Here is a 144179-nt window from a genome sequence, read left to right as displayed (position 1 = left end):
AAAGTGCTATATATTGCCTCCCCTTGTGTCATTCTGGTCATGGGAACACAGAGTTAAAAAGTCTCTGGTGACCTGGAAGTTCTACATGGTTTGTATCTGACAAGCAACTCTCAAATGTATTTGGGCCCAAGACTATTCAGTGCTTTATAGACAGTCGACAGGTTTTTAAACTGTACACTCTAGAAAAACAGGGAGCCTGTGCAGTCCATAACTGGTGCAATGCAATGTAATTTCCTTGTATTTGGACAACACTCTGGCAGCAGCGTTTTAGATGAGCTGTTGCCTCATTGATTTGTTTTTTATTGGCTATGAAAAAAAAAATCAAACCTACTGAAAATTTAAGCATTCACCAGTTTTTCTTCGTCCAAACAAACTCACAAACCAGTTCCGAGATAAAGTTGAGGCTAGGTTTAAAGCAGGGTGAGATTATATATATATATATATATATATATATATATATATATATATATATATATATATATATATATATATATATATTCCAGGTAATGAACATCTTTTAGAGCACTATTCAATCTTACATCTGAAAATTTAATCAGTCATTTCACAACTGCAAACCTACCCAGACATAGCCGTCCATCCACCCAACAGGCTGGGTGAGTTGAGCATTAAGGACAGAAGAGACTAAGATGCTCATTGTATCTCTAGAGCAGGGGTTCTCAAACTTTCCGGGGCCTGGGACCCCTTAGCAGCGGTAAAAAATGTCCAAGGACCGCTTTAGATTCCTCATCATTATAGTATTTTTTTAAACAGCCTTTTATACTGTTAAATACATTAGGAATTATGTATGTTTTTTAAAAGTATATATAAATACACCTAATGTTAGAGATTTAGTGGAGATTAGATCCTCATTCTCGATAAAGCCAAACTCAGTGTAACTGTTGTCATACTTCCTAATTTTAGCTGATTTGGCATTTACCATACTTGATGAAGTGGACGGAGTTAAATATTTGTCCATTGTGTTACTTAGCTCAACCCAGACGCATCGGCAGCAGTGCCTCCTCAGGCCTGACAACATGCGTTTCACGGACCCCAAACCCGGAGACCCCACTTTGAGGGCTGCTGCTCTAGAGGAGATAGAGTGGTCCACAGATAGGAAACCTTTTTTCAGGACAATTAGTTGTGTCCGCAACAGATCTGGCCATCATGAGAGAGTGGTAAAAGGGAAGCCATCATTGGACCCTGGTCCTTAGAGCCCATAGGCCTTCATGCATTATGTGTGTTACTGCTAAAACTCAACTAATTCCAATGATTGCTATACCTCAGTATGCTAACAAATGCTTCAAATTGCTGTAATTGCTCCTAGATGATGTAGCTGGGACTATGGAAGCCAAAAGGGCTTGGATTACAACGCAGAGTATTCACCTGAACAATGCAGACAAATGTCAGGATGTTGCTCAGCACTGTTTTGTGGTATTCACGCAACGTGTTCACATGCATTCAGTGTTTGAAGTACGTGCAAGTTATGCACTATCCCTAGGATCTCATTATCTGTATCAAATTGTGCTAATCGACCTGTTTCTCTGGTCAGACAAACACTGGAAGACGGTCCAATTCCACTGCGCTACACACAGTTGCCGACTTGTTTCATTGCACAACATCCCACTGGTTCCACCATCAAGTATTGCCTTAAAGATTTGTCACTACATCCTGACTTGGATCGCGAGTGTAATATCGGTGGAGTGACATCAATCTCTCTCATTCTCTGTCGAGCCCATTCAGTTGCCTGAGGTGTCAAGAAAACGTGTAGAACGTGGAACGAAACAATGATCGGAAAGGTGTTAAAGTTCATTCCTCAATCTGACTGAGAATATGCGGCATGACTTGAAAATGTCTGTTGACTGACACTTCACAACCAGTGTGATTGAGCCTGAGCTGTTTTCCAAAGAAGAGAGAAAAACATCAGTCTATAAATACATAAAGTTGATAAAAACAAAATCTGAAAAGGTTTGCAGGGGTAATGAAACACAATGTAAAACGGTCTGATAAAGCGTTAACTTAGGGGGAATACATCCAAATGCATGACAGACTTTTGAATTAAGAATTTGGATAAAAATACAATGAGCATTTTTTCTTCTCACTTCACAATCATTACTTTGTGTTTGTCTAGAGCAGGGGTCTGCAACCTTTGGCTCTGGAGACACAAGTGGCTCTTTGGACCTTCCACGGTGGTTCTTAATAACTTTGGCTAGAAACTATATTTTTATTATGGTATTTAAATGTAATAACGATAATAAATACAGGTTTTAGTATTTGTTTTTCTTGGAATAGTTGCTTTTTCAAAACAGAATGATGCTAAAAGTGCCAGTAATATTTAATTTTCAATCAATATTTTTTCATTAAGTTGGAAACTATGATATATTTTTTTACATCATTATTCACAAATATCAACATCCCGTCCATCCTCTTTTTTTAAACCTCTAAATGAACATAAAATGGCGTTACTTTGACGATGACAACATATCCCCTACAGTAGATCTTTATCAAAAATTATAACTTGTCTTTTTTTGTTTTTTTTTTCAAAAGGCCAGGCAACATTTGCGGCCCTGAACGAGTTTAATTTAAGTGGACTGTAGGCAAAATGGCTCTTTAGACTGTAAAGGTTGCAGGCCCCTGGTCCAGAGTTTTGTGGTAGTAACATAGTAAAATATTCTAGGAATATATCTTTTTTTTTTAATTACCAACCCAAACCTTGGTAATTGTGTGCACCGAACAGCGAAATATGCCAAGGAATATGGTTGAACACTGTTTCGTGCAAAGGTTTTCCTTTTTTTTAACCTGCAATGGCTGAGTGGGTGTGTAAATGTCACTTTGAACTGATGGACTGCTTTCTGAGCTGACTTGTCAAATAAAAATTCTCTTTTCGGCGAAGAGAATAAATGACCTATGTAATTCGAACTGATATGTTAATACAAACGTGTTGCCATTCTATTTTTAACTCACCGTTTACGAAATTGTGTAGGTGATGGGTGGCATTTTTACAGCCAGCAGCCATGTTAAATATTACATAGGGAAAGGTTGACCTGTTTGAAACAAAGCTCCTTGAGACAAAGGTCCTGTTAGGGTTTCCAAAGTGCAGGTGACCAGCTCGTATCCAAGTCATGTGGCCGGCCGGCTGTCAGGCAACAACTTGAGGCCCGGCTGATTGTTAACACCCCACAGTGAGACCTGTTGCCCTGGGCTATTAGTCATCCTGACAAGTGTGGCTTATGTGCCACTCTCCCTGGTCATGACACACTTGTTTCCACCGTCTCCCAAGCTTCACACTCTACTTCAGCTCTGATATATGCCTAACATGTAGTGGCAAGAGTGACACAAGGCAGCTGAACCAAAACAAGCACCTATCAATTACTGATGAAAGAACTCTTTTATGCCTATTTTTTTCACAACACATTTCGAACTAGGAATGTATGGACCCTCTGCTTGTACAATAGTTGAGGAGTTTCTAAAGAGAGGGTGAATCTGTATAATTGTCTTCTGAAGCAAAACCAAGAACATTTTTTTTGCGTTATTAGGTAAAGTAACATTTCTTTAAAGACAATTCTATAGTTCAGACAGCTGATTTTTTTTTTTGAGCTTGTCATTGCAAAATATTCCTGTTAATATTTTGAGGGTATTCAATCAAGGTTTTTTTTTTTTTGGCACATTTTGTCGTGTTACATCCACAAACTTAGATTAACACAAGGTTGTTAAAGATATATTACTATCATTATGCCTCTCTTCCACAAAGGCCAGATTTATGGTGTGCACAACTTACAGTTTAAGCAACTGGTCATGTATTGATAGATTTGTGCTGCACACTTTCATTTTCAGAAAACAACTACTGAACAGTGCTCTGTGAAATGTTCAAACTTGGGATTTTGCATTGCATACTCACTCTGCTTTAAAGTTCTTCATAACTTTATCCATGACCTTTCTGCTGTATTCCTTGTTCTTCATGAAGCTGTTTGTTCACTGATGCTCCCTAACAAAAAAGTCTTTGAGGCCTTAAATTCAATTCAGTTCAGTTTATATGTATAGCGCCATCTGGAGACACACTACAGACTAAATTCTATCAAAGGAAACCTAGCCGATTGCATCGAGTCATTGACTTGCAGCATTCACTCCTCCTGGAAAAGCATTTAGCAATGACAGTCGATTGCTTTGTGTCATTGACTTTATAGCAGTCTCTCATACCGAGCATGCATGTAGCAACAGTAGAGAGGAAAACTCCCCTTTAACATGAATAAATCTCCAGCACAACCAGGCTCGGTGTAAACGGGCATCTGTCACAACCGACTGGGAGTTGGCCTCTGGTAATAAAGTAAAAAACCTTATTTTTTACCAGGACATGTTATTTAAATTCATGTAAAACGTGTCCATGGAATATTGCCAAAATTAAAAATATTCTGTTCAGGAATGATGCTGAAAAACTAGTCCATAAATTTTTTACTTCAAGGTTGGACAATTGTAATTCTTTACTATCAAGAAGTCCACAAAATAGGGTTCAGCTGATCCAAAATGCTGCAGCAAGAGTTCTGATGAAAATTCCCAAGACAGATCATATTTCTCCAATTTTAGCTTCCCTTCATTGGCTTCCTGTTAAATCAAGAATAGAATTTAAAATTCTTCTTCTCAGATATAAAGCCCTTAATAATCAAGCTCCATCATAAATCTTTCTCTGGCTTCACGCTGAGCTACTGATGTACCTGGAAATCCTCAGGATTCTGTCGTGGATGTTGTGTGTAACTTTATTACAATTTAATTAAAATTATGTTCTAATTTTATTTCCATAACCTTTGTTATGATGGTTGTGTTGTAGTAACTGCAACAGCAATTATTATTTTATTTTTTTGAAGATCGGGGGTGCATCAACGCAGTTGGGACAGAGAAGGGAGTTTGAGGCCAAAAGAATTTGGGAAACCCTGCCCTAGACCTTTAAGTCACATTTATCTCACAAAAAAGAGGAAAACACAACTTAATGTTCTTTTTTAATAAATGGGTCTCTGCTTAAACTGTGGTGAGCCAGCATGCACACAGTTCCAATCAGTCAGGTTTAGGACTCCCAAGACCACGAAAAAAAAAAAAAAAGACAGACAGACAAGTTGCAGATCTGCTTAGAAAATAAATGTTTCCATCTTTTTCTTCAATTATAATTTTGATTTCCTTCCCTCGACCTTCTGTTCCTGATATTCATTTTAGATTTGATTCTTTCTGGCTCTTCTTCATCCCCTAGTTCTTAGAGGTTGGCAAAAATACTGGATGTGCCCATTACTGCCACCATTTGGTTGGAGTGTGATTGTTGATGGGTGCGAATCTCAAGTCCGTTATTACCATATAACATAGAAAGTACATTTTGGATCAGTGTGTTTGCTGCTGTGCTTTTGTGTCTCTGCTCTGTCTTCTCTAACCCCCAGTCTGTCGAGGCAGATGATTGTTCACAGTCAGCCTGGTTCTGCTGGAGGTTTTCCTCTCCACTGTCGCTTCATGCACGCTCTGTATGAGGGATTGCTGCAAAGCCAAATGCAGACTGTCTACTGTGTCTATATGCTGTTTCATGACGAGTAAATGCTGCTTGTCAAGACTTGATGCAATCTGCTGGGTTTCCTTTGATAGGAAACTTTTTGACCAATTATTTTGAATTTGACTTTGTAAAGTGCCTTGAGATGACATGTATTGTGAATTGGCACTATGTAAATCAAATTGAATTCAATTGAAAGTGTGTGCATATATGGAGGAAAATTTGTCATATAAATATTATATTAAACAAAAAGTATTTTCAATCAAAATGTGTGATCAAAATGAAAAAAGTTTTGATCAAAATCAGTATAAAAAGCAAACAGTATTTTATCAAAATAGATATATGTGATCCAAACAAATTCCCCACAATATGTGTATATAAAATACTTGAAACATCTAATTATATCAATCCTTTTTAGATTAATTTCTATGTTTCCTCTATACGTTAATTGGTTATTATGTTAAAATGTATTTTATGTTTTATAACACAAATCTTCTTTCATGCCTATGTTTCAGACATACCAATATCATACATTCAACTGTTTCATCCTCCTCACAGTGGTCACAACTCCTTGTATCATACTTTTGTATTTTAAAAAGTATAATGAAGTATAGTTATAATCAGGTCAGGTATGCTCAAATCTTTATTCAGTTTCCTGCCTATTTAATCTTATAAAAGCATCTTCCTATTCTTCCACATAGCATCTTTTCTGCAACACTTTCCTCCGTTTTTAATTGATACTTTGTTTATTCTCTAATTTTATGTACTGTAAAGTTCCTCCTGTAGTTTGTTGGATTGCAATCATTTGTGTTACATAGCACCAACAGCTGTACAGGAGTGACATGGCAATCATAGGGGGGCACCTAAGGGGCCAATCAGATTTCAGGTGGGTCCATTGCACTCCCCCCGGCCCCTCTCCTCTAGCTCCGCCCCTGGGTGTAAGTACTTTTGTAAAGCACTATATAATGGAAAAAAGACATGAAGTTTGTTTTGGAGTGAATAATCCATGATTTTAATTATGTTGACAGATTTATCAAATAATCAGAGCTGTCCTAATGTTGATAGAACCTTAAGCCAAATTGCATTGGATATGGTTTCACAGTGCATGAAATATTATCAGTAACAACAATAATAATAATAATAATAATAATAATAATAATACAATACAATAAAAGTTTTACTGTTTCAATGCGACTTAATCTTCCCTATGGTATGTTCAGTGACCTAACTGTAGAGAGTATTTAGACCAGGTGGATTCATCTTTAACGTTGAGAGAGGAGGACATGCTGCTATTAAAAATCAATCAATCTGATTTATGCTGCCACTGATACACATCATTTACTTATACTAAGTCTTAAAACATACATGAGACTATTGTGCTTTGTTCATTGGATGTCACGCTTAAAAGTTGACCCCACCGGGGCCACTGCAATGCAGGAAAAAAGTCTTGACTATAACTTCTTTTATGTCCTTTTTAGTTGTTATTTTTTCCGCAACAAAGTGCAGTGGTGATATTAATTTGTGTGTTCTCATTCAAACTCTTATGATAAGGTTTTATTTTATGATGCAGTTTTCAGGGCTAGATTTCCAGCTATTCTCAAAGTTCCCATTTAAGACAAGCAATAAGAAATAGAAGCCATGATTTCATGTTAAACAAGGCAGGGATTCAACATGATGGTAAAAACATTACAAACGTTTTTACCATCATTTCCTGGATGGTAGGGAGGCCTCACATCAACTTTATCATACAAAAAAAACAACAAAAAAGCAATCATCAGCACAGCAAATTTTTATCAACGCTTTTGATAACGTGTGTCCTAAATGTACAGCTTGGTGGCCCTTAACCTTGTGCTGCACTGCTTCTGAGGTGACTTTGCCAAGCTGTGTTCAAACACTCTGAGGTGTATTCAGTGATTTAAAAAAAGGAAGCCGGATGTCAGGTTTTTACAAACAGCCTCCTCATAGGCGTCTGATTTAATGTCCCGGACCTGGTAACCCTTGCAATGTGTTGCTGGGCGGAGATGGTTCAAAGAATGTCTAAAGGACAGGGATGTGGAAAACTAAAAATTGCATGTAGAATTAAACGCAGCTAACCCACAATCTATAAGCATTAATAGATCGAAAAATAATATTAATCAAAAGTCTAATTTCAGTAATTAAATTCACAAACTCAGCTCATAAATTACATAGATTCAGTACACATCATGTTATATATGTCATGTATTTATTTTTAAAATGGTTTAGTTTCAGATTTGTATGAAAAATAAAGTATTGCAATGAAATGTAACCTTTTAATAGGGAAATGTTGTGCTACCTCCATGCATTGGCCAATAAAGGACTGCTGACATGTAATAATCCAGCATGCAAGCAGTGGTGCTCTCTTGTAGGGTGGTCAGCTAAAAAGAAAATTGCTAAATCAGCTGGCTGCTCACAATGGTCTATTTTCCAAGCAGATTAATGGAAAGTTGGGTGTAAGGAAAAAGTATAGTAGAAGAAGTTGAAAAAACAACAGAATAAAGCGCAGCCTTAAGGAGATTATGAACCCCTTCAAGAGTTTGGGGGAGGTTCACAAAAGTGTAAACTGTTTGGTTACATATCCATGCATTTGTTCCTTTTTTTTTAAAATGTGGCACACACCAACACCCCTATGCAGTGCTTCACAACAGGAACATCAAGCAACTAGCTTGTCTATATACGGCTTTGGAGGGTTACATGAGGCTCTAGTAAAACATCCTGGCTTAGAAAAACACCTGAAGGGAAAAGGAATATGAATAACACAGATTACGTGGCAATGCTTAATTTAAACACCAAGCAGCTAACAACCCTTCATTGCATGTACAGTGCAGCACAACAAACTTAGCAACACTATTCTGTAAATTGGACCAATGCAACAAAATAAAAAATAAAAAATGAATAATCATTGGTTGTTTGTGTATGCCATGTGAAAGATGCTTATTTGAAGGCATGGGTTACCCCATGACATGATGTAATATTTATTATTTTTTATTATAGAAAAAGATATAGATAGATAGATAGATAGATAGATAGATAGATAGATAGATAGATAGATAGATAGATAGATAGATAGATAGATAGATAGATAGATAGATAGATAGATAGATAGATAGATAGATAGATAGATAGATCGATAGATAGATTTTATATTACAATTTTTTGATGTCCGCAAAGAAATAAAAATAATTAGAGCTAGTTGTCCTTAACAATAAGGACATATGGAGAAGTCACAATCCCATATTTACATTTATGCATTTAGTGTCCAGCCACACGTTTGAAAACTCCAGTTTCTTATATTAAACCTTGTCATGAAAGCTGTCAAGGTTGACAATTAAAAACTTTATGGCTAAGCCAGACACTGTTTTCTTTTTAAATACCTTTTTACTAATTCTTTGCATGTTCACACCATTATGAAAGGTTGCTCCTCTCTTCATTGCACTGTTTCAGAGAAGAGTGGACTTCATTTTGAAGAAGTTGGGCACTGACCCTTGCATTCCTTTCTAGGGAAATTTAATTGTGCTTATTTTAGCTTATGGAAGCAGTTGTGTTCTCTACACAGTGTTTTTCGAGTATTTTATTTTCCCTTGAACACATTTTTGCATGTTTTCTTCCTTTTTTCATAAGTAAATTGTTTTAAATCAGGTGGTCAAGAATTGCCCCTGTTAAAATGTAGATCTCTGCAGCTAAGCAGTAATAAATAAATCTTTGCTAATCCAGAAACACATTTGTAGATGACTTATTGGTCTGTAAATATTCTGGCATTTGCATTTATCCTGTTGTTCTCCCTCGTGGACTTTTACCAAAGTGGAAAAGTTGCAATTATTCATATTTATGGAAATTATTTGGGAGATTTAAGCTTGTGGCGCTTGGGTTTCTCAGCAGGTGCCCTGCAAACACAGACAATGATTCTTCCAGCTGCTGTCAAAGTAGGACAGAGCTGGGATTCCCATTAAAAGGCCACTGTGAGGTTTCACTAACAAAAAGAGCTAATATAATCTGATCACTCTTGGAACTGCTGTTTCATGGCTTAATTAAAGATACACTGAACTTGAAGAATCCAAAGTGTCCCAAAATGGTTAGAGTGCAAGACTAATTAATGTTCTCAGTAATAAAGTTCATTTACAGTTATGTCTTTAATTTTTTATTATTTAAAAAACAATGAATAGAGAGGAATATCATAAAAAGCAAAATGAGAAAGCAAAGAGATCAGAATAAAAAGTATATGAGAGACACTTGCTCCAACAATACATCCAAAACCTTTAAAAAAGAGTAACAATTAACACCCAGGACATCAATGTCTTACTAAACAGATTTTTATGTAACCAATTTTTGTTGCCCAAATTACCTGATTTAAAAAAAAAAAAAAAAAAAAAAAAAAAACATCTGTAAGAGCATTCACTTATCAGCAATTTTACCTTTTTTCCACCTTGGCCAGGACAGCAGGCGCCGATGGAAATGAGGGTTGGTGCCGCCGTGGAGTTCTGGGCTCTCTCCTCTCTCTGTCCACCAGCAGGCAGACAGGAAGGGCAAAACCTGGACTCCTACCTACATGGACCAAAGCCATCTCAGTCTGTGTAACATGAACACCCGCAGGAAATGGTCTATGAACAACAGATAGTTTATTGAATTTAGCATGTATTAATCATTAAATTTACCTTTACGTCACTTCATGGTTAACCCTTTTTTTCAATTTTAAGATTCCAAAGCAATAATTAAATTAAATAGGTGCATGGACTTTAGATATCAAGTCCATATTACATTAATGTTTCAGTAAAACCAACATGATTTGATGTGACTATGAACTTAATCATGCTGATCATATTAACAGGTAAAAGTTTTGTTAAAAACTTGTTTAGATAAGATAAGATTAGAAAAGATAAGACAATAAATACCTTTACTGCCCCACAATGGGGAAATTCAGGGATGACATCTCCTATCACATCTCAAGGTAGAGTAGGACCTTACTATCAACTGGTTGGGAGGCTCACTCCCACAGGATCTTCCTGAGAAGAAAATACAAAAGGGTAACAATGACAAACATCATAACTGTATTATGTACTTATGGAGGTTTATCATGCATGTCATTTTTAAAAAGTTGTATGATTTGGAATGAACATAAAACAACATTATTTGTGTTTATGATTTATGGTTTCGGTTTTTTAAAATGTTAAAATTTCAGCAAGTAGCTTAATCAACCTCATGAAGTTTCACCGAGGCACATCATTTTGAAACAGAAAAGAATAAAAATTAAAGAAGACACACAGTGGGGCCTTATCCTTCTTCATTGGGTATAATACAAAATTTACAGACCTGAAGTAAGACGTTGTCTTTGTTTGGCTGAAAGTCTGGCTCCTTTGATGTCCGCACATACCAGCTATGATAAACATTTATGTGATAAAGTAGCTAACAAGCAGAAGCCAACATAATAGATTAGCTATTGTACATTAGTTTACATTTTGCATCTGTTGTTAGCTTAGCGGAATACAACCAATAGCTTTTAAAGTATAAAGAAGAAATGTATGAACTATACAATGTCATTGTTTAAACTGTAAGAGAAATGCAATCTTTAGTTGTAGCTGGGCGCCAGCTGAGCGGAAAATAAACTACTAATTATTGACTGACAATATTTTAGTCCACAAGCAAAGTAAAGGTAACTAAAGTTTCAAACAATGGTGTTGCATATGAACTTTAAAAAAATAAGATCAACAAACATAACAGAAATATTTCCTTTTTTTTTTTTTTTTCGACTAGACTCGTCTTAATTTCTTCTTTTTTTTGACCCACTTCCGATCCTACCTTCTAAAGTTGATAATGCTGTTATTTCAGGCTATATATTTTCAGGCAATAATATAAAGTTGGGTCTCTATGTGGTTCATAGTAAGTAGCAACCTCCTGTATGGTGAGGAGTATTAGATTTATTATTACGGTAAACTACCATAACTATTTTGTTCCTCTCAGATGTATATGGGGCAACTGACTAGAAAAAAATTATTTAGCTTGATCTCCAGGTATCCTTGGGGAAAATGCCAAAGCTCACTTTGCATCCAATGTCGAGGTAATAGAGAGGCAACATTTTATCATGAATGGCTGCATAAACATCTGATTAAATGAGACAGGCTGTATGTTGTACATATGTATTGGACAGAATCCCATTAAGGAGCCTCGCTTTTTAAAAGCATGCAAGCCGCAGAGAACCTGATTCTGATCCGTTCAGGTTGCCGGTGTTCTTGTGTTTTTCACGTAAACATGAGTAATGATCAGATCAGCACAGCATAATACCACCTGAAGCCTATTAAGTTAATTTCAATTTAACTGTTGCATCTGGGGAGTCATTAATTAGCCAATCAATCGCCCCATTCCTGTGACACAGCGTCGGGGCTGTGGGGCGCAATGGAAACCACAGCTGGGCCGTATGTAAATGGGAATTAATTAACAAGCTTACGTTTCAGCACCCGTATTTGGAGTGAAAACATTCTCAGGAGTCCGAGTCAGAGCAGGAGAGTCTCCACCACCCTGGTGTGGTTACATCCCATCTCTGTCGGACAGAATAATTTCACCTCATTACCTCCGCCATGTATAAATAGAACTCTTTCCACCCACCAGCTCTTTAACAACATGTGCCTCTTTTAAACATCTACAATTAACCCCTTGTGACTGCAGCCTTGTGTCTACCCCCCTGTAGCCCGCTTGTTCCAAAGCTCAAAGCCCCAGGGGAGTGCACCCCACTCGCTGAACCCGTACACCCAATTCACAGTCCAAATCCAGCCCGCCACACCTCCACCTTGGCTCACGTTTGTTAAACAGTAATATATCTTGTGTTGTGTTTTCCCTCCAGCGGGATTTAATGGATGACTGACAGAATTTACAACGTGTCTCGAGCAGAAGGAAACACGTCATGACAATCCATACGTGCGTTGTGCTCACATTTTTTTTTTCCTTCCAAACATGCAGTTCGAGTCTTGGCCCACCGTCGCACAAACCATGCAAACAAAAGAGATTTTCGAAGTGGAGGGCAACAGTTTGGAGTGAGATATCAATGACTGACAGAAGATGAGAAAAGAACTTCAGTGGAGTCCCCGCATTGAAAGGTTTTTAATGGAAATATTGCAATTTCTGTAGCTTGACATCTTGATAATAATGATAATGATAATAATAATTTTTTTGTATTTCGCTTTTCTCAAAATGCAAAGACACTTTACAATAATAGTAACATCATAACAAGGACTATTAAGTATGTTAAACAATATGAAAGATAAAGAGGAAGAAACATAGAAATGGACAGCATAAAACAGGATATTAATCATACATTAAAACCTATTCTAAAGAGTTGGGTTTTGAGATATGATCTGAATGTGGAGAGGTCTATACAGTCACAAATGTGTTTGGGAAGAGAATTTCAGAAGGAAACCATGACTCTTCATGCGGAAAACATCAAAACCTTTCAAGATCCAATAGTTTATTATTAGAATTATTTTGGGGTTCTCTTTCTGCTGCTCATAATAATAGTGCTGCAATGCTCAATGTACATGTACAGTGCTTTCCAAAAGTAGCCTTACATATCATACAATTATTAAACTTGTCACTTTTAATTACATCATAAATCTCACCCTTTTTTTTCACAGTGTCTATAAACCTCACCCTTAAAATGTGTTGGACCAGGCCTGACTTTTGCTAAGGTTATACCTGCAAGTCATTTATGGTGTCTTTACCAGCTCTGTCTATCTTAAAACTGGTCATTTTGCCCACTTTCTTTGCAAAAAAAAAAAAAAAAAGCTCAGTCAGACTGTGTGGCCAGTGTCTTTGAATATCCATTTAAAATCTCATGACAGCTTGCAATGAGATGTGGGTCTGGACTTTGAGTGAGCAATGTACCCCTCACTGCCTAAATCTATTTACACCTAAAATTATTATTTATGTTTGCAGTCTGCTTTTACATCATACAACACGTTCAATAGATATACATTTAAGTACCATGAATGCAAAATTAGACATAATTGGGCATGACTAACCAGTAGATAGTGGCAAAGTGAATCCAACATGTTGTTTGGTATTTGCTGAAAATGCATCAACAGACATTATTGGCTGGCTGTGTTGATTTGAGGTGAATTTGCAAAAACTTGAGGCTAGCACAAGAATGCTTCATAGTGATGGTGAATTAAAGGTGATGTGTTGCATTATCTTAGCCTCACATAGGGTGTTGCTTGTAGGACCAAAAGTTACACTTTGGATGTCATCAGAACAGAACTTCTAGTGTTCCCTTAGATGGCTAGAGACCAACTGCAAATGGAACTTTAACAAAAACATTTTTAACAATTAATTTCTTCTGCCCATTCTTCTTAAGAAGGCAATACCTGTGGCATGCATGACTGATCCTCGTGCTTCAAATTGATTCTACCTAAGCTTTAGATCTCTTCAGCTCCTCCAAAGTTACCATGAGTATCTTAGTTTCTACACTGATGATTTCTGTACTCACCAAGCCTGTCGGTTTAAGTGGAAAACCGGTTCATGTTTTATTTTAGACTGAGGTAATGAACAGTCTTCTGTGAGATGTTCGAAGCTTAAGATTTAGCTTTTTAGACCTGCTTCAGACTTCTTCTTATCTTTATCTCTGATCTTTCTTGTATGTTCCTTTGACTTCATTATGCTGTGTTATCTAATGTTTTTTTTTTAATCCCTGAGGCCTTCACAGAACAGGTTGATTGATGTTGAAATTTTATTATACACAAGGGCTTTGTTTAGTAATTAGGTATCTTCTACGGCAGTTGGTTTTACTGGATTTTTATTAGAGGTATTAGAGTAATTAAAAGGTATTAGACTTTTTAAAAGGTATTAGAGTAAAGGGGGCTGAACACATGCACACTTTTTTTCCTTTTCAGTTGTTAAAATTTTACTTTGAACTTAAACACAGATACTATTTTTAACCTATCATGTAAAGCTCCAATAAACTGCACTGGAATTTGTGTTTGTAACATGACCAAATGTATAGACACTTTTGCAAGACATCATATCCCTTAAAAAAAGAGTAAAAAGAGAGAAACACCCAAAAAAAATCTGTCACTTGCATTTTTCTAATTCCTTCTCCAACACATTTTTTTTAAATGAAAAAAAAAAACGTTTTTAAAAAATATAGTCAGTTTATTCTAGACTTCCTCCACAGTTCTCTGTTCAAACACCCAGACCTATCCACACTGTGGTGTTTCTGAGATATTGCTCCGAGCAACAGGCTGGGGAATCACTTGCTTCCTCCCCCATAGCAAATAATTCAGTCAAGTGCTACCTCAGAAAAAGGTGAAGCTCACAATGGATTTCTCAGATATGAGGCCTGAAACCGCAGCTTTCCTCACCCATGAGCACCACCTATAATCACTGTGTCAGGCTTTGGCTCGGCGGCGACCTCAGACAAGTTGTTTTTGGACAGGTACCACACCAGAGGCGGGAGTCGCACGTGCTAAAACAGCCAGCAGAGGAGACTTTTCTCCGGACCGTTACAGATTAAAAACTGCCTTCTCGTTACTAGTCGTACTGAGTAATTATTTTTGTCACAGTTGTCATCTATTAATACATTACTTTGCTACTAGTCCACCAATCCCGGATAATGATACTTGGGGACATTGGATGTTTTTTATTCTCTGGTCACAAAAAGTTGGACAAATTGCAAATAACTATCAAGTAATTTATTATATCAGCAGTGCATTATTACGCCGTGTAAGGCATCCTCTTAATTTCATGTGTTGACCTTTAGTTGGACTTTAGTTTTATGGAGCCAGTCAGGATTATGACATATGATAATGACATTACCATCCCTGTTGCCTTAAGTCTTTGTTTGTTTGAACTCCAGAGCAGACTAAGAGAAAAGCAATATGGTGATTTTTTTTTTTTTTTTTTGTTCTGCGATCCTACTATAAATAAAGTTCATTGATACCATTGGGTTTTCAACTAGTCACCCCACACAGAGGTGAGCTAGTATTACATACCTCTCTTCACGCTGGCCGTCCCACTCACGCTTAGTCACAAGAAAGCTGTGTTGCTGTTGTTCTTCTGTGAGGAAGAAAGACAGCCCATGGCTAAATGTGTCCCGACCTCTTTCATGACCAAATTAACTTGTTAAGGGACTTGTGGGTATAAAGTAGCGTTGACCCTCACCTGACCTACCAAGAGCTACCCTGCGGGTAGTGCACAACTGCCACAACGGTCCTAATAAACCCTGAAAGCAAAACTCTGCAGAAAGGATACACAATTTATCCTCATTTGCGGTGATTCGATCAAGTAAAACTTTGTTTGGAGTTTATGCTCCTTGGGGTTGAGCCACGGTTGAACGACAAGATAGGCCCACATTGGCCAATATAACAGCTCAGTTGTTTTGGCTTCAGTGTTGCAACTAACAAATGTATACCTTTTCAAACTGCCAAACCATTGAATGTGATTAGATTTCTGGTTTTGAGGGCTTCTGAGTACATTCCCTCTCATTCAGCTCGCTTTTTTCGTTCCTGCGGACAGTTGTGTTTTAAGATCAATCCCTGAAAATAAACTTCATTTTGAGGCTCCAATTGCAGTTTGACTGCTGTGGTTATATATTAGAATGTAGATCTCTGAAATCCTAAATTTCCCATTTGTCACCTTTTTTTGCTTTGACTGCTTCATAAAGAAGGGGCCAAATTAATTTAAGAATTGACTTAGTTAAAAGGCTACAGAGGAATATTATCAACATAAAGCCTGTATGACTCTGTAACATTTTAAATCGAGTTCTGCATAGGAGGGTAAAAATGCGCTGGCTTTGCTCGACTGCAATGCTACATAACTTCTATACGAAAGAAAAATCTTATACCTGCAAAGTGCTTTGTTGTATTATTGATTCCCACTGAACATTTTTTAATTTTACAACCACAACATTTAAATTATTTACATAGGACGTTATGTAAACGAACAAGACAAAGTAATGCCTAATTGTGATGTGAAGTTAAATCTATCCAAACTTATTATATCAACAGGTTTACCAGTATTTGTGTTAATATATTATCATTATTTTCACTGCTTAAATTAAGGATTGTAGTCATTAGGGGCTATAGACTCAAATTTCTGCCCATTCTTTTTTTTTTTTCAGACTAGCTCAATCTCTGTCAGATTTCAAAAAATGTGTGTATAACACTTGAGCATACTTTGATCTAAACAATTCTGTTGTAGCTCTGGCTGTGAGTTTGTTGCTCTGCTGGAAGGGGAATCTCTGCCCTGGTGCCAAGTCTTTTACAGCCTCAGGGTTTTTTTTCTACAGTTGACGTAGATTTACCCACTTGTTCATAGTGTTTCCCACTTGTTCTGCCAAGCTGCACTATCCCTGCTGAAGAAAGGCAAACCTGCAGCATGGTAGTACCACCCCCATGCTCTTTGGTGGCGATGGTGTGTTCAGGATGATATACACTGTTATTTTTCTGTCATACATAGCGTATTGCATGTGGGCCAAACAGTTTTGCATTTGGCTAATTTGACCAGACCACCTTCTTCTGAATGTTTGCTGTGTCCCCCACATGGTCAGTGACAAACTTCAAACTGGACTTTATATAGCTGACTTTCAAAGATGGCTTGCTTCTTGCCACTCGTCCATAAAGGCCTGATTGTGAAGTGCATGACTAATAGTTTTCCTGAGTTACCATGAGCCTCTAGGCTGCTTCATGCTTTAATGCTCTTTTTGCCTGCCAGTTTAGGTGGACCACCATGTATACAGCGGTAATGTTGCAGTTACGCTGTACTGTTTCCATTTTCACATGGTAGATTGAATGGTTTCAGTAAGTTGTGCAAAACTTGGGATATTGTTTTATGACCTAACCCCCATAACCTAACCTAATAAAAGGGGCTGAATAGAAAATCACCCCACACTTATCAGATTTTAAATGGAAAACAATTATAGAACCATGCATTACTTTGCTTTCACATCATATTTTGTCAGTTTACAAAAAAAAAAATATCAGCAAAAAACAAGAGGGAAACAGACCAGGGGCGTGAATACTTTTGCAAGGCACTGGGTTGTTGCAATTCTAGTAAAACATTCCTGATTTCTCAGATACCCACCTGCTCAAAATCTATCACCCATCAAATCTGATACATGCCTATTTCTTTACATAAATACCTTTTCTAAGACTGGTGAAAAAAATGTTGAAATGAACTACATGTGTTTACTAATAATGTCCTCTGTTATTTGAATTGCATGAGGAATTGTGTCCAGTCTTCACGTTTGGGCCTTTTTTTTTCAGAAAAGTTACTTGAAGAGATTCTGACAAGCCTTCTTATGATGTAATACGACTGGAAACAGTCAAATCCATGCAAGTTAAGCAAAGAAGGCTAAGACAAGGCTAATATTCATCATTTGGATATACCTGACCTCAACCATGAGTATGAATAATTGCAGAATATGCTTAGAAAGTGGGTTCGTAACAGGAAACAAACCGACATACAAAAAAAAAAAAACCTCTACAAAATCTTTTAAAAAACAAGGGTCAAATAGCCATAGGGACGTATCCGGAATGCTTGTTAATGACTACAAAAACCATGTGGTCAAGGTGCAACTCACCAAGGGACACTGAACCAAACATTATTATTATCATTAAATACATATTAGCCGGTATGTATAAGTTTGAACCTGTGCAGCTTAAATAATTAATAATTAATAAATTTCAACTTGGGCACCGACATTTTGCTTTGTAAATTCCTTGTATTGAATAACCATTTAACATTAATAAACAGTTTATGCATACTTTAAAGGAGCATAGCGTAAGTTCCAGAGCTTTTGCAGATGTCTGCCCCCTCTGGCGACAAGTTCAAATTACACCGGTGTTGTGCACGGGCATGGGAGTACAGGAAAAGCATCTGCCGCTGTGACTGTGACTGGACAGGTCTTTTTTTTAGAGGTGTAATATCTTCTGAGGTAAGAAAGCTGTAAATATTGACATCCGTGTTTTCTTACTAATGTATTGATTACCGTGGAGACTCAACAAAGTAGCCAGGTGAACGACAGCGTGCTGCACGTCACACCCACCCAGGGGATTCAGTCCAAATCACTCTCTCAGGAACTGATGGTTAATGTAACTTTCTGACAAGATTATAGAAACATAAAAATTAATATATAGATCTGTTTAATGAAACAAAAATGCCTGGTTTAGAAGAGTGGAGCAATCAATATCTGGATTTTGTTTGTTAAATACAGAAAATTAATTGGATTCTAGAGATATTCTAAAGAAAACATCAAACCATCTGTGAAAAAGCCTCTAGATTCAAAGAGACAGCTAAGAAATAATGTTGGACTCGGCCATCTGTGGCTCAGTAGGTAAAGTAGTGGCCTTGCTGTCGCGAAGAGATTTTAAATTTCATGAGCAGTTTTTTGTTTTTTTTGGCACAATCTGTCTATTTCTGAGTTTGTTGTTGTTGTTTAATAAGCATTTATTTATTTTTTTCATGATAAATTCTTGAAGCCAGTTGATAAGCATGTTGCCTTATGTAAGTTTAGGATAAAGGGGTGGTTCCGGCAGTACAGTGGAAAATAAAGTAAAATATAATTTAATCTGTTTTCATTGGTTAGCAGATTATATAAATCACTTTTCAAAAATCAGCTGTTGTTAACATCCCATCTTGTGCTTCTGGGAAGTATTAACCACATGAATATGAATGAAAGGTCACTGTGGATATTACATGAGGTAATACTTTGGCTGCCGTTTCTCAAACACCAGACTTAAGAAACCATATTTTTCTTTTCTGTTTCCACAGCCTTATATCCTGTCAGACTAACACTGCCTCTTGGTTTTCATGTCAGACGTTTGCTAGGGAAGGACATTAGCTTAATGTCACTGCTCAAAACGATGTGGTTGATTTACAACATTTGAGGGTAGCATGTAACTAACACAGCCTTTAGCCTAGGTTTGGTTAAATAAAATGATATGGTTTCTGTAGCAGTGACAGTTTCACATTAGGTATACTTCATACGTGTCATTGTGGGAGTTTACCTGAACTGATGGCAATTAATGGTGATGTGTCACTGTATCCGGGAGGGTTTTAGTTTATATATTTTGACTTGTGATTATGGCCTACACAATCACAGCATTTTTCAATTCTCTCCCAACCGTGGCACGCATTCATGTTGACTTTGTGGTTTTCCTAAATTGGACTCTGGCTCCAGGTGGCTGAGCTTCCATAGCAACCTTTAGGCTTATCTGCTACTGGCGAAGCCAAACAAAAGGGTCTTTCACATTCTCGTTTTTTGCTTTACTTTTATAAGGAGAAAAACTCTTAGTAAAAAGCATCATTGTGGGACTATACACATGTATTGTAAAATTAGCAAACACAGATGCTGAATTTATCACAAAAATCTAAAATTTCCAAATAGGAATAAATGAAATTTTAGACCTAGAGAATAAATTGTTGTCTGGTTAGTGAATATGTATCCATATAATAAAGAGGACTTCAATAACTTTCCGTTTTGATCAGTGTTAATTTTGACAGCACACTTTTTATTTAGTTTTAGTTGCATTGATGTTATCTCTTGTTATTTTTAGTGTAATATAGTTTTATTTGCATAAATATCACTACATTTTAGTCAACTAAAGATCCAGTAAATTTGATTAGCAAAGATATTAAATCATTGGGAGTAATGCCTGTATTTACAGTTCGGTGAAATGTTCATTCTGGAACAGCTTTAATTCTTTTTAAACAACTTCAAATTGTAATTTGCTTTTTCAAATATGTTTCAAGAAAACAAACCTAAACAAGATGCGTATTTTGTAAAATACCCTCGCTGAATTATTCATTAATGTGAAATCTGGGTAACAATCTGAAACGTCAAGTCAGCATTGATCTTCATTTTCTCAAAGATTCAAATTTGAAAACTTTTAAAGTCCATTAGGACTGTTTAACCTGAACATGAAATTAATATATGAAATGTTTTGGGGGTATTTTCGTTGTTTTTGTTTTGCTACTTAATATTACAAAGGAAGCATTCAAGATAAAATTTAAGGAAAAATGTTTAATAATATTGGGGATTTAAAATGAAAAAAATAAAGGATTAAACTTCATAAATAACACTGATCAAAACCTATATATATAAAGAAGCTGGAAGTGTGACATTCTAATGCACAAAACTACAATTGCTTATGTTATTTTTTGACAATCAGCTTCTCATACAGTCTTCAGAAAAACTAAACCTTCACAAAAGTAGTCACAAGTACTCACATTCCCCACTTTATTTAGCAGTGGCCTTTGGGTTGCTGCTCTCTGGAATCTACAGTGACTAGTTTTCCTGCTAGTGTTTTATACAACTAAACTTTGAACTGATAGGATAATATTTTCCTACCCAATAATTAGTGGGAGTTTATTTTTCAGCAAAAGCAGTCAATAATTGTTGCCATTTTTTTTTTGCACTGTAACTGTTTTTTTTTTTTGTTTTAGTACTTTTAGTAAAAAGGACAACTTAAATACATTTTTGTCCCAGTTTTAGTCAACACATTTGACACCATCTCAAATGTAGAAATCTCTCCAGTCATGAGACCTAATGAACAAATAAATAAATAAACAAATACGACTAACTAAATAAAAATGCAGCTACCTGTTATACTGAGAGTGTGCAAGGATATTTTTGCAAATTTATGCAGCCACGATAAATGTTCCTCCAGTGTTGAGTATTGACATTGACTGACTGTTTAGACCTGAAGCCAAACTATTGAAGCCAGGAATTAACTTCAGACTAGTATTTATTCTTTTGGAAATTATTGCTGATTCCTTTTTTCACAGTGTCCTGGAAAGTTTTTTTTTTTCCTACCCGCAGGTGATGAGACACGACTTCGAGAGACTGGAGACATCATTAGTGAGATCATTTTTAAAATATGTAAGAGAAAAGTCTTAAACCAGTGCACGCAGAGCCTTTAAGGTTCCCCAAACTAATTAATGTGCTGATAAAACAAAAGCTAATTTAACATAACCCTTCTGACATTTCCTGTCTTTTTAGTAATCCCACCATTAAACATCTTTTTTAGAACCTAACCGTTAAACTTCATAACAGGAGCAGACAAATCCACACGGACAATCTACCAGCCAACCTGGGTCAAAACAAGACAACCTTATAGGGCCCTTAAGCATGGGAAACAATGACTTCTCTAGCCACTGAGAATCCCTCCTCATTGACACTGTAATAATATTCAGCTTGTGTCAGCACAGCAGTGAGAAAACAAATTAGGACTATGATTAATGAACACCTTCAACGACTCCCAGACAGACCATGGAGATGGGACTCCCAGTAAGGGTTGTCCTCCTGCCCTTAGAGCTGACGCAAAGCCCTCTACCATCAACACCGACGCTCCCGAGACTCTCATCAATCCAACGCTGACAACTCTAGGTTTGATTCGCCCTATCAGCACTTTATCGGGCTCTGTTTCCAAGGTGTGGTTTAAAAAAAAAAAATGCTACGAATCTACTACAACTTTGTTTCATATTGATTCTTTTTTTTTTTTTTAAAGGATGCTATTAATAGGACTTTCCCCTTCGGGTTGTTTACTTTTGTTTTAAACTGGGAGGGCATCTTTGGCTCAACACGGGAAACCGACCTATAAATAATCGCTGTCCACTTTAAAATATCCTCCTGCAGGATCCACGCGCGCCAACTAACAGCATTTATTTGGTTTACATCCCAGGTGGTGATGATCCTTCAGCACTCAACCTGAATGCAATGAAAATGGGTTTGGTGTCTCTGCCAGCTAAAAGAAATCTTTGTCTGCTCTCTGGCTCACTGTTTCGCGGTCTCTATGGTAATACTGTACAATAAGAGCAAACAGCCGGAGAAACCTGGCTGGCAAGAATCGGTGCGTTTTGTGCTGACAGCAACGGTGGAGTTGATGGACATCGTGTGTCAGCACTCGGGGTGCCCTCAGAGAGTAATGCCGGTGGCCTTTACAAGGATGTCTTTCTGCAAATCACTCGCTGCGCAAATATACAAAAACTGCCTTATTGCCTGGCAAACAGGTTGTCCATCAGTGCTTGAGGTCCCAGGGTGACAGTTTGGGTAATTACTTGCCCTAAAAAGCCCCATTTGATATCAAAGGACCACCTCTCTTCTTCAATCAGCTTCTTGTTTTTCGGTTCACCTCTCAAGAGTAAGCAGCATCCATGATAGGAAGTCGAGTCCACGCACCTGTGGAGATGTGTGGACTAAAATTGTAAAGAAGAGTTGTGCGTCTTCGTTTTTGTAAAGATGTAAACCGAAAATGTACTTTTAGAGTGAGCTTTTGATCTGGAAACTTTTTTTTTTTTTTTTTTACATCATTAAATGAGGGGGAAATCAAAAAATGCCTGAGTGCGAAGCTTTAGGGGGTGAATTATTTTATATAATAAAAAGTAATTGCTCACATTCATCACCCTGGTTATTAATGGAAAGCTTTTCCCTCCTCAAGGCAAGCTGTAAAGTAATATAAGCCTTTACCTATAACCCTGCTACTTTATTAGTTTAAAAAACGCTGCATATTTGCTCAACCTGCAGCTCATTTCCAAGCATGTATTAAGTTGTTCTCTTTGCATTTTACAGTAATTAGTTTTAAGAACAATAAAAAGAAACACCAATGGCACTTTCTGCTGCCTGGGAAAACCCATAAATCACAGAGTGTCTGCAGAGTGACAAATTACTGATGTCATCAACACAGTATGCCAAAGCAGAATCTTAGTGTTGGCTAGTGTGCACAGAATTACAGGCTAACTCCTACCTACAGCATGCAAGTCAAACTGAACTCTCATGCAACAAGCCTTCTGGACTGCAGCTCATGTAGGAAAGACAGCTTACAGAGTCTGAATAAATATTATATTCAGACGTGCCAATAAAGGTCTATTTTAACTGCACAGCAGCTCAGCCGATAGAGTAAAGCCGTGCCTCTTGAAGTTTCTGAAAAACTCATGTGCAAGTTGAACCTTTCCGTAAATGCAGTGTCAGACATGGTATTTGTCCTGCTTTTGGTGGCTTTTGGGAACCGGTCCAAGTTCTGACAGCTTTGAGAACCAAATATGATGCAACTTAATAGTGCATTATGTCATAAGTGTTGGCAAATGGCAAAGTTCTGTTCCATCTGAGTGCCATGTATGACCATCGAAGAGACTCCAGCAGAGAATTAAAGAAAGCGCTCCTGGAGCTAAGCATTTACCTCCCTTTTCCTGGGATATAACTGAACATTGTTTCATTTAAAAAGCTTATCCTAGACTATGATTATATAATTTATAAAGTCAAGTCATTTGAACTTGGTGGCCTTTGCTCAGAGTCAACATTGCAATATTTCTAAAGTATAGGTAGGAATCTATGAAGGGAGGTATATATATATATATATATATATATATATATATATGCATCAACAGATAACTAGAATCTGAACTATCTGTGCAGGACCCGTCGTTGTGAATCTGAACTATCCAACATTTGTGATATATGTACAAATGGCCTAAACACTAGAAATAATCTTAACAGATTACAGCTGTCATATGCGAAGGGCAAGTTGTTGCAACACACAATTCTAACCTGTTGTTTTGTAACTTCCGCCAATTAATAGAAGACATATTTCAGTTCAAACCGCTGGCATGTATTTGTCTTCCCTTGTCAAACACTCCATTCGTCAAAGTCCTTCATATGGAGAGTATTCTTATTTTAACCATTCCCATGACTCCAGAAAAGGAAAGGGCACAAACGTCATGGTGGTAGGGAAGAGGCAGAGACCTTCTGAGAGTAATGTTAGCATATTCTTGTAAGCATGAAAATCAACAACACTAACACTGATGTGTTTTCAATAAAACTTCCCCTTCATGCACACAAGACTAAAAGTATCCCAGCACCATTTCCATTACAAAACACTTGTTTGTGCATGTTGCTTGAGCATTTTTAAACAACTTCAAATACCTTGCAGTATTTACTGGGATCGATTAGGATTGTGTGCCGTGTTAGGCTGGCTATTTTACTGTTGGAGCTGTGGCAAAGTTAAGTAAAGCCAACTAATTTATATTATACAGGCTACTTCAGTGGCAATTGAAATATCTGGGCTTTTCTCGATCACAATATTTGTGTGTTTTTCAAAACTTTTATGCATGGCAAGTCCAGACAAAAGTCTACATGAGCAACGGTTTATGAAAGGACCTTCAGACATCCTGTTATTAGTTTTTAGAGAAGTCGACATGCCCTTAATTTTGGGCAAGGGAATATTAAAATGAGCAATCCCACCCTGGTAGATGGTTATAAATGACACAGATCTGCGGGGAGGTTTTCCACTCAGCAACCAAACCTTCATAAGTGTGACTACTGTACAAGCCAGAAATTATACAGAAACAAAAGTAAACAGTTCTAAGCGATGTTTACTTTCCACACGGTTAATTTGCCGTGAAAAAAGTCACAGGATAAAGCCGAGAGACAGCGGGATGTAGGAAAACCGAGAAGCAATGACCTTAAAAAAGGTTTAAGCTCTAGCAGAGATATTAACTATCCTGATTTATCGATAGACTCATCGTTTAGGGTTTTTCTTTGCGATAAATCACACTTGTGTCATATCTGATCCTCTTAGATTCATGCCTTACCCACAGGTCTTTTCCTTTTTTTTTTTTACCACAAGTTTCAGACATGTTTATTTGGAAATATGCCATAAATCCCCAGCTTTCGGAGAGAGGCTAGGGTGGGCCTGGTTATGGTGCAGGAGGTCAGTGCTGCTCCAATGATAATTTGTGGTTTGGTGGACGCTTGAGTGCCTACAAAGAGGGTTCAGACTACGACTGGCTGGCTGCAGCTATGGGCCTCATTCACTTCAAATAAGCCAGGGTCTCTTATTCTGCAGGGGGAAATATTTGTATAATATAAACGTATTTTCCTGAATTTACCTTTTGGATGTGAGGGGAACCTTCTTAAATTTTAAACAAAGGTACTCATACACATTTATAGGAAAAATGTGAACAGTTAAAAATACGGGGGGAAAAAAAGCTAATTAAAAGTTTAGACATTTTGTGTAAAGGAAATGCAGAAAAAGCATAAACTGAAGCGTGAAAAATACAACAAATGGAACAAAGACCTATGTTTGGATATCACTTGTTTAACTCAGCAACTCTTCATGAATCATGATGCGAAGTAACCCATATCAATCCATTTTTTTTTTGTCATGTGCCTCTTGACCTCTGCTCTTCTTCGGTAATCAGGACAAAGACAATTTCCTACCTACACACCCTTATCCACTCACAATGTTTATAAACTCCCCGATGTTGAAAAGTTCAGCTAATTTAAGAGCCATGCTTATGTCATCTGGTGAACCTCATGTCCCCGGCGCTCGGATCGGAACTGCTACGGGGCAGAGGTCACCGTCTGGCCCCTAGCTTATCAAAGCTGTGTTTATTTAAAGTCTATGCACGCCTATGGGCGACAACAAACAGAAGGACCACAGGCAATGGCGTAATTTGGAGGCAAATCCTGTTTTGGAGTACAGATTATGGATTTTCGGGAGTGTGTTGCTGTTGGACGGGCAGCGTTGTCACTCTCAATCCTGGTGATGGTGGCTTGCTTTGCTCAGGAGCACTGTAAGGGGAATGTGCTGCGGCACCTTGTGACATTTACAGAGAACCTGCAGAATCGCTAATCTGGACTGCATGTTAAAGGGCCTCTCTGGATAATAAACAACCTTGATTGGCACTTGCATTAGTGTCCAGCCCCTCTCTGTGATATAATCTGAGACTAAGCCTGGGCAACAATAATTGTGAGTTCCCAAAAATGCAGTTGCATCAAGAGCTTCAACATGATCCCAATTTTAAACCTGTGTCCCTTTGACTGATTGATTATCTAACACCTGGAACTTGATATGCTTTCACAACTGTGTGTGTATATATATATATATATATATATATATATATATATATATATATATATATATATATATATCATGTTGTAGAACATGATTACATACAGACATACTTTACATCCAGTGTTAATTTGTTTTTATTTGTGATTAAATTTCTGAAGAGCATCAATCATAGGGTCAACTAATGCTAACGTAATTCTCTGGACACAAAAGTAACCATAAATAAGGCTTTATTTTGTTCAATTTAAACAGTTGAAATAAATATAAGTAGATTATGACTTTACCACTCCAATACTTCTAATAACATTGTGTGGACCAAAATGTTGTTTGAAATATTGCAGGGGAGTGTTTAGAGTTAATTAAATGCTTGATGCCCTTGATATAAAAGGACAGAGCAGCTTACACTAAGAGGCGATGGATGTCTATATTACAAAGAGTCTCGAGTGTTTTAAACCTCTAGTTCAAGTTATTCCTGGACTCCATGCCTCATGTCATTTAGCTCCATCTGTCTTAAGGTTGAACAAACCTTTCAGCTTCTCTGGTACTGCTGAAAAAAAGCCTCCCCATAGCATAATCTCACAGCCATCGTAGCAACATCTTGGGTGAAGGCAACATTATTTAGCTGTATCAGGGTCAATCGGGCTGATAGCAGAAGCATGAAACAAATCTTTATTTGTAAATAAATAAATAATAAAGATCAACGTGCCGATCCTTCCTGCCTTATGCTGTACTTTGTGTGTGTCTATCATATAAAATCCTGATGATTTTAAAGGACTGAAAGCAGCAGTCTGCAGAATTCGATCCAAGGTACTTGTAGCCTTCTCAGAACCAAGCGCACTGCTCTGAGCACTGGGCCACCACTACCACATACACTGAATACTGATTATCAAATTGCCTTTAAAATGTGTAAAAAATTGAGGGAATAATGAAATAATGAATGAGAACAATTAGACTATATGATAGCGTTCAAGAAAGCTATCATGAACAACACTTTTTTTGACCTTTTGTCAACCTCACAGCATGTTTTTAAGCCATACATTTAACAACCACTATTTATCCACCTTGTGCTAGAATATGTGCTGCCGCAGGCAGGTAATGTGTCCTATCTTCGCTCTTTTACACCTCTTAATTAAACTAATTTGGAGAGAAATATTCAAGGTTTATGAATACTTGTTTGCTACACACATCTTTTACCATGCTTCCTGCAAAACTTGGCTCACATAGATCTTCTGATTTTCCTTCCTACGGCGCTACTCTGTCTTTAAAGTGAGTAAATTACTGATTGGATCCCCGCATGTTGTTGCCTACCATTGACTAATACGCCATTTTTTTTAACATTTCTCAGTTTAAATATTAGACTTTTTACGTTATATAATCTAAAAGTTAGTAAACTGTTACATTCAGTTTTTAGTTGATCTTTCACACAGCCTCCTGCCTTGATTAGGAAACATGGTTGTGTTACGTTCTGGCTCAATTATGACCTCAAAAGGAAGTAATTTGGTTTGTGGACCAGCACGCACAACCCCAGAAAAAAGGCGAGGTGGTGATCATGCTTGACCCAACTTTGTTTTCCTAGCAGTCTGCACTATACATACCCACACATGGTGTCAGGGATGGTTCACATCTGGTTTATTTACTCTCATCGCAGGATCCCCGAGAGCTGTGTGTGGCCCCCGCGCTCCCGTGTTGTAAAGGCCCTAGCCAGAGGAAACGTAACATTTTACAGTACTATCTGCTGGTGACAGATCCAACCCTCATGGCTGTTGTAGTTCAGATACAATAGGCGAGCCGGCTCTCCAGCGTCAGACGTGGCCACGTTTCTGTAATGAGAAAGATGTCTCGCTCGTCTGGAAATCAGTGGGCGACCTCTTTCTTAAACACGAATGACAGGGTCGGATGAAACGACCGGATTGCTTGCAGAACTGCTAAAAGTGTTTGTAACTTCTAAAATATCACGTTGGGTCGCACTGCACAAAAGCAAACTGGAGTGTGGAACATCTGCATGAACAGGTGTTTAGCTTTCTTATTAACGATGAACAGATCCAAGCAAAACCCTTCTGCTGCTGCTGCTGCTGCTCACCGCACGAGCTCCAGGAAAAACTACATCTTCGTGCTCAGCTTAAGCCAACAATATCAGATCAGATCCCTGCTGCTCAGGGTCTGGTGATGGAGACGATCTTCCATTTCCTTGCATGGCGACGTCGTTTGCCAGTGGATGCCGGTTTTTTAAACACACAGGGTCCGACTCCGTCTCTCTGCGACGGTCCGTAAGGGAAGGGAGATGGGGCGAGAGTGAGGGGACTCGGATAAGTCCCCCTTTGTGAACAGACCGCACGCGGGAGAAATCCGAGTGGCTCCACGGATTCTGGCGAGTGGCTGCGAGGCTTTCCGTCGGGCCACGCGCCCTGTGCTCCCTCTCCACAGCTTCAGATTGGTGCTAGGCTGCGTGACCACAATCTGCCTCTTACAGAGTGACAAGAAGCTCCTGCACAGAGCACAGTTCTCTGCAAAGGCATTCATGCAAGTTGAACTTTTATACATTTCGTTGCGTTACAGCCAGAACCTTCGATGTATCTTTTTGTATTTTATGCGATGGCGCAACATCTAATATTTGGCGTGAAAGTAAAACAGCACATAATTTTCTATATGTTTTATTATTCTCAATGTTGTGGCTTGCGTCTGCGTTCAGCCCAGTTAGTCCTATAAATAAGATCCAGTATAACCAGTTGCCTGCAGTCATCATCTAATTAGTATGCATAGTCAGATTGTGTTTAATTTAGTCTTAGTTTAAATACAACGGTTTGGTAAAGACCTCTGAGGTTTACTAGATACCGTTAATAAACAAACAGCATCATGAAGACCAAGAAACTAATCAGACAGGTTGGGAATAAAGTTGTGGATAAGTTTAAATCAGGATTGGTACAATTAAACAACATACAAGGCATTGAACGTCTCACAGAGCACTAAACACAATGAACCATTGAGCAGAGAAGCGACCAAGCGGTTCATGCCCTCTCTGGAGGAGGTGCAGAGATCCACAGAACAAGCGACGTCTGCATTTTCTGAAGAACTGCTAAGACATGAAGCAGTCTGTGATTTGGGCAGTTTTAGTAGAAAATAATCATTCTTGAGCTAAAGTGAGAAGCACAGGTTTTTATGGAGGACTACATTTTAGGTTGGCCTCTAACTGTCACGCACGTATGTCTTCGTTTGGTAGCAAGCATGTGGGCACATGTGGTCTAGATTAAGGTATATGACTCAGAAAACGCTGCGGCATAGAAAATCCATGAATGAAGCATTGCTGTACCTATTGGGCTAATGAAAAGACAAAACATTGCCACTTTTGACCCCCAATCAGCCTGCGTCATTGATTGCGTTCAGAAATGTTATACGCGATAAGTAGTAGTTGCCAAAATTCATTGTTTTTATCTAAAGAGACAGCAAAAACAAACTGAATCTACTTCCCTTTAGCATCTTCAAACAGCTGGTTTGACCCCAAAGCAAAGGTCTTCTGCAGAAGTTTGCTTCGCCTTTGTCTGGAAGGTTTGGTACACAACACCCGGCGTTCTAGAGGCGCTCCATGCAGGTCTGCCACCCTCACCCTGCCTTTCAGCACCTTCGGGCCAGCTAAAAGAGGCTCTTTGTTCAACCTTGAGCTTGTGACGTCCAGTCAAGTCCACGCTTCCATTAGCAGCAGCCTGCGAAATAACCAGGGATTGTGATGGGGCCTAATAGCCACTGCATATGTTGTATTTGTTTAGGGAGAAATTTTAAAAAACCTCCCTTGAAACCGCATACAGACACAGGCCTACTTTTGTATCTTGCTTTAGTCACACTGAGAGGTTTTTTTAATGACTAACAGCATGATTTTCTGAATAATTGTAGAATTTAAGCGAGGAAAGCCCGTAATGATGTTCTTTTCATCCCGATGTACTCTGAGAGTCCAGGGAAACAGATTATTAGAGTTTCCCCACAATACTGTTCAGTTTTACAGCAAACTTTCAAATGTCATTAGCTTAAGTCTGATTATTCACTAACTGCGGGCATTAAATTGTCACTGTTAATATAAAATACACCATGCTATGAGTTATGTGGCGGGGGATATTATGTTATAGGTTTTGTGATAGAAACAATAAGCACAGAAACTTTAACAGCTCAGTAAAGATTAAGGGTGGGGGGGTATCACATCTAATATTAAAGCACTAACGGCTATCCCTTACTAATAGACTAGTCTTAGTTAGTGCCTTTGTAAAATATAACCTTTGACACCATTGCAAAAAACAAGGCAAAAAAAAGCAAGTTGAATTAATTAATTGATGAGAATAAATATAATAAGACCTTATGGTGTATCTGATTAAATGTTAGGTGTCAAATGGAAGATTATTTGATAATCTCCTTGGGACTTTTACATAATTTTGAGGTGGGAACCGTTTGGTTGAGGAAGAAAGAAAGGAAGGAAAGGAATATTGCTAAAAGTGTTTAAACTAAACAGATTGTGGCCGAGTGGTTAGAGCAGCGTACTTGCACTCAGAGAAGGATGCAAGTACCCGGTTCAATCCCCGGTGCCGGCACTCTGGGTCCCTGAGCAAGACCCTTAACCTCCGATTGCTCCCCAGGCAGCGGACAGTGGCAGCCCACTGCTCCCCAAGGGGATGGGTTAAGATGCAGAAGTGAATTTCTCCATTGTGAGATAAATAAAGTTCAATTATTATTTTTATTCAATTATTAATAAATGTGCATGTTTAAATAATTGTATCATGCGTTTCATGTTTAAGTGCAACATCATTACAGTTTGACATTGAATGTGTTCCCAGAACATGGTGCAAATGTTGAAATATCCATGGGTTTCTGGCATATAAAACTCAATTATGTTGTAAACTTTGAGAAATTAAGCTTCATTTTCATAAATTTGAAATACTTTTCTATTAAAGACAACCTTGTTTTGAATTAATCCGTGTGATTTTCCCCTTTGTCTGAAATACAGCGAGCATGTTTAATAACTAAGAAAAGTCATTCTTCTGCAAATGTTACCAACTGCTAGTTTCATCTCCCCTGGTACAGCGGGCTTCTACTGTACATGAATAGAGTCTAGGCTCCTTATTCAGAAAGAAGGCTTTAAGACAGACTGGCATGCTGGGCCGGGTCTGCGAATATCTGAAAATAAAAGCAATATTCAAACGTCACTTTTAAAATAAACAATCGTGCTCAGCCAACAGAGCTGGAAAATGCTCCCCTGCTCTCTCTCTCTCTCTCTCTGTTAGATGAAATCCAATACATATGCTTCTTAATATTTTCATAGAAGATAATGCTGGCCATGTGACATTAAATCATCGTGTCAAAACCAATCACGAACTTTGAACTTTCTGGTTTATATTCAAAATCAAAACCAATCTACTGAATTGTTTCTTTAACCCCGTCTGCGCTGCACTCTCTACATACAGCAGGGCAGCACTAATATGCAGCTTTCTGTTTTTTTTTTTTTTTTTTCCAAGAGAGTTTTTGATAATACATCATGAGTATGGTAAAGGTGCCTGCAGAAGTTTAAAAATGTGCAACATATTCTTCATTTATCATATACAAGCACAGCCCTAAACTGGACCATTTAGAAAATGGCAGCCTTTAATTTAAGTACATTTATTCAGTAAAAAAAAAATATATATATATATATCCACATTAAAATAATAAAATCACCAATGCTTTACCAATGGGACAGCATAAAGGCTCGTATAACATTTCACAACAATTAAACACATAAAGAGTGTCTTTGACCTTTTGTGTCCTATGTCTGTTTTTCTTTAGCTCACCTTCTTTTAGATTGGAAGACTGAAATGGCCTTGAAAGGAGGGATGATTTTTGTGTGTGGTCAATCGCATTCATGTTGATTTCGTCATTTTGGACCGTTATCCTTCTGAAAGACTGAATGATCCATCATATATTTTATTTAAAATTTCTGACCAATGGACAACGTTTCAGTAAAGGTCGAAGCAGTACTAAGCAAACTGTACGCATTCAATTTTGTGACGTTATAGCAAAAATAGGCTTTTTTTTTTACTGCCATCACTCTCAAAAAAGTAGAACAAGTATCAGTATCAAGACTTGGTGACCTCAAAAAGGCCGCTGTTGACTGCAGTTTTCTGACGTAATGTTTTAAAGATTTTCACTCCATCCTCCTGTTACCTGTGCATAATAACAAATTAACTTCAGATCCTATCAGGCCTTGTTTTTCAGTTCCATTTGTTTTAAAGTTTTAATTATTTATTCAATATTAGATATGAGAAAGTGAGTGTGTAATGATTTACGAAGATCAATACATCAGCTTTTCTTAAGCAGCACGTTCTCTTGTCTTTTCAGCTTTGAAGAGTTGCTAAAAATAAAAGACAGAATGGTTTTCTGTTAATAACAAAAGTGCAACAGGAAGTCAATTAGAGATTGACAATAAACCTGGTTGGTTATTCAAAAAATCTTTGTGTGAGGTTATACTACTATGAAAACTTTTTTAGCTTTTCAATGCTTTTCACTCACCTTTAGCAAACATGACAATAAGTGCAGAATGTGCAATAATAAAGTTTCAGATAATAATTTTCTTGCCGTTATATTAATTTTGTGGCACAATAGTAATAGCAAATAAACTAAGTGACAGACTTTGTATAGTTTTGAATCAATAATACATACTGCAGTTTAAATGCATTTTTTACCCCTTGCACACATTTAAGACATCTGATTGTTAGTGTTTGATTAAGTGTGAGTATTGGTTTTGCCAATACTTGGTAATCAAAGAAAAATACCCACTTGGGTATCTGAACACTGTTAAACAGAAAAATGCTGTTTTCTTAAAAAGATGGCTAACCCTGCCCATGTATGTTTTTAATAGAGCTCTTCAGGTATTTACTTGCATTTATTGAAGTTTACCTAGCTTGTTATTTGCAACTTCTTAGAAGTTGCAAATGAGCAAACTGGTTCCACATTTCATTTGGTCTAGGTATGCCACTTGTCAGAACTATACAGTATTTGTTCTTCTGTTATAAACCTTTCCTTTGCTTGCTGATGATACACCTTAATTTCCCCACTGTGGTACAATGAAGGACTATTCTATTCTACTCTATTCTATTCTATATTGGCCAAAAACAGTTGCTTACTGTGATTAAATAGTAAAAAAAAATACAGACAGTATGCCTCTTCATTTGGTGTTTACTTGTGTTTTATACCTTTCTTGAATAATATTTCTTTTTCAAACATTGTGGTGTCTCCAACATACCTGGTTATAAATCTACCAGGTAGAGAACACGTTTTCCACCAGCCAGCACCAAAAGGGGAAAAAAAAAGAAGTGTGTGGCCTTTTTTCCAGTCCAGCCAAATTAGAGGGAATGGATATGAAACTCATACCTTGTGCTGACAAAGCACACTGGTGACTTAAAGCCTCAGCAAATCATCATTGCACACTACAATATAGCATTAACAGCCATTTCACATACTGAGCCAAATATTTTAATGATGAAAAGCTCGGCTGTGCAAAACAATAATTATTAAAATATTTGTCGTTTTTTTTTTTTTTTTTTAAATGAAGTGTAGAGTAGATCTTTCTTTATTAGCCATCATCAGCTATGTCAGGCATCACTTCCATCACACAAGTTCATTTATTTGAATAAATATACTATTAACAACAAACTGAGTATATGTCTTTCATAAATGGAAATCATTAGCTCCACTTCATTTAAAGGGTAAAAAATTGTTTAGATCAAACTAACTAGTTGTTGCGGAACTATTTAGTGATTCAGTATTTGCTAGTTTGAGTTTTTCAGAACAAACTGTAAACATAAGCAGGATTTTACTCTCCGCTTAAGAAATCTCCCAACAACAAAAACAAACGACTGAAAGCTTAAAAACTGCTCTATCACACGTGCATGAAAGGACTCAGAGGCAGCTGGAGGGAGAGCTGAATCATATTTGAGCCATACGATGAAGTGAAAGCTACTCCGTGCCCATGATGAATGAGGCTCCTAGCAGGATGGTGGCAGGGAAGACAGCTCCAATATTATCTCACAGCACCCTGACACAGTACACTTCTGAGTGCCTGCTCACCTGGGAGGGCCCCGCCACATCGGAGGCTTCATCAATCACGCAAAAAACAGCTTCCAAAGGCAGTTTGGCTTGGACAGGCCTGACAAGGCATTAAACAGAGGCCTGGTCCCAAAATATAACTGGGGACCCCATGTTCTCAATGGCAGGTAAATTGATTAAAAAAAGCACCGTTGCAGAATTTATTTGAATGTTTGTTTGCTTTTTTAGATCATTGTCTCAGGCAAAGGAACTCAGAGCTTCTATTTTCATTTGTAAAGTTGAGATATTTCGCTTGTAATGCAATAAAAATACTTTCTTGTTTTGATAATGGCAGGCTAATAAAACTCGTTAGTCAAACAGGACTTCTCATAACTCACACTGGACAAATGTGGACTCTATACAAGACACATTAAACCTGTACAAACCTACTTGTTTTTACCGTAATTAGTCTTTGGGGACTTGTGCTGCCATTTCATAGAGTTATATTATCCCTGCCATCGCCAGACGCTTTCAAGGCTGGAGCAATCAATGCAGAGTTAATGAACCCAGTCTTGGGGCTCCTGTAGACCACGGAAGGCACACGTTGAGAGGCCCCAATACCTGAGAGATCCATTTAAGGGTAGGATATTTCAAGTGAAAAAGCCAATTGGTGGCACAGCCACAATTTACAAGGGTCAGAACAATTGGGAGAGAAGCACCTAATTTTTCAGGGTCCCACATGCGTAGCAACACTCTCAGCCAAGGGGGTACAGAGAAACCCCCGCCCCCGGGGGTCAGTGATGGGGCACAGCCCTGCCAGAGTCCCTCACCCACCCTCATAAATCCTTACGATCTGAACTCCCGCAGAATGTTGTGAGAAGGTCAGGTGTTTGGTGATCTCTCTGGAAAGGTGAACAGTGTTTTGTGCTTTATTGCAAGAGCTGGACCAGATCTACTGTGTGCTAATGGGAACATTTAGTTGTATCAGACTGCTCCTGAAAGTTGAAATGTGTCCTAATTGACAAATATATTCCTAAAATAAGTTAAGATACTATTATTATTCCTTGAATTTGCATCTTACTGGTTTGGGATTATTGATGTCCATCAGGCCTAGGATCATCCAGTGACGCTTGCATGCTCTGTTATGAAGCTTCGCACTGGAAATGACCGACAAAATGGCCGGGAATGTTTTCATGTGGATAAAAGACTGCAGCAAAGAGACAGGGGGCAGGCCAGTTTAGCAAAAGCAATATGCTCAGCTTTCGTTTGGAAAGACAGTAATTAAAAATCAGAGCTTTCACAAAATGCACAGTGCTTTGCAGAAGTTCTCATGCTCGCTGAACTTTTTCACATTTTAAACTCATCAAAACAACAAACTTCAATGTGTTTTGTAAGGATTTTAGAACTAAAAGTAGTAAATAATTGTGTGAGTGAATAAAAATAAACAGATTCACGGTTTTGTTTTCAGAACACTTTATTTTCATAATCCTAAAGAAATAGCTGTTCACAGGTCCGGGCTAGGAAAGCATTAATCAGAAAACCAGCTAATAGGTTCATGGTAACTCTAGAGGAGCTGCAGACATGCACAACTCAGGTGGGAGAATCTGTTGGCAGGACAGCTATTAGTTATGCTCTCACCAATTCAACCCTTTATGGAGGAGAGGTTAAAAAGAAAGCCACAGTTTAAAAAGTGTCACAAGAAACCCCGATTCTTAACTCAAGCCTTAATGGGACAAAGCAGATGTAAAAGACGGTGCTCTGGTGCAACAAGACCAATGCAGAACTTGTTGGTCTTGGCATGCAAAATGCACCATCAATTGTGTAATATGATGATGTCAGCATCACAGTGCGTGAAAGCAAAGACAGGCAAGCTCGTCACAACAGACTGGGATATGAACAGAGTTAAATGCAGAAAAAAACACTGGAAGAATACCCGATAGAGAAGACAAAGGTCTCCTAGCTGTGCAAACCTGGCACATTACAGACTTGTAATTCGCTATAGAAAAAAAAAGTACGAGAATGTTTTAACTAAGTGGAACTTGATACACATTCACACATGTTTCAGATTTTTATAGGTAAAATGTTTTTTTTTGGTGGCAATTATGCAGTACTTTGTGTCGGTTCTTCACATTAAATCCCAACAAAATAAAGTAAATGTTATGTATGTAACGGTAACAAAATGGTTAGGGGGTAAGAATACGTTTACACGGCACTGTAAGACATTTTTGTTTAAATAAATGCTTCCACTGAATGGTAAATCAAACTACTTCCAAAACACTGTGGGACATTGTGTTGCAGCAATGCTGTGGTCAAGGTATGCTGAGGTATCTGGTTTTCTGGTTTTTCTAAGAGGTGGAGCGTGCCTGTCCACTGGTCCAACAAGGCTGTGGCTGGAGAGAGGGATAAGCTCTTATTTGGCTTGTGCCAGACAAGACCTGTGCTGCCGCGCAGCTTCGCTGGATATGTGGATGTGGATCCTGGAAGCTGGCACCGTGCATACATATTAATTATGAGAAGCACACAGACATTTATGCAAGGCTAAACCACACAGACAGTTAGACATACACACAGACACTCTCACACCAGCTCTGGTGGATTCATTCCCAGAATGTTTTGGAGTAAAACCAGCTGCATGTACTCTGTAGACTGTGTGCAGGTTGGCCGTTGGGTTTGGCACTGGCAGCAGACTGGAAACATGTCATGTGACTTCTGGGAAAAGTGGTTCCCACCAGCCATATGTCTAATTGCCAAACATAGGTGATAGCATGCAGCCATACTTATAAACTTCAACAAAAAATGTACTATGACATATATATATATATATATATATATATATATATATATATGACTATATATACTATGACATATATATATACATATATATATATATATATATATGACTATATATACTATGACATATATATATACATATATATATATATATATATATATATATATATATATATATATATATATATATATATATATATATATTTATTTTTTTTGTTATTATTGCTGGTATGATTTCTAAAGAATATTGCAAAACCCTTCTGAAATTTAAAATTGAACTGGAATTTTTATTAAAGTGTTGTATACATGTGGGACCAGTTTAGGGGATACTCTGATACCCGCGAAATACAATTCAGTTCAGCCTATTTTCTTTATAAGTACTCTAATTAGTAAATATCCCTTCAGCCTGACCAAAACAGGCCACGGGGGCAGCTGCATCATGCTGTGGGTTGAATATTTTATTCAGCAGCGGCAGGGAAGCTGATCAAAATCAATGAGATGAGAAATGGAGCTTAATACACAGCAATTCTCGAAAGACAATCTATCGGAACAGGGGTCTCAAGCTCCAGTCCTCATGGCCTGGTTTACTGCAACTTTTAGATGTGTCCCTGATGTGCTGAGAGAGTGCATTTTCAACATGCAATCAAGCTGTGCTTTAGCTATTTTGCAAAGAAGAACAGGAAAGGTTAATTTATGACGGTGGTGAGCTATGCTAGTAGCCACAGCTGCCCTGGGGCAGACTGACAGAGGCAAGGCTGCAATACGTCGATGCCTCCAGGCCCTCTGACCACCACCAGCAGGTAATTCAGGTGAAGCATCTTGCCTACCCAAGAAAGTCGGTTCTACAATGTACAGACTCGGAAGGGTTAGGAATCAACATCATGCTTCTCAAATTTTTAATTATAAAAAAAACATGTATCTTACTCCTTCTGCTTTACAGTTGTATGCTATGTCTTCTTGGTCTATGGCATAAAATCCCTGGATAATTGACATTCTGAAATATAGAAAGATTCTAGGGGTATAAATACTTTTCAAGGCCCCGTAAAGTGTCCAGTTCTGTTTTGCGTTTGTGTAAAATTGAAGGCGGATTATGTTAACAGTTAACAGTGAGAAGTCAGTTTGCAAAGATGACTTATGCTTATATTTGGGGAACTGCATGCATTGAAACTGCAGTGGGATCCAGAAATTTGATACATCATGTTTCACAGAATAATCTCTCATTGCGCCCAAGAGTTTCCTGTGATGTCAGAAATCCTTGGCTTTCATGCGCCCCCATAAATATTCAACAGTGCCGAGGTCAAGTGTCTGTGGGGGGAAAGTCCACGATAGTCAGCGCTTCTGGGTATTCTATGTTTTCCTAGTGTTTCTTTAATTATGCTTGTGCTCAGTACACTTAGATATTAAATATCCAAAAACCGCAAAGATGAAAACATTCCCTAAGAGTGAAAATTCACCTTTTCTAGTCAGTTTAGTGTCCAAGCACATTGTTTCAACACCCCCTCTGACCATAATGTTTTCACATGTCTTTCCTGTGATTTCCATGCACTCCAGTCATGGCGTCTCAGCTGTTACTCACTTTATTCATTTGTAGATGATGGGCTACATCTTTACTCTCAGCCAAAAGACAGTTTCTAAGTGATGCACAAGAACAGTCCTTAGGAGCCCAAAGTGAACTCATTAGGGTTTTTTAACAAGCAATTAGAGGGTTACATTTTAGTGTAGGGAAGATTATTTTTGATCAGCATTTTCTCTAAAGTTTATATTGCTGACTGTTTTCTTGTCATACATTTGATAGTACCAGATTCAACGGTTGAGAGCAATCTTTTCCAAATTTAAGCGTACAATCATATTATTATTATTATTATTATTATTATTATTATTATTATTATTATTATTATTATTATTATTATTATTATTATTATTATATTATTATTATTATTATTATCAGTAGTAGTAGTAGTAGTAGTAGTATGTATGTATGTATTTATTTCAAACATCTGGTTTAATTAAATCAGAAATCAATCATCTGTTTCACCAAACGTTATGAAGAATCTTTGGATTTCTTGGTGTAAAAATAAACCATTTAGGATTTTTGCATTGGTTTTCATCGCTTGGGTTTTATAAGCAGGACAGTCAGGCAATTAACAGTTTGAATGTTCAAACAACGAGTGTCTTTCCGTGTTCGGTTCAATAGAAAACTAATTTAAAATGTTGAAATGATTTACATTAATATACCACAGCTTTAAAGTTTTATTATTAGACTAAGATGTTATTATTATTAGTGTTTAGATAACTAGTGTGGATTTCTCGTTTACTGAATCTACTTTATGAGAAAACATGGAAGAACTATAACTTTTAGGAGGGAAACCAAGATAAGTAAAGAAACAATTGTAGCCATAAGATGTTATTGTCTATTTTGTAAAACCAGTCGTTGTCGGTGTGCAAACATATAGGCTACGCTGTCTACCTTCTCTCATTCTGGCTGTTTTTTAAGACCAGCTTTGCTAACAATAAAATACTCATTCGTTTCACAGTGATGTAATTTTATTTCCTTTATTGGATTATAACGTAAGAAGAGATACAATGCTGGCAAAGTATTTAAGGGTGTTAAATAAAGAAGAGCTGAATAAATGTGGCTTTTTTTTTCAAAACCTGCATGTCATTTTCCTGCCATTAAACTATTACACTAGATTGTGTGGGTGTACAATTTTTTTTACAAACATTGAAGTTTGTGCATGCACTATGACAACATATAAAAAAACGTTCAATGGGTATGAATCATTTAGCAATAAACAGTATATCTATAAATAAATATCCACATATTTTAACTAGTGTGATATTATTTATTTACCTATTTATTCATTCAGATTAAACAGCTCATGATGTTATCAACCAGACTTGGACAATAATCTAAAAATTTGTGAAATACATGCTAGTTACTTACCTCTGGCTTTAATTCATGAAGGCATTTAGAGAGATTTTAAATTTGAATTTGACATGGTTTTCTATGCTATCTAAACTGATTGGTTAGAAACCATAGACATAAACATTTCCGTGAATTTATTTTCAGGACTTTTGGAACTTGATGTACACTTCTAATGTAAAATAAGAACAGTTTCATACATTTTGTTGTGGCTATAGCTATAATAGAAGCTGGGATTTTTCAGTTGCTTTTATATAAACCAATAAGAACAGGTTCAATGCCATTGAGAGGATAACAATTAAGCAGATGAAGCCCACAGAAGCATAAACAGCAACAACATTCGGACAGCAAACACCTATATAAATAGGTGTAGGCTGAAAGGTATTTAAAACATTGCTTAACTGTTTGCTTTCGTAATTCAGTGAATAAATACAGTAATCTTTCTGTGTGCATGGTTGTTTTAATACAAATAGCAACACAGAACATTATAGTTCTGCACCAAGCGAATAAAATGATAAAAAATCTGACCCACCTAAATCTGTTTGTAAATTTAGTAAATGGAAGCGTCTGTAGGAAAATTCCACGCTTACTTCTCAAATACAATGCGACCTCGCCTTTCCAAAGTGAGCTCAGAGTGGAGCAAACCTTTAATTGACTCCCACCCTTCAACACAGCACATGATCCAAAACTGAACCAAGGAACACAAGTAAAGAGCCACGTGTACACAAATATGCATGGAAATATAAACCATCTAAATCGTCTGATATCACTGTTACACGCACACTTGGCCTGACACCTCCACGGTGACATGGTAGGGTTTGCAGGAAAGGAGTGCAGTGTTCACAGGAGATGGTGCCACAGTCACAGAGGACAAAGACGGCGTTCATGTGGTGTTCACTTGACCCTAGAGAATACTTCTGGTTTTGTGTGTCTGGAAACGGGAATGTGAGGTGGCAGCGAGACGCCATCGTCCGAGTGCTTAGCACAAGAGTTCTTTACACATGTGACATTTACGGGAGTTGCTCTTTTCCCGCTCTGCCATACTGTTGCATGTGTGCATTTCCTATCTTTTCACTTTGGAACTGGATGATTGTGAAAAAAAGAAAAAAAAAAAAGAAGGTGCCTAATTTTTCCACCAAACAAACCAGCTTCCTTCAGTGGGGTACGGTTTCAGCATTCAGTTAGTTCGGTAATGACAAAGACAAGGCCATCACCGGGGTAGCGCGCAAATTCAACAAGTGAAAGTTTCAAGTTGTGCAACACAAAACCTTTCCCAATCTTTTAACGCCACTGAGGAGGAAATATTAGTTCCCTGATAAAACATAATTTTCTCTGCCAGCTGAACGTGGAGGCCCTGTGAAAACAGATGTTGTCTTGTCATGTTAGCAACGTGCACGCGTGAAGCTATATAGGATTCATTTCATTGTGTTTACATAATGGGAGTAATTCTCCCTCTCTGTCGGCTGTCTCCCTTTTCAGTTTGTATTGAAATCGAACCGCCTTGCGCTGACACAATGTCGTCTTAATTTGCCAGCCTGATTTGACGCCTGCTCTTGAGATGACAATATTAATTAAGAGCTAATTAAAGTTGTGCAAACAAAAGATCATATTCATACGTCTTCTCGCAAAAGTCGCTATACCGAACCAGATGAAGGCCAGGGGTGTGTAAAGGCAGACTGGAGTTGTAAGCTTTGTGTAATTAAATGACGTGACACCTCTCAGACTGCTCTGTGGGAAATAACACCACAACCTGAGACACATTCCACCACCTACGTTTGTGTGTCTTGGAGTCAGTCCTCGTCCATTGTTGAGGAATGATCAGGCCACCAGAGTAGGAGAGGAATGATGTCCAAAATGCCCAAACATATGACATGACTGACACGAGGGATTCTCCTGCATTCCTGCACATATGGCACAGGATACCTTTATTTGGACAAGACCTCATATAAGCCATTTATTTTTGTAGGATCCTATTCTATCATACTTTATTGCCTTGGATATATGGCTTATTTATAAAACTATGCATATTTACAGCAAAAAAAAAGCCTTATTAAGTGAAAGTTGAGTTCTGTAACTCAACAATACGCATTTGCATCAGCCTATAAAATTGGTTGAAGTTTTGCTGTTTGCCAATGTAAGACTTATTTTTAAATTCACTACCAGTACACACTCCAGGTTCCGTCTGGTTCTGCTTTTGGTAATATATATGTGACACCAAAAACATGATTTTCTATGCAATGAATTACTTCATGGCCAATTGTTCCTTTTCTTGACGGTTACAGATATTTTGTCCCAACCAGAGTTGCTGCAGGTCAGAATTAATATGGACCACCAATACTGTGTTAATTTGGTTAAGACTGTTACTATAATGCGATGACAGTATCCACATAAGTACTGCATCATCTCTCTGACCTGAAACATGCAACTGCAGTGTAAAAAAAAGATATATAAACCCTGTTAAAGTGTTTACATGTGGGTAACCTTTGCACTAAAGCTAATCTAACAATCATCTCTTTATTCTCTGATGTTTGTTGATAATTTTGTTGTAGCATATGTTGTTGAGGTTCCAGTTAATTTTGCAGTTTTTTTTTTTTTTTTATCAGGATCCAGCTTTATTTTTAAAGCTGAGATCATTACTGACCAGTGCCACAGCTGTGTAGGGTTCTCCTAAACTGAGAGCTGTGTGTGAACTAGATTTGTGATGGTTCCAATGAACCAAAACAATTGACTGGCTCTTTTACATCGACAATGGTGCATTGCCCTTTTATCTACTCCACTGAGTTAGACGGAGAACAAGCTCAAAGGGAGGAGCGAAGCAAAATACATATTTTAGTCCCTATTTATATTTTAAAAATCACAACAAATTTTCCACACTGTTTTTATGTGAATGACCTGTAAAAAGCGGGAATGTATACTGGTGTAAATACCGACATGTAAATTACACTGGTGTAAATGTTCTTGGCGTCAGCTACGCATGTCTCCACCTGCACCAGGATGGTTTTGGTTCCGCTGTTAGATCAGCAGCTCTTGCTTTCGTCACAGTTGGTATGTCCCGCCTTAAACCATAATAGTGCAACGTGATTGGCTTGAACCGTTTTTGGTTTGGTCCCAAACGGTTGTGATGAGAGTGGGACAAGATGGGTTCTTGTGTGTTTGTGAACATACAAATAAGTCAGTCTGCAGGGAAGCTGGATATAATATAATATAATATTTGAGACCTACTAAAGACTATAGATTACTTAAAAACTCATTAAATTATTTGAGACCTACAGCTAGCAGCCCCAAAAGATAAAATGACTTGTTTAAGCTTATTAAAACAAAACAAAGGATGCACCTTGTATAGGGCTATATTTGCAAGATACAATTCAGAAGACTTAGCTGGTTTCTTAAAACATAAGCAAGTAGAGTAAAAAGAGCTTTCTACTCTAAGTCAAACCCCACATTTGATCAACAAACTCATAAATAATACACAATAATAGGGTTCCTCTGGTCGTAAGCATGGAAATAAACTGCAATTGCTAAATGGGTCTCATTGGGGACGAAGCTGACAGAGTCTTAGATGGTAAAAAACAATAGATCCTAAGCTGATCGCTGTTATTGATCAGTTTATCAGATATGTGATTCGGAAATTAAAATTATGAATTACTACTGTTCTTGTGACTAAATTAAATTGAACTCAAATCAAGAAAACATTTTTACAATAACCACGATCAAATAGATTTATTCTCCAAATGAAATGTTAAAAAGTCTTAGTTGTAATCTCATCAGAGCAGAATGGCTTTTGCTGGGTTCAATTGAGTTTGTGTTCCTTTAACCTGTGCCTCATTCATTCTGATAATGGTTGGTAGGTGTTGATTATTGTGAGGTCAATGGCACAAATCCAAATCAGGCATTGCTGATAAGTCTTTGAAAAACAGCAACCAGAAGAGGGGTGGCCCTACATCGCCTTTTTCTTATCCAATTCTTAAGAGGTGCAGTCAGTGATGCCAGCTAGTAAGATAATATCCATGTGCAAGACCAGAACTGTTAAAAAAACGATTATATACAAAACACAAATTCTTGTTTAGGTTTTATTATTTTGTTTTTTGTTGCATGGATTGCAACACGTTTGCAGACATGCAGCAATAGTATAGAGGTGCATGCAAACACTTGCAGAATTCCTTTGTATTTACATGAACGAAAAGACTGGATCACTGCAAATTTGTTCTTTTTAACAAATCCAAGTCTCTCTTTTAGACACAATTTAAAGGGTTTATATCAGGAGCTATTTTTCCAGGTGTTTCTTTGAAAATAGCAAAAGATAAACTGGCCTCTCTAAGAACTTCTGTTCTTCTTTCCCCTTCGTTTTGATCTCAGCACAGCAGAGATAATCTTTGTTTGTCTCTGGAAGCGATAGAGGAAGAAGTGGGTGGATGGGGTTGTTGTTACTAGAAGAAACAGACTCTGTGGTGTTGAAATGGAGTCTGAGCTAGTCCAGCATTCACCTCTGGATAACTCAAAGTGTACCAAAAAGTAGAAATAGCTGGTTTCTGCTGGCCCACCCACACACATTGGTATAAGCTGCATAAGTGATAGTGGTAAGGTGCCCAATGTTCACTCTGCCCTTCTCACAAGGACTATTAACCAATCAGGAAATACATTTCCCCCATCCCCCTGTGACTCTCCAAGGACAAGCGTAGACGATGGATGGATAAAGGAATGAAATACATTTCAACCTCATATTCTTAATTTTGTGATGTCTGGTAGTACTGAAACAAGCAAAATTCAATATCTAAAGTCAAAACAGGGATTTTAGAAGAACATTACATCCACCTTTTAGTAACCATTGGCATGATTATGCAGAGTGGGTAGAAATTTACCACTTGACAAAATTGACACACAAGGTTTTGCCCCGTCTCTCTAGAGTTCTTTTTCCCAGTCACCATCTCCATTTCAACGTCAATACTATACAGTTCCTGTTCTGCCTAATTGGTAAATGACTATGAAATCATAACATATAGGGGTATGTGACTACCCAAGATGTGAGTTTCTACAACAAACCGTTGGTGGGAAAGAGAAGATTTTGAACAGCAGTGAATGCAAGTAGTGCAATGAAGGTGGTATATTTGGTGAGTGGCAATTGGCTGAGGTGGAGACCTGTGGGTTTGGAGGTCCCCTATGTTTATGCTTTCTTCAGATAGGGCTTTGGCCCCTGGATTGGGCCACCAAAGAAATCCTCCTGGCTTCTGCTCTCACTTCTGTCTGCTTTTCCTGGCAGCTCCATAAAAAACATGCAGCCATAAGCCTGGACGTGCACTCCTGCATTTTCTCTCACAATCAACTGTAAATGGGAGAGGAAGCTTCCACGAGCTCTGCACTTCATTTCCTTACAGCCTGCAACTCTTAGTGCGTTACACATGGCTGCATTAAATCCATAGCACACTTCCCCTGTGTGAATCGTACACTAAACCAAGATTGCTGTTGTCGTGTCTTGTAGTTGTCGACGCCGCGGATGTCAGAGATCCACAGTGTTTTACACGTTTCTCCATCATTGCAAAGTCAGTTGTGCTGTCAAAGCACGGAAAAATTTTCTGAAAACCCATCTAAACAATGTAATATGAGTGCTGCACTAATAAAATAGCTAAAAGCTGTGATATGGAACTGTATTTTCAATTGAGAAGCAGATGCAAATACTAATGGTGTTTCCTCCTTCACAGCAACGTTGAAGGTGACGTTGGAGGCACAGAAACCTCCCACATGGTGAGAGCCTCCTGGTGTCCATGTGATATCTGTAGCAGAAGTATTGTGGCAATGCGGAGATATCTTCTGGTCCTTGGATGTATTGTAATGAGATCTAAGAGTCCTGCCAGGCTTGTTGGGGCAATCATCTGCATAGGTAGTAGGTGGTAGGCTCATTGTGGGAATGCACGGCTGTCGTGCAATAAGAGACCAGCAGAATGTCATGAAGGATGGTTCAGAAAAGCAGAAAGAAAAGTGAGTTGTAAGAGCATAACAGCATCCTGACTTACTCTCATAACAAAGTAGACTTTTAATATTTGTCCCCACCTGTGACACATTTTCACGTGGTTAATGATGGGTTTTAAACCAATTATTACAGCAATTGTATCCCAAACTATTTAGTGCTGTTAACTGGTCTTCTTGTATTTTCTGTTTGATTTCACTTCCACGATATTAGTTTTGAAGTAATGACTGATCATGTCCTGATTGAATCACTTGTTTGCATTCAGTTCGCCATCTTTTCAGATGGTTTTAGATGAATTAGACAATGCATCTAGCAATGGTTCTCATAATTGCAGATAAAATGTTAAACAGACAATTGAAACATCATTCGATATTTCCAAGATATCACGTGTGCCACTTGTTGGGAATGATAACCACAAAAAGTGGGAAGGAAGGAAAGAACAGGAGTTAAGCCACATTCTTAAACCTTGTAAACTATTTTTCTAAATCCGCCTAAACAAACTAAAGCTTTTTAATGTTTTTGGGCACTAGTGGCCTTTATTTGACAGTTAGCTGACAGGAAATGTGATTGAGAGATTGGGGAAAGACATGTGGCAAAGGTTTTGCTTTGCTTTTTATCGAGGCGTAACAATATTTGTTTATGGCTCCATATTCTACATATCTGATTTGTATGAAAAGTTTAAAAAAAATAATCTAATAGCTGCATGGTTTTCTCCTGTATGCTCTCTTGGACTCTGTCTGAAAAAAAGCTGCTCAGGAGGTACTTCAGAGTTAGAGGGAAATGTCATAACTTTTACACAAGCTGAGGAGCCCCAGCTATGGTGCTGAGTCTGGCCTTTTCATGACAGAGGAAAACACACAGACATAAGTCAGCTCCTCGCAGTCAGGGGTTCATTTTCAGGCAAGGCCCACAGTTGGATGAAACCACAAGGTGGTCATATAATGCACACAGAGTGTAAAAAGCCAGTTAAATGGGCCTTAGAAAGCACCTTGGGTATGATTCCGTTTCAGCTGAAGCCTCGAAAACTCTCAACCTCGACTGGCTGTGAGCTTTGCCTAGTTTTATAAGAGATCCTGATGACAGACCATTTGCTGCTGAAAATAAATTTTGGAGGTCGATATCCTTCAGACAGGTCCATTCAAGACTAGAGCTAGATTGGATTATGATAAAGCCTTATGACAGACTTCCACTGTTGAAATTTTAGTTTAGGTGAAGACTGAGAGAGAGAGACAGATAGACCGCAGAATCAAACCAAAGGCACAACCTTATCAACAATGAATCTAATATAATTTCACTCATGTCACTCATAATATTCAGAATGCAAATGTCATCTAAATCCAGATGCCAGATCAACAAGAAACTTCCAGCCTGAGTGTGTCGCTGGGTATTTAATGCGTCCGCGTGCCCTTTCCTGCAGCTTGTGAGTATCTACATGCGAACGGGGGAAGCAAGGCCTCCAGGAATGTGATACAGCGTCCCACTCAGGAAGAGAGCCCAGTCGCACACCAGATAACACCCCAGCAGTGGATGTTTGGTTAAGGCTGCATGCATTATGCATACCCTCTCACTGTAAGAGTACACATGTGTCAAACGGCTTCCATCATCGTCACTCTGCCCGACAGATACGCTTCCAATGCCACAAGGATCTCGCAAGGAGACCGAGGCTCAATATATTAGAGGAAATCAGCCGTGACACTAATGAGGCTGCAGAAAAAAAAAAAACGCTCTGAGATTCAGTAAAGTGGTTCTTATTCATAGTAATAATATGGGTTTTATTGCAGATTCAGTTAATCTGTAGAATAATCAACTCTGAGAACAAAAGCATGCTGGAAAACCGTCTGTGGCTATTTGCACTGCATAATTTTTCACTAGTCCCGTTTTGCCACGTTCTTTTATGCCTCTGCATACTTCCTGTCCACTTAGCTATCAACTGAGGACAGAGCATCAGCAAATGTTTTTTTGCTGATGCTCTGATGCTGTTTTTTCATTTTTTTCTGTTTTTCTCGTTTTTTTTAATAAGCCTGCTTTTCATGTGAGAGCAGGCATTTCATTTTTTCAGTTTTTAATGGGAGTCCGGTAGAGCTGTAGTAGGAAATTCCTATGCAACAGGCTGTCTCCTTTGACCTGGAAATAGCAGAAAGAAGCAGAGATTTGACCCCCCCAGGGAGCCTTTCCCAGACAGGGAATCCAAAGAGCCAAAGGAACATGTGTGGTTTTGATATCCACCATGCGGCTGAACAGGAAGAAGAAGAAGCCAGTGGGATGGTTGGAAGGGAATCGTCTGTTGATCATCTGGTTTATTTTATGCCAGAGAAGGCACCACCTGCAACCTGCTTTTACATGGCAGGAAATGAAAACTTTCAATTTGTGGTTTCAGCAATCTTTCCACAGATTTTAGTTGCGACACTACACATATGACTCTGCATACTGCATAAAATCCAAATAAAGCCAATCTACATGAAACAGTGTGTTATTCCTGCACATGGACTTGTCCCCACACATTTTATGCTTTATCGGGGTTGCCCACTCACTCCACACAATACAACATACAACTTTAAAAAAAAAAAACAGTTTTTGTTCCTTTGTGGAAAAGAAGATTGATGAGATGCAAATCTATTAAATATTCAGAATTTCTAAGCGTGTCTCGGTGTGAGGTTGACTCTATTTCAGTGACTCAGGCTGCTGCAGACACTGTGGCGCTGCAAGTCCCAAGCATTGCTAGTCCTGCTGTGCATGCTGAGGCGTTTTACACCTGAATGTGAGAGGGCCCCGGGACATAAGTCTTGTGAGCTAAAAGACCCCCTACAGTGCCCATCCCTGCCTCAGCTGTGCCTGTCTCAACAGAGCCTGTCAAAATAGGGATATCTTTCTTTTTTTTTTCTGAATGAGCTTTACGTGAGCTGGGACTTTGACAGTGATAAATTGCCTCGTCCAATAAATGTGAATTTCCACTCAGGAAAATTACAAATGACTGTTTAAAAAAATAAATCTGAAAGGAAATACAAATTCAATATCCAATATGCATACACTGCCTTTTTCACATAGTCTTGCGTGACAACCGCACACTTCAAAGTATTTTATCGGGGATTTTATGTGATAATCCAACACAATGTCGCTAATGATTGTGGGATGGAAGATTTGTGTGGTTTTCATTTTTTTTTTATATAAATAGAAATACATCTGCCATTCTCTAACAAACGGATATGCTTTTATTCAAACCATTACATTGTAAGTTTGGCTTTAGGGCCATTGTCCTCCTATGAGGTGAATCTCTGCCTTATATAGTAATAGTAATAGTAATAATAATAGTAATAGTAAAATACGTATATAGTCTTATATTTTTCAGGCTCTAAAATGTTTTCTTGCAGGATTTTCCTGTATTTAGCTCCATCCATGTTCTCATCAACCCTGACTAGCTTCGCTGTCCCAGCTGAAGAATAGCATTACCTCAACATGGAGCTGCCACTTTAAAGAGTCACTGGTCAGATAGCATGTTCAGAAGTGTGGGAAGTTTCAGGTTCCTGCCACACATAAGTTTTTCACGTAAACCAAAAGATCAGTTTTTGTCACAGAACCAGAGGACCCTCATCCTTGGGTTTGTTGTTTTCCCTCCATGGTGTTAAGAAAAAAAAAGCCGAACTTTTTATGGCTCTCTCTCAACCATAGTATATACTCTTGCTGCTTCAACATAAAACCTAGATTTGTGGAGTACACAACTAATAGTTGATATTCAACTAATATCAACTATTAGTTGTGTACTCCACAAATCTAGGATGAGCTGGGGATATCTGCAGGTCCTCCAGAGTTATAGCCTTTTTTTGTTGGTTCTCTGATCTGGCTTTCCTTGTCAACACTTTCAGATTTTTTTTTTGTTGTAAAAAAATCAAAAACTAAATTGGAGATAATAATATACAGTATGTTCTTTTAATTCTAAACTAATGGTGCACTGGTGTTGACCTTTTACATACAATTGCAATAAAATACTGTATATAGAAGCTTTTACAGGACACGACATTTGGGTCTATTTGACTTTTGTTTTTGAGAGAAATGTAAAATAGATTACAAAGCCAAAAGGAAAACAAAAAAGCAAACCAAGACACTTATCTAAATGAGACTTCAGTTACCATCAGTAGCAAACGCGTTAATGTATGTTGCAAAGAAGAACCTTTCACCCGAAGCGCCGTGTTGCTGATATGTCATTTAATCTGTTTCGCTTGTGGGCTGTGAACAGCAGCCTCATTGATTTGTGGAAGCCAGTTGATATTGTCACATTAATGGACTGCGCACTGGAGCCGTTTTCAAGGAGCCCGGCCGTGTACGCAAAAGCAAACAAACTCGTTTGCGGTTCAGCAGGAAACGCGGAGAGTTGGACCGTGTTGTCGACTACGACACACGCAGATCTTGTCAGAATCAGGAGTAGCATGTTGCGTTGATGACAAGGCAGAGGTGGCAAAGAAAACTGACCCGGTCCCTCCGAGAGCCGCAGAGTTCCCGACGCTTCCAGTTTGAGGACAAAGCCACAGTGTACCTTAAGATGCCGTATCACTTCTGCTATCCTATGTTCAACTACATCCCCTCCTACCCTAACCAGTCCATCTCCACCTACTCGTATGCTTTGATCTGCTTCCAAAGCAAACAGTAAACTGCTGGCAGCCATGATCCTGGCTTCATGACTTGGATCATGAGAAGACAAAGAGTCCAATTCAAACTTAGCTACAAGGTTTGGACACTGGGAGGTGACACACATACACACGCACACACTAAGATAAGGGTGGGGGGGGGGGAGTTGTGTGCAAGACTTATCACATTCAATCAAGCAAGTGATATTAACACATCCTGTCACTTGAAGGAGGCTTAGTGGACAAAGAGGCCACTTGTCAGAGCTAGATTGGTTTAACTCGGCTGTAATGTAGAACCCCAGAAAGTGTAATTAACTCTGTGTACTGTTGACAGAGTCATGCTGCGCCTGGCTTGAAAATACAGTCAACATGTCAAAGTAGGAACTATGAGTACTTATCCAGTTTGCAAGGCTAGTTTAATTCATTTTATTCTTGAATTATATTTCTCAATAGTTAATTTGTACAGACCTTTTCCCTCTTGACAGGTGTGTAGAACTCAAACAACTGTTGCTAAAAAAGACGCAAATCAATATAATCAATAATAATACCAAATACCGAATCAGTTCAATGAAGCAGGACATGTAGAGGATTAGCTGTTAGCTCTTAGCACTAAACAACCTGCAACCTGGCTGTGAAATGCGCCTTAGTTTGGTCCAAGACAAGGTGTTGCTTTCTCTTTTTGTAACTGGATTGATTTCTCCAGACCTAAAGTTTCACACCTAGAACAGCAGCGCAGGTTTCTCCGTGGTATTTGATTTGGGAACGTCCTGGAGGTTCCGCACCTTTGGTCACATCGGAATCAGATTATTCATGCAAAGAGGAAACCATTGGGAAAGGTTCCTGAAGGCTTAAGGGTTCGTTCAAGATGTGTTAAAACCATATCGGATTAAAATATATTTGGATTAAATAATCGGATTGTACCGTTTATATGGGCACACAATCAATTAATCTGATCATGATGTGTGTTTCTATGCACCTGGTTTTATTCAGAATTGAACCATGCGCAGTTATCAAATTCTACAAATTCTAAAAAACACAGAAGAAGAAGTACTTCTATCTTTGCTAAACAACAAAAGATAGTAAACAAAGTATTATACAAGTTTCTTTGCCTTCCGAATGTCCAAGTTGGACTTGCAAGATGTTCTAATTAGGGTTGAAACGTTACAGAGTAAGCAACAATTTTGAGCTCTTTTATTTTTTTGAACAGAAAGGTTGTATTGGGACCCCCGACAGTTCTGATTTTCAATTCTATTTTGGTTTCAGTCAGTTTTCAGTATTTGTTTGCTAGTTTAGTTTTTTAAAATGCTCAGTTTCAGTTATAGTTTTAGTCTTTTATATAATACAACATACATAACAGGGGAAAGACTGGAAAAAATAAATTGAAAAAGTTGTGTGTAACAAAATCCCAGAAAACAATGATAGATTTTGCATAATGCGTTACAGTGAAATTAGAAATTAGACTTCACGTTAATGCATTATGACAAAGACACATGAATGAAAACTGAGTAAATTCTCTCTTAAAATTCAGATAGTTTTAATTTGTTTTGTAAACTCTTATCAAAGTTTCAGTTATTTTTCGGGGATTTTTGTAAGATCTCGTTTTTATTTTTATTACAGTTAACTAAAATGTTTTTTTTTTACTTCTAGTTTTCGTAGTTTCATTAGTTTTAGTTAACGATAATAACCCTTGTCCATGCACACGTAGCTACTGGCCACAGTTTGATGGTTTGGCTCTGCGTTTAAACAAATCTGCCTTATATCAAAGCCAACTCTCGAGTCCAGACAACTTGTTACAACAGCCACTCAGAACAAGTTTTTTTGGGGAAACAACATCAACTTGTGGATGTAAATAAACACTATATTACCAAATATGTTATTCTTTTAGTGCATCAAGGAGAGAGACAGTGGGGGACTGCAAAATATCCACAGTGACTTCATTTCCAAGAGTTGGGCTTTTTATGACAGCAAAAAGGCACATAACAGTTTAGAAAACAAAATGTCTAAAATTGAAAAACATGCTTATTTTTTTAGGGAGCCTCTCTAATGGCTTAACTAGCTTTCTGTGGCATACGTCCTAGATTCCAGCAAAGCCAGCTAATGTGGGTAAGAAAGCAAAGAGTCTTTTTAAGTAAATGGTCAAAATAAAGAGTCATGTGTTGCTACATTTACAAATATTATCTTAGGCATACAAGAATAAAATATAAGAAAAACAACCACTTTGCAAATTAAATTAAATAAACTAAAAACGGTTATTATTATCACATTTAAAGGAACAGTTTCAGATTTTTAAACTGAGGATCTGTTAGTAAATAGCTTTCCTGCAGATAACTCTCATGTTTTCAAAACAAAATCAGATTAGCTGGTCCCATAGTCTGTTGAAAGCTGATCCGACAGGAGCCAACAATAAAGAAGATTCCTACCATCTCTAAGCAATTCGAATCTCAAGCAAGTCAACATTTGGGCATGCTATTTTATCAACCCTTAAACGGTGGTAGTGTAAAAATAAAAAAATGGAGCTTACTTAAAGGCTGATGGTGGTTTAGTGGTTAGAGTAGTCGGGTTGCAATTGGAACAGTGTTGGTTTGATTCCAGCTTCCTCCTGCCCCTACTGTACGTTCCCCTGGCCAGGGCATTGCACCCTAGATGGGCTAATGATCTGTGTACAGGTGCATGAAAGTGTAAACCCAGTGAGTGCAAACGTGTGAATGTGGCTCTAGTGTAAAGCACTTTGAGCTGCCAGTATCACTAGAAAAGCGCAATGTAAAGTCAATCCATTTGCCCTTCAAATCACTCAAATATTTAGTTTATTTTTACTTTTTTTCGGACAGCCACTCCAATCAGAAACGCTGTATCGTCAGTTCTCAGTACACGCTTTATAAAGAAAGATCATTGGTGTCGGACAACATCCTACCTCTGTTTCATCATTAGCTTCTCAATAATATCCACCCGAAGCAATGGCATTGGTTCAAAGATTTTTATAAAATAGCAACGGAAAATACTGCATTTTTTTTAAAGCTCAGTTGTTTTATAATGGAGGAAGTCCTCCTTGGTCTGAGCCCCGTTCAAACCGGCCTGATTGGCTCCAGCTGCTGCGACCAGCTGATGTGGATTAACACTAAATGAAACTACTAAGAGAACTATCTATTGCTGGCAAGATAATAACTTATTACCACCTATTAACCGAATACCATGTCAAAAATCCCGAACATTGCCTGGAAGACTGAGCTCTATAGTTTTTAAATCCAATTTGCCCAGCACTCTAAACAGAATTTGCCCAGTTTACATAAGATTAGAATAAATTTTAGACTATTTTTAAGTAATTAAACAGAGCACCTACCACTAAACCCTAAAGTACACTATAATGACAAAAGTGTTCCTGTGACATCACCCTTTTGCAATTAAGCACAACTGAAAAAGACTTTCTGTAGATGCCTGGGGGGAAAAAGGCTGAACCATGTGATCTGTAACTCAGACAATTTGTGCCAAATAAAACCTGAATAAATCAAAGCCATATTTCAGCGCTGCCTCACTGAGATGTAAATCTGGGGCTCGGTGTGGTTCTGCAGCCTCGCCCTGGGACTGGATGTAGAGTGTTATTGTTGATTAAAATGGATTATGGCTGAGATTACGGTCTGTCTCCTCCCAAAGTCCGCACTAAACTAGCCCAGCGCCGGCAGCCCAGGTCATTCTGAAGAGAAATGGAGTCGGTGAGAGAAGCTTATTCAGAGCAGCTCCCCGGTCTGTCTGAGTGCGGTTTAGCGACACAGTGGCTTTCTTCTTTTTAATTGTGCCTCTGAAGGAAGGGGAGGTAGATTGAGAAATTAGAAAGTGGAGAAAAACAGGGAGGTGAGGTAGGTGTGCGTGAGACAGAAGAGGGTAACATACGAACGTGACAAACATTTACCAGGCAGGAAAATGTAATTATCAGAATGTACCACAGAGCTATTCAGTGTTGTCTCCTGGGGGGGCAAAGGGTTTGATAACTGTCGTCGTACAGTAGTAACCAATCTTCATAGATCTGAAAACAGTTTTGCCATCCCTCAGTTTACGCAAGTGCACGTTCACCTAAACAGACACTGTTGCGTCATTCACTGTTTTCAATGTCGGATGTTCCTGTGAAATGTCGTCTTTCTAAACATTTACAAACTGCTCAGATTCACTTCCATTTTGGGGCCAATTCACACCACGCGTCATCTCAAGGCACTTTGCAAAATGTTATGTAAGATAAACCACAGGCTAACTTGTAACAAAACTAACAGAAAAAGGAAGCTAACGTTAACTGTGAAGTGTTATAAATTATATGAATTAAAGTTAGGTAAAACCCTAGTTCTGCTCTTTAGTTATCAACCTTTAATTAGAAACGTCCATGCTTGGATTTGAAAAGAGCAGTCCAGCAAAAACAGGGCACACTTGTAAATGTTGCCGGGGAATTCACCTAAAAATGTTAAAGATATGCAGACATTACGATATTTAACCAGTGAGATGTAATTGCCACATACTGTCTAGGTAAAATCTTCATTTTGCTGTGAAAGTGTCTCTCTAGATATACATCACAATCCAAACTTACCGGCGCCCCTGGTGAAAGATGTGTAAACAGCCTTAAAGTAAATTGATGTTTGATCAGTGTTGCTTTTATTTGGAAAAACCCAACCTTTAATCTGCGCATGATTTCATCTTAAGTTTTACTTTCATAAAGTTAAAAATGTTTTCTACCAATTTCAAAAATGGAACTCCATATATTATATAGATTTGTTAAACATTGAGGGAACTTTTCATGCCTTTATTTCTTATAATTTCGAGCACTATTGCTTACGGATAATGAAACCCCAAATTCAGTGTTTCAGAAAAAAGCTCCCTGTTGTAGAACTGCAGGAAAAGTGTATGCCTGACATAATGGTACTAACCTGACTGTCGCCAGATGGATGTAGTTCCGTAGAGCTCTACATGGCGTCAATAGACGACCAAGTTGAAAGGAGGCTGAAAACCACAATTTTTAAAAATAAAAAAATCTGAGAATTATGTTAAAATCCAACAGAACATAAATCAATCTTTGTTTACTGTTCTTTGTTAAAAAGTGATTCTTTCATTCTTTAAAAATGTGTTTAATCAGTTTCACAAAAAAAAATAGTTGAATATGAAGATTTGTTTCCTTAGTTTTTATTGTAATGTATTGTTAGATAGTTTTTCCCATCTCTCATTCAATTACTCACTCAGTCAATTAGCTATTTTAGAAAAGTTCTTACATTTGTGGAGGTTTTTTTTTTATTCTGATTATATAGATACAAGTTCAGAGCAAGAAATTAAGGCTTTTTAATATGAAGATGTCATGGTCTAAGGAGCAATATCCTAAAAAAATGCATATTTAAGACATAAAAACATTTTAAAAACTCCACTGAATAACTGTGGGGAAGCTGCTAATATCTTAATAGTACTATATAAATGTATAAACATTCTAATGATGTGATCAACTCAGCTAAAACATAAATTGATTGGTTGCAACACAAGATTTCCTGTAGTTATTTTCAAGTACCACTTTTGTCCTACTAAAAGGGATTTAAATCAAGATTTATACCACATTAGACAATGTTATTTAATTCTGTGTAGTTTAAATACACCTGATGTGTTTTTTTTTTCACGGCTATTAACGTCGAGATAACAGATCTAATGTCATAAAAATCAAGCTGCATTTCAACAATTACTTCCAACTAAGCTGGAAGGATCTGGTCTAGGGGGGATGGAGTGTGTATAAAATCAATAGTGGTTTTGTTGTCATACCTGTAGGGCTATATTTATTTCTGTTTTTAATCAAGGAAAATTATTCCCATGTGTTAAGAGGTTATTGTTGTTCTTGTTGTAAAAGGTTTCAGCAGAACACTTGATTAATTGGTCAGGTCTTTGCCGCTGCAGTCGGGCCGAAGCTAACCGACCAATTAACATAATCCAGGGATGTTTATTTTCCCTCCGCTGCCAGTCATGACACATCGACTAAGCCGCTGATTCAGCAGAGCAAGGCCCGATGACAAGAGATGCTCAGTAGCCAGGGAGACAGGGTGAGGAGGCAGGACAAGGTCTGTTCAGTCTGTCAGTCAAATACAATGCTGTGGTGACTGAAAGATGATCCGTCTGGGTCGGCTAAGCTTGGTGGACACCCGTGATAAACAGAGAGGAAGAAAAAAAAACTATCAAAAAGCTACTATAGTCTATAGCATGAAGTGAATCCTTACTGAATCTTTATTTGGAAGCAAGAAAAAAAAAAAGAAAGCTAAACTGGTTTGTCCAGAGATGTCTTGTGCATAAGTCAGAGTCTGCCCGCAATTGCTGTTTGCAGACAAAAAAAGAAAATGTTCTCTGTGGTTTCCATTTAAATCCTTCCCTGAAAGAGTAACTGTCATAGTTATTAAGAGGTTATCTGGAAGGAAAAAGTGATTAAACTCCCTGCCCCTGAGTATGTGTCTTTTTATCGTTCGTGCTGGCATATATTTCTCCTTTTTTTTTTTCTCTGTCGAGACATGCAGGCCTAGACCGCAGCTTGCATACTGCCGTCTGGAGAACCATGGACAACCAATCCAGTGTTTTAAGGCTCTCTTGCAGGAGTTTTAGAGATTGTTTTTTTTTTTCAATGGAAAAAGGTTGCTTCAAATATTAAAATATACTTTGCAAAAGTTTTACTTCAAATGCTAAAACCATTTGTTGGTCTTGATCATCTACCCTGTGGGAGGGTGAGTTGATGGAACACATATCATTACAGCCACCCCCAGCTAAACTTATATTCATCCTATATATGACTAACTCTTTAAATGTAGGAAGGGAAACCAGTGGACCTCCAATCCACCATCAATCCAAAATGATTTTTTTTTTACAATCAGAATAAAGTTTAAATACGTATATAATTAGGTTCAATAGCATTTCGCTTTTTTTAAAATAACAATGAAGTCTATATATTTTTGATTTTGAACTAGATGATGATCAACTGCGGTCCAGAATGAAATAATATCCCTTTAATTTCAAATAGAAATGAGCAATTTGGATACGAACTTTCTTCATTTTCTTCCAGCTGTGGATGGACTTTTTTTCTGGTGGACACTACTGCGTCATAAGAAGGTGGCAACTCCTCAACGCCTTAGACATACAAGTAAGCAGTAAAACAGACAACTGAGGAAACAACTGATTTTTTTTTCTTTTTATTAACTGCTTGTGCCGCCCTGGTCAGTGAGGCACGTTACCATTTCCAGATATGCTACTGTCTTGGTGTCAGGAAATGTGTTGCTTCTGTGCAGGTAGCCATTTCCCTCAAACAGGAGGGAAATTAAATTTCCTGTCTTGCTTTACCTGTTAAATGGCCTTTTCCAGAAACCCGCTACCTTATGACCTTTGCTTCCACCTGTTATAGGCATGGTCTGCCTCCTGTCACTCACCTTGTAACGTCGACTGCAGCAGTCCACCAGGCGTTAATTGCCACATTTATTACTCAGGGCCTCGGTTAATATTCTTTGAGCAAAACATGCATTTCCTTGCCTTAAAGTAGTAGCACTCATTGTTGAAGTTAATAGCTGCAGATGTTGTGTTTTTGTGGCCTTTTCTAAACACCTCTTTTGTAGCAAGGAAAGAAAACATTGCTAATTTGGCTGAACGGAATCGCAACCTCCGGAACAAAGTTGAATGAATCCAGTGTTTAAATCATAATAAGAAAGCTTTAGCATGAAAGATGTAACATTTGTTTTTTACTTAATAAAAATTACAAAAATTACTTAGAAAAGCTTTAATCAAGACAAAAAAGGCGCAAGATCTGAATCAAATTTAAGTCTTGTTATAGTGCAACACACTTAAATGAATTATACATAAATGTCATTTGAAAGATTCTATGAATCAACCAAAGACAATTAGCTGAATTAACTCCCATGCAAATAAAAGCACTTTTATTCAACATGTGTGAAACATGCAATGTCTTGCAAGAACATTTGTACCTGTTGAACCTTTTCACACCGCTACAACCACAAACTTTAATGTGTTTGAGATTTAATATGATTAAACAAATGTATGTGACCAAACAAATAAAGACATAACTGTGAAGTAGAAGAAGGATGAGACATTGTTATCCTCCTCTTTTCTGACCAGAGCACCTTCTTCCTCTGGTTTGACTCCCTACAGCTTTCTTTCATCACTGACTTTCTTCTTGCCACTTTTACGTAAAGCTCACATTTGTAGAGTGGATGATTTATAGTTGCCCAAACAACAGATTTTCCCACCTGAGGTAAGAATCTCTGCAGCTCCTCCAGAGTTACTATTGTCTTCTTATCCTCTTCTTTGATTAAAGCTATGCACTGTTTCTATGCTATTTCCTTTTTCTAACAATGGATTGACTAGTACTCTGTGTGATTGTCAAAGCTTGGGATATTGTTTAATAACCTAACTCTGCTTTTAACGTCTTCGGAAGGTGAACCCTGGCGTTTAATCTGGCTATCACGATGTTGTTTGTTCTCCAATAAACTCTTACACTTCGAAAGAACAGGTGTATTTATCGTGGGAATATGTTACACAGAGTAAAGTGATTTCTGGAAGCCATTGCACTTGATTTTATGTAGCGGTAACAGTAAAATGTCCTAAGAAAAAAAAATATTTGTAAAAAGAAAGAAAAGAAGAAAAGGGAAACCAACATTGTCTTTCAACCTTACTAATATGCACAACCCTTGACTGTCCCATTAAATCCCAGCAGAATGCTTTGTACCTTGTGGTTCTAACTTGAAGATTTGTATATTATAAATTTATATATATATATTAGGGGTGGGCAACGATTAAAATGTTTAATTATTCATGATTAATCGCATTGTATTTACAAACTCCAAGAATGAATTCAAAAGTAGTGTAAAGAGTACTTTTATTTTAATGTTCTGCTGCCATATGAACAAAAGTGTTGTAACATTTGTAGCACTTATCAGTAACACATATTTAGTGTAAAGCTCAACTTAAACATGTAAAACAAAAAATAGCAATATTAATAAATTAAAGCTTATTGCCACTGACAGGGAATTCTCTTTATGGGGAAAAAATCTACCAAAAACAGGCAATTTCTGAGGTAACAAAACTTGTTCCGTTCGCCAACTCACCGCCTCGTCTAAGCAAATTCCTGCGGGAAACACCGCCTTCCGCATGTCAGCTTTGTTGTTTTTCCGGCAGGCACCTTTCTTGCTCTTTGAATCCGAGGCTGGGCTGACAGCGAAGTATTGCGGCATTATCTCCACCTCTGTCTGATTCAAACCCATAACCGCAGCAACAGACCTTCACAAAATAAAAGCATGTGACACTGCTTAACCGCTTTAGTTTATTGCGTTAATAGTCTAATGAATTAACGCGAATTACGCGTTTTCTTGCGCTGCCCAATATATTATAGATAGATAGCTAGATATTCAGTAGATAGATAGATGATAGATGATAGATTTCATGTAGACTGTAGCATAAATGCTAGATTTTCGAGAGACGATGTATAGATATTATAGATATATATGTAAAGGTAGGAATACTTTTGTACTTTTGCAAGCCACTGTGAATGACACGCAAGGTTTTCCATGAGGTCTGATGTTATGTTAAAAAATGCTTTGAAGCTATTTAAATCTTTTCTCCAAAAACATCCCCGACATCCACAGTTTGGGTTTTTCACTGTCCTTTATAGCAAACACAAGCTCCTTCTGAGATATAATGTTACAAATTAAAATATCTGTTAAAGTGAGTCTTTCAGCAGCTCATAAATTCCCCACACTGTACCCTCTCTGCCTAGAGACTCTCACTATTTTTCTTATCTTGAGTTTGCCTCGCCGGAGCAGCGGCAGCAGTCATAGCAGAGGCTGTCCATAGAGGAAATTAAAGTGAAATACATCCCCCTTTGTGGCTCTCGCACTTCACACACCCGTGAAGCACCTTTTCGGTGAATGTCTTATTTACAGCCAGCCAATGCTACTATAATGTGACTGAATAAATCGGAGCTTCATTATTTAAAATCTATGGCAATGCTATGCAGGTGCGTGTGTTTAGCGGTTTTATGGCAAGCTAGCTTTAAAGCCCACGAAAAGTTGAGAAGTTTTATCATTGTTTAAGAAAATCTGTACGTTTCAATACAATTTAATGTGCTGGCATGTTGAGTTTAGCTTGGGGAAGTCAAGCGTTTTCTAACACTGAATGGACCTTTTCATCCCTGACAGAATGGATCAGAGGAACGATTCAGAGAAAGCTGCTGACAGAAAATCACTTACGAAAATATTTGACTCCTCATACAGTCCCACAAACACATCATATGTTAAAACGGGAAGTGCTTCTGCACAAGCATGGTGGAGAGCGAAGTCTCCCCTCTGCCATCCCCATGTACTCCCCTCTGCCATCCCCATGTACTCTATAAATAACCTCTAATTCCCAAGAGACAGGACACTAGTCAGTGCCGTAGCTGCCAGCATGACAGACTCCTGTCTTATACTGTTATTCCACCCCACTACTCCATCATCAGTCATGATTTACTCAAAGCTAACATTTCATTTATGGGCACATTTCATGATTTTTTACACCTTTTCTTTTTCTATTTGTTTTCAAGCTTTCAGCTGAAGGTAGTTATTTAAAAGTTTAGAAACATGTAGAAAAAAAAATGTCTAAAACATTTGGAACACTGTTCTCTGGCATCAATGCATAACATAGTGGCATCCAAAGGAGAAAGTAGTGATGGCAAAGTCTCAAAGTTGAAAGGGTTTAAGTGAATATGATGACAATTTATGTCATAGTTTGTGCATTAAGAAAGGAAGTTGGGAAAAAGATTGAGAGCAGAAGCTGTGAGACCTAATCATCTGATGTTACCAGCAGCAAATAATAACTCTAGCTTTATTATGAGACTCCCATGATGTAGCCGTCAAAACATCATTCTGAGGACATCACCATGTCACGCTACTAAAGCTCTGTAAGTTGGTCTGCAGTTAGTTTTCCCATAAAAGAAAGATCAAACATAAATAAAAAAACACCAATGACCTCCCTGAGAAACCTTTCGCTTCACCTTAATGGTCTTCCACTGACTCTGCTTAAGCTACCTTTCTGTCATGGACTATGTTGTATTCTCATCCCTTGGCTTTGGGTTGTTGAAGGACATAAGCCCAGTCTTTACCTTCTTACTTTCCTAAATCCGGAATGGTATATCTTTGAGGAAATTAGGAGTGCTCGCTGTATCCTTCTCTTTGCTGTCAGACAGTAAAACATTTGTTTAGGATATCTTAGATAAAACAATAAAATGTCAGTTTTCTGTTTACAGTTACAGGCCTGCTGGTGTGTATGATACTGAAACAATGCAGTTTCAGATTTTTGAAGTCCTCCATTTCGAACGTTTTCCCCCATGCCAGAAAAGTGCATTTATCCTCATTATAAAAGCAATGGCGAATTTAAATTATTTATGGTGCTTCAAACAAAAATTTCTGCTTCATTTACCAAAATCTTGCAGAGTTTTACAGAATTTTAAAGGAGGATTGATAATTGTTGATAATTATTCGCTCAATGAAAACAGTAAAATAAGCGAGAAACTGAGAAAAATTATTTAAATACAAATTGAAAACCAAAAAAATATATATTATTAATTTATTTTACTGATTAATTCTTATGTAAAAGAAAACATTGCATTGAATCATGGCTAAATATTTGCTCAGCAAAATATAATTTTTTGAATTTAGAATTTTTAGAGTTTTGTGCTTCAACCAGAAGAGGACAAGGCTGATTGGTGTTGAGGTTGTTTGGTTTGCTCCTGTTAATGTTGTCATGTCTGCATGTCTTTAAAAGAGAAAAAAAAATACTGGGTTTTGTAGACACAAAAACATGCATTGAAACAAGTCTGTTTTATACTGATGCAGTGGGACTGTCTTCAGTGAGACTGTCATGGTTCATAAATATTACTCAGCAGGGCTTTTCTGAGAAAGAAAGGCACGCTCCAACTGTAGCTCAGGCCTTTGAGGATTAAACCCAGGATTCTCACGGTGATGCAACTGCTCAGCAGTGAAATGTTGCCACCGCTTCTCCTGAGAGAGGGCCTCATGTGATTTCAGAGACACTTAAATCTCTGGTACCTACAGAAAACTGCTGTTAAAGCGCTCCATTTCAGCATTCATGACAGGCAGCCCTGAAGAAATAGACCTCTTTATTGTCTACAAGGAGCAAAAACAAATGCCTTTACAACGGATCTGGGAGCAAAGCTGTTTTTTTGTGGGCCTGAGAACCCAGAAATTCATTAGCACAGTCGTCAGACATGAATTTCAAAATTTTTATCCTGAAAACTGTATATAATTGCTGTTATTTATCCAAGTCACGACTGTGTATGTTTGCATATGTTCAAACCCTTCTGTTGTGAATTTGAAGGCCTAATGGCCTGAGTTGAAATCACCGCAGTATTTAATTAAAATCTGATAGTCATAGTTGGTGACAGAGTTGCTGGCATGGTTTTGAGCTCTGGAGCAACAGAGAACAATGTTTAACAACTCTGAATCCCTAACCGCTGTAACTTTGTGCTAATGGACTGCAAAAATTCAAGATATACATCGCGGAGATACAGGACAAATCTGCTGATCTCTGGATGAAATAGCCAGTTGAACTATTAACAAAACTGGCTACATTTGTGCGCCATTAGGGCAATTTACGTTCAAAGACATGGAAACAACAAGCTGATTAGCTTGACATTGCACCACCCTCGCTTCAATTTACAGTAGGAGCCTGTATGTGTATGTAAGTGTGTTTGTGCTCGTAGTTGTTGCTGAATGAGGACATTTTATGCCCATTTTACCAGTGAAGTGAGGACTTTGATGCAAAGTGAGGACCTTATTTTAGTCCTCACTTTTTTTCTGGTCTAGTGGTTTGGTTTAGGACTAAGGTGTCAATTAGGATAGGGTTAGGCACATACTGGCAGTGGGTAGGGTTAGGGTAGGGGTTGGATTAGGCCATAGGAAGGGTTGAAAATGAATGGAAGTAAAGGCATGGTCCTCAGTGAGTATTTAAAACAAGGTTGTGTGTGTGTGTCTGTGTGTGTGTCTGTGTGTGTGTGTGTGTGTGTTAAAACGTTCTTGCTTCAGATTGGACAATAACATTGCAATTCTGATAATATCAAGCTTACTCACAGCTTATTAGAGCTGGTGAATTTAACACTGAATGATGGTCATTTAGCTCTGACCAGAAGCTTGGGGTGCATTCGAAGGTTGTAGGTAGCGAGTTTAAAAAAGACAGATCAAAACTTACTTCACATCACATACCACTACTTTTAGATGACCTGTCACTGCTTTTATTAAAGGTTAAGAAAAAAAACAAGTTTGAACACGTCTGTCTATTTGTGTGACTGTATGTGCTTTTCTCTTTTCAGTTAAATGGAAGAATTCCTGAGGGCTAATCCCTTAATTAGAGCAGATAGCACAGGAAGTTTATTCAGGTGGGTTTGTTTTAAAACAGGTCTGACTACCTTCTCTACTGTATAAGAGACAGCTATGTACAAAAGCTTCGAGAGGGAAGACTTTTTAGTTGCTTTTACTGGTACGACACTTTGAAATCAAAGAGAAAAAGAAAAGCTGTGGTTTTGGTTGAATGGATGAAAAGAATGCGTCACATAATAGTTTATGAGGCTATGAGGCTAAATGCAGACATTTTTAACTGCTTGGAAATCTGGAGAGTTTTCAAGGAAGTGGTCGTTACCAGTAACGCACACCATATCAACCAGTTTTTGATAACAAGGCAGATTATTACATCATGTGGTTTTAATGAGGTGTAAGATTCCAAAACTACAGTGAAAAAATACATCGAAAGTCCTATAGGTATCGACAAAATACTACAATGCCACGGGTACTGTGAGAATCTTGTAACAACACATTTTGGTGCAGGTTTCTGTCTTGCACAAGCATATATACCTAATGAAAACAGCTGTATTGAAAATTAAGACATAAAAATAATTTAATAAGCAGAACTCCACAGTTCATCATGCAAATTTCAAAAGGTACCAAAATAAGACAGTGGGAATATCCAGCTACTGCTAAAGTCTTATTCTGTTTGGAAACCTTAAGATTTCTTATTCAGCTACAGTAACGATGGAGAACAATGAGTGGACTGAACCTAAACTTCATCTCAGCATTTTTTCAAAAACAATAAGATACACTTTTTCATTAGCAAATGTCGGCCGTCGTTTTTTTTTTTTTTTTTTATTATTTCTTAAACAAAAAAGCATTTAAAGTGATTAGATTGTTCTATAATGTGTCCAATTCATTCACTGTCTGTACCTATGGATGCCACCGTAAAAAGTTGGGAAAAAAAGGAAACATGAACATTTAAACAGAACACATGGAAATAAAAAGATTTATAGGGAAAAAACAAGATAAAAAAATCAGAGGAAAAAGGGACAAATGTATCTGTGAATACAATAAAAAAACAAATGTTCAAATAAATAATATGTTTAATATAAGTAAAGAAAGAAAAGTGAAGGTCAGTTAAATTAGAGACTGTGGTAAACATTTTAAACAACTACATACTAATAAAACATTATTCATTGTGTTTTGTGTTAGCAGGCTGCCCAGTGGAGAAGTTGGTAGCACTGTTGCCTTGCAGCAATAAAGTCCTGGGTTTGAATCCTAGCCTGGGGTATTTCTGAATGGATATTGCATGCTTTCCTTTGCATGTTTTCCTTGTGCATGCATGGGTTCTCAACCATGGCTTGACCAACAATGATGCGTACCAAACAGTGATTTTTTTTTTTTTCTGTACCATTACACCCCCTTCTGCCCATGCTTGTAACAAACATTGTTTTTTTATGTTGTTTTATTACATAATATACAATATATATGTGTTATAATATAGATGTTGAAGAAATAGCTTTAAAAAAAATCTAAGAAAGATAGTTTTAAACTCAATTTGCCACAAATCTTAGGGCAGCGCTTCAGGCACACAAAACAAAACTCTCTGGGTTGGAGACAGGAAGCAGATGGCCTTCCTTCACCCTCCATGTGGGATCATATACCCTCCAGAAGCCCATTAACACCTCAAATCCAGTAGCTTTGCTCATGTGTTGCGCATTAATCTATGGTGCACATCTTCAATCTGCTCCATCTTGTTGTCTTGTCTAATGCAAACACAGACTCAGTATAGGCTGGCTGAAGCCATCAGTTAGAGGCGCATGCATGGTGTGAAAACCAAGTTGTAACCATGTGGTTTTAAACTGCCTCCTCTTCGCCATGTTTTTGGAATCATTTCCAGCTGTTCCACAGCCACTAATGGCACTGTGGGCCCACATCGGTGTTTTAACACGGGCCAAGTCTCAGCCCCTCTCCTGCCTGGTAGAAGCTGAGGAGGTTTTTTAGCTACTGTTTAACAAATGGTTTTTCAACCCACATTGTGAGTAATAAAAGACATCCCACTGAGTGTCTTGAACACTATCTTCATGCACGGGGTTAGAGCATACTGCATGAAAGTTGTTGACAAACAAACAAAGATGTGCAATACAGGATATAAATGCGTTATGTGGTTTAACATTTTTATGTATGAGAAAGTAGGCATAAAAAAAAAATAAAAAAATCAAGAATGCAAAAATCTCAGAACAAACAGAAGCATCACCTTTTCCCGAGCAGTTGGTTTGGGCAGTTTAAGTTGTGAAAGAGGACGTCATAATACTTAGTCATACATAAAGCTTCAAAACAACTTTGTGAAATTCTGCAACTTCTAGTAACATGTTCAAACAATAATTGACAATGTTTACCAGGCAGGCATTCTAAGCAAGCTGTTGTCAGTCAAACTTGTTTTTGAAAGGATGGATATGTGTGCAAAACAGTAAGGACTGCATTACTTTGGCAAACAAGAATCTGTTGCATAATTTATTCAAGTCAAACAAACCTTATCTTTGAATAGAACAATTTTGGCATGTTACATCAGAGTGAAATCAAAAATCCCCCAAAAAGGAATTTTGCACAAAACGGAATAAATTTGTAATTTTTTTTAACACACAGGGTTTGATTTATCACCAAAAACAGGCTTTTCTTAGTCCATATACACGCTTTGATCAGTGATTGGCCATAAAAAAACTGAATTAGATTAAAGCATGCCTAATTTCTGTTATTCTGCCATACACAATACATATACAAATACACACACACACACACACACACACACACACACACACACACACATATATACATACATACATATACATACATATATATATACATACAAATACACACACACACACACACACACACATATATATATATATATATATATATATATATATATATATATATATATATATATATATATATATATATATATATATATAGTGTAAGTATGTTTACTCTGAAAAGATTGAAAACCAATAGGCTGTGTAAAATGCTCAACTGTAATAAGTGTAGTTTTAAGCAACATAAGCTTTTTTTAAGAAGATACTGACAGTTTAACTTGATGTTTCCTTGTGTGAAAGGAAATGTAGAAACAGTCACACTTGAGCATACAAAACAGGTCAGGAGGGACTGCTTTTCTACGTACTAAAGCACAAACCGACTGTACTTGTGGAGCAAGTTTCTTTCCAAATGACTTCACAATTAGATGCAAAACAACTTTGTGAAGCTGAAAACCAGAGACTTAATCTGAAGGTGTCTTGATGAGCCTTGACCTTGATCATTTCTACTTATGGTTGAATCAAGACCAATATTTTAAAAAAAAATGTAACAGAATTTTATTTAAACAAATTATGTTGCATGAAAACTTCAGACGGGTTAGAATGAGAGCACCGATTTTTATCCTTTAGACTTTAATAATTCACAGAAACCTCTAGTTAACTTTATGAACCACATTTAAATTAAAACCAATGTTCTGTGCAAAACTGAAACAAATCAACCTGAAAACCATTTTAGAAAAAACGTTATAACTCTTAATGATACAAATATTGTTGAACTTGTTGCAGAATTTTTGATCTGGAGATCTCAACAGTGGTGTAAACTTCATGCTTTCATCACTCCCATATGCCAAAAACAACGCAGGCGGCATAAACAAAGGAGTTGTTACACAGCCTCAGGAGCAGAAGTTCTTTTAGACATTATCACAATAAAATAATTTAGTTGAAAACATTTTACCCAGCTGTAGAAGTTGTAGAAGTTGTACAAGCTGTGCAGAGAGAAAGACGCATAAACATAATATATCAAAAAATAAATAAAATGCCGCTCTAAAATATATAGTTTTAGAAAATACATCAAGGGATTCAGTATTTTTAAAGCCAAATCCATTTTGAATCAATATTCTCTTTTGACAAAAATACTTTTAACTGGACTATTCTGGTTGGCAAATGGGATTTAGTTGCCTATTTGCATGTAATCATGCAGATTCAATTCACTTTATGCATATTAACGCACTACAGGACCTACTCAGAGAAAACTTTGTGAGACTGGAAACATGACATTTCTTGTTTTTATGCTTACATGCATGTTTTCATAAGTGCTTACGTTGATTGCTCACCACAAATGTGGCCGGCTGCTCAGATGGTCAATTAGTATGTGAAACATTTTGACCCATTTGCAGAAAGGGGGCAGGACACATCTGGTGTCAATACATCTAAATAAACCTATTGTAATAATCCTTTTCCTGGACTGGACATGCAGGGACAGAAGCCCAATTTAAAAACCAGTCAGGCAGCTAAACTGCATCTACTCAAATGGAACCAGACTGCCATCACAAGCCCACCGGAGGTACTGCGGCAAAGATGCCGTAAGTCAGAAACTGCTTGAGACAAAGAGAAAATAGTGGTTTGAATAATGCATTTTATGTGTTAAGCCATGATATATATGTCCTCTGAATGTTTGTTTTTTTCTTTTGGCAATAAAGGTGTCCATGTAAAACACTGTTTGCCAGTGGAGATCATTAAATCAACCCCCAGAAAGGGAAATGACAATAGTTAAATGTGCAGATATTTTCACTGACGCTGATCTTAACAGATGTTTGAAAAAGTTCAAAGCTTTCTCAGCCAAAGCTGAGGTCCATACAAAACATCAGATCATAACATCAGATTAAAAGGAGCTTTCAAAAGAGCTGTGTCATGTAAGTGCTTGTCTTATTTAGATGGTTGGCTAACAGTGGGAAATCCGTGAGAAATGGCTTTGGGGCAAAGTAGGTTAGTCTGCTATGCCATTGATTGATCTGACTCTCAGAGGAAAGGGGAAAATAAACACATGCCTCCCACTGTATTTATGTCAACAAAAATTATATGTTCCATTTATAGTATCAAAAGGAAAACCAGTCATTGACGTCAAAGATGAATGAGACAGGTTTAAAATAGTCTGAAACATTAGTGGTTAAAACACAGGCTATGACGACAGGCGGAGCTGGTCACTCGGTGACGGCGTCTACGTGTTCCCGCCAAACCGTAAATGACAGCGCAGAGGGAGGAGTGCCCAAGAGTGAGGATTACCTCATCTTGACCCACCGCAAGCATGGCATCATCTGCTGGCATCTGCCACCTTCCTCAGGATGTGATGCTTGGGAAGGCCGACGTCTCTGACGGAGCAGATATCTAAAGTCACGCTGCAGACATCTGGGTGTGTCGGATGCTAAGTCGATGTATTACAGCCACTTTGAATACACAAAGTAAACCTTTATTAAAGAGTGTGTTGATATACCAGAATCTCTGAGCATTATATCTCATGACCCTTAGAACCTTGAGTGTTATCTCTTTGGTTTTGTTGTCTTTCAGTGTATTCTTATGTTGTTGATGGGGTTTGTTTTGTTCTAATAACCTTAGTGGTCTATCATTGTTTTCCTTGTGTGTTGTTCATTGTCTGTGTATTGAGTTCTACATCTAGTAGATTTTTTTTGTGTGCTAGTTTGTTAGTCTGTTGGCTGTAAATCATTTTAGTGTCATTCCAACGTCATTCACCTTAAGTACCTCAGTCCTTGTTCGACCTTAGCTTCTTCACATTCTATTAACTGGTCTCACCTGTTCCTGTGACAGGCATCACTCCCAACACTCCCCAAGTTGGTCCAGTCACTGTCAGATCATCCTGTTGCCATGCCTGTTTGCATTCCAGTCCTGTCTCGGCCCGATTCAACAACTCAGGTTCAACATAACTGGATCTTCTTACAGAGATCCAGTTGAACTAAACCTGACGCTGAAAGTGATGCTAAAGTGGCAAAACAAAGCTAGTTATTAACTCAGGGTTAATACGTGCAAAACTTTGTTATGTTTGCATCATTCACATGGTTGAAGTTGTCATCCGCCATGCTTGCCAGTGGATCTGTTCAGCTCTTCTTCGATGACTGCTGAAAAAGGTGTCACAACCCCCGCCCACCCAGTTTTCTGATGTTTCACTTCTGCTCAGACAACCATGCATACATGCACTCATGCCTGGGGCAATTCAGACAGGCCAGTTAAGCAAAGAGTCGTCTTCTTTGGACTGTGGAAAGAAGCCAGAGCACCCGGACAGAACCCACACATATACGGGGACAACTAGCAAACTCCATGCAAAAAGAGCCCAGGCTGGGATTCGAACCCAGGACCTTTTTGCTTATAAATACATTATATTACATTCAATTATAAATAATTTTCCAACTTTATGTGTCCCAATGGGCAAGTTAGTTGTAACCTTTCACTTTATACATTCACTTCTAACAGTAATCCTCAGTCCTAAAACAACAAAACTGAATAATAAAAAAAATATTAATGCTTAAAAGAACAACAAAGACAGCATAAATGCCAGAAAACCCCGTTTGTCTCCTGAAATAACAGTTTAAGTGGGTATTGCCCATGTTCAGCAGCCTACTACGCGAGGGAATGGAAAACCTGAAATTTGTTTATGGTGAACTGTAACACCATGCCACACAGTTAATCTTTACATTACTGCTTCCCTCTATATGTATATTTATTGTTTCTTTCCCCCAAAATTTTATTTTAAAATAAAATAAAAATGTTATTTTAAAACGAAATTTTAAAACAACCAACAAAGGAATTTTTTTTCCAAGTCATGTTGTGTGTAGTGCTAGTGAGCAGTCATTATTCTACTTCCAGTGGAGAGTAATTTGAAAGAAAAACAAAACAAGGGGAGAAGCCATATATAAATCTATTTGCAAAATAACCCCCCAAAAAACGTGGAATATATATGGCCACTTTAGCTAATAATGTGTCAAATATTTCTCCAGTCCACCTTGACTTTTTTTTGTATCACGGTTATGTATTGTCACAACACCTTCATTCAAATATATATACATATATAATGACGACTTCCTTGTTATAGAAAATGAAAGGTAACTCAAAAGTTTAAGAGCAACAGCTTGTCCGGTTATATACCTTCATCGTTCAGGCGGTAATACTTTCACCCCAAGGAGCTGAATTTATTCGACACATAGATTCACCGTATTGAAGCGCTGAGACCCAGAGGAGCTGCAGCACTGACAGACTCGCAGAAACTAAGGAGGGAGAGATTCAGGGCTTCCTCCCTCGGAGAATAATGCCACTTCCCTTTCGCGAGGACACGCATAAACACATGCGCTCCCCTCGCAGCTGCTGAACATGTGCATTTCCACGCAGCTCCGGCCAAAGACACCGATACGGCTGCACATTCACACCTGTTAGCGACGGCAGTGACGGCCAGCCCTGACTGACAGCTTCCTCCTGGCCATCATCACTTCTCGATCGCAGGGGCACAGTCCAAGCAAACAGTCCATCAGCCACGTCCTGGAAGGGTTTGCCGTACGGCTGCATGGTCAACAGCCACATCTCTGCTGATTACCGCACAACATGCCCCAATGATTGAAGCCTGCTTGTTCAAATGGGAGCCACCTTATAAACTTGCTGTTGTTTTCATTAGGCCTGTTGATATTTAATCATTCAACAGATGTGTGTTTTGACTGCAGGTATTTATTTTATTCTTATTTTCTAAAAAGAATATTTTTTCCACTGAAATTAATTGGATGAAGTTTTCAAATGATTCAAAAACTTGCGATGCTTGAGAGCTTCTTGAGAGACACACTGTTCACACTTTAAAAAGTCTCAAGGCATTGGACCATTACTGAATGGTGACATACCCACTCTAATGTTCAGCTGAGAAATTGAAAGAAATGTTTGCAAAAAAATATATAAAAACAAATCTTCCTTCTGCCACTACGAATCAACAGTTTATTAACTGAAATGTAGGAAAGAAAATGTCCTATAGGCTTAATGTGTTAATGTGAAAATTTAACTACATCTCCAATATAACTCCATGCAAAAATCTAATTTCCCAAGACCTACAACCTTAAACAAATCACAAACCTATTCTAGTTCAATGTGCTAAATGTGTTTAAACATGTGTTTGACATGAAACCTCAAAGTAATAAACCACGCATCAAGACAGTACTTGGTATTACTAAAAAAAAGATACTCACTGTATGTGGTTTATGTACTATACCATATCAGCTGTATTTATAAAGTGTTTAAAAACAGCCAACGGCTGAAACAAAGTGCTGTAGATAGCTGCAACCTAAAATAAAATAAAAAATCCATTAAAAAATAAGAATGAAAAGAAAATGTATAAGAAAAATTAAAAACAGTTTTAAACAAAAATTAAGTCTTGCTAGTGGTAAAAGCCAAACAATAATGTAAAGAATGTAATGAATAACTATATAACTTTCTCTTGAAATAACAGCATTTTTAGACTTGATTTATTTTAGGATGTTAGAAATCCACTTTGGAAGTGACTTTAGTAAAACTGGCCCCTAAGCTTGACTCTATCATGAAAGGTAATCTTTGTTTCTCTAAAGGTTAGTTGTTCAGACAGCCGTCTACAGCTAGACTCGTCGCAGGGTCTCCATAAAATAACTTGAGAAAAAAATAAACACTACTATCTGCTAGCTGCTCAGTCATTTTTGTACTTCTCACTTCACCCTGTAACAATTGGTATTTTAGTTGCACTGGCTTCCAGTTAACATCAGTCCATTTTAAAGATCTTGCTTTTGACTTAAAGAGGCTTTACATGGACAAGCACCAGAACCAGAAAATATGCCTCTGTGTCTCAAATATAGGTCCAGTGCACTTCACAGGCCTGAAAATGAAAAGAGACGTGGTCAGGGTATTGTTTGTCCGCCTGACTTTTAGACTTCTGTGACTCTCTTATAAATCAGCAAAGACAATCCTCTTTTTGGCATTGTCTTTTGTTTAAATATTGGTTAACCTGTCTCATTTGGTGTTTTAGTTTTGTATGGAGCACATTGCGATTTCTACCCTGAATCCTGCTATAAAAAAACTTGAAATTTGATTTCAACGTACTTACTTTGGAAACTTGTACAAGGAGTAAGATATAGCTGACCTGCTAGGAGTAACGGCTTTTGTCAATGAAAAGAGACAGCGGGATGAATTGCTTGTTATCACAAATCAAGGAGTGCAGGGGAAACATGCAGGTATAAATCTACAAAAGCTTCTCTGAACTCAGAGGAAATTTAGCAGATTTACACGTTTGCATTATAAGAAAAGAGCTCAGCGAAATATGAAATCACAATTAAACGCAATCTATACTACAGGATGTTGCCTCCATGTCTGTGCAACTCCATAATAGATAATAAATTGGCAGCTGCTATTCTGCAGTGAGGGAGACAGGATGTTAAACGCCTTTCTGGCATGAACTCTGATCCTTCATTGTCTGCTTATCTGCACTAAGGACCTTCAGACGGATGACTCTGAAGGGGTTACGAAGGCTGTGTGGTAAAGTCATCACCCTATGATGCAAAGCAGGCGCATGCCTAGGCTTCTCTGCAACAGTTCAAAACAGAATAAAACACTTGCTTTAGTTTCAACCCATTACACCCCCCCCCCCTCCACAAGCCGCCTCCTTTACTTCCATCTTTCCCCCTTTAACAGATTTATTAATGTTATTTCAGACGTCAGCTGCATAATGTATGTCAGAGATTTACATGGTTGACCACATTTTGGTCCAGTGTCAAGGTCTGACAGTGAGCCTGACTTAGAGAGCTGCTGAGACCTGTGATTGACCCCAAAGATGTGAACCACTGATGTGTCGAAAGTGTCCTTAAAATAACAAACTGCTCATCTCCCCTTATAGACGGGTGGTTTCTAAAAGAGGGTTCTTCACAATACTTAGAAGGCACATATGATATCCACCATGAGAAAGGATTCTTACCCACTTATTGCTGCCGTTTGAAGGCCTCAGGGTTTTATATAGAGAATGAATGCTAAGGATCAAGCCATAGTGGGATAAAGCTGTTGAGGGGTTTAAATCAGGGTCAGATTATAAAACAATATTCCATGTTTAGAACATCTCACAGTAGACCGTTTTATCCAACATCCAAAAATGGAAAGAATGAGGCACAACTGTAGCAGTTACAAGTTAGAACAGGCAAAATCATACATGTGGCTGCCAGCTACCACTACAAATCATAAGAAGCCCATTATCCCCCACTCTGAAACATGGTGGTGGCAGCATCATGCTGTGGTAAAGCTGTTCTTCGGAAGGGAAGGGGGTCTGAGTTGATGGGAAGATTAATAGAGCCAAATTCAGGCAAATCCTGGAAGAAAATCTGCTGGGTATAAAAAATTGTAAACTGCTTTCCTCATAGGGCTACGATTTGCCATAAAGAAGAAACTGTATTTGTTGCTCTGTTTTGCGCCGCAATGGAAATGCAAGATTTTCCACATTAGATAATATATCATATGTAGAAAGCAATGCAATGCAAATGAAAAAAAAATTAAATATCGGAAAAGATCCCCTTCAGCTGTTCTCCACTTTAAAAGTACATGCTTGACAAACTGCCTTAAGAGCGAGCTGTCTTCAACATGGACTGACCTTGGTTATCTCCCAGTTAGGAAACAGTTATCTGTGTGGGCTGGAGGCCATCCTAGGTTATCAACCTCTCCCACCTCTCGTTATCCTTTTAGCCTCAGACAAGTTAATGTTTTTGCACCGAGTCCGAGCAAAGCTGATATAGTCATCATTAGGTGGCTTAAAAAACAAGAGTGTAAACAGTACCACTGGGGCCATCTGTTGTTTTCATGAGCTCATTCTTGATATCCCCCTTCTCCTAAATCTGGCAGCCTGTACAGGGAGACCTTAAGGTTGAGATGTTGGCCTAATACTTCCTCCCTCTGTGAGTGTATTCTGACACCTCAGGGCTGTTTTCCCTCTATTTCTTACAGGGTTTAAAGGTTCTGTATACACACACACAAAATATATGGTTGTAGTTCAGCCGCACCATATTGCAGTCCACTGCAAACGTTTTCATAGTCACTGCACTCGCCCACATTTTTGCAACAACAATCTTACGCTTTTTCTATTTTGATTTTATGTGGCAAACTAACACAAAGCAATGCATAATTCTTAACCTTGAAGGACAATGATCCATGGTTTTATTTTTTTATATAACATCGAAGTGTGATGTGAGTTTGGATTCACCTCCTTCACTCTGTTACTCGTAGGTAAAACACATGCAGTCAATTGCCTTTAGAAGCCACTGTTGTGTGAAAGCCTCATCAACTTAGAGAATATCAGAGAAAACCAAGGAATACATCAGACAGGTCAGAGATGAAAGGTTCACTACAGCAAATGTTCAGAAGATGATGTTCTTGTCAGGTAAAATATTTCTGGCATCATGTTGTGGGGATGTTTTTAACCACCTTATGAAAGGTACTTGTACAAAGTAGTGAACACAAGCACAACACACTTTTCAAAATTGCACTTGAAAAATATTTTTAAAAACCATATGATTTTCATTCCACTTTAAATTATTCTCCTTTCACTGCAAAAACGGAACTAAAAATAAGTACAATTTTCTTGAAATGATTGTATTTGTCCTTGATTTGAGCAGGTAAATAAGATTATCTGCCAATGGAATGAGTATTTCGACCCCTAAAATAAGATATTTAGATATTCTGCCCTCTAAATAAGACTATGGAGATGAGTTGTTCCTATTATAAGTGCAAAAATCTCATTCTATTGGCAAATCATCTTATTTACCTGCCTAAATCAAGGACAAATACACTCATTTAAAACAAAAAAAAAATCGACTTATTCTTAGTTCTGTTTTTGCAGTGGTGGTGGCCTATCACATAAAATTCCACTAAGAAAAAACAAAAATAAAATTTGGGGTTGAATGTGAGAAAAAAAATGTAAAGGTTTAGAAGGAATGAAAACTTTTGTACGTCGGGTTATCTGTAGTTTCATATGACTGGATTGAATTCACAACCACATCAGGGCAGTTTATTTGAAAATCAAGTTTGTTAAAAGAGAAAAAAGCTGATTTATTTTAGATACGGAAAACCATTTATTTTTGTCAAAACAATCATTTATAACATTTAATTACATGTCACCCTCCTGTTATCACCTACTAAAAGTCATGTAATTCAAGATATTTCGTAATTAGTCTGAACTTGTTGTGGAACCTTTGTGTATACAGTTTGGACATCCACCCCAGAGGCATTGCAAGGTAGAGTAAACAGGCGATTTTTCAAAGCCAAGAGCACTTTGGGAGAATATGAATAAACGGTCTGCTATAGGCATTTCAAACCTTTTATTATAAACCAAAAGTCTACTAAGACCCCATTTCTTCTTTAACCACAATCCTAATTTGCCTGGAAATAAGGCTGCTGTCAACTGGAGAAAATATACACGATTCATGTTTTTTGGGAAATCAGAGACAGAACATGTTGAGGCTGCCAGAGAGCAGCGGTAATAACGAATCGGCTGCTCCCAGCAGGAAATGACACGCATGTCGTACTTGGGCATTGCAGAGTGGAGCTGACTCGCCCAAATAAGGCTCAGCCAGAAACAACAACATTATACACTGATCTTTCGATGTCTGCATGCAAAAAAAAAAAAAAAAATAGTCAGAAGCTGGCCTGCGTTCCTTCCCCTCACTATTTCCATCTTCCCCTGAAAGAAAGAAAATCTCAATCCTCTGATGCCATCTCTAATAGCCAAGACAACCAACAAATCCAGTGCTATTCTGAAAAAGGAGAAAGCTGATGCCTGACTGGCTTAGCAGAAATGTGATAGATGAGCTGAAGAGGCACACTGTACCAGGTGCCACAGTTTGAGAGAACAAGCTCAATAGCAGGATGCATACATGACTACCCAGCACAGGGGCCAAGCTTAATGTTGGGTTCATGAACAGATATTGGGATTATGTATAAAAAGAAAAACCTCTTGTAAAAGCTAATGTCCATCCTAAGCCAGTGTCTACCTCAATGGTAATGTTACCATTGTTACACATTGTGACATTAAAAGATTATTGATGATTATATATATATATATATATATATATATATATATATATATATATATATATATATATATATATATATATATATATATATATATATATATATATATATATATATATTCTACACACATTGCTCAGACCACTGCAATTAGAAAGGCACTCTGGTGTTGCCAGTTAATGCTGTAAAGACAAGCAACCAACTCTATTATCGCTACCTTGTAAACAGTATAAATGAACAAGCTCAATAAAGCAGACCTGGCAACACTGCTGGAAGCCTGGAATACAGTGATGAGCATTTCTGGAGGTCCTTTTGCCCCCCTTAAATCAGACTCTTTAACAACATAAAATAAATCATGAGTTTTTGGATTACATTTTGATGTAACTTCAGTGATATCTTATATTTAATGTGCATTATTTTCGAATGAAAAAGCACAAGTAAAAATTGTTTTCATCATTGCTTAGATTTTCCTATTTTATACATGCTGGTTAAATGTCCCTTGAGAATTTCCATAGCAAGGGTAGGCAGTCCGCCCTCCAGTGTTTTTTACAGAAGTGTTGGAAGAAAAGCAAAGGGTCCTGCTAAGCCATGCAGTGACCCAAAAGCCCAGCTCTGAGTCCATTCTCCTTCCACCTCATGCAGTGCTGGTGACAAACCCAGAAAACTCAGTTACACTACTAATTAAAGGGTTAGAGTCACACAGTGCAGAAAATAATGTGAGTTTTTGAGCAAGGGGGGGCCAAGCACATCATAACAATGTCAGTGCTGTCCAAAACCTTCTTAATTTATTGATGACTATTTTCGCTGTGCAGTGATTTTAAAGCAGTTTTTTTTGTTTCAGTGGTCCTGTCTGATACCTTTGAAATACTTACAATTGTTTGTAACGTGCACACAATCGTTTCATCCAAAGGTTGCAAATACCAAGAAAACACTACCAGGACACCTTAACTTTATTTATCATTTACCGGATTCATTATAACTAATGTTAGGTGTATAGAAAATAAAACTAAATATTGAAATTAAACCAATAAGTGTCTCAACCAAGGTTTAAGTATATGCACATGTATACAATAAGATTATTGCAGCTTTGTGTTGTAGTTTTTTTTCCACCCTTCTAACCGCTTTTCTTTTCTCTTTTCTGTGTTGAATTGCAGGTTTAGTGTCACAATTTGTAAAGAAAAGGTTTTTGAAATGATTTATCAAAGTTTGATTTCTTACATCACAATGTGCAGGCATTTGACAAATGTGTTCTGAGAGCAACTGATAAGATGCTGAAAGCCGATAACTCCACAGAGCCCCTTGAATGAAAATCTGAGCTATCCATTTAAAGTCTGTGTATCTTAACTGCTTATGTCTACAAACACAAGGTTGACTACTCCATGGTGGCTGTACTTTGCCAACATTATCTGATCCATCTTTGCATTATCTCTAAGGTTAATGCAGGTGAGATTGCATCTAACAAGAAGATGGATAACTTTATTTAAACTATGTCCACTCCTCACATGTGACACCAGTGTATATTCAAGGTGGTGTTGCATTTCCCTATAGCAACGCGTGCGTTTATCACAAGGACAAATATACAGCTAAGTGGTTCTACATTGCTGAGGAGCTCCTAATGGCTACATTGCTTATTTTGCACTACTGCTCAGGAGAGTTAGACATTTCAAGAGAGCAAGGGGGAGCCCATTTCAGCGAGGCTCAAGGCCACTCTGCTTTGTCTGCTGCCACTGTACTCTGCTCCAGAATCCCTATCTGTGGAATTATAATTGAGGATAAATATTATCAAGTGCAATCCGAGAGGGTGTTGTGTATTTGTGCTGGGGCCAAGACGAGAAACCCAGTGAAACTGTACACCAGCTTTAGCCCTGACCACAGGAGAGCTTAGATGGAGGCATGGGGACCCATCTCATTCTTTTGCCCACCGCAGGCAGCAAGGAATACAGAGGTGAAAGGTCAAGGTAAGAAGTATAATGTCTTCAACTCAAACTGCATACTCGGGAATACATCTAACGAAAAGCTGAAGGTTGAACAAGCTTTATAACAAACAAGGGGCAGGGATTACTTTCACTCATGACAGCCCTGTTCCTGGGGGTCTACACTCAGCCTTTTTCTTCCAGTCTCTCATCACCAGGTGGAGGAACAACAATCCATAATCCAACCACTCTAATCTTGTGGAGGATAACTGTCAGCACCTACATACACGGTGAAATGCTTTCCGGCCTTGTTACAATGCTGGCACCAGTGGTAATCACTCTAATCCCGATGTATCCACGGTAAACAAAACCTTTTGGGTAGTCATTCTCAATTCGCAGCCCTAGGATGTCAGATCACAAAGCAGATCAGGGAAAATAGAGTGAGTGAAAGAAGATCGAAAAAAAGCTAGAGGTTTTAGAGGAGGAAAATGAAGCTGAAAACTGGGTGAACAAGAGAAGGTGGGATAATATTTATAATTGTATTATATAACAATATGTGTGGTGCACCAGGCAGCTATTGGTTTCCTTTATTCAGATGATGATTTTGTGTTGTATAATCTGCAAGTTTTTTTTTTCCCCAGCCTTGATGTAAAAGGATATTCTGGTGTTGCCCTCAACCAATGCAATCTAAACTCCTAGAAAAACAGAAGGGCAGCATAGACACATTTCTAACAATCCGAATAACAGCAATCCCTGAAAGAATAAAACCGCAGTGCCTTGCAAAAAATATTAATATCTGACCAGTTTCAGGCAGGGAACAAGCAGTAATAACGGTGATGAAGATGGATTTCTTGCAAACTCAAACAAAACTTACATAACTGACGTTCGACCCAGCAATGGGAAGAAACAAGTACTTAACTACACACAGAAAGCAAAAGAGACTGGGTAAAAACTCTGAATCACATAATTTACAGTATTAACACATTTTCATGAAAGCTAGAAGGAAAAAGAGCTACAGTTGAAACTCCTGTTTCAAGCACATTAACGTCTTGATCTCGCTAGCCGAGAAGAAGACTGCTTCCTCAAAGAAACCTTGAATCCAAAGTAAAGTACGGTCTGCAGTTTGTGTAACTGGTGACCCAATCCTGGCCGAAAATAAGACTAGCCACCCAAACCTCGCAGTCTGAGCTCCTACAGAGTGAGCCTTCTCCAACAAGACGTGGGCTGTCTCTAATTATGAAGTGGTTTTTCTTCCACTGCTCAAAAGAAGACAGGATTTGAAACCTCAACGCTGTTCTGGGCAGACACTCACACCAGACGGGAGATCGAGATTGACCACCATGTCTTCTCTGTTCATTGGGCCTGCTGATCTCGATTTGCTTTCCTGCTCATCTGAATAGTTCACAGTGTGATGGCCTCGTTTTGGCAGGGCCTCTTCTTCTGCTTCTTCTTCTTCTTTAGATTTTAACGGTAGCTTGCATCCATTATTGTTGCACTACTGCCATCTATTGGATCCTAAGTGTCGTGAGAAATTGGGGGCTAGAATATTGCCACTCCTGACAGAAGAAAATCAATTTAGCTGTGTCATGTGAACTTGTTGAAACCTTACTTTACCACTTAACCTCTTCCTCTAACAGGTTTATTTTGGAAAATTAATCTCCTGCATGTTCAGTTGGCATTTCTGTGATTTCTGATCCTCAACTGGGAGCTGAGATAGAAGATGGTGTGCCCTCTCCTGATTCTGAGGTGTTGCAAGATCACTTAACAAAAAACAGATACCCTTGGTAACTGGGTCATGTTGAATCATCTACCAGATTAAATGCAGAGTTAAGTGACTTTAAAGGCTTTCCCATGTTGTTTGTTGGCATTCCTCCTCAGACTAACCCCATTGACCATGATATAGATGTTGGTTAAACTCAGCCAATAAAAACAGATTTCATCGTGTTAATCCTGAGAAATGTAAGTCTATGAAAAGTAAAATACATGTTGGATAACGGCACTGCAGGACCCTCCTCATCAAGTTGGCCGTCGCCCTGCCTTTTTGTACGAAAATCGGATAATGCTCATAGATTTTGTATAGATTTTTGTTGGATGAGTGCTGTGACCAAGCCAGATGTGTTGCCTCTCCACGGAAGGAGGACTGTGATGACAAGGTGTGCCATGCTTAGTATGTTAGCAAATCTGACCATTTAAAGGGTTATTGGCAGGTCCATTTGCCTGACCATGCCAGAGAAATGTCAGCCTTTATGACACCAGGTGGCTCGTACTCATGTCATTTGGTTTGTGAGTGCTCCAGGGACATTTCGGAGACTAATGACCAAAGTTCTGGGGGATTTGAAAGGTTGTGCAGTTTACTTACAGGATGTTGTGGTTTGTTCTAACACTTAGTCCACTCATTTAACACATTTGGGCCCTTTTTAATTTGTGGGACAAAGCACATTTAACTGTGCAAATGTGAGTTTGCTCAGACTACTGTAACACACTTGGGTCATGTGGCAGGGCCGGATATTCATCCAGTACATGCAAAAATCAAAGCTGTGGAACAGTATCCTGTACCTACAACAAATAAAGAACTACTGCGGTTTCTTGGTCTGGTGGGATATTACCGAAGTTTTTGCCAAAATGTTTTATGATGTTGTGGCCCCTCTACCTGACCTGTTGAAAATTAGAAACACATTTGTCTGGTCAGCAGTCTGCCAACATGCTTTGGAGACAGCTAAGTCTTTGTTATGTAATGCCCCAGTTCTTGTAGGCCCACGGTTTGATAGGCCATTTTCCCTTCATGCGGATGCCAGTCATGTGGGAGTGGGAGCTGTCGTCCTGCTAGCATATGAGATGGGTTTTGACAAACCAGTGAGTTTTTTTTTTTCTCAAAGAAATTTAACAGGCATTAGCTAAACTACTCTACCATAGAGAGAGAGGCACTGGCATTGATTTTGGGTCCTAAACATTTTTATGTGTATTTGGGTTCTGGTGTGGTTCCTATTGTGGTCAGTACAGACCACAATTCATTAACTTTTCTCAACTCTCTGCATTGTCCGAACCAGGGATTGGTTAGGCGTCTTTGTTTCCACAGTCTTACTAGCTTATTATTCGGTTTATAAAGGGTTCAGACAATAAGGTAGCAGATGCCCTGTTTCTTGCTCCAAATAGCTGAACGTCAATGTATTGAACTGCTCCTTGTTCATCCTCGCCTTTTTTGTCCTGTCCTTCTTAAATTGCACCCACTGGTACCAGGTTGCTGAGAGGGAGATTTAGGGATAAGTTAGAGGTGGAGGTAAGTGACTTTTCATCAGGCCAAATCTGTAGACCTATATGTAAACTTAGTGGGGATGGACCCTGTTTTTATGGAGGTTGGTGTAACGGCCTATTTTTGGCAGTGCTGATCTCTGTTTGCTTTGCTGTTAATCTGACTAGTTCACAGAGTGACGGGCTTTTTTGACAGGGCCTGTTTCTTTGTTTTGTCCTTGTTGTTTGCAGCTCGTGGTTAGCTATAGCATCAGCCTGACTGGAAGCACCCGACCAGTGCTCTGCAATTCTCAAATTTGACTGAAGACCAACACAGCTAGCTCCCTCTTCCAGCTAGAGACGGAGGGATGATGCCTGCCCTGGTTTCTACTGGCACACCAAATACCAGCCAAATATGCTTCTTATTAATTTAATGTAGTTTATAAATTGTATGGATTATTTTCTTTAAATGTATGTCTCTGTGGACACCCAATGAGCTGGGTTGTGACAACAGTAAGAGGTTCTGTCTGGACAAGCAAAATTACTTTCATTTAAATATTATTAATTTCAATGTGGTTTGCTTTGTTTTGATGCTTTAACTGTGTTGAGTCATAGCTGAGGCTATTGGTGAGGCTTGTTCTGTTTTATCAGTGTTATTCTTTCCACTCCTTTCCTTAACCTGCATAAAATGTGACTGCATAAAAGTGCCAGGTTGTCACCTCACCGTTATCCCTGTCTCTCACAATTTTCCATTTTAAGCCCGACGTGACCAAAATTTTACTGGTTTTCTATATGAAACTTAAATCAGTTTTATTAGTAAACTCATTTACACAACAAAAGGGTTTGCAAAATGCATACTTTAAAGAAAATAAATAGTATCATACACAAAAAAGAAAAGTATTAATTTGGTTGTAGCCAGTTATGCAATCAGTGACATCTTTAACATCTACAACCAGGCTGGCCCCTGGTTGTAGAGGCCATCGCCTCCCATAAACCTGTCCTAGATGTGGCTTCTGAACGAAGGGACAGATGATGGTGAATATATACAAGGACACATTAACAGAAATCAATTACCAGAAATATAATTTTAACAGAAGCAAATTAACTAACAATTCAATAGTTTACTTTTAGAAAACATATGCTTGCATGTAAACTGTGATATTATGTTATCCACAAACAGATCCGGGATAATATGTGCAGCAAAGTTACAACAGTAATGCAAAACATTATGGATGACTATAATCTAAAATGCATTATATTCTAAATATGTTTCAGGGACAATTGGAGAGTAAATTCTAACTCAATCACTTTGTCACATTTAAAGGCATATGACTCATTTTGCAAGGCGCTGCATAACAGCTTTAGTTTTTTTTAACAACAGATACATTACTGGGCTGAAAATAAAAACAAAGTCATGACTTTCAGAGCAACCTCGAAGTAAGATTTACATCCTTCTGTTAAATTTGGACATGTTTACTAAAAGGCATTGAAGGATGTGATTCATGGTGAACTTTCCTGTTCATCGCATGGTGGTAAGAAGCTAAGAGGAGGTGAAAAAATATAAGATAGATATGCAGCATCTTCCCAAACAAAAGTCGGAGAAAGCAGCGGGCATTTTTAGACAATGCTAAAGTACCCGGAACACAACAATGAACTGGGTTCCTATTATTACTTACAAAATGTTAGACATATTTCTGGCCTCTCAAATACCTTCTCGTCTTTCCATAACAATTTGATTCAATAATATATGATATTTATGTTACATATTTAAAGGCAGAGTTGTGCTATAAGAGACTGGTAACAACAGTTGAGCTGAAGTAATGAAGCAGGCATAATTAACAGTAAACAATGTAAAGGTGAAACATGATCACCTACAAATGCAGGTTTGCTTTTCACAGGCGTGTTTCAGATGCCACAAACCGTCTCCGCGTTCTCTGCCTTTTGTTTGGCAGGAGAACGTGTCCACGCACACGGCACAGTTTTTAACTCTGAAAACTTAAAATGCTGGACCCTCTTATAATCCCATGTGGTATGTTCCCACTTAACTAGTAATTGTATTTTCTCTTCACGTATTTAATAGAACAACATGGCAGCAGTGCTCCTAATTTCTTCCTTCTGCTTGGAGGACAACTCAAGTGTTGAGTGCAGGGAGAAGTGCACACAATTAGCTAATATAATTCACAGATGTGCTCGTGGACCTTTTTCTGCCTCTCTGTTCTTCATCTTAAAGCTGCACAGCGGGCTCTGCAACCTGAGAGTTATGACACGGCCCTCTGAGCTTTGACCCCATTGTGACCTGTTGGCGCATACATTTCATATGACGTAGTAATTAAAATACACTAATTTGATAATAACGCAATAACAGCAGCACCTGAAGGGCTAATTTAAAGAAAACATTTCCGCAGACTCCCGGTGAAGCATGAAGCGCCACAGAAAATACAGTAGCCCATCGGTGCTCTTTCTAAGGCCTCTGGGGCATTTCGAGGTACCGATTTCATACCAGAGTCATTAAAAGCCGTGTTCTCCTTTGGCTGCGAGCGCCTGCCTGGCGTCAAGGCCTATGAATGATATTAGATCCCCAAGGTGTAAACCTGATGTATATCTGAGGCTGTTTTGAAAAGGGTTAAGGTTGATTCTCTTCCATGGTTAAAGGCATGGAGGAGATTTAAAGTAAAAAAAGGATAAAGTATCTTAGACTGGAAGAATTGGTTCCATGTATATTAAGCTATTTTTTTTAAACTTCAAAATTTTTACTTTTAATTAAGGCTTGATTTTTGACAATTCCTCATACTCATAAGAGAGTGACCAAGTGGAGAAAGAGATCAGGATTGCATAAAATAAAGTGCAACAACAAATATAGGAGAAATTAACACAGAGGGCTTCTGCTTTAACGTGGGCGTTGCTTTGGCCTGTTGTGGTGAAGTAAGAGATGAGCTTGAATGGGAAGGTCAAGATTTGATGGTCCAACTGCATGATAACCCTGACCTATGGTCATGAGATATGGATCGACAAAGCTTCTGGATACAGGTAGGTGATATGACCCTCCTCTTCTATGCTTAGCCTTTGAGATGGGGAAAGGAACTCTGGTATCTTGGGGAGACTGAGAGTAAAGCTGTTTTTTCTCTACATCGAAACAAGTCAGCTGAGGTAATTTGGGTTTCTCATCTCAATGTCTCCTGAGGGACTGCTTTGAAGGTTTGGGTTTGGCTCCTATAAGCCTGCTGCTCCTGCGGCTTGATTTGAATAAGCAGAAGACAGTGGTTGTACGGACAGATGGATGGATGACTTTTTACTGCGAAAGGACAAATTGTTATGGGTCAATCTCAAGTAAAATATGAATTGATTAAGTGACAAAAGGAAAAAAGGAGACTCGCACAACCACTGCTTGACCCAACACTTAATTGTTGCAAAGTTTTAATGCCCTTCAGAACCAATTAAGAAACACATCTGGCAAGATAATATATATATTTTTTTTATAATATTAATACTTTATTCATCTCACAATGGAGAAATTCACTTCTGCATTTAACCCATCCCCTTTGGGGAGCAGTGGGTTGCCGCACTGGCCCCAAGATCCCGAGATTTTACCTTTTTCGGTTGGGTGTCGGTTTGTTAAGAATCCAAGTTAGTGCTATTTGAAAAAATACTTCTCCAAAGTTCAACCTCCTCGCTAAATCATTTGCATCCTAACTCGTGAGTCAGGTTACATCCTAACATAAATTCAGTTTGATGAACGTTTTTAAGCTGGATTTCCTATTACAAATCTCTTGGGTGAACATCATCTTATTATTAATGGCCTAGTTTGGTGTTCTAAACAAAATTGAACAATTTCTCAACAGCTTTTGGCTTCGTTCTCAACTGCCTTGTGCCACTTTTTTTTCATATATATTTGTAGCTATATTTTATATAGGTGACATATCTTATCTTTGGACATTAAAACTAATATCGGTCATTGGCAACGAGCTCAAAAAAGCTCTCATTGATACATCCAAAACCTAGGTTTCTAGAGCAATTGTATATTATCAACAAAGTTCTACATGCCTGTCTAAGGACCTCTAGAGTTTCTTGAATATGTTTCGTTCAAAAAGGCTTATTTAGTCCTGAAGGAGTGCCATAGATGACTGAGACTCTACTCCAGTGTATTTGCAAAGTTATGAAATCCCTCCACTCAGCCTCTCCAGTGTGCTGTCCAGCTTCGATAATCATAACAAACGTCCTCATGGAAAGGCTCCGGACCTAATCATGTCCATGGACCGTGATTGTTATTAACTGTGAACTAGCAAGTTTGTCCCTGATTCCTCCTCATCAAATACAAAGACAGGAAGCTGAAAGCCGGAAAATAATTTGTTCCTCCGGCTTCTACCACAGGGATTGTGGCTTTGAAGCCTACAAGAGTGGAAGTGAACTGATTGAACTTGCTCAGCGAAGCTTGTTCTGCAACACTGGGTTGCACAAATCATGCCAGTGACCCATTTGTGGGCGTTTTTCATTGGGTCCGTGTAGGTTCTCTCCCTGATAACGATCTGCACGGACACAGTGAGGCAGCCTGGGATGTCTGGATGAGCCATTAATGGTGAAATACACCGAAAAACAGAGCAGGAGATCAATTTAGGATTGGTTATTGTTTACTCAGAATATTTTTGCTATAATATTGTATTAGTTTGAGTGTACTGGTAATGATCTAAAGTGCATACCTATCGTTTTCTGCCTGCAGACTTCCAGAGGGTGGTCATGGACATAGTTTACTTTCACAGGCAAAGGCATCCATTTGCCATTGTTGTGCTAAACACTGCTTTGGCAAAGAGGAAATTGAATCAAGGAGCTATCCAGCGGCGTTCTTTCGGCTGTCTTGTCCTTATCATTCCCATCAGCCTGATCAGAAACACATTGGGCTCCCACCAGCCGAGGGTCAAAAAGCCACAAAACCTTTGGCAGGCAGACATTTCCTGAGCCCTGCATCATGCGTTGGCTGTGCTGGATTTTTTCCGGTGATGCAATTCGTAAATAAGGACTAATTTATTTACCCAGCAGCACTTGAACTGCTGAAAATTATACATACGTAACAGAAAGCAAACAAGGCTTTATTTAGATTTATACAACTGTTTGAACAGACTAGTTTTATCCTTTTTTTTTTTTTTTTTTTAACCAAAGAGTTGTTTAGACTGACCTCAATTGTCTTGATTGTGCCATCTTATCATTCACATGAAGGTTAATTTAGAAAAAAAAATGCACATCTCCATTAATACAATCTTACATTCCAAAATGTTGATCTAAAAAAAAAAAGATATATACTGTCCTCACTATTTCAAAACTACATCTGTAATTGTCATCTGCATGACCTAATTTTATAGTGTTTCAGCTCATTCCGGATGCAATCACTTGCTTACATCCAGCACATTTGCCAACCTTTATTCTCACTCAAAGTGGCAAGAAATCCACTCAGGTGTATCGCAGCTCGAGAACATAGCTAAAACGTCATTACTCAGCATTTTGAAGAAGGTTTCCCGTGTTTAAATGTCACACATTCAGTTTGGTGTGCCTCTGACTGTTGAGGTGAAAGTGAATACCATGGAAAAATTTAAATAAAATAAGATTTTAGCTGCTTATAAGCGTTAAAGATGTCTCCTAAGGATAAAAAAAATCAGACTTTCCACTGCATGAAACGTAGTCTACGAGTGGAGGATATTGAAAACAACAAATAGTAAGCTCAGGTGTGGCCATAAACATAAACATTATAAAACATTACCTGATGCAGCCCATTTGTTTAAGTCCCATGGCACTAGTCTGGACTAAGACCCATGTTTATTATTCCTCTCATACAATGTGGAGAGGGTAAGGGAGCAAAGATAAAAAAAAAAAAAAAGCTCACCCTTTTATTTATGAACTACAGCTTAGAGTGCCATTTTAGAGCCATAATGTCTCCATAACAAGATGAAGCATGTACTGAGACTAGGAAAAAGGCTATTGACCATTACTGTAAAATACTGTAAACATGGAGTTTTTGAATAACTATCCCGACTATAACCATTGTGGAGGGTCTGTGATGCTGTGGGCCTGTTTCTCCTCCAGAACCATGATAGAGAGCTTGGCATAGACATATATGACCTCCTCTTTCAGAAATCTTAAAACAGCTTGTCAGTTTGGTCTTTCAACAGGTTAATGAACCAAACACAGAGTTTTTGCTCCATCAAAATGTGCTCATATTAAATCAGGAATTATTGTGCTACTACTAAAAAATCTTTTATTTTAATCTCTGTCCCCATCTTTACTAGGGGTACTAATAAATGTGGAAACATATGAGTGTCTATCTTTATAGTAAATAGCAAAACATAAATACATTTTGTAGTTATATGAAACTAAAATTACAAGAGTTTTGTAAAACAAGCTTGTTTATTCACTGCATCCACATGGCTGCTTGAACATCACTTTCATTTTAAAAGCAGGTGCACACCTGCTTTAATTCTTCATTTCCCCACAAAATGAAGACACACATTTCACCCAGCACTTAACGTCAAGTCGGGGGGGAAAAAACTGCAGCCAAATACATAATTTTGTAAGGTGCATTTTATGTCATTATTATGACAAATAACGATACAATTTAGAGTAAAAGCATTGAAAATCAGCAAACATGAGAGGGTTTATCACAAATAGAATAAGTGAAACAATGATTGACATAATAATGTTCCTGATAATGTAAAAACTGTAAGCAAAGAACAATAATGGAGAAAATAGTTGGAATGTTGGACAACAGTTGAAAATGGGTAATATACGTCTGCAGCAGCATTTGGAAACTAAATAGAGGTAAAAACAAATGCAAGAAGGTGAACAAAACATTATTCTTTATCCCTTTTAAGGGTTTGAGATCTAATCAGTTTACATCTCAACATCTACCTGAGTGATTTTCTTATTCTCATTGTGAGTAAAGACATACAGTGCAATTAAAGACACTAGAAGTGTAGAGATCTTTCTTGATCCTTATTGAGGGAAATACAAAACCCGAAATTTACCAGATCAGATCTTCATAAAGGCAAAACACACTTATTGGCACTCAGTGCTCCTAAAAAGGCACATCTTTTAGCTTCCTGTGCAGAAACATGAGGCAACAACACAGACATTTTAACAAGGAAAAGAAAATGTAGGTAAGAAATCAGCAAAAATAGGATTTTTTTCACCCCCTGATATCTTCATTGTCTCGTACCACGCTCCTGCTTAAAGACTATGATGAACTTCCAGGCTTCAACGTAATGGGACAGGCATATTTCCTCTGGGAAGTGCTCCTCCACATCTGGGGGTATGTCCATGTCTTTTCGCTCCATGTAAGACACCAGAGTGTCTTTTAAGCTTGAAAAGAGAAAGTTAACTGTTTAAAACTGGATCTGACACAGCAACAGCAAAAAAAGAAAAAAAAGAAAAAAGAAAAACAAGTTGCTGAAACATTGTCATTAAAATTGTGTCTATGCAGCAATGGAGGTAAGGTAATATGCTACATATCATTAATATTACATGGTCTGCCACACTAGTATTGCAATTCAGTCCAGTTTTACTCAGCCACTACTAGTATTGTTGACCCTGCACAGGTTTTTTTTTTTTTTTTTTGCTTGTTTTTTGATAGTGACAGAAATCTTTGCCCAACTGGAGATTCTGCACAGCTACGACTTGTCAAATACAGCTAAGATCTTTAAGCAGCCCATGTCTTGCTGAGGTAGATTTCCTTTTTGAAAGTGATCAGTTTCCTGTGCCATCACCAGGATGTTTACACTTTGTTGTGATAGACTTTGTTGATAACTCTTAACATTTTCCAGGTTGGAAAACCCATACACTGCTAAAAAAAAAAAAAAGCCTAGATGTGTTGGATCAACATGATGTGCATGGCGTATAACACAACAACAACAACAGGAATGTTATAAAAATTGAAATATTTTATACTTTGCACATTTTCCACTTCACTATATTGAGCATACCTTCAATCAATGTCCACACTGCAAAAAGGGAACTAAAAGTAAGTCAAATTTTCTTGAAATTAATGTATTTTTCCTTGATTTAAGCAGGTAAATAAGACTATTTGCCAATGGAATAATATGTCTGCACTCAAAATAGGATAATTTCATCTCTATCATCTTATTTCAAGTGCAGAATATCTAATTGTATTATTTTAGGGGTAAGAATACTCACTCCATTGGCAAATAGTCTTATTTACCTACTTAAATCAAGGAAAAATACATTAATTTCAACAAAATATTACTTTTAGTTCCCTTTTTGCAGTGCACTGTTAAACTGACTATACCCTCTACCTCCCCACCCTTATCCCTCTGAGGCTGTTTACAGGGAATCAAAGCCTGGTTTTCACCGAACGTTCTCAAACTCAATGATAAAACAGAAATTCTCCTCATTGGGACCAAATCCTTCCACTTTCACCCTCACCATCAACAACGTGTCTGTCTCTCCATCCACTCAGGTTAACAGTCTGGGTGTCATCTTCGACGGCACTTTATCTGTTCAAACCAACAACACCCTGTTTGCCTACTTTCACCTATATATATGCCCCCTCTGCCCGTCCCTTGCTGCTGCCACCAGAGATTCCAGTCCTCACGCTTGTCACGTCTCATCTGCATTAAAGCAGTTCTCTCTTTTTTCATCTCCCCCCATAAATCCACCTAGAAAACTTCAACTGGTCCAGAACCCTGCTGCCCATGTCGTTTCCAGAACACCGCCCGACCAGTCACGTTTCAGTCCAATCAGATACCGCCTGGAATTCAAAATCCCGCTCCATGCATTGAAGGCCATCCATCACCTCACTCCCACGTCTGTCCGACCTCCTCCCCATAAACACTCCCTCTTGGTCTCTTGTAGGTCACCCTGCTCTCCCAGCATCATTGTGCCTCCTGCTCATCTGACCCCTATGGGATCGGCTGAAGGCCCTGGACCCCTATGGGATCCAGGGCCTTCGCCTCTGGGAACGCCCTTCCTCCTGACACCAGCAGCACTGGCACTCTGGTCTCTTTTTAAATCCCAGCTGAAAACTCACCAGTTAAAACAAACCTTTTCACTCTGATTGATCCCCAAAGTCCCATTATTTTACTCTCTCATTTTCTACTTTTGCTTTCTATCTTTAATTAGTATTGCTTCTATTTATGTAATATGAGCTTGTGTCCCCTGAATGTTGCATTTTGATTAAAATGTATGCCTTTTAATTATTATTATTATTATTATTATTATTATTATTATTATTATTATTATTATTATTATTATTATTATTAATAATTTATTTATTTATTTGCATTCATCTGTGAAAGCTCTGGTAAAACCCTTTACTTTCCAAATGATCACAGTGATTACTATTTACACATCCTCATAGTAGGGCGGGGCAAGATATCAAGATTTTTAAAATACTGAGATGTTTTGAAACGACATATAAAATTAGACTATATTGTTTATATTGAGGAGGTCTATGTTGCGTTATAATTATACGTTTTTGTATTCCAGTAGGTTATTTTTCAGCTGTTTCTCGTATTTACCTGTAGCTTTTTGTTAGAAAAGTGTGCCTGTGTGAGACATTTGGGATAAAGCTTTGATTCAGAGATGCCTTTGTATAACTACTTTATGAAACGAAAAATGTATCGAGATAAATATGGTATATCGGCATTCAACCTAAAAACATTGAGATATTATTTTCTGGTCCATTTCGCCCAGCCCCACTTCATGCATTAAAATAAAAAGTGAAACTGTATCATACTATATGCAGAAAATTCATATTACCCCCAGTCAGGCCTGTAGGTATCTGGATCATTGGCCTTTTTGAGGACCAGAACCAAGAACTCATGCATCTCTAAAAGGAAGGAGTCAGCGCTGTTCTTGGAGAAGAAAGCCGTCAGCAGCCTGTGCTCCTCCTCACCCAGAGGCTCCTTGTACTTCTCTGAGACTCCCACAAACGGGTCCTGATGAACATGGAAAAGGGTTTAACAACACGCAGCTTAACATGTTCTTCAATAAGACTGTGGACTATCACCACTGGTAGGAGAAGAAGTGCTAGTGACATCTTACCCTCTTGAGTCTCAGCATATTTTCGGATTTAAGCGAAGCCAGCAGCTGCCACAGAGCCACACAATGCTTCAGATAACACATGCTGAAAGCCTGTGGGCAAGAATGGAGACCATTAACTAATGAGTACCTCATGCACACGACCATGCCCGTTACCGTGAAAGATTATAGCCTCGCAGTTGGGTAACGAAAAGTTGCAGCGAGAGGCAATTTCTGTCTGTTTATGTAGAAAATGTAACCAAACAGTCTAGACTGCGGAAGGGAGAGTGAACATGCGGCAGATAGTAGAGCCGGCGTATCAAGATAGACAGACCTTGACGATGTGCTGGGCCACCTGGTTTCCCATCTGCAGCACCTCCTCCAGGTAGCAGGACAGCTGCATGTGAGGCTCCCCCCCGGTCATGGCGAGGAAGCCGAGCGCCACTTCCAGCGTGGACAAGGCCTCGCACACCTCGCTGTAGGAGTGCAGCTCCCCAGCGACGGAGATGAGGGTGAGGGTCAGCAGGGGCTCCTGATGGCACAAATCAAGGCGTTAGAGACTCTCACGTGAGTTTGTGCTGCGACGCCTTTAAGTTTTTGGGACGTGCAGTATTAGGTACTGCTATTAGCACAATAACAGATGAGCTAAAATCTGAACCTTGCAAAAGTATTCATACCTTTGGAACTTTTTTCCACGGTCATGTTTCGACAAAATAAAATCAGAAAATAAATAAAAATCAATGCACCCGGTAGAACATTATTATCATACGACACATGACTAAATGTGTTTACAAAGAATACTTTGTATCTGAAAGGTTTGTTTCAGGCGTTTTCACACATTTCCTTAGTCAATACTTTGTAACAACACATTCTGCTGCATTTACAGCTACACATCTTTTGGAGTGTGTCTCTACCCACTTTTCATAGTAAGACACTGAAATATATGTTGATATATCTTTGTAAAATACCTCAAACTCAGACATCTTCTAGTAATGTCTTCGTAGACATCTTCTGTGAGCATTCATTTTCAAGTCTTGGAACAAATATTAAACTGTATTTATGTCTGGAGTTTGAATCGGCCATTCTGAATTTTTTTATGATTTTACCCATTTTGTTTTGGCTCCGGCTTTAAGTTAAGGGTTGTTTTCCTGCTGGAAGGTGAACCTCTGGCTCCTATCTAAAGTCTTTTGCTGCTTTAAAACAGGTTCTCATCAAGGATTGCCCCGTACTTAACACCATCCATCTTCCCATCAACGTTGACCTGTCGCTGCGGAAGAAAAGAATCCCCATAACACGATGCTTCCACCAGCCCGTTTCCCTGTGGGGATATTGTGTTCACGGGGAGTCGCAGCGCTAGTTTTCTGCCGCACAGCGTTGCGGACGTAGGCCAAAAGTTCATTTTTGGTCCCCTCTTTGTCCCCAAACGTGGCTTATGGCCAACTGCTAATGTGGCATCTTATGGCTTCTTTAAAGCTTTTGGATCTGTTTTCTAACCTGTTCCTTTATTAAATTGTTTCACCAACTTTATCCCTGACCCCCATGGCATGGCCCTTAGGTTTCATGATGCTGTTTGTTCGCTAAGGTTCTCAAACAAACCTCATGGAACATCCCAGAAAGTAGAATGTTTTGGTCGGACTGGATTTTATTAAAGGGATCAGAGCAGAGGGTGTAAATCTGACTGAAATTAAAGGGTATAAATGCTCCTGAAAGGCCATATACATATATATGTGTGTGTATGTATTTCACAACTTACTTGCTTGATTTTGGTTTTAATGTCCCTGATGATTATCTCATAGTTGCGATCCTGCCTGTTGACTAGTGTAGGGATGCCCTGTGGTAAGAGGACATGCACGTGACGGATTAAAAAAAAAAAAAGTTTGGCTCATCTTCAAAAAAGTGCTTTAAGTTTGCTTTGCTGCACTTACGTCAAGAGTGATGAGAGGTTTTCCCAGCAGGAAGTGGGAGATGATCTGCTGCTGGATCTTGGGCAAATCATACTCGTAAAGGGTCTCTTGGCCCTTCTCAATGCTGTACTGGGTATTGGACAGAACCAGGGGCAGTAAGTCCCGCTCCACCTCATAATGGACCACATGCAGATCAGTGAGATCCGCAGGGCTCACTTTGTAGCTGTGAAATGAACAATTTAAAGTATTCAGCCAAGAGGTGCAGCGCGTTGGTTATTTGATACCCTGGTATCTCATTAGCGATCTAAAATATGTAGAATGCATTTGCAGAATAAGTTCAAAGCATTAAATCCAGCAGAAAAGCAAAAATGTGGCAAGAGCGCCCTCACCTGGTCTCCTCTTCAGTATGCTTGTCCATGCAATAGATGAGGTCATTGTGCAGAGCGATTAGGTAGCTGATAAGAGCTGTGGAGCAGAGGCCTGCACCCTGTCGCTGAGGTAAAAGCACCTTGAAGTCACTCTTCAGGTCCAGGTCCTGCTGGCAGAACTCATTTGGGATCTTAATCTCACCTGAAGGACATTTTAATGCAGGTTAGACCTTTACTCTATAACTGGAACGGGTTTCACCGTTGCCGTTTGTGTTTACCGTTGGTGGCCAGAGACACTCTAAGCTGGTTCCAGGTTGTTAAGAAGATCTTGATGTTTTTCTCATACCAGGCTTTGAGGGAAGCTGTGACCAGAATGAAAGCAGGAATGTTTTAGTGAGACTGACCACGATATATTTACACAAAGTGTGCAAGGACTTTTTTTCCTTTAATATTTAATGGTTGTCTTATTTTAGGCTAAACTAGTTCCTTTTTCTGGCAGGAAAGACTACAAAACCTGTGTTACCAGGTATTTTAGCATGAGATTTAGAATAAAAGTGAATTTGGAGTTCCATGAGGATGAAGCATTGGTTGTATGAGGGTCATAAGGGGGAAAAGGCTAAAAATCAATGTGTGTGGATGCTCTCAATACCGGCTCTCTGGCTGTGAAGAAATTCTCCAATGGTTTCAAAGGTCAGCTCGGTGATGTTCTGAAACTTCTTCACCAGATCCTTCTGAAGTGTGAGGATGTCCGGGAGGTATTTCACCAGTCTGAGCTCTGCTTCCTACAAAAACAAATTCAAAATGATTACAAAAACTCCTTTACGTTCTTTATAAACGAGTTAAACCATGTAGGAAACTAACGTCTCGCCAAAATCACTTTGCTTATTTTGTCCTGAAAGAAAATGTGATTGCAGTTAGTTGTGTCACCTAAATAAAACAACTTTTAAACACTTTTACAGCACAGAAAGTACAGCCATAAGGCCCCTAATGGGACAAAACTATCTTATGCTGATAATCCTCCATTTTAGAAAAGCATCCTGCACATTTAGCGTCACTCTGTAGAGATGTGAAAACAGTCTCTAAATTAATTCACCTTTTATTGCAGCGGCATAATGTGACAACCTTTGATTTGAGCAAATTTATTCTTTGGGGAAAAAGAAAAATTGCACAATAATTTGCACTCCTAACTTTTCCCTTAAAATAAATGTAACCAAAGTCTTTTTTTAACCTTACACTTACACACAAGTTGATCAATGTTTAGTCATTTTTACTTAGGTCTTGGTCCGGCCTTGTTTGTCACAGTTGCAGCTCTCATGTTAGTTCATGCCATATTTATACCTAATGAAGCTAGAAGTTTATCTTTCCACCGTGCATATTGAGGAGATTTAAAAGAGAAGCGGCATAGAGTCTCCATCACATAGGCTATTACCACAGACTTCAATTTAGACTGTGCAAGTACTCTACTGTAGACTGGACATTATGGTCTGCATGTGAGGGGTTTCCTACACTCAGCTGAGACCTGAACTGGAACAGGGGGCTTTGATCAGTGAAGACTGGAAGAGAGCTTTCTTTTTCCAACACAGAAATTATTCACTAGGCACAAATTGAAGCTTTGTCTCCCAGGCCATCTTAGCCTCCAGACCTAAATCCAATAGAAAACCTGTGGGGTGAACTGAAGACAGCTGAGGAGACGATCCACAACTCTGAGCGATCGAAAGAGGTTTGTTCAAAGAGGATAAAACACCTCCATCTCTTTCTGTATCTTTCAACGTTGGGACAACCTCTCCACAGACGCATGGCTCAACACAGGAGAGCTAACTCCTCTGGAGAAGACTCAGCCGTCCACCTGCACCTCCAGGGCAAAGGACACTCTTTTGAGGAACAAATTGTTCAAAACAAAACAACTTTAACCAAAGCAGGAGGGCTCAGGTTTCAACTTTTAAACACTTACAACAGAGTGATGAGTTTGATTCCTGCTAACTTTCACCCCAATTTATACCTCCATGCATGTGATCACATGTGAGCCAGGGAAACGATGAGCCTAACGAATCTCAAATCTAAGCTCTAACGAGGCCTCGATAGCAGGTCTATAAAGCTTGGAACTCCACACTACTCCAGACATTATGAATTGAGAACGCTTCCTGGATGGGAAGCAAAACGTCTTCAGCTTCAAAATAGAAGGCCAGCTGTTTTTATTTTTTAACCTTTTTCTGTATTAATCATGACCTGGATGACTGGGAATCTTCACCAACAGCTTGATACATGTTATAGGAAATAATTAAGTGGTGTTCTATTGGAAACGAGAGGTCGTAAAAAGTATTTTGTTAAAAAAAAAGAAACTAGTGATTTTTTCCCCACTGATTAAATATGTTTCAACTAGAGGTTTGTTTGTTTTTTTCTAAATTTGAGAGAGAGTATACTCTACTGAAACATAATAGATAACTTTAAGATTAGGATTCCTCATTTACACCACGCGTGCCACAAAGTGTCCCACGTGCTCTAACCTCCTGGCACATATAATAAATAAAGCTGCTTTAAGTTAGCATGTTTCCTTACCCTGTGCAAAAATCTCCACAGCACAGGGACGGTGTCTTTGCCATCACTCTGCTCCAGGATGTGCGTGAGGCTCAGCACACAAACCTTCTCCCGGCAGCTCCACACGGCAGAACAGTGGAGCAGAGAATTGGGCGGCAGGGAGGCCAAGAAGAGGCGAGGGTCACCGAACACTAGCTTCATGACTGGGTTGGCAGAGATGCGAGAGTCTGCCCGGATGAAGGTGTTCACCTCCTGCAGCTGTCTGTCCAAGTTCTGTGAAAGAGAAGATGACAGAAGGCAGCGCGTTTTGCTTGGTTTGCTCGTGAACACGGGGGACACATTTAGCTCCTCAAGCCGATGCTTTATTTGCTACCTTTAGCTGAGGTGTGATGACAGCGTTGCTCATTTCCAACTCCCATCCGTTTCTCGCCACTTTATTTGAAAGGTGATTGTCATACGGAACTGGCCCTTGAAAGGCAAACACAAATAATTTAACCGGGATTCACCAGAGTAAATAATATTTCAGTATATTAGCAAAACTAGAAAGAAGACAACGGTACAGGCTTCATGAATTTTTTAATCTGTAAAATGCACCAATGTTTTGCATTGGCCACTAGAGAGCACTGTTTCTACCATCATCATGAACATAAGGAAAAACACCCACACATCCTTGGAGTTTAATAGGTAAGAGGTAAATACGATTCAAGGTCAAATACCTTTCTTTATAATTGACCCTGAGTATTATTTGCTATATAGAATCATCAACGTTGTTTCTTACATTTCTGTTGCTGGTGTGGTTGCAGCAAGCTGCTGATTAGCAGGTGAACCGCCGTGACTGTGTCATCGGTCCCTTTACCCAGAGACCTGATCAGATGGTCAATATCTTTTCTCAGGTGACCAATTAGGAACGCAGCAGGATCTGCAACTGGAGGTTTGATGATTGCAGAGATATGCTAGAAATAGAAAAAGGAAAAAGTATTAACGATAAGGGATAAATCGGACAGGAATAATACAAACAGCACTAGCACAACACTTCTGGGTCTTTTTAGCCTTGCTTCTACTTGAATTTCAGCACCTTCTTTCTTACTTATATTTAGGTTTTATTGAATTTCAGGTATTTTACAACAATGTTTAGATAATTGCATTTTAGTTTGGTTCTACTGCATATATCGTCTGCTCTGAATTAACTATTTAATATATATCTCATTGCCCAGGTAACCAGTGTCAACTGTCTTGCTGTTACCAGCTAACGTTTGAGCCAGCAAAGTAATTTAGAACAATCAGGCTATTTGATCTGAACTTTTTTTAATAGGTGTCCTAAAACCCTTTTTCAACGGACACCCTGCAGCCAATCAGAATCGAGTATTAACTCAGACCATGGTATAGGTTTTATCTCTTCTATAAACATTTTATGTTTTAAAATTGTAACAATATGTGTAAATATCTCAATAGTGTTTCCTCCTTTAATAGCGCAGTTGCATTTCCTCAGTTCTGTATTTTGAGTGAGATTTCATTGTATTTGCCTGATAATTATAAAAATTTTTATGTACCTGGTTCAACATTTGCTGCTGTAGTTGTTAGTTGCCTTCTTAGTTTGGTGTTTTTAAACTCTAAAAAGCAATTCATGTTCACAAAGGTCTCCCAATAAAACCTCATTGCTACCTGCGGTTGATTACAGGTCCCGAGCAGCATTGCCATGTGAGTGAGCATTCGGACAACAGTAAAAGGGACGGGAGAAATGTTCTTCGTGTCCAGCATATCGGGATTGTCTCGACGACTTGGATCACCGAGGATGTGGCCTGTCTGGGTGCGGTCACCTCTGAAAGAGGACATAGAAAAAAAAGAAAAAAAACTTTAGAAAATTTTGATCTTTTTCTTTGCACATTTTGTTACGGATTTTAGAAAGTACTTACTGTGGCTGAAGAACCTGAAATCCCTGCACAGGCATATGGTTGTCCCCTCCAATCACAGCTCCACAGTCTACACAACGACTTCTTTGCATTGGTTGGCCGCACTGGAAAAACACAAGTAGCACAAATAGTTCTAAAATATAAAAAACAAACATGTTCTTACAATATTTTTACAAATTTGATTGAACAGAACATACCTCCCCAATGGTGCAGGGATGGCCATTTGGACAACCTGTGTGGTAATTTGCCATTTTGTCAGTTTGAGCTAAAATATCTGGAGGATTTGCATTAAATCTTTGTTCTTTACTTACTGTACCACCTCAGTGGACCCAGTGCACCCAGTGCCTGTTGAGCTACAGCCATCATATCTTCTGGCATAGAGGGCAAAAACGCTGCCTATAAAACCAAGTAAAAAAAAAAGGATTAAATGCATTTCAAAGAACCAGTGATGGTAGTTCTGACTAGCATCAGTTGAAACACAAACCTGCATGTTCGCAGGTGTCAGTGCTAGCTGCTGAAGGGGAGCTAGGATCCCCTGGTTCCCACACCGCAGCACGGCGGCTAAGTGAACTGTTAACTCCAACGCCACACTTCTGGCCCCTGAGATGCCGGGTCGAACAGAAAGAGGCCCCGTGGTGTTGGTCACCAGCGCCTGTGCAAAGGCCTTCACCTCTGCGCTGGCGAGGACTTTGGACGTCTGGATGTAATTTGTAATGGCTTCGAGCTGCTGTTGGTACAATTACACAGAAAATATACAACATCTGTTATACACACAAATAATGGTCTTTAAAAAAATGCATAGTAATTTTTTTAAGGGTAAATTGGGAGATTTGACAACTTTGGAAACACAGAGGCCCTTCGCAACCACAAAGAAAACAAATTATTATATTGGTATTTAATTGATAGAAAAAACACAAAGGGAGAGGATATGTGGTTTTCAAATTATTTTACACATAAAAATCAAACGAATGTTCCATGTGTTTGAGCTCAGACCTTCACTCGAATTCTCCAAAATAAAATCCAGTGCAACTAATTGCAACAAGCGTCCGTCCGTCCGTCTTCTTCCGCTTATCCGGGGTCGGGTCGCGGGGTAGCAGTTTCAGTAGGGAGGCCCAGACGTCCCTCTCCCCGGCCACTTGGGCCAGCTCCTCAGGAGGAATCCCAAGGCGTTCCCAGGCCAGCCGGGAGACATAGTCCCTCCTGCGTGTCCTGGGTCTTCCCCTGGGCCTCCTCCCCGTGGGACGTGCCTGGAACACCTCTCCAGGGAGGCGTCCAGGAGGCATCCTGACCAGATGCCCGAGCCACCTCAACTGGCTCCTCTCGACGTGGAGGAGCAGCGGCTGTACTCTGAGTCCTCCCCGGATGACTGAGCTCCTCACCCTATCTCTAAGGGAGAGCCCAGACACACTACGGAGAAAACTCATTTCAGCCGCTTGTATCCGGGATCTCGTTCTTTCGGTCACGACCCAAAGCTCGTGACCATAGATGAGGGTAGGAACGTAGATCGACCGGTAAATCGAGAGCTTCGCCTTTTGGCTCAGCTCTCTCTTCACCACAACGGATCGGTACAGCGCCCGCTTCACAGCAGACGCTGCACCAATCCGCCTGTCGATCTCCCGCTCCATCTTCCCCTCATTCGTGAACAAGACCCCAAGATACTTGAACTCCTCCACTAGGGGCAGCACATCCTCCCCAACCCGGAGAAGGCACTCTACCCTTTTCCGGTTCAAGACCATGGTCTCGGATTTGGAGGCACTGATTTTCATCCCGGCCACTTCACACTCGGCTGCGAACCGCTCCAGTGAGAGCTGTAGATCACGCCCTGATGAAGCCAATAGGACCAAGTCATCCGCAAATAGCAGAGACGCAATCCTAAGGCCACCAAAACGGATCCCCTCAACACCTTGGCTGCGCCTAGAAATTCTGTCAATAAAAGTTATGAACAGAATCGGCGATAAAGGGAAACCTTGGCGGAGTCCAACTCTCACCGGAAACGAGTCCGACTTACTGCCGGCAATGCGGACCAGACTCTGACACCGGTCGTACAGAGACCTGACAGCCCTTATTAAAGGGCCCGGTACTCCATACTCCCGGAGTACCCTCCCACAGGATCCCCCGGGGGACACGGTCGAATGCCTTCTCCAGATCCACAAAGCACATGTAGACTGGTTGGGCAAACTCCCATGCCCCCTCAAGAATCCTGCTGAGGGTATAGAGCTGGTCCAGTGTTCCACGGCCAGGACGAAAACCACACTGCTCTTCCTGAATCCGAGATTCGACTATCTGACGGACCCTCCTTTCCAGAACCCCTGAATAGACCTTACCAGGGAGGCTTAAGAGTGTGATTCCTCTGTAGTTTGAACACACCCTCCGGTCCCCCTTTTTAAATAGGGGGACCACCACCCCAGTCTGCCAATCCAGGGGAACTGCCCCCGATGTCCACGCAATGTTGCAGAGCCGCGTTAACCAACACAGCCCCACAACATCCAGAGCCTTAAGGTACTCAGGGCGAATCTCATCCACCCCCGGGGCCTTGCCACCGAGGAGCTTTTTAACAACCTCGGCAACCTCAGCACCAGAGATGGGAGAACCCGACCCAGAGTCCTCAGGTTCTGCTTCCTCAATGGAAGACGTGTTGGTGGGATTAAGGAGGTCTTCGAAGTATTCCGCCCACCGACGCACGACGTCCCGAGTCGAGGTCAGCAGCACACCACCCCCACTGTAAACAGTGTTGGTACTGCACTGCTTCCCCCTCCTGAGACGCCGGATAGTGGACCAGAATCGCTTCGAAGCTGTACGGAAGTCTTTCTCCATGGCCTCTCCGAACTCTTCCCACGCCCGAGTTTTTGCCTCAGCGACCAGCCGAGCCGCCTGCCGCTTCGAATGCCGGTACACATCAGCTGCTTCCGGACTCCCACAGGCCAAAAAAGCCCGGTAGGACTCCTTCTTCAGCTTGACGGCTTCCCTCACCGCTGGTGTCCACCAGCGGGTTCGAGGGTTGCCGTCGCGACATGCACCGACGGCCACAGCTCCGACTAGCCGCCTCAACAATAGAGGCGTGGAACATGGTCCATTCAGACTCAATGTCCCCCGCCTCCCTCGGGACGTGTTTAAAGTTCTCCCGGAGGTGGGAGTTAAAGCTCCGCCTCACAGGGGACTCTGCCAGACGTTCCTAGCAAACCCTCACAGTGCGTTTGGGCCTGCCCGGTCGGACCGGCTTCCTCCCCCGCCATCGGAGTCAACTCACCACCAGGTAGTGGTCGGTGGAGAGCTCCGCCCCTCTCTTCACCCGAGTGTCCAAGACATACGGCCGCAGATCAGATGAAACGACAACAAAGTCAATCATTGAACTGCGACCTAGGGTGTCCTGGTGCCAAGAGCACATATGGACACCCTTATGCTTGAACATGGTGTTTGTGATGGACAATCCATGACGAGCACAGAAGTCCAATAACAAAACACCACTCGAGTTCAGATCTGGTGGGCCATTCCTCCCAACCACGCCCCTCCAGGTCCCACTGTCATTGCCCACGTGAGCGTTGAAGTCCCCCAGCAAAACGGGGGAGTCCCCAGGAGGGGCACTCTCCAGTACCCCTTCCAAGGACTCCAAAAAGGGTGGATAATCTGAACTGCTGTTTGGCGCATTAGCGCAAACAACAGTCAGAACCCGTCCCCCCACACGAATGCGGAGGGAGGCCACCCTCTCGTTCACCGGGGAAAACCCCAACGTGCAGGCACCGAGATGGGGGGCAACCAGCTCGGCGCCTCTCACCATGGGCAACTCCAGAGTGGAAGAATGTCCAGCCCCTCTCAAGGAGACTGGTTCCGGAGCCAGAGCGGTGCGTCGAGGTGAGCCCGACTATCTCTAGTCGGAACCTCTCAACCTCGCGCACAAGCTCAGGCTCCTTCCCCACCAGAGAGGTGATATTCCACATTCCAAGAGCCAGCTTCTGCAGCCGAGGATCGAAACGCCAAGGTCCCCGCCCTCTACTTCTACCCATTGCACATTGCACCCGACCCCTTTGGCCCCTCCGACAGGTGGTGAGCCCATCGGAAGGGGGACCCATGTCGCCTCTTCGGGCTGAGCCCGGCCGGGCTCCATGGGCAAAAGCCCGGCCACCAGACGCTCGCCAACGTGCCCCACCTCCAGGCCTGGCTCCAGAGTGGGGCCCCGGTGACCCGCGTCCGGGCGAGGGAACACGAGGTCCAATAATCGTACTCGTCATAAGGGGCATTTATAAAATGCCCCTTGCAACAAGCGGACTCAATTAATTGAGTCCGCTTGTTGGTAATTTAACGTCAGCATAAATAAAGCTGTTCTGTAAAGGCTTCAGAGATTTATTAGGAACCCTTACTGAACAGAGCAATCACAATTTTGATGAAAATCTAAAACCTGCAATGCATTGGCCAAAATAATATATATATATATATATATATATATATATATATATATATATATATATATATATATATATATATATATATATATATATATATATACACACACACACACACACACACACACACACACAATTTAATGCAGCGTTTGCGCTAATTTAGTAATTTAGGGGTTTGATTTTAGGATTTACCTGCGGCTTGGGATGGAAGCTGTCATTAGCTTGTCCATACATGGTGGTGATTTCTCTGTACAGCGCTAACAGAAGGTAAACCGCTTTCAGTTGTGGTAAACACCTGCAGTCCTATAATGAGACAAAAGTGCACGAAAGTATGAAAACATAGATAAAGAAACAGTCTGGCCTAAACCTAAATTTATAACAAGTAGTTTAATTACCTCACAGGCCTTATCCAATCCGTCTACTTTGCCTTCCATAAATGTCTTTGCAACAGCTTCTCTGATTGTCTTGTAATCTTCTCCACACACAAGATAGTGATCTACTGAGGAGGTCTCTTCAGTCTAGTGCAGCGAAAGTTGAACAAGAATAGTTCATTAGTGCCAATGAACCGGATTTAGCATCTATCATACAAAACTAAAAACACAATGTACCTGAGGCTGAATTTCCTTAGGGAAGAGCCAACTCATCTGATCCCGCCTAAGAAGTTTCTGGATAAACTCGACTCCATGCTGGCGGCAGAGCTTGCGGATCAGATAGACGCGGTACCAGTCGTTCCCGCTCCTCCTGCACAGGTTCTCAACGCTGTGCAGAAAGGCTGCAGTTCCATTCTGGCCACCTTCAGGAGAGCCTGGGGCTTAAGTTGAACAGAGAAAACGGCTAAGGTGAACACATTTTCAAGAGAAAATTTAAAATGCTCTTGAAGGAAAAGAGAAGTGACACCGTTCTGCAGCAGAACGCCATCAATACACACCTGTTGCTCTCAAGTTTTCCACAATCAAGTCAGCAGTCAAATCCAGGTTCAGACGCACTCTGGCCAACTGCTGCAGGTACTCCACAGTTGGATTTTCAGCATGCTGACCGTGTGTTTGCAGGCACTCAGTCAGAAAGGCACTTTCAGTTCCTAAATACGACTTCTTATCTGCAGCAGACCTGAACTGGAGCCTCTCAAACATGGAATCCTAGAAAGAATAAAGATTTACGGAATTACAAAAAAAAATAAAAAATTTAAATCAGCAATGCGTTGTTACATACTGCAACCTGGATGTCGATTTTAAAGCCCAGCATACCTCCAGACAGTTAATGTACATGCAGTAGAGTTCAGTTTTGTCCGTCTCCTCCAAAATGTTGCTCCGCTCAACAGCCACCAGGTGCTGCTGCAGATATCCTTTCACTTCATCAAAGCTAAAAAAAAAAAAATACGAAAAATGTCAACACGTATAGCTTCCTCCACACTTATTGGCTCCTCGATACACATGTGCATAAAGAGTTAAAATCCATATTTTATCACAGTATTACGTCACGGTGTTTAGTTTAAGAACATTGGACATAAAAAGTCAGAAATACAGAAATAACCGTTTCACACTGGCTCCATAGCTAAAATATCCTGTAAAATAAATACAATTGAAGAATTATTTGAATTCATACTATGCTTTTTTTAAATTGATCAGTTTCTAGATGGTTTGACTTCCTGGTAATCCATGACTTCCTGGTTCTCTGGGATATAAATATGTGACACAGAGTCCACTTTCTTTTAGCCTCTCTCCAAAATGGGAAGATGTCATGCAAGTAAATTATGACTTAATAAAACTTCCTAATAAAAAAAAAGCATTAAAAGAAGGGGTGCTAATGAGTAGAACACCTATAATTCTGTTTAAAACATTTTGGATTTTTCCCCATTTAAAAACAGTATTAGAAATAAAATTGGATTTTCTAAGTGTTGAGTGTTAATGGGCATTTTCAATTGGATTGTTTTTATGTCTTTTCTAAGTGCCAATAAGTGTGCGGGGCACTGTATAAAAGACAAAGAAACACAAAATAACTAAAATAATGCAACCAAAACAACTCACCTGTACTTCATGAGGAGTTTGAGCACTACTGAGCGAACAACAGGATTTTTATCCACAGAGTCGTCAAATGGAGAAAGCATTTTCGTCAGCACTTGTCGATTGACTGAAAAACAAAAGGTGTTCACATTTGACTTCGGTAAACACACAGACGTAGAGGCACTGACATAAGCCAGAGAGCAGGGTGAAAAGGCTGTAACACGTTACCTCTGAGGATGGGAACCGGGCCGGCCTCCACCATCAGGAAAGACAGCAAATGAAGAATGACAGCTGAACACGGCGGAGAGTTGTCCTTGAAGCACACGGTAGACACCAGGTCTATGAAGAAAGCATTGCACCGCTTCCTGAACTGAGCATGCTGGCTGACAAGAATCCTACACAAAACAAGAGGCACAGAGACATTCGTTAAATTGGACCTTAATGTCAGATTATCCAAAATTATCCTTAAAAAAAAATCATCCTTAAAAAAAAAATAATCGTATTAGAGTCACTCACTTGATTTCATTTGAGGGAACCAAGGGGAAGTCTTCTGCAACTGGCTGCATGCAAAGGGGACAGTACATCTGACCGGGGATCAGCCACTGTCTGATACAAGCTACACAGTAGATGTGGTTACACGGCAGGCCGAGTGGATCCTGGGGGTCTCCCATGCAAACCGGACACAGCATATGACCGAACCTGGACACAGACAATACAGGCGATACCAAAAAAGCTAAGTTAACATTCAAAGAATACAAAGATTCTGCTGTAAATATTGAGATAAAGACCAATTTAATAACACATACCGTGATATTTAATGCCATTTTAGACTAAGGCAAAAGGCAAGGCAAGGCAAATTTATTTATATAGCACAATTCAGTACAAAGACAATGCAAAGGGCTTTACATGATTAAAATCTAGCAAAATAAAACAGAATAAAAGCAAGTAGGAATAAAATGTAGATAGAAAAAAGAACAAAAAAGTGTTGATTCAGTTAACTAGAACAGCTGAAGGCAATCTTAAACAAATGTGTTTTTAATCTTGATTTAAAATGAACTCAGGCTTTCCGCACCTTTACAATTTTCTGGAAGTTTGTTCCAGATAAGTGGAGCATAGGAACTAAATGCTGCTTCTCCATGTTTAGTTCTGGTTCTAGGTATGCAGAGTAGGCTGGAGCCAGAAGACCTATTTAAAACTATTTGCTGAATACATAGCTGGTCAGTTTATTTGAAGGCAACATAGTCTGGCGTTAACTGCACTACCAAACTTCATAAAAAAATAAGCAACTTGCACCTTAGTTCAAAGCTGTGCAAATTATCGATTTACAATCGTTATTACAATTTCACTGTGAGCAATATTGCAAGAGCAAACTGCTTAATTGCAGTATTTAGGAGTTGTGCAATAAATCACTGCTTCCTGCAATACATTTGGACACTTTTTGATGAACTTTTAATATATTTTAATCCCACACCTGATATAAACCTTAGTGACTGAGCTCAAGCAAAGTTGCGAAGATACCGTGACGATGGAAAAGCAACAGAAGAGAGAACAAAACAGATGAATTGCAATCAATATCATCATTGTAATATTCAACAATATAGTTGAATAATATTCATGCAGCCTAAAGTGACAGTATATTAGAGAAAAGATTGACATTCATTTCAGGATTGTTTTTTTTTCCCTTGAATGTTTGAAATTCACTGAACATATTTCTGACCTATTTCAGCAACTATATGATTCAGTTTTGATTTTTACCTGAAAATGCGTTCCACAGCTCCATCTTTGCAGTTTTTCAGCAAACTGATTACTGCCTCAAAAATCGGCTGCGTTTTGATGTCCGAATTTCTTTCAAGAATCTTGATGGAGAACAAAGAGGTAAACATTCATGTTTCACTGGGAGGAAAGACAAATCAACGTGACGCTAGTTTTATGCTAAAAGGCTTATAAAAAAAATAAAATACAAAAGGTCAAAACCTTGCCAAGTCCTTGCGTGCTCTCCAATATTAAAGGTGTGAGCTTCCTGTCCAACTCCTCAATTCCCAGCAACATGTGCTCCACGAACAATGAGAGAGAAAATATGCGATTCCATCCGGCTCTAAGTGCAAAGAAGCACAGCAGAAACCTTCCTCACAAGTTTGCCTCATTAAATAATAAACTCTAAACCATGATTATGACAGTGGCCTAACTTACTGGACTCTGTTGACTATCATCTTGCTCCTCTCTCCATAATGTCTCACGCTGTCTTCTGAACAGATCAGTTCAATGGGAACCTGAAGTTTCTTCACCTGCCTAAGCCACGCTTGTCTTTGAGCATCGCTGCCCAGCACTCTGGGCTCCAGGTGCTCCAAACATGCAAACGCAGCATAAATGTCGAGGACCTTGGAGACAGGGAAATATTTATTTCAATACTTTAAAGTCAAAAGCCACACAATATCTATATTTTAGTAAGTATGTGGGGTAAATTGAGGCTTACGAGTTCAATGTTGTCTGCTGCATGTGGATTGCCCAGGAGGTCACGGGTCACCTTGGGTTCAATGCACATCATTCTGGAGAGGTTCTGCAGTCGGTTTTTGAACTTGTGATAAGCAGCATGAACCCACGGAAGAGCTGTCACAGTTGTCTCAGTGTCATTCAGCTGCAGCCGCAGCTCACTGACACAGCTATTCAAGGCCCCACAGAGGAGCTGGAAGAGCAGATCATATGATAAGATAAGAAATTGCTTTATTGTCCCACAATGGGGACATTCGGGTGTAACAGAGTTACACACAATGTTTGTATAGCAAAAACAAAAAAACAAGCTAATCTAAAATAAAGTTAGTTCTAAAGCAACAGAGAATGAATTTATTAGAAAGGCTAAAATAAAAGTAAAAATAAATAGAGTAATAAGTACTGATAATACAGCATACTGGGGTAAAAAAAGGTGAAATTTTAAAATTAAACTGGAAAAACACATACACAATATGTGTGCATTTTCTCCGAGCACTGAACATTGTATAGCATTAAGTAAAATCAAGACAACCTGCAGATCTTCTGGGGAAGTGACATTCATTGACATGGAGATGAAATCTTGAAGGTAGCGATGATAAAACTCCATCTGAGTCTCTGAATCTGCTTTCTCAATGTAGCTCCCAAGAGGGGTTTTCCAAAAGAACTCAACAAATTTTAATTGAGTTTGTCCTATGAAACATATAAACCACGTTTAATACGTCTTTATATCTGCATCTGCAATAGATTGACTCATGGACCTAACAAGATGCTATTACCTTCATTCTGTAGGGCATGAACGCAAAGTTCCTCCAAATAATCCTTGATTCTCCAGCTGAAGGGCATGGTGCAGCCCGTGTTCCTGTCTTGAGCAATGCAGTTCTGCACGAGGATTGTTCTCGTCTCGGAGCTGAGAAAGATATAAAGATAAAATGGTAAAAATAAAAACTATACAGTATATTATAAATGTTATAAAAAAAACAAAAACACCACTGACCTGGGGTCCATGGTTAGGTGTGAGATTTCCAGCAGCTTTTCATTGGCAAAGATATCCAACCACAATCTCTTCACCGAGTCAGAGCAGTTTTTATCTAGCAGGAGGTCCATGTTTTGGTCTCTGTCAATCACTGAGACTACATGTGCCAACAACGGGACTACCACAGCTTGAACACGCTTCCACAAAGTGTGTCTGAAATAAATGCAAAACAAAGTCAAACACAACTCTCAACCAACATTGTTTTACTCTGTATAGAGCTCGAAAGGGTGACGTCACAAGTGAAAAAAAAAATGCACTGCATTGTGGGCTTTCTTGGCATCTGCATAGTTTTGTTTACGCAGACTGCGTGCAAAACACTACCCTTGTGTTCTCTTCTTGATATTCAACAAGTTAATGATGTGCCGTGTCATTGAGTACCTAGCTCGTTCACATGAATGCTTTGGTGGGGGGAAAAAACGGTGCGTTGAGATTTTTTACTCTCTTTTTTCCAACATGGAAGCAAAACCAAGGACCGCAGATCTGTCAACTGTCATCTAAAAAGGAGATGCCATATGTCTTAGATAGATGCCATGAAATTACCACTGATAGACATACTTCAATGGTCAATCTCTTTCATTTTCAAAGGGTGGGGAGGGCATGCAAGCGACGAGCACCTGACTGAGCTGTGTGACATAATCATTAAACTGTAACCTGGAGATCTGATTTTGCCAGACCGGGGATTTAACATCAGGGATGAAGTCGGGCTGATGTGGGCAGAGGCTTCACAAGAGGACGTGCTCAGATGGACCCAAAATCTGTGTCGGAGACGCGACAGATAGCCTGTGTTGCCAGATCTTACGGGAGAAACAAACTATGAAAACAAGCCCAACAAGCAACCCACCGCACTGTAATACAGAGCCTGTCACTCTGCATTATAAATGCCTGCATTTAGTTTTGTATGTCTACTCACTGTGGCTTTTTCTGTTAAGAAAGTTGTTGTCAACGAGGGTGGAGGGTGAAGGAATGGGATGCGAATAGTTATTTTAGCTGGCTGGCGCTGTCTGTAACGCAGCAGCAGCGCAATCCGGTCTCTACTATTGCTCTAGTTGCGCTGCGCGATGACCAGGAAATGGGGTTGTTTGGAAAATAAAAGCCAAGCTCAAATAAGCAAGTTTACATTCAAAACCAAGGCCAAAAAACCACAACACAAAATTAACAAGAGCATTTAGAGAAAAACAAGCCCAAAGTCTCTAATAAGTAGACTTTGCCAATAGCTCACCTTAATCTTTCATTTCAGCTGTATACGGAACAATATTTTAACTACTTTAATTATCCCATGCTTTTTACCAATGCGTTTTTTTTTCGACCACTTCTTGTTTTAAAGTTTTATTTATTACAATTCTTGTGTAGCGCAATGATGTTATATCTTTTTAATCCATTACGGATCGATTCTAACGATCTTACGGACTTTTTCAAGGCAGCGAACCTTTGGAACAGGATCCAGTTTGTTACGGTACGATTCATCGCCTTTTACTTTTGTATGGTCCATTTGTTAATCAGTTTGCATTTCTATTCTTGCACAGCACTGTAACTCACAAAGGGACGGAAACAAAAACCTAGAAAAACTGCGACCCCGGCCCACAATGCACTGCGAGATCACGTACCCTTTCGAGCCCTGTTCATTGGGGTTATTGTAGTTACCTGAATGTGCCTCCTTCCTGCAGGGCATCAATGTTTGAAGCCTCTTTTAGGACCCAATCGCTCTTGATGAAAGTGTTCCCATCATGAATCAACAACAAAGAGTGAAGACGCTTCTTCACCGTTTGAAGAAATTCATCTGATGACAGACAAAAATAAAGTACCGCAACCGTAGTTGACATGAAGATAAATAATAAGAATATCAAAAGCTTGAAAGAGGACCTCACATGATTAATCTTTCAGAAAATCGTTTGTTTTTTTCGCTTTGCGGCACGGTACCAAATGATGGTTGGGGATACTTTATCCATTCCACAAACTTATTTAAATTCTCATAGAAACTTGAGCAAAGAAACAAGCCAAATTCACCTTTGAAGTACACAAGGTTGGTTCTATTTAGGGTTTTTACACCAGGATTCTGTGTTTTTTGTGACCACATTTTTCTAAAGAGACATGTATGTAAGGAAAAGTGTGTCAGGTTTCTTTTAGTTCGCTGACTAAGGGTACAACAAGGTGGAGGAGAGGAAGAGGTGCTCCAAAAAAACAGAGAACGGTAAATGGACTGAACTTATATAGCGCTTTTCAAGTCATACTGACCACTCAAAACGCTGTACACTAGGGCCACATTCACTCAATTACTCTCACACCGATACCCAGGGACACATCAACGTGTGACAATGGGAAGCTGGAATCGAATCTACAACCTTCCGGTTGCAAGACGACAACTCAACCCATGTGTGGTCGTTTCAACATTTTCACTGGCATCTCATTTTGTCTCATAGAATAGGTATGATGGAACAATTTGCATAAATGACCCAAACTGTTGTATTAAAACAGCGACAATGGAAGAAAAACAAATATTTTCTATTTTACCTTTTATTTCATCGTTGTCACACAGGAGAGTCAAAAGGATCTCAACTCTTCGAGTGCTGCGGAAGGCACTTGTCATTTGGTCCCTCAGCATGCCAACGGCAGTCTGCACACAGCTCCGGAGCAAAGATGTGGTGTCTACAACATTATCCAAGCCCTTCATGAAGAAGAGGGACAAGAGTGTAAAAATAAAGGAGCACAATTAGTGTATTAAAGCCATATTCAATAAACTCGAATATGTCACGATAAGGCTTGTTTGTCAGTGCAACTTTAAAAAAAACAACAACCATTAAGCTGGTATCAAACATACCATTTATTAAATACCACATTTCTGTAGTAAAAATTGTTTTATTAATTGTCTGAGGTAATATTACTATTTTAAGTGTCATTTTTCTAGTAGCTGTAAGTTGAAAAGTATCACAGTTCATATAAATAAAAGCTTGAAAAAGTCTGTGCTTAATATATGAAATGTGTTTCACTTACAGAATCCCTTTAATGAAATAATTTAACTTTTAAACAATATTCTCTTTTATTAAATATGTATGACTGTATACATTAGTTTTATTTTGTTTAAAATGTGAAATATTCTGTCTATACTAACCGTTTCTTCCGACTCTTCCTGGTAACTCTCCGAGTACAAGTCATCAGTCTCCATAGCTGTAAAAAAAAAAAAAAAAAATACATATATTATAATACATATAGGTGAATGTTGTCACTTCGTTTTTACTATTTTATTTACCTTCAGGCTGAGCTGCTTTTGTTTCAAACATTTCACTGATTTTCATGTTTTGCAAGGTCTTGATATCCGAAACAATGTCCTTTGACCTTCTGAGGTCATCTATATGGACTGATTTCCAGGGGTCTGTAAAAAGCATAATGTTTTGGATTATTCCCTGGTCGGATTAGGAAAAAAATATTTACAAATGTTATTATGCCTACCTCCATGAAAACCAATGTAAGAAGTCCCTCCTTCCATTCTTGGCAACCTTGTGATAAAGTAGACAAAAACCTTGCTTCCTGTGCTCTCCTGTGTCATCTTGTTGATCTCATTTAGTGATGAATACCTGGAAATGAACGGCAACATTCAACATGGCGACAGGTCCAGATGATGAAATCCACACTGAAAATGAAAAGTAGACTAACTTTGCAGACGCAATCAGGTTGGTGCTCTCAGAGGGGTCATCAAAATCACACTGAATGATGAGGATTCGGTTGCATGGTCCAGTCATACTGCTTCCATTTTCTGCTGTGAGGAAGTTCCTTCAATAGAACAAGAATTTGATCTTTCAATTTACGAATATTCTTTGTGAGGGTATAACAAATATCCTTTTAGCAATAGATTTGATCTAATGCTTGTCTAAACGAAAAAAAGTACTAAATACTTTAACAATACTTGTCAATATAGCTGTATAATTTTTAAAGCACTAAATGAACACCAATACATATTACTCAAGAGAAGTATAAAACCATGGCTTTATACACAAAACTGGGGGATTAAGAACCATTGGTGTAACTTCGGCTGCCCTATGTGATACTCAGAAGAGATATTGATATTATTTCTTTACAACTTAAATACAAATAACAGTGAACCAGCATCAAGTGCTGGTGGTTAGTAGAGCTGAGTTCAATTTATCTATAGAGTCCACAGTTTGAAGATTCAGAGTGATTTGCTGATTGATATGTTCAGTGGCCATGACAACTGCTATTCAAGCTAATAATAATAATTGCTTTCTTTGTAGCCATGTGTTCACTAAAAGGAGGTTGTATAATGCTGTTTGTGTGACTGATTAATGAAATACAAGTCATTAGAACTTGCATTTCATTAACTTCTAACATAATTGTTAGTTTTTCAACATCAAATTCAGAAAGTTCAGCTTTAAAAATGTAACTCTTATGTATGGCACTTTCCTCAAACAACAGCAAATGACGGAGAAATATTAATCTCTCGTTTGTGTTGTCCTGCTGTAATACTGTTTTAAAGTCTCTAAACATGAAAAACCTAGTTTTCTATTAGGTGATACTTCTTATAAAATGTTCAAGAACCGCTGTTATAGAAAATATCATCATAGACGTAACTATAAATGCACTCTATTTCACTGAGTAAACTGATATTCTAAGGGTTTGGTGATCATTATAATAATACCAGGACATCAAGAAACAAACCTTATCTTTTTTAGAAAGGAGTGCTCTGTGTCAAACTGTTGTAGAGAGAGAAGCTCGACGCTGTGAAATATTTTCTCCAGAGGTTCCATGTCGAACGCAGTCAATAGTCTGGAGAATGTGGTCACCTAAGGTTTGACATACACGTTAGATCTCATAATCTTGAGCAAGTAGAGGCTTTATTTGAAAACAGAAAGCCAGTAAGCATTACCTCTGTGAAGAATGAGCTGCTAGTGGATTCCTCTCTTGTGTGAGCATGGATGTAGTCAGCTAAACAGCTGTTGCTCTGTTCCTCAAAGTACACCTTGGCCATTTGCTGACTTTCCACTTTTGGCAGGCCTGTGCAGTCCAATCGCACAACAGAGTCTGGTGTAGCACATTTGAGAAGTATGAGTTTAGCCTCATCAAGCAGTCCCCTCTGAGAATCGGAAGCTTCCAATTTGTCCTTCTGCTCCTCTATCACTTGAAGAATCACCGAAGCGCAGGTGTCTGAGTGATAGCCAATGAAAACATCAGGGAGGGTGTATTTGTACGTTTCAGCTGCTCCAGCTTTCTGACCATTAAGACAGACAAAAAGCTTTGCCCATCTCTCCAGTTCTTTCACCATCTTTTTCTGCTCAGCTTTAAGGACTGTGTGGATGTCAAGGTAGTGTTTCTCCAGCCTGTTGATTAGAGGTATCGGGAATTGTTTATAGACCACTTCTCTTTCCTCAATGACAATTAGCCGGAAGTCTTTGTGCACTCTGCATTTTACACGATGGGTTCCCAGTCCAAGATCCACATATTTCTGTCCTCCCAAACATACATAGTACTGGTTAAGGGCATCGTAGAGACTTTCATAAAGGTTCTGCAAGTTTAGAAGCACAACTGTTTGACCTGTTTCCATGCATATCTTCACTCGGTTGATGTTGCGACAGATTTGGGTGTACTCCTGGTCTTTTGGAAAGCTAGATCCAAAGATTATTTCTGGCTGACCACTTTCTGAAAAGAATGTTTGCTGTAGGATCTGAAGGGCTGCGTAGTTTTTCGTTAGCACAAGGAGATACCGACACTCTTCCTCTTGTCCAATGGCTTGAATGTTTTCTTTCACGAACTCAATGGTGTTGATGTTCTCCAGATTTGGACCTATGTTAAGTTTTTGGGTGAAGACGGAAACTGCATCAACGTCATCCCTGCCACTGAAATTTCTCAACACAGCCTTCACCATCTCCTCTGATGTGGGCTTCCGTTGAGAGGTCTTGGCAACAGCAAAGATCATCTTGATCAAGCTGTAATAGTCACGTAAGCCAAAGAAACCTTTCCCTTGTTTCTGGCATATCTTCAAGTAGGATTTTGCAAATGGTTTAAAGAAATCCCTAACTCTCTCCAACACCATTACATCAGATGAGCATATGCCTTTTGCACTCTCAATAAGTTCTTTCTCATCAGGGTCACCACGTGAGACAAAAATGCCTCGGTTCATCTTTGCAGGGTCTAGTGCCCAGTTGGAAATGCCAATAAATCCAACCTTTTTGTGTGGTAGTGGTTCATCATCAATGCAGCCCTCTTCCAGCAATGGATGGAGAGTTTTCAGAGGCATCTTTGGCGAGTCCTCGGCCAGCCCAATTTCATCAAGAACCACCACTGAGATGTATTCATTGAGGTTTTTTCCTTCCTGAAATCGCCCACATTGCTTGAATGTGTTGATGATGCCTTCTGGAGTTGAGTGAGGGCTACACTGGAAGGACACCAAATGGATCTGTTTGAGCATCTTATAGAGGTCAGAATGAGCAGCTTGGCCTTGCATGGCATCAGCTACTAAGGTTTTTGAAAGGGACTTTGAGCTTCCGGGTTTTCCAACTAAGAAGAGGGGGATTCTTAATTCAATGCAGAGAACCATCATGAAGACGTTCTCTTTTAGGGCACTGTTTCTTGCGATAGTATCTCCCATTGGCACACCACTCAAAAGTAAATCTTGCATGAGTGAAATTTCATGCTTTATCTTTGCTGGTGTGCATGATGCTGGTAATTGGTTGCTGATCTCCTGTCTGTATCTATCCTTATTTTCAAGGCAGGCATGGTAGCACACTCCTATGGCCATGACAAGGGACCAGAGAACAGGATCTTCAACCTCAGGCTGCCATTGACGCCCTTCATTTTCTTCTTTGTTTTGAGCACTTCCAAATTTTTGAAGCTCTGAAAAGAACATTTCATGGTGGTCATGAAACCAGACAAATGCTTGCATGCAGCGTTCCACATCTCTCAAGCTGACAAAGCTGCATTCATCCTTCCTGGTCCTCATGTATTTCTGTGAGGCTGAAAGAACATCTGTGATGCATTGGATGTAGGTTTGATCTATTGCTTTGCTTTTGGCGACACGTTGCACAATCTGCTGTATGTATATTTTTTCTGTGTGATCATTTAACTGCCCAAAGTCCCATACCAGAGGAATCATGCTTGGTGGCAATGCTTGAACTCTATACACCAGCTGACGCAGAGGTATGGATCCCAGTTTTTCATCAGTCTCTTCTGCTCGAACTCGGTACCCAAGGCCAGCAGATTCCAGTCTCTGAATCATGTCATCTGTGTGCTTTCTGTAGGGATTGCATGCTGCAATGACCTGCAACCCTGAGTTGGGTGTTAAACACTCTCCCTTCACGGTCTTGTCACAGAGGACCTCCTTGATACTGCTGATAGCCTCTGTAGTATTGGCCTCATCAAAGAAGAGCACAGAGTCAAATCCATAGTCTTGCTTGTTGATCGAAGCAATGTTTTCCGCTTCTCGGACTTTACCATAGATCATCTCTGAAGTTGTCCCTCCATGCACCTTGACCAGTTTCATGTTCTCAGTTGCGACTCCACTCCTTCGCAATTCACAAAGGAATTTTATCAGCCTGGTTTTACCACACCCGGTCTCTCCCATAATGATAACAGGTATTCCACATCTAAACCGCATGTGGATTGCTAGCATCTTCAATATGTTGTCTGTTGTGAGTTCATATGTTTCATCAGGGTCAAGAGGCCATTGGATACCGAGAACATTGCAGATTCGCTCTATTTTCTCCCATCTTGGAAGGCTATCAAAGTCAATGTTGAATGGGACTCTTTGGAGCTGTAGGCCTTCATACAACGCTCTGGTCATGACGTTCCTTCTGATCACCCTTCCAGAGGTGGGCTCAATGGCGTCGACATAGTTCTGGTCATTGGGTTGAAGATGAAAACCAATGAAGGTCATAGAGGTGTGGTCGTCATTAAAGAAGATGTATGGATGTGGTTCTGTTTCCCATCTTTTTCTGATCAGAAAAGGAGCCAGGTCTTCATCTCGGACACCAGCCAGATTAACTTGTGACCTGCCAGGACTCTGGTCAGAGATGCTTAGTGATGGAGTAGCAAAGTCCTTTGCCATCAGAATCATAAAGTCCACCACAAAGGTTTTGAATCCACTTAGTGTGTCTCCGGTGAAAGTGACATCACAAAACACTGATGTCTCACAGTCTCTCAGCTGAAGGTTAAGAAACCAAGTGAAATTTCTAAGTTCAGCCCAGGATGGGTCCACCACGCCACAGTACATGAGAAGCATCTGAAGACATTCCACATGGGACCCCTCAACACCCTGGTATGTAAACACATCTAGATCGATGTGGTTATGGAACCGTGTCAGGTACTGATAAGGCCGCTGAAAGGCCTCACTTCTGAACTCTTTCTCATCCATCAGTGGGTCATCACTGCTCACAGTGGTACAATGCTCCTGGTTTCTCATCTCTAGCATGAGGACCTCTTTGGGTGGTCGGCAGAATATATTTGGAAACACGTCCATGAAAGTGTTATTTGCTGTTTGTGCCTGTTAAAATATGTAGTAAGAAAAACAAAGGGAGGTAAGGTAAGCAAAGGTGTACAAACAGGGATGACCAATGTTAAATGCTTAAATTGTCTTACCTCCCGAGGACCGTTTCTTGTCTTCTTGACAGTGGGCTCCAAAATCTCTATCACATACAGTTGCTTGTCATTGCACCTCCACATTTTTCCCTCAGAGTCCATCAAATAGCGCAGGATCAACAATTTGAAAAGGAATTCTTGGAGACCTTTCTGGACCTTTTCAGAAGCAAAAAATATCCCATATTCAACAGATATGAGAACACAGTTTGCCAAAATATCTATTTAACTGGTTTATAATCATAATTAACTTAATATTTACCGATGATGTGACATCAAAATGGAAGATAATGAGTTCTTTCCTTTTAGGGGTGTCAAGCAATGACTGCAGGATGATAGTCTCATCAACTTTAGGTTCAATCAAGCAAATACATTTCAGCATCGACTGCTTTTTAGTTGAATGTTTAAGTTTTTCATACAGTCTCCTGATGTACAGAGATTTACCTGCAATTAAAGAAAATACACGCAGAGCTATAAATAACCATACTATTTTGTTGATTGTAAGTCATCAAGTTGAAATATTTTATGCACCCACCAACACCAGCCCTTTGGGATGAGACAACACCAACACAGAGTCTGTCTTTAAATGCTGCCGCAGCGCTGCACTGTTCTGCTGGGACAGTGTAGTGTTGATGAAGGTATTGCTGGATTCTCTCTATTGGCTCTTGGGGAATCATGTGCAACCTGTACTGGCTGAAGGCAGATGGAAGGTAGGCATGTTCTCTCTCTGAGCTGCAAATGATCACAAGCCTGTAGTCTTGTCTGCTTTGCATTTTCATCCGCTGGAAAAAGTTCCCCACTTTAGAGCTCACATCGTAACTCAGGAGATCTCCATATACAAGAGAGTATATCTTCTGTCCCGGGTAGCCAGTGCCAAGGCAGCGTCTGAAGAACAGCTCCACTTGTTCATATGGAGTCGAGGGGTTGCAGAGTAGGACTTCATCATAGGTAGGAAGAGCTTCATTTTTGCTGTTCATGTAAATCGAGATGCAAGACATCAAGGCATCCTCATGTGGACAAACAATGAGATTTGGCTTTCCAGTGACCAAACCTCTGGGCAGTTGCCTGTTTATGAAATTTCCAGTGTTGTCATCAGAAATGTCCTCTTCGCTGTCATCTTCTTCATCCTCGTCATCTTTGTTAGCCAGTATTTCTAACAGTAGGCCAAGACTTTTTATGTCAAGAATGTTTGGGAGAAAATTTTTCATGTCTTTCATGTAAGCATTCCAGATGTGATCAAATGCCTGAAGACCCTTTGCGTTTTCCACAAGACTTGGCAAAGGATCTAATTCACTTGTGAACTCTTCCAGGTCACTTCTTGACACTACAATAAAAGTCTGAAACTCAATGTCTTCATTTTGCTCTTGAGGTTTTGTTATGAGTTCATATTGGAGCTTGTGCCAAACCTGCCTCAGATATATGGATTTGCAATTTGGCTTAATGAATGAAAGCATCATCAGCACTTGGTCCTCAACGTTATTTACATTTTGCTGTGTCAGCTTGCTACATAGGTAGACAATCTGCTCAGCAGTGAAGTAGTTTAGGAAATAATTCTTGGATCTCTGTTTGTGTACAAAGTTCATCCAGTATTCGAGACATTTCTCCATTTTTCTGCAGAGATCAGGAAGCTGCTCATTTGCGTTGCCCTCCACAGTGACACTAGGAGCACTGGACAAATTAAAATCCATCAAAATGCAGGGTTCTAATCCTCTTGCAGAACAATTAATTTGTACTTCCCAGTTCCTGAACAGTGGATTTCCAGCAGTGTAAAGAGCAATGAATGCCTCTGTTAGTCTTTGAACACTGGCAAAAACCTGTAGCATAGAAAGAGTGATGCACAAGGTAGTAAATACTTTCATTATTCAGTTTCCAAAAAATCCCATAAACTTCTTCTGTTGATACAGGTGTATCAGTGAGTTTTTAGACAACCCTTAATTCTCCTTTTTCTTTTTGCCACTGCTTTTAAGCTTGACATACATTTGATTGAAAGGTTTAATAGGATCCTTGGATTTTATAGTTACACTAGGTTCTTGTGTTGACAAGCAGTGTTACAACACTAAAGACCAAAGTGACTTATTCTATTATTTAATTTCAAAGATGTTACAAATTGGCAGTAAATCTTTGGGAATTGGTAACTGTAGAGAAATTGCAATTCTAGAGTGGCGAACCATGAACATAACATATCAAGAACCAAATGCTACGATCGCAATATGCAGATGGTGTTGTGACGTTTCTCATTTTGATAAAATTTCAAACTTTTCATTAGTTCAGTTTATATAAAACAAAACAATACATATAGGTAGGAGTTAAAATGATCTTTACACAAAACAAAAATAATTTTATCTTACCTCTACAAAGTGTTCAACTTCATTCTGCCCTTGGTCCCCTTTTCCTGACATGAGCATAAGTTTATTTTGTAGCTCCCTCAGGTCTTCAAGAGAGTAGCGCCGCATCTGCAGACCTTCATCATGCTCCTCTGGAATCTGCAGCTTCAGAGCAGTTTCAAGACCCAACTGAATAAAAGAAGAAAAAAAAAAGAGAATATTGTATCCATGATATTGTAAGAACTAAGTTCTTAGAGATGACTGCTTTAACACATGAACAGGTAGAACAATCATCATTACTGAAGTGTTGTTGTTTTTTTTTATTATTTTTTTACCTTTTTTACACCTTGTGCATTGATTAGGTAGATGCCTTTGTTGTTGATGGCTGAGGCTAATGAGAGAGATGATAGCTCTACTGACCCATGGCTGTCCTTTACAGTTTTTAACCACTCTAGATGACGTGCACTGTCCGACTAAAAGATTAAGAACAGATATTTATCCAAAAATATATTATTCCCCAATATTAGAATTCATATATAAACCTGGAATTAGTCTTGTAATTTTCATTAGAATCCTTTATATTTTTATGTCTCCTCTCACCAGCTTTTTTGGCAAATTTTTGTCATTCTCCAAAGCTCTCCAGAGCTTGTTGAGCACTTCTTTTAAGGCACGAAAACCAGAATCCGCTTTAAGCTCATACAGCAAAGAAGAGTAACCAAGGATGGCGTCATGGAAGCAAGCTACACGATCCACATCCATATCATTCTCTCCAGCAGAGATGGAAGCCAAGTCGACAAACACCTTCAACTCATTGATGTCTATAAATAACATTTCAAAACACATTTTTATTGTTTTGCAAAATACCACTTATATAAATGCATTTTAATGAAAGAAAAAAAACAATAACTATACTCACCCTCAAGGGCATCTTTCACCCATCTTACAAATTGTCTTCTGAATCCCAGCTCATTTAAACACAATCTACGGGGCTCTGTAATGTCAACCAGCACCGCCTTGGCCTGCATCAAGTCATTGTCAATCCTCTTTAGAGGCTCTTTCTGAAAGTCGGCGTGAATCTGAGGAGAAAAAGGGCATTACAGTTAAAGAATTAATCCTTAAAAATGTTATGTTTCAAACTAATAAGTTAGTTTCTGCTGTAATGTTCATAAACACACCAGATCTGACCATTCACATACATTCCCCTGTTTTCACCAAGCCCCTTCTGAATGCTCTTGTCTGAATGCTCTTGAACATCTAATCTTGCTCTGAAAGCATTTGGAATCTTCAACAGATGAATGTTATTGTAAAGCTAAAGTGTTGTGCTCAGAGAATTCTGTCTAAATGTTTGTCCATATGTAAAAAATATCTTTTATATGAATTGTCCTATTATACTTTGAAAAAAAAAACACACTGAGTAACCTTTAATTAGTGACTGTTTAAAACTCTTTATGTGGATGTGTGTTTCTATTCAATGAAATGATTACATGAAACTAGTAGATACTTGATCTACAATGATAGATTGTTCACATTTAAAGGTAAACAAAATAAGTGGTACGAAAGATAAATAATTCCATTTTTCTTATTGGCTTGCTAGCACAACACAGGCACTTGCAAAGGTCTTCTTCCCTCATGACAGCTCCTTTCTTTATAAGCTGATAGCTGTCAAGGTAGCTGACTTCTGACACTGACAAAAATATATTTTTTCCCCTGTTTGTCGAGATTTGCTCCATATTTGATCTGATTATCCCTTCTGTTTAAGGCTATTTTGGAAACTTTGAACTCTTTCCTGCTCCCGACAGATATCCTTTATAGAGTCTCCTTGATTTTTAATGTGATAAAGTTATTCAGTAGGTAAATCCTCCAAAGAAACAAAGAAGTTTTTGAAAGAATTTGAGATAGACTGATACTGATTACATTAATGTAGCTAAATCAACTTCTTCAACTACTGAACTGAATTATTATACTCATCCTCAGACATGGCTACTTACAACATTTGTCAGCGTTTCCAAAACTCCGAAGTCCCCTTGAAGACCAAGTGTGTCTTTGACCTTCATGATAACTTCAGCAGAGGCCACAGCTAAATGTAGCTCATGATACTGCTGGACCTGTTCAACCCTGCTGTGGATCCACTGTTTGTCTGCAGATGTATCAAGTTCACACATGATCCTAAGTTCCTGAGTGAGATCCTCATACTTGTCCTTGTAGGCTTTGAAGATCTGGTTGACTTCCTCAAGTCTTATGCTTCCATTTTTTAAACGAGTATAAATGTCTTTGTATTCCTCAATACAAGGCATGTAAATCTGATTGTATATCATATCTGGTGTTGCTCTCGTCTCCACTGTTTCATCCTCATCAGACGTGTCGTCTTCCATTTCGTCCTGGGCCGTCTGTATAGCAAATTTTTCCCAACATCCCCGGAAAACAATGCTTTCATTGAATGTGTGCAGCACTTTTGCCATGTCTCTGATCTCTTCATCAAGACGGAAGAAGGTAACAATGCCAGACATTGGGGTTGCCTGTAGGTCAAAGTGATGGACTTCCATGAAATGGTCCAAGGGCATCATCTCAATCTTGACTTGTGCTTTTTCCTCCAGGTCAGAAATGTCCACTAATCAAACAAGATTAAATAATTATATATTACATTTAACAACAAATCAAAGTTAACTAAACATCGTTATGTGAGCTTCATACCCGTCATGTGTTCCTCAAGTTTATGGCACATTGTTATTATAGCACCTACAAGCTCTTTTTCATGGTACACAGCTTTAACTTCATCTCTTCTGTGGTCTAAAAACCTCCTCATTTTGGAAAGATCCTGGTGTTGTCCTTCCTCAGTGAGGGAGTCTGTTCAAAGAACATCATAAAATAACAGCCATTTAGTTACTCATGACAGTAAATCATTTTACCAAATTGATTTACTGTCAATTTGGTAATGGGGGGGGGGATTCTATTACCAATCTTCAGCAGTTCCAAGAAGGCAGCTTTCCTCTCCAGAATGATGTTGAGAAGGCTAACTTTAATATCTCCTTGTTTCAGCTGATTGATTATGGCTGTGACTGATGACACAGCTATGGCCAATCGGTCTCTGGCATCTTGAGAGAGTTTCTCGATCAGCTTTTTGTCTGCACCTGTACAAACACAATTTATGTCATTGTATCCCAAAACATAGCAGCAAGAACTGTGGTGTGTCTAATGTGTTGATGATCTCCCATCTATGTAGAAGGTTTGCTGTCTATTCATGAGTTTTTTTAAGCAAGGGGTAACTAGGTTTTGTGTATCTTCCCATACTTGATAATACTTTTATTTAAAGGAATGTTTGAATGGTTATTTTTTTTTTAAGTAAACGGATACCATATAGATGGAAAATGTCTTTGGCTGCTGTCCAGGACAGGAGGTGTTGAAGGACCACTTCTTCATTTTCCTGATAGTTTCCTTGGCCATCCTTTGGCCAGGATTTTTGAATAATGGCAGAGATGAGATTCCCAAACTTCCAGTTTATCTTTAATCTCTGAAACAGTTTCCCTTCAGACCTGGTCTGAAAACAGTAAAAAAAAAAAACAATCATTCAGCTAATTAATAAATCAGTAAAAGGGATATTTAATCAATCTATTTTAGTCTTTTCTTGACAAGATGTTTGTAAAATTTAGGAAACATACCATACCCTTTGTCATTGAAAAAACTTTGATATTGTCATTACAAATAGCTAAGACAGTGAAAAGCTATGAAACAAATGTGTTAAAATTTAAAGTCTCATACCTGGCACAAAGATGTAACAGCTTCAAGAGCACACTTCTCAATGCTGGCAGCAACATGTGGAAAAGAAGCACTAAGCTTCTCTATGTATTGGCAGTAGAATTCAATTTGATTGAGAGCAGATTCCTAAAAACACACATAAATAACTTTAATAATAGTCATTTCCAAACAAAAATTATTTCCAGAGTCTCCAATCAGTCACCTACCTGTTTGAACTTGCCCTCAAAGTCCATAGTAAGTATTTGCCTCCATGTTTCTGTGCATTCTTTATCTTTAAAGCCAATGGTGATAATGTTGTTCCAAGTCTAAAATGCAAGAATTAAAGTTAAATCTCTGGACATTTTTTGTATTAAACAAGTTGTATGTTTAGCATTTAGCATTTGCAAATTATTCAAAAACACACCTCCAGTTCTGTTGTTTTAGCTTGGTAATTGGTTGAAAATCCCCAGCTTAGCAAACTGTGTTTGAATGACTGATTCATCCAGTTTCTCATTATTTCCATGCCCTGAGAGATTACCAGGTCTTTTGCATTTCGCTGTTCTCCATCTTCATCTTTAGAATCCTAAATATGAATTATTTACAGTTTTTAATAAGTGCACATAAATGTAAGCTATGCAAACTACAACTTCACTGGTATAAATTATGCTTCTTACCTGCTGCTTGTTAGAGAGAAAAAAGTCTAAAACTGATGCAACAAGATACATCGCTGCCACAGGAATTTCAGGAAAGTTCTGGGTATATGATGCTGGTCTGACTCCTCTGCAGACCGTCTCCAACAATTTCATTGCTGTTGCCATACATTCCTTCCTGTAAACTTGTGTAAAGCAGCTACAAAGAAGTAAATGAATAGATGATTAGAGTTGGGTGACACTCACGCATGAAATAGTGCTTGATAGCATGTGGGCCCTGGAGAATATCTGCATTTTATTTTAAAGAGAACCTTAAATACAGCAGAAATAGTCTGTACTAATTTGTGACATCCATTGATTACTTTATCAAATTAAATTCATATCTGCTCTCTTCAAATGTTAGGTATTTACTCACTATTGCTCACATAATTGGCAGTAGACACACATTTCTTAAGTCTGAACCAAATAAATGAATGGTAATGTGCAAAAAAGTGAGGCTATCATCTGTTTCAATTCACTGTTTGTTTTCTTTCTAACTCAACTACTGCACGGCTTCCTACTACCGTCTTTTTAAGACCATAAGGTGCACTGGATTATAAGGGGCACCGTGAATTAATGTCTTTGTTCACATTTAAGGCGTACCGGATTATAAGGCTCACTAAATATTATTCCCAAGTGCAATATCACACTGCACCTTCATGTACACAGCTCTCTATCTCTCTCTGTCAGAAGGACAGAGTGTGGTAGACTACACTACCCTGTTTCCAACATAAGGCCAAAATAAACATATGCATGAATGCACTTCTAGTTTCGACATTACAGTCAGGCAGTCTTGTAGACAGCTCAGGGATCAGATCAGGTAGTGCGACAGTGTACCGTAATGCTCTGAATATCCATTGAGCAGAGCGGCTTCGTTGCTTACTAAAGTTTTACTCACACGTTTTAACATATTTTTGAGTGCATGTTACTACATAAAATTCATCATCATGCATAAGGCACACCTTTAATTTTTGAGAAAATTTAAGGATTTTAAGTGCACCTTATAGTCCAAAAAATACAGTACTTTAGATAGCTGCCTAAAATAAAAAAAGCTTGATTTAACAACCACGCTAATCTTGCTTTCAAGTTTAAGATCAGCAACCATCTTAAATCCCATATTTGTGATAACTGGCCAAACATATTGTGCCAGAGAACCAAGATCTATGTTGGAGATTTTAGATGTGCCACCAAAAACCATCACCTCTAGTTCAAATGTAAAATATTTGAGGCCAGTATTACGTATTTTGCTGGAAGAAATGTAGAGAAAAAGAAAAAGAATTAATTCACATTTTTGTCACAATTGGTCACTGGCCTCTATGGTGATGTACAAGCACACTGAGCTAGTCTAGAGCTTTTGATTTTGCTGTCATTAATCTTAATTTATTATTGGCAAACACTGGCCCATGCAAAAATGCCCCAGTTTGGTGATCTATAAGCCATGCAATGAATATAGTTATTATGAGCTACATGCTATATTATCTGATTGATAATATATCCCTTTTAATTTATACCTTTTGATTTAATTGCTGGGAAACCATCAAAGATCCATCCTTTTTTACTTTAAATATCTGCTTTTGTTATTCTTTTTTACCTAAATTTTATCCTTTGAATTTTAAGATTTATTGTGGTCATGCACACATGTCTAACGCAGGACAATAAATTTTTTTTGTCATTTATCGAATGTCCGGAATTACCTTAATATAAGGGGGATTTAAATATCAGTATGAATCTTAAGCTCATGTGCATGAATAAAAAAAATATTATTTTACAGACTTCACAAACAGAAAACTTTGTCTTAAATTGATATATATATATATATACCTGTATTTTTCTTCAATGAGATGCTCTTGGATGTGAGCAAGGATTTCCATGATGACCTAAAACAGGTTGATGAAACAGCGGGAGTATTATTGACTGCCTCTGCCACTGATAAATCTCGAGTATCATTCTATGAAGTAATAAATGTTACAACAAACTCAAAGGACGTTCATATAGCTAGGATGTGACTCTAATACTTCAGCATGGTGTAAGTGGATATATCTGAAAGGTTGGGTGCTTCAGAATTTACAATGAGGAGTGAGAATGCAGGAATGAATTCACATTTAACAATATCACTGTCTGGATATTCCCTCACCTTGGAGCTTGCTGGAAGTAATATCCTGAGGAACTTTAGATGTGAAAACATGAAGCATATCCAGAAGCTCAGGGTTAATGCTGATGCTGCACTCCAGCTGATCATCAAGTGGCATCAGGTACAAGCAGGACCGAACCAAAAGTGGATCCACCTTCATCAAGTGACTGTTGTTCTTTATCACATTTACAAGTGCTCTGAAAAAAAAGCATTCAAAAAGTACTCATTCATTTTAGTTTACTTAGAAATAAATATTCTAAAATATGTGTGAACAGGTAAAAACAGATAGATCTTACTTCCTATTTTGGCTGCTTGTGTATGCTTGGCTGCTGATGTCAATGCCTTCGAGACCTGCCCAGTACGAGCTATACTTTGCATTTCCAGAGGTTTTTATTTCAAAGGGCTTTGTGGTGCCTTTCAGCAGATGAATGAGTGGCAATAATATAATCCATCGAGGCATTGACTCTCTTTTGACGATTTTGATCAGATCCAGCAGTATTTCTGGCAAACTATGAACAGAATGGGGTAATAATCAGTGTTTTAATATAAATTATGTTTGTAATTAACATTTAAGATTTCCTGGGTACCTACTTTTTAAACACTGCAACATCTTGAGAAAAATGTGTCCAGTACTGAAGGAATTTGTCCTTCTCCAGTTTAGGCAAACACAGTGTGGAACAGAGGCGGTGGAGCTCAGCATTACTAAGCTCGATTTTGTACTGTCTCCACACATGAAGCATGATCACAGCTGCTCTCATGGGGTCCTCGATGTAGGGACTTTTCTCATCTCCATCCTTGAGCTGAGGGATCACGTGTCTCAACATGAACTCTTTCAGGATCTTCCTTACCTGTAATATTGCACCAAAAAGCAGAACAGTAAATTGAATGGGCCAAAAAAGGAGGGCCGTGACAGTGCACACAAAGCCTCTTTAACTTACATCATCTTCTCCAAATTGTAAAGAGCTCCATTTCTTTCCCTTCTCTTCAAATACAAAAGGGTTTGCATAAACCTGGAAGAACTGATTTAACTGGATTCTAAAACTCTTTAGATTGGTATCACTCCAGCTGCTTAGAAGATCAAATATGGACTCCAACATTACATTTGCAGCAATTTCTCTTCCTTTAACCACATTTTTACGTTGGTCAGACCAAAGCTTGTCTCTGATCATCTTCAACACGTTCTTTGATGGCTCAACGCAGATGATGTCGTCATACTGATGCCAGTCCCCTTTACCAGAAAACATAAAATGCAAACACTAATGTCTGCTACAAAAATCACAGCTTTATACAGAAAAACAACACATCAGTGGTAACAAAAAAAATGGAGGGACTTGTTTTCCACTTACCATCATCAGTGATGAGGTTGGGTTTCACAAACAAGCACCTGTTGATATGGTGATGTGAAGAGTCCAGTTTGTATATGTACTCAAACTCATATTCACCCTTTTTCTTCTTATAGACAACATATTTGTACGCAATGGATTCAGAGACAATTTTGGCTTTGTTCGTCATGAGCCTGCCTTCGACAAGAAAACCGTGCTCTCCAAGATTCCTGCAAAAGGAAAAATTATCAGTCAGACAAAAAATTGAGTTCAAGTTTGCATGTTTGTGGACAAACAAAAAATAAATCATCTCTCATGTACTATTCAAATACCTGAAATCATCCATCATTTGTATATAGTTCCCAACTTAATTTTCATTTAACTTATTATAACTGTTATGAACAACTGTGGTCTGGTTTCCATCCCCACCACAGTACTGAAACCACCATCATATTTACCACCAATGATGGGGACAGCTCTCTCTCTCTCCATCTCTATCAGAAGGACAGAGTAGTTGGACTGCACTGGCCTGTTTCTAGCATAAGGCCTAAATAAATTTAGCTTTTATACTCAATTAACTTAATAGGTTTATTGTTGCTACTCCGGGCGCAGGCTGCCTAAAGGGACCCACATATCTGGGCGTACTGTGCGCATACTCTGAGCTTGGTGGACCCAGCTCTGACGCCCCACGGACGTTTTACCCTTCATAGTGAAGCTCACTATTGCCTACATTTCTTGTGGCCAATTCCTACAATTCCCACACTTTCTGCCAGTGGGATGAAGTGGCCGAATACATGTGTGATTAGCCAGCTGAGCATCTAGAACCGTTTCGTTTCCAGCAGGCTCCCACTGCACACCTGTCAGTGAGAACAGAGAGGGACTGTGATGCTGCGCGTCCTTGTGACCGTCTGCTTGGAGCAGCTCTGTTTATCAAGCTTAGTGTCACATATAAAACAGTTCGATATAAAGACTTCTTGCCTTTGAGAAGTTTATAGTGTGATACCATGTACGCAGTCATTAAAATTGAGATCTCCACGTAGTACCTTTATGTGCGGAGTCTGCGTAGAGTCAGCCTTAAGTACGCCTCGAGTACACACAGACCATGGAATGAAATACACCCAAGTATGTGGGGGGCCTTTACATGAATGCACTTCTAGTTTTGACATTACAGTCAGGCAGTCTTGTAGACAGCTCATGGGTCCGATCAGGTAGTGACACAGTGTACCGTAATGCTCCAAATATCCATTGAGCGGAGCGGCTTCGTTGCTAACCAAAGTTGTACTTACACATTTTAACAGATTTTTGAGTGAATTGTACCACATAAAATCGGTCAATAAGCACAACGGTAATCATATATAAAGGCGCACTCGATCATAAGGCGCACCATCAATTTTGAGAAAATTTAAGGATTTTAAGTGTGCCTTATAGTCCGAAAAATACAGTACTTTAGATAGCTACCTATAATGAAAAAAGTTTGATTTAACAACCACCCTAATTTGGCTTTCAAGTTTAACATCAACAACCATCTTAAATCCCAGATTTGTGATAACTGGCCTAACATATTGTGCCAGAGAACAAAGATCTATGTTGGAGATTTTAGATGTGCCACCAAAAACCATCACCTTTGGTTTTTGCTCATTCAAATGTAAAATATTTGAGGCCATTCAGGACTTTATATCATTGAGACATGTAAACAATGAATCTTATGTAAAGCCCTTAGGTTTTTTTAAGAGGTAGATAAACCTGGGAGTCATCAAATAAACTTCTTAACCAATCACTTAATCTGGGTGGCATTAAACTGGCTTCTGGTAATAAAGTAAAAAATCTTGGTGTTATTTTTGACCAAGACATGTCATTTAAATCCCATATTAAACAGGTTTCCAGAGTTTCCTTTTTTCACCTCCGGAATATCGCCAAAATTAGAAACATTCTGTCCAGGAGTGATGCTGAAAAACTGGTCCATGCATTTGTTACTTCAAGGCTGGACTATTGTAATTCTTTACTATCAGGAATTCCACAAAATGCAGTTCAAAGCCTTCAGCTGATCCAAAATGCTGCAGCAAGAGTTCTGATGAAAATCAACAAGAAGGATCATATTTCTCCAATTTTAGCTTCCCTTCATTGGCTTCCTGTTAAATCAAGAATAGAATTTAAAATTCTTCTTCTAACGTATAAAGCCCTTCATAATCAAGCTCCATCATATATCAGAGCTCTGATTACCCCGTATGTTCCTAACAGAGCACTTCGCTCTCAGACTGCAGGTCTGCTGGTGGTTCCTAGAGTCTCTAAAAGTAGAATGGGAGGCAGATCCTTTAGCTATCAGGCTCCTCTCCTGTGGAACCAACTCCCAGTTTTGGTCCGTGAGGCAGACACCCCGTCTACTTTTAAGACTAGGCTTAAAACTTTTCTTTTTGACAAAAATTATAACTAGTGACTCATGTTACTCTCAGCTACCTTTATAGTTTTACTGCTATAGGCTTAGGTTACTGGAGTATATCAGGATCTAATTTTCTCACTATATTGAGTTCTACTGTTCTTCAATTATGCATTATGTGTTGTCATTTCTGCTTTAACTTTCTGTTCTCTCTCTTTTCTCTTCATAGTAGGTACACCTGGTCTGGCGTTCTGTTAACTGTGACATCATCCAGAGAAGACGGCTCACCCGCTACTACCATCTAATGTAGAACAGATTACTAGATCAATGTGTGCTTCTGTGCTTTTTGTTTCTCTTGTTGTGTCTCTGTTCTGTCTTCTGTAACCCCAGTCGGTCGAGGCAGATGACCGTTCATACTGAGCCCGGTTCTGCCGGAGGTTTTTTTTCCCGTTAATGGGTGGTTTTTCTTCCCACTGTCGCTTCATGCTTGCTCAGTATGAGGGATTGCAGCAAAGCCATGTACAATGCAGATGACTCTTCCTGTGGCTCTACGGTTCCCCAGGAGTGAAAGCTGCTTGTCGGGACTTTGATGCAATCAACTGGTTTCCTTATATAGGACATTTTTGACCAATCTGTATAATCTGACCCAATCTGTATGAACTTGAACTTGACTTTGTAAAGTGCCTTGAGATGACATGTTTCATGATTTGGCGCTATATAAATAAAATTGAATTGAATTGAATTGAATCTGCATAACAGTGGAAGGAAACCCCATGTTTCCTGAAGATGGAACCAAGGGGAACCAGGTACAGAGAGAGAAGCAAAGGGCTAACACTGGCCCCTGTGGGACACCACAGTGAAGATGAGCGGCAAAGGACACAAAGTCACCCAGTTTAACTAAGAAAGTTTGCTCCGCCAAATAGGACCTGAACCACTTCAGTGCAGTAAACCTGAGTCCCACACAACTGCTCCAAACGACAAATTAAAAGGTTATGGTCAACTGTGCCAAAGGCAACAGTTAAATTTAGAAGCCCAATAACAACACAGTCCCCAGAATCAGTTGCTTAAAACACATCCTTAAAAACTTTTACAAAGGCAGTTCCAGTGCTGTGTAAGCAGCTTTAGCTTCTGCTTCAGTGAACACGTCTTTTCCTTATTGGAATCATACATCTTTTTGTGTTTTTTTTTCACTTGATCTTGGACCTTTCTTCATTATTTCCACAGTTCGCTGGGAGATGCTAATAGCCATTAGCTGCTTCCTGCACATGTGCGGTGTTGTACCACAGTTGTTATTATGAAAAAACATGAAGGGCTTTATTTACTAACAAACTGAGCAGAAACAAAGAATAAAACGCCCAAAAAAACCACCAATACGCCAGTAGGACGTTATAATCTTTCATAAAAACTTTGTATGCGACCAAAGTCAGTTACTGTCGTATAAATAAATAAAAATCAATTAAAGTGAGTATGGGTGTCATCCTCGATAGCACTCTATCCTTTACCTCTCACATCAAAAACATGAACCAATCTCCTTCCGTTCATCTACGCAACAGCAATTACCTTCGTCCCTCTCTTTCCCCTAATGTGCATTCAATCTTCTCCCTAGCCTTGTCACCTCCAGCATTGATTACTGTAACTGTCTTCTCTCTGCTGCTCGCATTATTCCTAAAAATCCCTCATTTCATCACAACACCCCAGTCCTACAGCAGCTCCACTGGCTCCCGGTTAGATACAGAATAGAATTCAAAATCCATCTGTACACATTCATCCACAACCTCGCTCTCTCTAACTTTTATTGTTTGTTGTTTTACCTTTATTGTTTTGCTTGCTCTGTACAGGGTCCTTGATTATTCTGAAAGCCGGGTCTTTAAAAAAAGTCTTATTATTATTGTTATAGTTTGCTTTCAGAACAAGATTTTGTCATCTTTAAAAGTATTTAAAAGAACTCATAGTTCTTCAAGGTTTGCTTTTTTAACTAAATCTGTGTACCTATTTTCAGTGAAATACATTTTCAATAGCCATTTATTCTTAATTATTAATATTTCGGACATTCGAAAGCTTCTAAAATCAAGAGATGAAACAGTATTGTCTCAATATATAAGTTTATACATTGAAACAGTTGTTTTTTTAGGCATTAATAAAAAGACAATGACAAGTATGGGTACAAGGCCCTACGTTACCTGGTAACTTCCAGCTCAGTTACATTATCTTCCCAGCTACCCGAGATAGGTTTTCCAGCTCTGATGAAGATGTGATCTTCTTCAGGATTAAATTTAAAATCTTTCGAGAGAACTGCGTGGAAGTAAATTGTGAGCCTGTCTCGTGTGGCAATGTTCTTGTTTTGATTCTTACTACAAAGCAAAGAGAAGAAAATTAAAACTTGTTTACTGAACATAATTCACTAAAATGAAAAGTACTATTTGAAAGTTAGACATGTCTCACGTTTTGGGTGGTGGTGCGGCAAGAGAGTTGCCTTCATTTTGTTTTCCTTCACCACCTGAAGCTGTGCCCCGCTTGTTTCCAGACTCCTCAGTCTCCATCTTCTCCTCAGGGTCCACACTGGAGCCCAAGTTATCAACCTGTAACATTAAGTATAAATGCTAATTGTACACACCTGAGGCAGGTAAAAAAGTTAATATCATGCAGAGCAGAAGACAGATCTTTGTCATTGACAATTTCTTATAATAAACAATAACAAACCGTACCTTTGATGGTTTCTGATCCTGCTGATCTTTTCCTTTCGGTTTCTGATCATCTTGACTTTTAGCCCTCTGCTTTGTTTCTTCTGTCTGTGTTGCATTGAGGTCTAAATTAACGTTCTGATTCAGGGTCGATTCTGTTGTAACAACAGATTCCTTCTTGTTTTTTAAGCTTTTTGGACCAGCCTTTTGCTCTTTAGGATGAGCGGGCTTTGTCCCCTCTGCTGAAGCTGACTCAGAGGTCTTATTGCTCTTTGAGATTACAACTTGAGCTGAGGAATCCCCTGCTGCTTTCTCTGGGGTTTGATCCTGAGGTGAACTGTTGGCTTCAGTCTCTTTTGCTTTAACATCAACAGTGGTTTCCTCAGACTGGCTCACTGTGGTGTCCACATCTGTGGAAGCAGGTTTTCCACTCTGAGTGTTTTCAGCGGAGGCAGCTGTGCTATTAGACGGTACTGAAGCAGGTTGCCTTTCTAGTGAGGGTAAATTATCTTGGAGTGAGTCTGTTGTTTCTTCCATTGTGCAATCTGAGCTTTCACTGTCACTGGAGTCTCCTTTTTCTTGTGATTTCTTCCCCTGATTGTCTTCCAGAGATAGGAGTGATAGGTCAGACTGGGTCTGATCTTGATCTGATGGCATGTTGTCATCTTTCTTCTTTTTGTTCTTCTTTTTCCTTTTCTTCTATAAAAGACAAAAGGAAAAAAATATATGTAGATTTGTTTTATCAAATTATTAATTCTGAAACAATGTGGGCTATAATAATAACTGGTGAATTTCTGTGGAAAACCTGGACTGATTCGAAGAGAAAAATAGTCTACTGTTGTATAGAAAGACCCTTTGCAAAGTTAGAGCAGCATATTTTTTAACATTAATGGAGGAGAATAAAAATAATCCTAGGTTTCTCCTTAGTACAGTTGCCAAACGTTCCTTCAGCTCTTAGCAGTAATGATTTTATGGGATTCTTCAAAAACAAACTGATTCTATTAAAAATAAAATCATTTGCATCCTCCCAAGCATGACTGCTTCGTCCTCAGTAAGTGAGGCAGCGTTGGAGGAATCTTTAGAACCTGATCTGTTTGGACTGTTTTGATCCAGTTAAGCTTCCAAAGTTAGCTAAAATAGTATTCTACATCTAAACCATCATCTTTTATGTAGGACCCAACCAACTTATTTAAATTGGCTCGGTATTGATCACTGCCCCCATTTTAAACATTATTGATCTAGCCTCAGTAAACGGATGTGTACCACAAGCTTTTAAGGTACCTGTCATTAAACCTTTACTTAAAAAAAAAAATATTTCAATCAAAATGAATACATTACAGACTTATATCTAATCTTCCTTTCTTATCTAAAATTCTTGAGTAAGTAGTTGCTAATAATGTATTTCAATATTTACACTGCAGTTACCTATTTGACGTGTTTCAGTCAGGCTTCAGAGCTCATCATAGAACTGAAACAGCTCTGGTGAAAGTCACTAATGATTTTTTCATGGCCTCAGATAATGGGCTTCTGTCTGTACTGTCCTATTAGATTTTGCTGCTGCATTTGATACAGTTGATCACAATATTGTCCTAGAAAGACTTGAACATGCTCTATGGATTAAGGAAAAACATTAGGCTGGTTTAAATCTCATCTGTCTGACTGATTCCAGTTCGTTTATGTTAATAATAAATCTTCTTCAAACTCCAGGGTTACCTGTTGAGTTCCACAGGGTTCAGTCCTTGGGCCAATTCTCTTTACTATAGGCTTCTCACTACTAAAATTATCAGACGGCATTGGATTAATTTCCACTGTTATGCTAATGATACTCAGCTATATTTATCCATGAATCCTGACGAATCCAATCAATTACTTAGATTACAGACATGTCTTGATGACATCAAAAGATGGACGACTTTAAATGTTCTACTTTTTTTGTCTGCTACTACCCGCTTTAACATAGAAAGTATTCCTGGATCAGACCTTCTGCGTTCTTTTGTGTCTTGCTCTGTCTTCTCAAACCCCCAGTCAATGATGGCAGATGGCCATTCACACTGAATCTTGTTTTGCTGGAGGTTTCTTCCTGTTAAAGGAGAGTTTTCCTCTCTAATGTCGCTACATGCATGCATGGATTGCTGCAAAGCCAACAACAATGCAGACGACTGTCCGCTGTGGCTAAACACTCTTTCGGGAAGAGTGATTGCTGGTAGTCAATGACTTGATGTAATCCGCTTGGTTTCCTTAGATAGGAAACTTTTAAGAATCTGTCAGTATAATTTGATAGACTTAACTTTGTGAAGTGTTTTAAGGTGATGTGTTGTTAGTTGGCATAATATAAAGAAAACTGAATTCAACTAATACAGAACTTTACTTCATGGCATATATTTATACAGCAGTTAAACTTCAGCTATGGAAGCTAATGAAACCACAGGGTGGGTGGGTGGATGGATGGATGGATGGATGGATGGATGGATGGATGGATGGATTAGAGTATGAGTGTACAAACCTTTTGTTATGTGGGACAAAATTGTTATGTAAAGTGTATCCAAGGGCCAATCAAATATAATAAAAAACTAAAATGATACTGTGAATTTTTTTTACTGCTCCAGAAAATACAAACTAATTAGTCATTCCAAAAAAAGGTAAAAAACAAAGCAACTGGACTTGTTTTCCGTAGTTGAAGACGTTTCGCTTCCTCTCCCGGAAGCTTTCTCAAGCTTCCCGGGAGAGGAAGCGAAACGTCTTCAACTACGGAAAACAAGTCCAGTTGCTTTGTTTTTTACCTTTTTTTGGAATGACCATGACCTGGATGACTGAGAATCTTCACCAGCAAACTAATTAGTCATATTTCTGTCGGATATGGATATGTAAAACATTGTTGATCGAAAACTTTAAAATGGTTTCGCTCACTTGCCTTTTTAAAATATATATCATCTAAATTTCAAAATCCTTTGGGCTCCATTAAAATATATATATATATTTTTTTTGTCTATTCTCATCAATAACAACAGGATATGACTCTGTCTTTCTTTGGAAATATTTGTTGTATTTAGCCAATTTCAATAAATGAATTAAAAGCAGATTTTGGCGCACCACATTTGAATCAAAGTCATACATGTCCTATAACCTATAAAATGAGAGTAAAATATAAAATGTGTAGTTAGGATGAATAAAGTCCTGTACCTAACATTTTCAATTTTAAGATTTTAACTGTCTCTAATAATGTTGCCCTGATTAAAAATAAAAAGCCTGGATCTGCATTTGTCCTGGTGGGCAAAGTCATTCTTGAATTAAGTTGGGGGAACAACAGAAAATCAGTCCAGAGGCCACAAATGGCCCCCTGGGCCACATTTTGGATACCCCTGGATTAGGGAATAAAATGAAGAAATAAATATTGTCCCATACTCTATTATTATGTGCCATACTTTCTAATACTCGAGGGAAACCAAGTTTATGTCACAGTTCGAGACACTGTAACAACGAGAATAGTGATTGGTGCCAACAACTATACTTCCATAACCATACCTATACGAGCAGTAAAAAAAACTGTTTTAATTGCACTCTCACCTTTTTCCTTGGGTTTGGTTGTTCATCATTTGGTCGTTTGGGAGATGTACTGGTTTCTTTGTTCTCTCCAGGCTGAGCATTTTTCTGAGACTTTAATTCTTCACTTTTGCCTTCAGAATTTGCCTTCAAGGATTTAGGCTGATCTCCTGTATCTGAAGTAAAGAGATGAAATATAAGAATAAAACCCCAATTTTTAAAACAGATATGAAAACAACGTTTTCATATCAGGTCTTATGTGCTTAGAACTGCAGAGTTAAAGACTATTAATTACTGGAAATTGTACAATGGACATAATATACAATGACCAGATAAAGCTGCATTTTTTTCTTCTTGATATTAAAAATAAAAATAAAATATAACTGGTGACAACATCTCTATTAAGCTTACCTTTAGCTAAAGTTTTTTTTATTGATTGCAACAGCATCAAATTATAACCAGACAATAGGGAAATACAACTAAGTTGACCAAATTTCTTATTTGAAATATCCTCTGGTAGAGGACCTGTGATGCTGTTGGCCTGCTTTGAAAGAGAAAAGGCCCACAGCATCACAAGTCCCCTATCATGCTTAACAGTGGGTATAAGGTGCTTTCTAACGTCTACATTCCTTGTTTCAGAACAGACTAAGAAATGGTGTTTGTTGCCGAAACGCTTCACCAAAGCACACGATTTCACTTAAAGTCACATTGGCAATAAAATTTAAAAGTTTAAGATGACGTTACTGCAATAAAATATGAGTAATTTTAAAGCTTTGTAAAGCCTTTTAAAAGATTATATGGAGCATGCTGTATGTTTATGTTGGAACATAACTAGCTAAAAAATTATTTTAATGCAAGCTTATCAGTAATTTGAATAGTGAAGTTTTACAGAGTTAAATTAAATATTTTCTATGCACTTTTTAAATAGATAACCACCCTCAAATTTATTCAGCCTGAGTAGTTTAGTGTTATATTGTTCAGAATTTAATAAAAGCTAAACTGTTGATGACACCTTGTTAATGTAACAATGTCCACGGGAGAGAGTATTTAAAAAAATCTAAATGTTAAGCATATAAGCATAAAAAAACATATTTTAAACGGGATTAGTTAAGGGAACACAAAAGATTAGACCGAATCACTGAACATGTCTACTTACCCTGCGTGCTTGATGGTGTGGCAGAAAGACGGACGCCACATTCACTGCAAAACTTGGAATTTTTATCCAAAATATTGTGGCCACATGCTGGACACTTCATCTTCAGGCTTCAGCGACTTCTAAAAAAAGAAGAAAGTCTCTTTCATTTAACGTCCCAACATAAGATAGTTTCCTTTCACTTTCTGTTTTGCTAAGTATGGCCTCAAAAATGTTGTCTCTCCCATATTCATTTTGACCTGCATTTATCTAACAAATTGACCTTTAAGTTATTTGTTATGTATCACAAATAAAAAGTTTTGTTTTGTTTGTTTGTTTGTTTTTTTGAAGGAGAGCCACTGGGAAATTTTACACAGCAGCCATCTGCCCGCCATTACGATACACTGACCTCAACAAAAAAGGTCTTTGATGTCTTACGACACATTAGAATATTGTTTTTTCCAAAGAATAAAATAACATTAAAGTTAAATTTAAGATTCACAAATATAGCTGATTAGTAGCAGATCAACAGACCTCATTTGCAGGCCCTCTTTAGTAGAAAACGTTCTGATAAGTTTCATTTTCATTTCTCCATCTTAACAGATAGTCGTTTAGTCGTTTAGGACATGACTATAGTATGTTTACAGAGGCATTAGAAAAGTATTTTAGCCGTACATGTTTTAAACTCTATTAAAACTACACTCACATTTAATGCAGAAGAAAAATCACGCAAAACTATTATGCAATTTATTCTATTCCATGCTTGATAATTAATAAAAAGCATTATCTATTATTTTGGGTAGGTCAGTAAATGAGTAAGTTAATGAGTGAGTAAAGTAAATTTTATTAATATATCATTTTTTGAGAGAAAAAAATCTAAATGTCCTTCATGGTAAAAAAAAAAAAAAAGGTTAAAACAGCAAACTCAAATTAATATTATTTCTTAAAACAAATGTACAATTAATGAATTAAATCGTTACAACGCGAGCCATAACGTAAACATAATTTGTTAATTATCAGCTTTTTCAATAAAAGGATATTTTTTGCTATTCGTCTCCGAGTCGCCATTATCGATATCTGCTCAAATTGACTTTATACTTTCATTCTGAAATCTTGTTTTTCTTTTGAAATTCGACTCAGATAGATAGATAGATAGATAGATAGATAGATAGATAGATAGATAGATAGATAGATAGATAGATAGATAGATAGATAGATAGATAGATAGATAGATAGATAGATAGAGTGTGTTCCTCATAGTGCGGCGTCACTTAATAATAAACGATCTTTGAACATATATTCCAGCCAATCACGTGTTTGCAACGCACTTCCTTATTATTTCGACAATACAAACAGCTTATAACTATGACTTTGCCGCAAACAGATTTGCAGCAACAACTCCCATTAGTCGTCCTCGCCGAGGCTCTGGGTCGAGGCAGAAAAAAAATGCAACCATCAAACTCAAGCGGCTAGTGCGCTAACTAGCTCTGCGGTTAACACTAAAACTGCTAACTTTAGCTTCGTCCTCTGTCAAACAGGCTCTAACCCATGACAGCTAGCCGTAAAGGCGTGCTGTGAGCCGAACCACAACACCCTCGCAGCCCACTTATCTTCCACTTACTCTGCTGTGTCCTGTCATAACATGCTCTTAGAGTCTCTCCAGCTAATAGGATTATGGGGTTTCTCTCCCCTCCACTTTGTCACTATCTTTGTTACTATACGGCACTACTGCACCCGGCGGCGGGTAACATAAACATTTCAGCGCTCACCAGAAACGAGTGGGTCCTCAATCCTCTTCCTGCTGTCCAGCTAAGGGAAGACTACTGCAGACCATCTCTGCTACATGTACTGCGGGTCACTGTCGGTTGCCACGCTTTAAAGACGTATTTTCACTCAGACACATTTCCGTCTCTTCTAAAGTTTCGTTTTATCCTGAAAGGGCGTGCACCAATAAGGCTGACTGTTATCAATACATCATAAAAGCGGGTGTCGGTGTTTTGATCACACACTGTGGGCGTGGAAATACATTAAGACTTGTAATTTAATTTCCATTTGTTCCTCTCGCTATTCAGAGTGCACAGATGTTTTACTTAATTTATGTTTCAACATGATCAGCTACGCAATAGAACAAAGCAGTGATTATAAAACACTGACCCCCTCTGGGCAAAGATGTTCCCCACACGTCCCACAAACAGAACTGCTGTGCCTCCATATTTATTGCTGGCTGAAATAGCTACATGTGCAAAGTAAGATATCGAAACCAAGATATTAGCATTTTTCAGTTCCAGTTAAACAAATAATAAATGTTATTATTATTATTGTAGAGCACTTAGGAAATACAATTGAAAAACAAAAACAAAATACATATGTGATTAAATCTGAAATGACTGAAAGTAATTGCAAAGAAAGGGAATTTGTAACAACTAAGATATAAAATAATTAAACATAAATGGCAAAATTTGTATTAACTTCTGCTAAAAGTCAAATAAAGTTTATAAATTTGGCAACAAGGCTCTTGAGGAGTTTTTAATGTGAACCCTGGTGGGGGAAAGGTTGCATTATTAGTGACTTTTTCAGTCCAGTTGCCTGACAACCTTCTTCATTTGTTTGTGTTTTGCATAGAAAATAGGACATGGCTTCAGAAACCTACTGAAATGTGTACAAACACCACTTAGGGTTACAATTATGACCAGTGACAGGTAATGGGAACTAGTGATCAGTTCATCATTTGGGGACAAACTGACCGTCTCCAACCCTGATTGTTGGTTGTAGAGCTCTAGTCTGGATTGCTGATTTAACTGAACATAAATGGAGCGTCTCAAGTGTAGGTAACTAAATTTGGTGGAGCTGAACATAGAACCTCTATCCCGGCTCTGTAGTTTAAGTTAAGTTAAAGAGAATGTCTCCTGCTTGGGTCGGTGGATGGGGATGAATGAAACATCTCTAGCCTGGGTTAGTTGTTTAAGTAAGCAAGGTTGTAGCATGGGTGAGTGAGTTTAATGCAGGTTATATTAATGGTATGTCTGATATTGCATTATTAATATTGTATATTTTTGCTTAGTCGTAACAAGCTCAAAACTAAATATTTGGTGTTGCCAGTTGGATTTTTCACAGACTGGAGTTTTCTATCAGCGTAAGTATCAGTATAACTACATTGCTGTCCCCGTAGGAAAATATTCTTTGCAGCCAGGTAAAAAACACACAGAATTGGAAAAAAAAAAAAAAAAAAAAAAAAAAAAAGAAATCTCTAGGGAGAATATCTATAACAATATTAATGTGATCAGACTAAAATGACAAAGTGATCCACCCACCCAATCATATTTATACTTTATACCAATATTGAGTGATAAAAGAGTTTTTCCATCTGTTGGTCCTGCTTTAGCCCGGCTGAACCCCCTTCCAGATGGTAGTAGTTCAAATTCGGCATGTGTGTGATAAGTGGAGCAGACAATGTCTTTTCCCTTTTGTGTGACTCTCTTTAAAAATATGTTGCTGATACATCAGGTAAGGTAATACCAATAATTTTGCCGGTCACTTTTCCTTTTTGTTTCATCCCGCTTTTGTCTCCTACTGAAATCAACTTTTCACACACCCTGCATTGATTTCATTTAAGGAGGAAGTGCTCTCTTTGACGTGCTTTTTTTGTTGTTGACCTTATCAGAGATTTCACTGAATTTCAGCTTCTTGTCAATAACAACACCCAGGTACTCACGATGACCCTGAACACGCTTCACTAGTTCCTCCGTGATGTGATGAGAACCAAAGGTGGTGAACTGCACTTGCTTGAAGAATCTATACACAAATCTTTGGTTTTGGTGACATTTATTTTAAAGTAGATATCACACCACATAATAACATCCTCAGCCACCTGACCAGGTGAAGTATCGTCTGTCACCCGCAAAATCTGTCTGCAAAATCTGCCATTCTGGATGATTACTTTTCCATTTGTTGGTGTACAGGGAGACAGAACATGGCCCAGAGGAGAACCGGTGGAGCAAAACACCTCATATGACATGGAACTGGGACAAACAGGGATCTGTCAACAAGAAAATCTAAAACCCATCCAACAACACCTGGACACAGGTTAAAATGAGTCCAAAATTTATGAGCTAAAACGTGAGGCTGTTATGTATTAAAATCAGAAGAAAAAAAATCTAAAAAAAAACAGCAACCGCTCATCTTTGTACATCTTATTTGTAATATCTTCAAAAAGCCTTCAGGGATAGTTGTTTGAGCTTCTAAGTAGCATCCTAAAACTCTCTCTTAGTTTTTGACTGGTCAAGGATTTGCCTTTTATATAAATGGTGTTTTTGGTTCAATCTGAACAGGGCTATTGCCAATTAAAATAATACTGCAGTTTAGATTAAAATCTATCTGCGTTGACCAGTAAACTGGCATTTGCTTGAAGTGCACAACCATACCACGATTGAATTGCCATGTTTTAGTGTTGATTTCACACTCTAATTGTTGCTGGTGTTATTTGGCCCACTTTGAGACTTACTGAACAGGGGTCAGACACATTTACACTGATATGTATAATGATTTGTATTTAAGCTTTGAACAACATACAAAAAAAAAAAACAGATTACATTTAAGCTTATATTTATCATTACCTATTTTACTTTGAATCTTAATTCCTATGACCTTTCTTTTTTTGTACAGTCAAAGGTTAGTTATAGTCTGCTAATGTAAGGTGGGAGTCTTCATTGGTAACTTTTACTTTCCCTTTCATTAATAGCACTGCACTATAGGTTAGAGGAAGTTCCCGCTCATAAGTTGAGTTGTAGTCCTCCAAGTGAAACAAAACTTATGAAAGCTGAGCTGTAAAACACTGAACAGTAAAACATTAAGTGCTCCAAATAGAAGAGGAACTAAAATCATAGAGGGATGTTTAGTCTCTGAGTAGCAGCACCGGATCAACAGGTTAGTCAAAAACAGTGTGATGCTATTTATAGCAAGGATTGTTTGATTTCTTTGATAACTTAAAGCAACATCTGGGCTGTGCAAATTCTGAAAACGGTAAAAGATCATCTGAAATCACAAATAACTGCTGTCACAACTCTTCAGCTAACTTAAGTATTAAAGCAGTCTTTTCTCACAATACATTTGCTTTTAAATTAACTCTACTACACATAAGCCTTTTCCTGTATAATATCATGCTCAGGCTTTAAGTGGTTATATAAAAGCTTCCTGAAATGTCTGCAGGATGACCTTTTATCCTGTTATGAGTCAATCTTTCTTAAGGCTCTCATGTGACACTCATTGACCTCTAGCTCAGGGTTTGCTCATGTTGGGACGCTTAGCGGTTTCAAAGGCCATGCTGTGCTGCTACATGTTCAGCAGAGGGCAGAGTGAGACAGAATTTGAGTGCATGTGGAACAAAGTGCCATGCCAGCCAAAGGATTTCAAAAACGGCCCTTGCAATCATATATAAGAGTCACCTGCGTTATCTGTCTGAAACACCCCAGATTGGTGTTTCAGCAGAATAACCCCACTTTCATTCTGTGTGTGTGCGTGTGTGTGTGTGTGTGTGTGTGTGTGTGTGTGTGTGTGTGTGTGTGTGGGCAGGCGTAGTGCCATGGTAACTTGGATTGCACGCAGAGTTAAAGGTTCATTCCCGATGTCAGATTTTGAGATTAGAAAACGTATTTTTCATCCCAACGGATACAGTAGTCACACACTGTTACTTTCAATGCAGAGTGCATTGGAAGAAAAACAAAATATGATCATATTGTAACTGTGCTGCCCAAGGTTAAATAAAACGGAAAGTAAAAGAGATACGGTCGAAATGGAAATAGAAACTCACCGGGCTTTCCAGTTCTCATCATTTATCAAAAACCTGTTAGGATTAATGAGTAATGTTGGGACATGTTATGTCCATTTTTTGCATAGGAACAGTAACATGAAGTATATGAGAAAAAACATGGCTTTAATGTAAAAATCACCTCACATTTGGTCAAAAACTGTTTCATGCTTAAAAATGTAAGGTTATCTCTTCCTAAAATCTGCTGTTTGTTGTTCTGCATCTAATAATTCAATTGTGTCTGCATTTAATTTTCTAAACAAGTCAAACTGCCTCGTCCGTATGGACTTGCTGTGGTTGTCTAAAATATTTGCCTAGGATAAAATACAGCGCCTCGCAAACTTATAAGAAGTCTGTCAACAGGTTGCTCTTGTAAATGAGAACTCTTATCTCAATGAGATTATCTGTATAAACAAAGTTTAAATAATATCAATCCTTAAAACCTTTTCACTTAACAACTACAATATGGAATGTATTGTATTCGGATTTTAAGTCAAGTCAAGTTTATTTTTTATTGCACATTTCAGCAGCAAGGCAGTTCAAAGTGCTTTACATCATGAAAACATCATAAACACATTGAAACAGTCACTGGTTGTGAGACCAGTAATAATGTATCAAATGAAAACATCAATGCAAATCAAATATGTTGGTCAAGGGTACTGTTATAATGGGCCGAAAACAAGGTTTTCAGTCTTGATTTAAAGTACAAGTGTCAAACTCAAGGCCCGCAGGCTGAATCCGACCCGTCAAGGCTATTTATCCGGCCCTCAAGGGCCAAAAATTGCATATCGTGTCATAAAATAGAGGCAGGTATCCTTTTAAATTGTATAAAGTCCTGTCTGCCTGTCTGAGGATGGATTGCTCAAAAAGTTCCTGTGGAGACAGAGGAGCCATTCCCATTATTTAATCTACTATCATTACCGAGTTTAAGATCTGGGTTCTTTTTTTACCATCAAATTACCAAACCAGCTGGTAATGCCATACATTAGTAGAGACTCTATGGTAGCTCTGTGAAAAAATGCTATAATATTGGTACAAACACCCAAAGTAAATGAAGACACTGGTGAAGTTTTGCACAAACACCTGCCACATGTGTGTGTCAGCCAACAGTGTAATCAATATGAACCCCCATGTATTTGTCAGAGCTCACCTGTTGAATGTTCTGTCCTTGT

General features: G+C 38.7%; 1 protein-coding gene across 1 annotated transcript; it reads right to left on the bottom strand.

Annotated features, from left to right (window-relative positions):
- Positions 1-88600: 88600 nt before the first annotated feature.
- On the bottom strand, positions 88601-139178 carry rnf213a (ring finger protein 213a). Its single transcript, XM_036148030.1, is given in 66 exon segments — positions 88601-89392; positions 91808-91986; positions 92093-92182; positions 92403-92600; positions 93822-93899; positions 93994-94195; positions 94362-94542; positions 94619-94702; positions 94990-95122; positions 96897-97148; positions 97249-97343; positions 97654-97828; positions 98538-98694; positions 98789-98889; positions 98983-99017; positions 99097-99181; positions 99270-99512; positions 103375-103485; positions 103578-103700; positions 103791-103993; positions 104111-104318; positions 104427-104541; positions 105207-105309; positions 105411-105577; positions 105699-105881; positions 106938-107038; positions 107157-107277; positions 107373-107560; positions 107656-107865; positions 108202-108359; positions 108446-108576; positions 108664-108855; positions 110344-110479; positions 111211-111364; positions 111809-111864; positions 111947-112069; positions 112147-112271; positions 112351-112467; positions 113371-113495; positions 113579-117187; positions 117283-117438; positions 117542-117723; positions 117815-119093; positions 119628-119792; positions 119939-120076; positions 120204-120421; positions 120520-120679; positions 121592-122211; positions 122295-122447; positions 122558-122731; positions 122955-123138; positions 123360-123482; positions 123563-123661; positions 124010-124184; positions 125846-125917; positions 126176-126352; positions 126452-126664; positions 126747-127003; positions 127094-127383; positions 127502-127707; positions 132032-132202; positions 132294-132430; positions 132557-133231; positions 136097-136248; positions 137229-137347; positions 138974-139178. Coding segments are annotated over 65 exon segments (15480 nt in total). The 5' UTR covers positions 137329-137347; positions 138974-139178; the 3' UTR covers positions 88601-89235.
- Between the last annotated feature and the right edge of the window lie 5001 nt (positions 139179-144179).

Source organism: Fundulus heteroclitus, chromosome 16, assembly GCF_011125445.2.
Source record: "Fundulus heteroclitus isolate FHET01 chromosome 16, MU-UCD_Fhet_4.1, whole genome shotgun sequence".
Classification (NCBI taxonomy): Eukaryota; Metazoa; Chordata; class Actinopteri; order Cyprinodontiformes; family Fundulidae; genus Fundulus; species Fundulus heteroclitus.
This window is presented reverse-complemented; position numbering and strand designations above follow the sequence as displayed.